At 38.9% G+C, this 144,179-nt stretch overlaps 6 protein-coding genes across 9 annotated transcripts; 1 reads left to right on the forward strand and 5 right to left on the reverse strand.

The window, feature by feature from the left end:
- Positions 1–7,449: 7,449 nt before the first annotated feature.
- mao (monoamine oxidase) lies at positions 7,450–37,863 on the reverse strand. Its single transcript, XM_053497209.1, has 15 exons — positions 37,726–37,863; positions 23,428–23,522; positions 23,109–23,246; positions 18,665–18,769; positions 18,406–18,497; positions 18,148–18,289; positions 16,436–16,585; positions 14,936–15,095; positions 12,730–12,826; positions 12,547–12,600; positions 12,392–12,449; positions 10,861–10,958; positions 9,868–9,979; positions 9,681–9,743; positions 7,450–9,554 (listed from the first exon to the last, which is right to left on the reverse strand). The coding sequence occupies exons 1-15, from the start codon at positions 37,772–37,774 to the stop codon at positions 9,399–9,401; spliced, it is 1,569 nt and encodes a 522-aa protein (XP_053353184.1). The 5' UTR covers positions 37,775–37,863; the 3' UTR covers positions 7,450–9,398.
- Positions 37,864–41,182: 3,319 nt separating this feature from the next.
- On the reverse strand, positions 41,183–50,597 carry ndp (norrin cystine knot growth factor NDP). The gene is made up of 3 exons (XM_053496797.1): positions 50,497–50,597; positions 46,366–46,751; positions 41,183–42,181 (listed from the first exon to the last, which is right to left on the reverse strand). The coding sequence occupies exons 2-3, from the start codon at positions 46,555–46,557 to the stop codon at positions 41,957–41,959; spliced, it is 417 nt and encodes a 138-aa protein (XP_053352772.1). The 5' UTR covers positions 46,558–46,751; positions 50,497–50,597; the 3' UTR covers positions 41,183–41,956.
- Positions 50,598–53,266: 2,669 nt separating this feature from the next.
- efhc2 (EF-hand domain (C-terminal) containing 2) lies at positions 53,267–71,477 on the reverse strand. 3 transcript variants are annotated; one of them, XR_008360445.1, is made up of 16 exons: positions 71,371–71,477; positions 70,229–70,417; positions 69,984–70,134; positions 69,684–69,907; positions 69,349–69,600; positions 68,403–68,510; positions 68,057–68,195; positions 67,514–67,679; positions 66,989–67,131; positions 66,477–66,673; positions 66,181–66,314; positions 65,721–65,915; positions 64,995–65,087; positions 64,785–64,887; positions 60,222–60,430; positions 53,267–53,340 (listed from the first exon to the last, which is right to left on the reverse strand). XR_008360445.1 is itself a non-coding variant. In XM_053495772.1 (15 exons), exons 1-15 carry the CDS (start codon positions 71,401–71,403, stop codon positions 60,320–60,322), a joined length of 2,238 nt encoding a protein of 745 aa, XP_053351747.1. In that variant the 5' UTR covers positions 71,404–71,477; the 3' UTR covers positions 58,869–60,319. The 3 variants fall into 3 exon arrangements, 2 of the variants coding, with proteins under 2 accessions (XP_053351747.1, XP_053351748.1); XM_053495772.1 differs by lacking the exon at positions 53,267–53,340 and having other exon boundaries at positions 58,869–60,430; XM_053495773.1 differs by lacking the exons at positions 53,267–53,340; positions 60,222–60,430 and adding an exon at positions 63,766–63,890.
- A 2,146-nt stretch (positions 71,478–73,623) lies between these two features.
- fundc1 (FUN14 domain containing 1) lies at positions 73,624–77,021 on the reverse strand. Its single transcript, XM_053495918.1, has 5 exons — positions 76,932–77,021; positions 76,182–76,338; positions 75,030–75,105; positions 74,771–74,899; positions 73,624–74,254 (listed from the first exon to the last, which is right to left on the reverse strand). Exons 1-5 carry the CDS (start codon positions 76,948–76,950, stop codon positions 74,177–74,179), a joined length of 459 nt encoding a protein of 152 aa, XP_053351893.1. The 5' UTR covers positions 76,951–77,021; the 3' UTR covers positions 73,624–74,176.
- Positions 77,022–79,367: 2,346 nt separating this feature from the next.
- Positions 79,368–129,644, forward strand: kdm6a (lysine (K)-specific demethylase 6A). 2 transcript variants are annotated; one of them, XM_053497145.1, is made up of 30 exons: positions 79,368–79,859; positions 79,988–80,051; positions 89,524–89,632; positions 89,795–89,844; positions 101,690–101,748; positions 104,533–104,653; positions 107,632–107,686; positions 108,111–108,145; positions 109,529–109,622; positions 110,196–110,322; positions 110,789–110,887; positions 111,140–111,359; positions 111,676–111,810; positions 113,211–113,351; positions 113,444–113,521; positions 113,848–113,952; positions 114,079–114,489; positions 114,671–115,389; positions 117,573–117,702; positions 119,361–119,466; positions 120,209–120,414; positions 124,246–124,307; positions 124,404–124,478; positions 124,850–124,998; positions 125,182–125,296; positions 125,460–125,647; positions 125,854–125,995; positions 126,168–126,294; positions 128,303–128,473; positions 128,606–129,644. In XM_053497145.1, the coding sequence occupies exons 1-30, from the start codon at positions 79,678–79,680 to the stop codon at positions 128,633–128,635; spliced, it is 4,305 nt and encodes a 1,434-aa protein (XP_053353120.1). In that variant the 5' UTR covers positions 79,368–79,677; the 3' UTR covers positions 128,636–129,644. The 2 variants fall into 2 exon arrangements, with proteins under 2 accessions (XP_053353120.1, XP_053353121.1); XM_053497146.1 differs by lacking the exon at positions 111,676–111,810.
- A 77-nt stretch (positions 129,645–129,721) lies between these two features.
- dipk2b (divergent protein kinase domain 2B) lies at positions 129,722–132,146 on the reverse strand. The gene is given in 9 exon segments (XM_053496312.1): positions 129,722–130,004; positions 130,006–130,090; positions 130,639–130,729; positions 130,732–130,880; positions 131,342–131,653; positions 131,656–131,711; positions 131,765–131,929; positions 131,931–132,028; positions 132,111–132,146. Coding segments are annotated over 9 exon segments (1,134 nt in total). The 3' UTR covers positions 129,722–129,862.
- Between the last annotated feature and the right edge of the window lie 12,033 nt (positions 132,147–144,179).

Raw genomic sequence — 144,179 nt, forward strand, 5'->3', positions numbered from 1 at the left:
CTTTGTGGATGCAGGGGCGTGGTGCGGGTCTTTTTCACCCCGAGGCGCTCGCACACCGCCGCAAACACCTCCGCCTCGAAGTTACGCCCCTGATCACTGTGCAACTGCTCCGGGGAGCCGAATCGGCTGAACACCTCATCCACCAGCACTCGAGCCGTGGTGGAAGCGCTCTGATCCGGAACAGCGAACGCCTCCGGCCACTTGGTGAAGTAATCCATGGCCACCAGCACATAACGATTCCCGCGATCAGAGATGGGAAACGGCCCCAGAATGTCCACGCCCATACGTTCCATGGGCGCCCCCACCCGAAAGTCTTGCAAGGGCGCTCGCGAGCGCTGGGTAGGGCCCTTCTTTGCCGTGCAGACATCGCATCTGTGAACAAAAAGTTCGCTGTCAGTATGACAACCCGGCCAGTAGAACCGAGCACGCAACCGCCGCAGTGTCTTAGTTACCCCAAAGTGTCCCGAACCCGCGTGCCCATGAACCATCCCCAGCACACATGCCCGCAAAGTCCGCGGCACCAGCAGCTGAAAAGATTCACCAGCGCCACACGGCCGTTCCCACTGGCGGTAGAGTAAGCCCCCCCGCAACGCTAGTCGGTGAAACTGCGAGTGGAGAGCTTTTTCTTCGGGTCCCAGGTGGGCGATTGCGGCATAATCCGGTCTCTGGCCCGCGTTAACCCAACTTAATACCCGCTGTAATGCCGGGTCCTTCTCCTGCTCGACCATTAGCTGATCGCAGTCCATCTGTGGCACAGGCGAAACGACCACCGGCGATGGTGTAGGTGCCGCAGTGACTCGGCTGCACGCCGGCTCGGACGGCCGATTACCGACGGGGGCTTCGGAAGACTGCGCAGGGAGAATGTTCTGATTCACGGGGGTCGGGGTGTGTTCGATGTCGTGACCACCCACACGCTCTTCAACCCGCTCGCAGTGTCGACAACGCTCCTTGCTGCACGGCCGGCGGGATAACGCATCGGCGTTAGCGTGCAATTTTCCCGCTCGGTGCTGAACGGTAAAATGATAGTCCTGCAACCGTTCGAGCCAACGCGCTAACTGCCCCTCGGGCTCTTTAAAACTGAGCAGCCACACCAGCGAAGCGTGGTCGGTCCGCAGCAAGAAGGATTGCCCGTATAAATACGGCCTAAAATGCTTAAGGGCCGCGACGACCGCAAGCAGCTCGCGCCGCGTGACGCAGTAATTCTTTTCCGGCCCAGACAACGCGCGGCTGAAGTACGCGACAACACGCTCTTTGTCCCCGGCAACCTGAGACAGGACGGCCCCCAGCCCTACATCGCTCGCGTCCGTGTCGAGAATAAACGTACGAGCTATATCCGGATATTCGAGAACGGGCGACGTAACCAGAGCTTCCCGTAACCGTGTGAACGCACGCGCGTGCTCCCTGTCCCAGCGAAACGGCTGGTTCTTTCTCGTGAGCGCGTGCAGCGGGCTGGCGATCGTAGCAAAATCCCTCACGAACCGGCGATAGTACGACGCTAACCCGAGAAAGGTGCGCAGCTGCGACACATTCGACGGCTCAGGCCAATTCTGTACCGCGGCAATTTTGGCTGGATCGGTGGCAATCCCTTGAGCGCTAATGACGTGTCCCAGAAAGACAGTTTCTTGCCGCAACAACTGGCACTTTTTGGGATTGAGCCGCAAATTCGCCCGCCGGATAGCTAGAAACACCTCCCGTAGGTTAGCTAGCGCGACCGCAAAATCCTTGCCGTGTACCAATAAATCGTCTAAGTAGACGACACAACGGTTGCGAGGGATCTCTGCCAATACTCTCTCCATCAACCGTTCGAACGTAGCGGGAGCGTTGCAGAGGCCGAACGGCATGCGCCGAAATTGCCATAGACCTTGTCCGATCGAAAACGCGGTTTTGGGTCGTGCTTCCGGGGCGAGCTCTACTTGCCAATACCCGCTACGCAGATCCAACGAGCTAAACCACGCCGAGCCCGCAACGTGTTCCAGCGCATCATCTATTCGCGGTAACGGATAAGAATCCTTGCGCGTCACCTCGTTTAACCGCCGGTAGTCCACACAAAACCGCCACGATTCGTCCTTTTTACGCACCAGTACAACGGGTGAAGACCACGGTCCGGATGCTGGCTCTATAACGCCCGAGTCGGCCATCTCACGCAGCTGCTGCTCGGCTATAGCTCGTTTAGCTAACGGGAGGCGTCTCGGATGTAACCGAACAGGAGCGGCGTTACCCGTATCGATATGGTGCGTGCACTCGCGCTCATCCACTGCGAAAATATCGGCGAACTCGTGCAAAAGGGACTTCACGGCGTCGGTCTGCGTCTGATTTAGCCCTACACTGCTACGCCGCATCAGCTCGGCCATTATTCTCGCTCGGACAGCTACCGGATGTTTACATGGCGCGTCCACCGGAAGTTCCGCCCCGCTGGTGCGTGCTACTAACTCGTCCGGCCGCGCTTTGGGCACTAGCAACCTAGCTAAACCGAAACTACCACGCAGAGTCCCGTCTGCGAGATTCAGTACCGCACCCCACCTTTCCAAAATGTCTAATCCCAAGATACAATCATCCTCGATATCCGCCACAAAGAATGGGTGAAAAAGAATGATTGCACCTACTTGTATTCGCACTGTGCGACAGGCCCGTATCCTCAAATAACTGCCCGACACGGTGCGAATGTTCACGGCCGGGTCCGGCAGCACACGACCGCGCTCTCCGCGCTTCAACAATCCCCCGCGCAGCAGCGAAACTGTAGAGCCGGTGTCCACGAGCGCCCGCAGCGAAACGTTGTCCAGGCCGCAGTCCACGTAGACCCCCGCGCGATTTCCGACACGTCCCGACCGGAAGTTAACTCCGGCAGTTGGGGGAACAAAGATGGCTGTGGGAGGCGGTTTCCCCTCGGCGCCCCCCGAAGCTAGTTTAACGGCTGCTGGGGTACGCTGTCCTCCGGCCGGAGAACGTTGCAGCGGTATCCTTGGCCTCGGCGTTGTCGCGGAAACTCGCCGGCCGGGTCGAGGCCTAGCCGCGACGGGTAGCCCTGTCCCCGGCTAGGTTCACCTCCCCAGCGGCCGCGAGCCACCGAAGATCGCTCGGCTCTCTCGCCGTGGTGTTCTCCCAAGATGGGCTCGGCGCGCTCAGCCTCGCGCAGCGCCTCGGACAGCGACGCCGGTGCCGCTAACCGGAGGTGCTCGCGAAGGCGGTACGGCCGGATTCCCCGAAGAAACGCGCGACGAGCTAGCTCTTCCTGCTGGCCGTGTCCGAAATCCGGGTAGCCCTGGCGCGCGAGAGATCGCAGGTCCATGGCGAACGCCCCTAGTGGCTCAGAGGCGCTCCGCACGCGGGTTGCCAGCTCCTCGCCCGCGGCCTCGTTACGGTCTCCTGCGCCGAAACGGAAACAGAGCGACTGCTGCAGCTTTAACCAGTCGTCCCGCTCATCAGCCCGGAGATCTTGCAACGCCCGCAGCGCGTCACCCTCCAACGAGAGGGCCACCCGGACGGCTGTTTCTGCCGGGGACCAGCCCGCGAATTTGGCGGCTAGCTCTACCTGGGCGATGAACGCGTGGGGATCGCCGGCGCCGTTGTAGGCCGGCAGGCGCAGCTGTAGGTCGCTTCGCTGGCGGACGGGGCACGGAGCTGTAGCTTGCTCCGGTGTCGGCGCCACGTCACTGGAGGACTCCTCCCCGAGGTCTAATACCGGAACCTGGAACGCGCCGCTCCGCTCCGGTCGCCGCTCTTTGCCTGCACTAGCCCCATCAGGGAGGGTTTTCTTTCTCCGCAGCTGCTCCGCTACTCTGCGGCCCATTTGGATCCTCCGGATTTCCTCCGGGGTGCGCTCCAACTCGTGACTCTCCATAATCCCACTTCTGACACCAAATGTGGCGTTTTTATCGCCTGAAAGGATGGTGGAGAGACGAGCGAGCTTATCTTGCTGCCCAATGCAAATGGCTGGGAGTATTTTATTCAAGCACACAATCTCACAACTCGAACACATGAGAGGGCTTAAAAGAAGAACACCCTATCACACATACCCTGGCTGAAGCCACTAAACCAAACACCTTTCCCCAACACGGTGAACACATAAACAGTCCCTCCCGCAGAGCATGATGGTTATTACCCGAAACCCCGCCCACGCCACAATATATATATATATATATATATATATATATATATATATATATATATATATAATTGTATATCATTGCTAGACAACACATCTTATTTGCATCTAGAGACTCTTTGGATGGGAATTTTATAGGTCAGGAAGAGTGAGGATCAGAATTTACTGGTGCGCTCAAAGTAAATCCATACCTTCAAACAGAATATGTTTCATTTTGACACATTCATGAAGACTCACATTCACGTGTCATGATGATGGACTACTGAATTACACTCAGTCATCTGTATTCTTTGGCACATCTGCCTGGCTGCACTCACTGGCCATTTTATTACAATTCGGCACTATGCAGCATTTATCCACCCTCATGTACCCTGTCAATTACTGAACAAAGGCCACGGCAAAGGTCAAAATTTTAGGTTTAAAAGTTCTCAACACCATAACAGCCCTGATATTGTAGTATGTATTGTGCTGGTATAAGCATATCAGTTTCAGGGTTTCTTAACATGGTGTTCAACATGGTAAAAATAGAACCAGACTATACTGTAGCTCAGTAGCTGTAGCTCTGGTTTGCGTTCACTGCGTTCTAGAGCTTTATCGGGATTTCTTTCTAACAACAGGACTAATTTGGGATCTTTCTCACTCTTTTCATGACTATAAGCGTGTATTTTATTGTTAATAAATTTCAGACCAGCACTTGATTAGCAGTTTTGGAGAATTTGGTGACTAGCAAAAGATAAATTGAAACACTGAAATGAATACGCTTAAATATCCCATGATATTCCTTGCCTCATACAGGCATCATGCATCATTTGTAACAGATGGTAACACCCCAGGCAGAGCATACTGTCACATACATCCACACCACCACCCATACCCAATACAGCAACCCTATAGAACAAATCTACTGAACACACACCACAGACTAAACTGAGAGATGCTGAAAAGAGCAACTGAAGTTGTTGAATTACGTCATATACACCTGTTCATGTGGTGTAAATCCCCCTGTCTCTCTCTCTCTTTCTCTCACACACACACACACAAGCACCTACCTCATAATTCCTAGTAGGAGCCCCTCATCTTCCGACTGCCTTAAAGGGCATTGCTTTCTTTCTTTTATCTGAGATTTGGCCTTTTTCTTTGATGAAAAATGATGAAGCTTCTTTACTTATGTTACTCCCCTTGGTTCAGACTGTCTTATCCTTTGCTAATCTCAATTTGACTTTCTTTTTCTAGATGCCTATGCCCAGTCAGTGTCTTCAAAGTGGCAATTTGATTATGTTTATCTCAGTGTACCACTAAGGCTTTCTTTGAACTTGGCCTCGGGTGGTGCGGAACACGGGACAGATACGGACAGATACACACCAGTGTGAGTGTATGTTTGCACCGAGCTCCATGTTTAGAACCAACTAAATCCAATGTGATGGTGGGTCACATGAGTTGCATGTATGATTAAACTATATGAAACTACTGCTGCCTAATTGGCCAACATCATGGACCATGGCTTTCTGGTCTCTGTAATGCCAAGAGTGATTTTTTTGTCCAGCAGCAGAGCGACCAGCAAACTCTCTGCACCCTCCTCAATGGGCACACACCGCACTCACTAGTCATTACTGAGCACACTTCCTCCAGTTTGATGTACTTTGTCCTCTTCCTCTCATTATCCTTTTCAATGTGACCTTCCCTAAGCACTTTGAGTTCCAAGATAATGAGCTGCTTGGAGTCCTCTGAGCACAATGCAATGTTATTGTTTCCGCACCCGATCTTGCTTTGTCACTAGCAGGCCAGCTAGCTATAGTCAGCTTCTCACAAGCTTCTCACCAGCCCTAACGAAGATGATGGTCCTTTTCCCTGTGTGGAGGAACTTGCAGTGGCAGTGTCTGCCATGGCCTTGGACACTTGGTCATGGTGCCATCAATAGCACCCCTTACCCAGGGCTTTTGAACAGCAGATGAGGATGTGCTCCAGGGTTCCTCTTTCATGCACAACAGGCAAGCTGGTGACTCCATGTTCCCCAGGCTAAGCAAGTAGGATGGGCTAGGCAAAGCATTAAATAATGTGATATATGATGGTGCTCTGTCTAGATCATTGTACGAAACTTTGCTCTCCAACGCTTGCTCTTTCCCTGATGCCCCATCTTCACCATCCTGCTGACTCACCCCTCCTCGACTAGCTCTTACCTCATCCTAAATTAGTGCTCTCCTTTCCATCTAGGGCCTGTTCTCCCTTAAATATAAATTGCTTTGTACTAAAGCCTAAATTTATGGGTAGAAGCAAACGCCTGTAATGCTGATCATGTGGAAGTGTGTAACACTGGCATCCCCTTGTGGTCATTATTAACACTGTATCGTGTGTCATTTAGAATGTATGAGGTTTCTTTCTGCACTATCTTCTGTTTTGTTCCATGATTAGGCTTTTTTCTGTGTTCTCTGTAGAATTTTAAGCCTCTGAAGCTTGTTTCATAATGTTATCTTTGTTTTAATAGGTTTCCCTAGTATACTTTAATAAGTAGATAATGGATGATAAAAGAACTATGTGCCTTTTTTTTCTGTCTGCGTTCTGATCCCTGCCATAGTTTATATACATTGCTATGAAAAAGTATTTGCCCTCTTTCTTCTATTTTTAAATTTTTTGAAAAAAACAAAACAAAACTCCTTCTCCCTCGCCTGCTACATCATAAATAAACAATGATTAAATGATTAACCACGTTTTTTTCGAAAGCCGGCTTACTACCAAACCTGTTGAATCAAGAAAATCACAAAAATGTGGTTAATTACAGTTCATTCATGATTTATCAAGGTGGCGGTTACATTTTTTTTTACAGGTGGGTTTGGACAGCTTTTTGTCCCTTAAGATATATCTATTTATGATACATATGATAAATACAGTATGTATTTATGACAACTTTGGTTACCTTTGTGTAATATTAAAATCTGTTTGATAATCTGAATCATTTTAGTGTAAAATATGAAGAAAAAAAAGTCAGGAAGGGGACAAACACTTTTTCATGGCAATGTACTAACCTATTAACACCTGTTTTTATCACTTAACTCATTCATTTCATTTCAGCAAGAACTTCAAAGGCTGTTCCAGGAACACTGGGGACAAGGTGTGAAAATTCAACCTGGACAGATCACACACACACACACAATCACACACTTATTCATACCTACTGTATTTATTAATTCAGATTTTCAGTTAAAAAAAAACCCTTCCGAAGGTGGTAAAACACCCCTGATGATAAATGAAGCAAACTGATTTTTGCGTGTTCTGTCTCACTCTGAAAGATGATACAGTCCACGTGTATAACATGACTACTATTTAAAGAAAAAAGAATTAAGAGTCAAATGGGAGGTAAATTTCACATTTTTATTACCAGCTGTGTTGTTGGATTTGTACAAAGAGGTCTAGTAATGCAATTACAAGACTAGAACATTGGACACTGTGCACTTACATAACCTGACAAGGGAAAGGGGTCTCACACAGACTGCACCATGGTTTAGCAAAGTGCTGTTGGAGCACAGAAACATGACGTACTGGAAAAAGAGGTTACATCGACACAATGTGGCAGCAGGACATCACTGACAGTCAGTGCACCATTACAGTTTAGAGTCGACCAAATTTAAAGAGATACTGTACTGCTGAACTGTTAACTTCCACTAGTTAACTTTCTCATAGAAGTGCAGACTCAGCACTTTTATCACCACATTTACCATCTGGGTCGCATCAGATTCTCTGGTTGATCAGTGGCTAAGGTGAGTGACATGGTACTGGTTCAAAAACATAAAAGATCAACAAAGTCACTAACCATCAGCATGATCATGATTACACCAACATGTCAGGATGATCTGGAATTACTCATTTGTTGCTTGAAATCTAAACAGTCTAAAAGAAGGTGATACAACATCATTGTTGTGCTGCATAAAGAGACGTGTAAAAGACCAAAGTAATTAATGTATGCAGTCTAATCACTACAGTAGCCAGTGACCGATCCAAAAGCTGTTTGCCATACACAAACACACACACACACACACACACACGATCACAGAGGCACTTAAGAAATGACAAACACTACTAAACTGTTAAGGCACCACAGACACCACAACATACCTTTGGAACAATGACACATTCCACAAACACTGGGTTATGCACATCTATTCATTTTTTAAAACCTTTTTCCTAATTCTTGTGTCTTTCTTATGTTTGTGTTCTGATCATTTTTCATTCAATCACATTAAGAAATACTTTCGGTTTAACAATCTACTGCTTCAGCGTTTAAATATTAAAAATGTCTAGAGTATTAGGATCAAACTGTTTAATCTCTATAAAAAAAAAAATCGAGATTTATACTGTAATCTAACATGCTAATATGTGCAGCGGTGAATACAGTGTGAAGCCCAGAAATGATATTGCGCTCCATTAGAATAATTGTACCTAATGCCAGGCCCTTACTGTAGATAGACATGATGTATAAATGATACAGCAGTGGATGGAGAACTTTAATGCAAGAAGACAATAGTGTATGGAAATCACAATATAATCTTAAGTGTAAAAACAGTGTAAATATCAAGTATATATATATATATATATATCTGTCTAAATTATGTTCAAAATCAAATATAATATGTAATCGGAAAAAAAATACATTCAAAAACCTTCATTTAACATTAATCATAATTGACACCAACACCACAGTCCTGCATTTTAGCATGAACAAGCCCCAACTGTCCAGGTAGCTTCAGCAACTATGTACCATTCAGAAACTGTGTGCACTTTGTGTGTCATGTGTGAGTGAGGACATGTTCTTAAAATGTCATGTCTCTTGTGATAGACCTTCACAAAACAAAACAGAAATCTTCAGCTAATGCTTCAGCTTAATCACATGTATTTTGAAAGGCTAGCTCAAGGTAAAGATTTCCTTAGAAAAGCACCTAAAATCATTCGAGGTAATCAAACTGACTGATTCATTACACAAACACTGTACTGTACTGTGAGGATATGTGTAGTGACTACATGCAGAACTGTAATTACTATTGTTTGTGGACTTGAAAAAATTTTTAAAATTAGTGTCCAGGCTGATTTTCACATCTGACTATGGTGTGTCCTGTGGAAAAGCTCAGCTTAATTCATTACACTGTGTATTTAGACATAAAATGTGATTGGGGTGTTAAAAAGTGAGCTTAAAATCAAACCAATAACTGACATGAGCTCACGCCTTGTCAGTAGCATAGACTTGGATTGATGACTGTATGGGGAAAGCAGTTTCAACCAAGGTCAGTGACGAACAAAAGTGGGAGCTCTAGCATCGGGGAATGAGTTCCTTTTTATAGGCCACTACACCTACAGCGGCGGAGATCGCCAGGGCTGAGGACACGCCCATGAACTTGAGGAATCCTCCAACGGATGGCAAGTTTCTCTCCCAGAAAGTGGTGACAAACGGTAAAGCAGGGACATCCTGTAACAATATCATAAATATGAACAACTATAGTACTGCAATTCACTGACAGAGACTGTATAATAGTAGATATATATAGTATTTTATTATAATTTAGAATTAGCAGAATGGATATAGATTTTGTACCGGAGAAGCAGGCTCAGTTTGCCAGATCTGAGTTGAATGCAGTTTCCCCATTGCAACTAAAACCTGAAAGAGAGAGTGATTCATGTACAACAATTCATATTATACTTATATATTGCATAAGTTATATACTGTAAATATATACACACCAAACCACACCAAGAGTACATAGAGTGCAATGATGTCTCACCTCCCTGGATGCTCTCTCTCCAGCCTGCACAGCTCCTTCCATATAGCCACTCCACTCTGTAGATGTCTCAGTGCCTGCAAAGTAAAGTCTGCCCACAGGCTCCCTCAGGACTCTACACACAGAGAGAAATGCATAACTAATCTACCTCTTAAGACTCCATATATGTGTCGACACTTTCACAACCAGTTTTTTAAAAACTTTATTAACTGATATGGAAGGTGAAGAAAAAAGTACATCATTAAATCATTTAATGTACATTATTTATCCATTCACTTATAAATAAATATACAATATCTGGAATCTCCCAACATGATTGTGGCTGTTATCAGCATGATTTTCATTCAGAATAACTATAATGTAATCTTTTTTTTATTTGATTCTGTTCGGTTCTGTTAATACAGTAACATTAACTGAATTCCGGCATTTCATGCAACATTTGGACAACTTAATATTGTTAAACAGAAAGCCTCAGAGCATGGACAAGCTTGGTTTCAGTAAATTAACTAGCATAACTTTAAATGTAATCTCTTTAGCTAAAAACAAACTCTTCACATCCTAAAAATATACAACTTTTTATTTGCGGTATAAATGCAACATTAAACAGACAAACTTTTTATTAGAGAGTTCAGGTTTTCTACAAACACTGAAAATTCTAAAAGTAATTTCAGGATTAAATTTGTTCAATTAAAAAGACTTGAATAAACATGCAAAAGGGTACATTTGAAAAAAGTTGTATAAATGTTTTAAAATACTGTCCATATTGTTAATGTTATAATGTCCAGTAAAAAAATGCATACCAAAAAAGATCAGGATATACCTATGCATAAGAAAAAAAAAAAATGCAATAATTTTCCCCCCGTAACTAATTTAACCTTTTAAGACTGGTGATTAATCTAGAGCAATGCAATTTGGAAAAATTTACCCCAGAAGGAAAATTTAATGAAAGGGAGGAAGCAGAGGGTAATGTCAGATAAAGTATTGAAGTCTACTTACTTGCCATACTGAGTGAGGACTCCGGGGGGCATGCTGGTCGTGTAGCAGCCACCAGAGTATTCATCCTCACACCAGTTCTTTTCCTCATAGTGTACAGGCTGGGAAAAAAAGACATTTATTTATCAAGTTTGCAATCATGGCTCAAATTTAATACTGCTGAAAATATACATCTTGTATGTTGTGTTCTTTAGAACATATAATAATTTATGACTGCAAACAGCATGTGTATTAAAAACCCTTTACATCCTGAAAATATATAACTTTTTATTTGCACTACGAATGCAACATTAATCAGACAAACGTTTATGAGAGAGTACAGGTTTTTTACAAACACTGCAAATTCTAAAGGTGATTTCAGCGTTACATTTGTACCATGAAAAAGACTTGAATGAACACGAAAAAGTGTACATTTGATAATAGTGGTATAAATCATTTAAAATAAACTGGCATGGGTGTGACATGTTTGAATCAGTCCTTTATAAACTTTATATCAGAATTATAAACTGAAATCATTGAATTTTGTCAGTAATAATTTAAAATAGGAACAGGTATAAAATGATTAAACATTAATTATTATTGACGGTTTTTACTGGTCTTTGTCTCTCACTTTCTTTTCCTCTTTTTTCCTTCAAGTTATGAATCTTTTGGTTCCTCTTTGTGGTTTAATTTACAAGTCAAGGCTTATTTAATACATGCAGATGTAGTATTTTAGCGCATTAATTTAAGGTTGACTTTTTGCGTGGAATTGCCCAGTTTCACTATTTTTATTACTAGATTAAGGTAAACTAAGATGGGATTAAATAAAAATATGGACCATACAAGGGTCACCAAGGGCTAGGTTGGAAATCACTACTATACATCACATTTTAGAATTCTACAAAGTGGTATCTATATAAACAACAAGTACTAGTACTGTGCTCACTTCTTCCTACAGCTGCATTCTTGTAATATAAGTAGATGGTATCCTGCTTGCATTTATAGAATACTCCAAATTGCTCTCAGATGTATTTTTGAACTTACATTTTGTTATAAAACATGATTCATGAATTTGTCAGTTCTGCAATAATATTCAGATTAGGCATCATTTCAGTTTGAATACGTAAAAAGAATGAGCTTGCTTCCTGCCTCATGACATTTCTTATTTGATTTTTTAGAAAGAAAAAATAAATAAATAAAACGCTTCATTGTGTGGCTGTAATGTTTGGAATAAATCCTTTTGCATTTTTGCACGGAGTTCATGTTCTTTTCACATGCAATTCTTATTAAGAAGCTAGAAAAGACAAATAGTTATTTAGATAACTACTTTCCAGTGTTTAGATTCAACAAATTTTTTGGCTTAATCTAAACACAATTCATCACTACTTGATTCTCCTCCACTATACTGTACAGTACTATGAAAAAAAGCAGGTTAGTAATTATTTCACCACGGCATGCAACAGGACCTTAAAAGAGTAAATAGTTATTTGGCTGTGGTCAGCAGGACAGAGAGCACTCTGATGCACAAATAAATTAATAAAGAACAGAAACTTACATGCAAAGCTTCCTCAGTGCCTAAGACACGTGCATAGATCTCACAGATCCTCTTCTTTCTATGAGGGTAAAATTCCACATCTCAGGTCAGCTGTGATTACAGACAAGAAAAGCTTTAAAAAGAAAAAAAATAGTCCATTTCCAACAAATATTTACCTTTCTTCCCTGGTGAGTCCAGCCAACCGCCTGCTTTTGCGTGCAAGAATAAAACTGCAAGAATGAAAAAGGTGTGGTCAGCTAAACATTTTTTTAGCCAGCTGTGTCTACAAACAACATGTGTTTCTATTCACTGTGGGGGAAAGTGCACCATCTCCTATTAGTAATCGCAGCTAGTTTTACCCCATAATGGCTGGCACTGTTCCGTCAGGCTTAGTGTCATCCAGAGTCAGGCCAATAGGAGAGTCCTCATCTTCGATCACCATGGTTCCACAGTAGCCTGGAATAAAACAGCACTTTTAAACACATACACCGTAAACACAACAGGCATAAGTTAATGGGATATACATGCCCAGACGTAGTTCATTTTGAACCTTAATCAGCAGAGCCAAAATAAAGAACAATAAGAGTTAAAACTAAATAATTGTTTTATTTATTTTTTATTCAGCCTGAAAATATTATTTTGTGGCTTTCACAAGTGCCACTATAAACAGCCGATATTTGTATCAGTGGCTCAGGTTTCTTTGTTGTTGGCATTTGGCCAATCCCGAAATCTCAGCACCCAGACTCATGCCACTCATTACACTCTCCTCTCTTTTCTCTAAACAACCTAGTAATATAAACATACTAGTGAAGAGGCTGAGCAATAGTGAAAGTAGAGAGAGAACTCACATTATCACATTATCTCATTAACTCACAACTCGCAGTGGTTGGGAAGCTTTGAATCGTGGTGCTAAATGTTGAGTGTTATGTATTCATCAATTACAGCCATTTGTCTATTTCTGTAATTTAGCTTAAACATGGCTGAAAAAAAGTTTCTGTTATATTAAAACTCATCTAAGGTATGCTACTTCTGTCTCCTAAGTCCTAACTCACCTAGTAACACACCATAAAAAATAATTTCTTAAAAAGGTCAAGTAGACCTTGTCTGTGGAATATATAGGTTGTTTACATATAGTTGTTTTACATATTGCATGACTACTAGGCTATAAAATAAAAACAGGAGTGTAGTATATCAGCAAATAAACTGTCAGTTCTTTAAGTTTATGTGTTTGAACCAAAAAAAATGTCTTGAAAGAGCAAAATTGTGATTAGGAAGAGGTGACACAAGACTGAGCATCAGAGGGATATGTTAGACCTGCGTCATATTATAAGAAACCTATTTCTACCACCAAAACAGCTCTGATCGATTGAGGCTCCACAAGACCTATGGAATGTGTGTTGTTGTATCTGCCACCAAGATTTTACCAGTAAATGCTCTAAGTCTTGTAAGTTGTGAGATAGGGCCTCCAAGGATCAATTGTTTGTCCATTACACCTACACACAACAGTACAGTAGTCTCCTTCCCTGGACCACCTTTGGTGGGTACTGACCACTGCACACTGGGAACACCTCACAGGACCTGCTATTTTGGAGTTGCTCTGACACAGTCGTCTAACCATAATATTTTGAGCCTTGTTAAAGTCACACAGATCCTTACACTTGTCAATTTTTCCTGCTTTCAATTCACTTATTTCACTTGGGTTCACTTGCTGTCTAATATATGGCAGTCTTTGATGCCAAAGAGATAAACAACAGTATTCACTTCACCTCTAAGTGTTTTAAATGTTATAGCCAATCAGTGTTTACCATACAGTGGAACCTCGGATTGCGAGTAGCGGTTTGCGAGTGCTCCACAAGACGAGCAAATTTTTTTAATGAATTTTGACTTGAAAAACTAACAAGTCTTGGTTTACGAGTACCAAGTATCATGTATCACGCAGGCGCTTCTTGTTTTGACGCAAAGCATCACGTGATCACAACTGAGCCAACGGATCTCTTACTGGTATAATCAACATCCGTGCACGCGTGTACTGTTTACTATAACACTGTGACCACGTTATGCGCGTTAAACATCTTTTATTTTGTATTTATATGTGTGTGTGTGTACAGCGCGCGTGTAGTGTTTATTATAACACACATGTGTTACTTTTACTGTGTTAGACAAGAAAAGGGAGAGGGAAGGATCTGATTCCTTTTCTCCTCTTACTTTAGCTTCACACACATACACAAACACACACACACACACACACACAGAGTCTGTGCGCATAAACGGAAACACTTATCTGTCGGGATTTTTTAAAAACTTGTTTTTTAAAGGTAAAGTGCAGGTTAATTTGTTTTATTTTTACTTTATATTTTGTATTAATTATTTATATGTATTTATTTTTGGGCTGTGGAACGAATAATTTGAGTTTCCATTATTTATTATGGGGAAATTCACTTTGATTTACGAGTCTTTTGAAATACAAGCTCATTTTGAAAGGAATTATCTAAGGTTCCACTGTATTTGTATTATGTTTCTTAGGTGATAGGAGACTCAAAACTGCTTATTGAAGTAATCGATTACCCTTCTTCCTCCAGAAGTTCTCCCGATAGTAGACCATGCACTTGATAACCGAGCCCATTGGTACTCTGTGGATAAGTTGATTCCTCAGTGGTGGAAGTTCAGGGGAATAGTGGATCTTCAGATTCATCCCTGGTGGTATGGCAACAATAACATATTTCGCCTACAGCAAAAAAAAAAACAACAAAAAAAAAAAACTAATTATCTAAGATTAAAAATAAGCACAACCTGCATGAAGCTGCATGTATGTGGAGTACTTATTTAGCTGGATTGGATGATTTGGGATGATTGTGGATTTGTCTGGAACTGTTGTCAGACTTGTTACAGAGACAACGAGTCTGTAAGCTCAAACTAGCTAAGGTGCAGACTTATTAAGTTTAAACAGGTTTTGGTTAGGAATTTAAAAGTATTACACTATGTGGCCTAAAAATGCACACACACACTTCAACATGAAAAATATATGCAGAAAATTGTTAATACTAATTTAATATAAACATCAAATTGTTCAACTACTGACATATTTAGATAAAACATAATACTATTATATTTCACACATTGCTGAAATAATTCAATTTAAGGTTTAAAAAAAGGAATAGACAACTGTTTGTGTACATTTTTGGCCCTTCTGTTTATCCACACAACCATGCGCTTTAAAGATGTTTCATTAGCTTAACACTGTGATATATTATTCCTCACCCATGTTTATTGCCACCCATATTTAATCCATAGGATAGCACATGTGGTTTACAGTTTAGAAGAAATAAACCAATAGGTGGATTTACAAAAACTCTAGAATCCTTATGTTCTACTCCTTACTTGAAATGTGACTACTTAAAAATGACTAATAAACCAGCGAATCAGTACATGGACACAAATTGTCAAACTCCAATTACACAATACATTCTAGGACATCTAAAAAGTGTTCTCCAGCTTTATGGTAAATCATTCTACAAAACTATAATAAAGTATGATGGCATTCTAGGATTCCTAGTAGATGAGAAGACCTTCCAGCTCGGGTCAACAGGATAATGTCCTCTGTAGCAGCTCTTAATTAGCATTAGCAGGAGAAAGAGGATGTGGACAGGGCAGAGATGAAGAGCAGCTTAGTGGTCACAATCCCACAAGCTTACACAGTTACATGTACACAAGACATGCTGCAAATTTTATCCACATTTTATTCTCTAAAACTCAAAAATATATTTTACTATGGTGCACTTATTATTTAATAAAACAACTGTGGTTACACCAACAGGTGTAAAGTCCAGCAAGCACAAATGTACTTAAATACAATCAAAATGTATAGGCAAATTATGTACATATGTAATACACATTATGGCAAAAGCAGAATGGGGAAGCTACTAAATGATTATATTCAAAATACAGAAAAGGCAAATATTGATGTAATCTAAAAAGTGTAGAATATTGGATTGCAAGAGACATGTCCCCTATAAAATGTGTGACATGTAGAAACCTCTTTATATGCACTGAATTAAAATTTCTTGCCTTATAGGTCTCCTCATTGACAGTCTTGACTTCCACCATGTCTCCACTTTGGTCGATGCTATGGACAGCACTTTGAAGCTTGACTTTTTCCCCCAGCTCTCTGGCCATGCACTCACTGATCTGATTTGCCCCTCCGACAAACTTACGTTCCTGGGGGGAAAAAACACAATTCTATTTCATCAAAAAGAAACAAAGGAACAAATTGAGGCCTTGCAAATGATACCCATAATCTACTGTCAACATTATTTTTATTTCTTTTGCTTTCATTTTGTCCCTGGAACTTTTTCTGTCTAGTTCTCCTTCTAATCAGCAAAGAGGTGTGGATGATCTTATATCAGTTACCAAGTGTGCGCTTCCTTTAATTACCAACAGGTGGCTCCATGTTTCAAAGACCTGAGTGAAACCATGTTTACACTGCTGTTGAGGCCAAAAAAAAAAACAAAACATCTCAAAATCCCAGCTATTCAATGTTCTGTTCATTAATGATACTACAAATTATCATGTTACCTTACATATAATTATTAAGGCTACATAGCAACCCAAATAATTACATTTTAACTTTATTTTTATAGCACATAAACCTCTGTAATATAACTAGGGGCCGTGAAGGCCAATGATGACCATTTTATTTGTTCCCACTTTGTACCAATTTGCCTAATCTGCTTGTCTTTGAAATGCAGATGGAAATCGGAGAACCTGAAAAAAAACCCACCAAGCACAGGGAAAACTTACACACAGACCCGACGTGGGACCCAAACCCAGGACCTGGAGGTGCAAGGTGAGTGCTAACCACTAAGCCACTGTGCTGACAATTTTAACAGTATAAACTGCCAGAATGCAGATCTGAAACTGGTTAAATACAGTAAATCTTTAGAACAGTTGTAATTATTTACAGATTAATATAGTAGGTGTTAATAAACCTAACCCAAGAAAACAACGATCCTTGCTGACTATGTGGATGAACTGTTCCTCTGCATGTATATCTTTTTTTAGGCCATAAAACATTGACCTCCCCTCTCGGACTGCATATCGACCACTGACTAAGCAAACACACACACACACACACACACACACACACACACACACACATACACACACATACACACACCAAAAATACAAATCACTGCAATATTCAACACAGAGTAGCCTATCTTTAAAGAGTGCCAGACAGTAGAAAATCACTCAGAACCTCATAATAAAGTTCCCTAATTACCCCAGTGTGCTCCCTTCCTCTGTAGCTATGGCAGCTGAGCATTCATTATTTTATCAATGCCAACAAATGGCTGTCCTCCATCTCTCAAACCCCCCCACCCCCCACTGTGAGCACCATGATTAACTAAATTAAGGGTAAAGAATGGAGAGAGGTGCTGATTACAGGATTTTAGGTTATGATGCAGAATCCTCGACTCAATGCCCATTAGCTCTAGCATGCACCTGCATTTCTACAGCACCATCTCTTTAAAACACATACTGTAATGTGATGCGCACAATGTTACCTGACAACACTGTAATCAGTATCAAAGACAAACAGACAGATGCGCGTAAGCACACAGAACAGACATGACAGAAATGACACCCATTTCTAGGCAAAGGAAAAAATCCTAGTCTCAAGCAAAGCCCTTTGTTATTCTATTCCTTATTATTAAGCACTATTTTAGAGACTGATGTTAATGTGTTAATATTTAATGATCTAGTGAGCTGGTATGATTTACCTGGCCTCCGTTACTGGTGGAGAAGATTCTCATGGTGCCTCCGCACTGTTTTACATACCAGAGGAACCAGAGAGCGGAAACCTCATGAGGTTCTGAGGTCACGTTCACATTCACGAACAGCGTGGCAAAGCGGCGGGCAGTGCTATGTGAAAACATCAAAAAGGACAATGTTTGTAGTTACAAGAAGAATATCTGTCTTGTAAAAACACCACTGACGATTTTTCTTTTAGCACTGTTTTCTTGTGGTTTCATCACTACCTTGTCCAGCAAACCTTGTCCAAGAACTCTTTCATGGTCATGTTGTCCCACTCTAGAGCATGTGGGGCCCTCCATGGAGCTTCTCTTGGGATCTGCAGCATAAAGTTACTATGAGTAATGTCTTTTGAATATAAAAAAATGGTAATTTGAACGGCTTAGAAAGCCAAGTTACTGTCAGACCAATTCATCTTTCGAGTTTCCTTATGATGTTTAGGCCTAATAGAAGATTCATGTTCCAGCGTACTGGAGTTGACTTTACCTCCATTCCCATGTTGTCCATTGTCCTCCAGAGGTTGTTATAATCCATCAGAGCGAAGGGGTTCCACATTGGGGGAAAGGGTCCCTTGAATGGATATGACTTCCCCTAGAAGGCATAGAGCAAACATCATGAGAATTGTACGCTACCATAAAACTAAAATGATAATAACACGTCATTGTTTGACGTAATGTCTTTGTAATCGCAATGCATCATAACTGCAATTACAGTCATGTTTTGGATTGGAAAACCTTTTGTCTGCCTAAAATATTCATCACTGTATTTTTCATGGTTTGTATTGAAAGAAGCAAATAAAAAGTGGGTGTTTTTTTTTTCTCAGCCTATATTGTATTTCACGATTTGAGATTAGACGTAATTAGATCCTATTAAGTGTAAGGTTTTGAAAACACCACAGGAAGTCACGTAATTTTGGCATATAATTTGCCAATTACTTTGCCACTTTAAGGGCTTTCAAATGATTATAGGTCCTTAAGAAATTAGAGCTACGTCTATAAGACTTCATTACCATAAACAAAAAATATTTCACTTTGGCACACAGTAGCAATATGACACAGGATCACTGTTCACACAGTGCTTTATTCCCACAGTAGTGGAAATGCTTAGTCAGAATGACAACATGGTCCATAGCTGGCTGATGGGGTAACAGTAAGCAGACATTACTTCATACCTGAATTGCTTTGCTGCACAGGGACTCTTAAATAAATGCATTTATGGCTGATTGATTAATATTTGACCATAGATTCAAGATCTGAGTACACCAGAGGAGATAAATTTCCCCTAATCCATGATCCACTCTAATATGGCTTCAAGAATTGCTCAAGTTATAGAGCCTTATAACAGGGTCACTGATAAAGAGGTTAGAGAGATCAGGATCGAGTATTACAACACTCTTCCACTTCTGATCAGTTATTTATTGAGTGTGCAAATTTTTTTTTACGCGCAATCTGAGGAACATGCTTTAGAAAACTGTAAAGCATGGTCCTAAAGGAATGGTAAGATGGTCATAGAAGCTTAGCACTAAGAAATACATCTGCAAATAATAGAAGAATGCACAAAAAAAGCCAATTGGAGCAATAAAAGGAAAGCATCGTCCAATCGGCCAAGTATGTGCAAAGCTTATGATCAGTGCTGATTATCCGTCACATTGGATTATTGATCGGAATATAAAGCAGACTTCATACTAAATGCAACAACGTGCCGCACAGGCAATGTCTGTGCCTGGAAAGCAGCAAGAAAAAAAAACCATCATGTTTATCTGTTTAATTATAGGGGTGTGTGTGTGTGTGTGTGTGCATGAAGGTCAGCGCGTTGCATTAGAACACAGTAGCTCACTCGCCATCCCGCAACAGGTCTGTTCCCATGGTGACAGAAGTAAGGCTAATGCACAGACAGATGGGAAACGACGTGTGCCTTTTCTTTTCTCTTTTCTTCCAGCCACAGTACGAGCTGAGCCTCTCTGCTTCTTGTGTCCATACACCGTCTCTGCAACCTTCACTTCACAACCTTTAATCTTTATCCATATTAATCCCTGATGTGCTGAACTTGAGCAGACAGTTTGGTAGGAGGTTGATAGGACAAACCTGGCCAGGATTTAGGATTAGAGCTATAGAAAAGCTGATTAGTCTTTCCTCAGATGTACACCCTTACAAAAAAATGCTTTCATTGCTGTTCATTGTGTGGACGTGAGCCAGGGCTTGAACTTTGAGTAACTGCTGTAGTAAAAAGGCAGTCATAAAGCTTTCAACATACTGTGGCATGGTAGCAGTCTGTGTAATAAAGCAATGAAGCCAAACTTCAAACACCATACAGATAGTGAAGCTTTCATGATGACATTTTAAAAATAGAAGTAAGTATAAGAACTAAAGAGCCTAATGTGACTGAGTAGGTTAATTTATGGTAGAGAGTAATACAATACTACATTTTCTGCATTTGATTTCTGCAGATGCCTTTGATCAGAGTGACTTTGAGGTTTCTAATGATAAATACTTCCTAATAATGGTTCACGAGGTAAAGGACAAAAAGTACAGTATCAGTCGAAAAGATTTTGCTGGAAAGGGTCCCTTTTTTTATTTTTGCTTGAGAATGTATTATTATATTGTACATTTTTCAATGTACCTGTCTCTGGCATTAATATTAAATGCCATGGTTAAAAACAGAAGTGGAACAATAAAGTAAATAATTTCACTGAAGGATGAACATCTAAAAATGTTTTTTATATATATATATATATATATATATATATATATATATATATATATTTAGCAGATTACTCAGATTGTCATGGATGCCGTGACAATTTGGAAACGGATGAGTTCAGCAAAGGAGCCTAATGAGATGACAAGAGGAAAGATACATTATGACAAAGACTGACAAAATAAACAGATGTACCAGCTGATGATCAAAATATCTTCCAAGTAAATATTAAGTGAATCGTCTTTAAGCCATAGTTTTAAACGGTTTATTAAACATTTCTTAAAATACATTTCTTGAGAATAAACCGGGTGTACTGTGTATCATCTCAGTGCAATGTCCTGCACTATTGCTTGTTTGTAAAATTCCTCACACACACAGACGTCATGGATCTTTATGTGGCTTATTATGCAATTAAGTGTTTTTCATAAATAGTCTTGGTGACCTTTAACAGTTATCCACATCATGTACAAAAAATCTCTATAGAGAGGATGAAGCCTACAAACTAAAAAAATGCTCTAAATGTTTGCATTGGATGAATTCTGTCTCCAGAGTCTGGTTGTGAAATGAAGGGCAACACCCCCTTTACTAAACACAGGGACAAGCAGAGAGATAGAGAGTGTAGGGGGGAGAGCGAGCCAGCCTTTTTCAGAACTGATAGCAATCACATTTTGATAGGAACCGCAGCCAAGACGAGGCCACAGGAAGAGTGCCTCAGAGAGGATTCAAAGAAAACACACATGCGCTCGTGCACACACATACTAAATTATTTGATCATATGCAGGGAAGCATGGGTCATATACAAGGTTCAGATGGCCGCTGTAAACACAAGAAACATGAGCTTACTTAAAAAAGAAAAAAAAACCACCTAATTGTATACATGCAGTAGTGGCTATTCAGGCTGCTTCGCTGCTCCTAACCAATAGGTCACGTCAAAAGGAATACTACTCTAAGCTCTCAATCAAACTTTTTTAGGGTCTGTGGGTGGAATAATGCATGACTTTTTACATTTTGAATTTAAATTTAACCTGTCTCATTAAGCATTTTTTAAACATGTGTCTTTTATATGCATGTAGGCCTAAATTATAATTTTCTGACAGCATGATTTGTCACTGCCTGTAGATTTTTTGTGTAGAAGTAATTCTGCCTGCAGGAATCAACTGACAAATCACATCAGAGAGGAGCGGACATGATAGCAAGGAATGCTTCTGTCAAACTAAATCAATCAGAAAAAACAACTCGTAAAAAAAAGAGCAGGAGCAATAACACAAAGCTGATTTTGCAGTTGGTCGACAGCAGTTTACAAGCATTGCACTTAGGAAGGAATCGTTAATTGTGTGGTTTATTCATTTCCTGATGAGTAGAAGAACTCCGGCAATGCGCAGATGCATGCTGGTATTTAAGTGCAGCACAAGGATGGAATGGGATAAGCACCGACCCATGGTAAAAACTTGCCTTACTGCATATGATTTGCAGCAGCATGTTGATTTAGGCTTATGAATGACTTCACATTTGGGGTGCAGTGACTATGCCTCCTGGATTTTCCACCAGCCTCCTCTGACATCCTCTGCCGGATTTTCTCTCTGACCTTTCACTCGGTGTACACTCTCTCTTTATGTATGTTCATGTGTGTACATAACTGGTTGTTTTTCCTCTCAACTCACATGCATTATACAAATATATTTGTACCACATGTGTACATTATATGTACAAATTAAATTAATCAGTAAGGGCACCATTTCTCAGATGTCTGTGATTTATAGCTCCATATTATAGCCAGAGTCATGGAGGAGCTGAATCCACAGGGAAATCTAATAAGGGTATGCAGAATGTGTGCGCTGAAGGCAGAGACGCGTCCGCTCAAATTGGATATAAGAGGCAAAGAGGGGTGGGGTGGCTGCTGTTTTCCCTTCCTTCCTCTGTGTCCACTCTGAGCAGAAGAAACCATATTACACACTTCCTTCAGGCACTGATTAGCATCTCCAGGCTCTGGCACACTATAATGCTAAACAAGCCTCTGAGGCTTTATGTGACAAAAAGGAGAGCTCAAGCCTAGCTATGAGATTGTGTGCACTACAATATATTCATGTTGGATAAACAGCATATTTTTTCTTCTGAAAATGGTAAATTTTTTAAAAGGACATTTTTAAGCAGCTTAACATTTCCTTGTTTTCTCTCTCTCTTACCCATCAACACTTGGCTTTCATTGGAGGCGAAGGTATGCTTTTCTACTTACATTGACATAGTGAACTAGGGACTCTTCTTCGTTGACTTTGTAAGTCTGAACCCCATACTCCTTGGCCAGACGCAGTATCCGGTTTTGAGTGGGCCCAATGTACGCTCCGCCCAAATCCACCCATTTGGCATGTTTATTCTGAGGCACAAAGCAAATTAATAAGTCAGTATGAACTTCCTGATTTTGTAGGATATAGACCTTAATTATAAATCCAAACCGTTTCCATCCCTTTAGTGAAGTTTTCCAAACAAATCACATGATCTAGTCATACAGATGTAATATACCACATTTACACTTTCCCTTCATTATACCATCTTACCTGAACAGTGTAAGTTCTTCCACCAACACGGTCCCTGGCTTCTAACACCACTGGGTTTAAACCATTCTTCATCAACAGCTTAGCTGCACTTAAGCCTGTAGAGACAAGAGCCGGGATTCTGAGTTACACTTTTGCTAAAACAATTCCAAAAGCTTCATTTACTCATTGTTAGTTACTTAAAAAAAAAACTCTAATATTTCAGTGCTAAGTATTCATAAGCTGTTTTTACAGCAATCCAGTATGTTCAAGAAGATCAGTTTCCTTATGCTGAAAAGAAACAGTCATACTGGATTAGTTTTACATGAGAAGGTGGCGTGACCCTAGGTATGTAATTATTACTCGAAATTATCTGGTATTTTTGTCCTGTCAGAACTTGTCATGTCACTTTTTTTTTACTGTGTTTACACATCTGGAAATATTTTGTTGTATTTTATAATCCATCTAATAACCACCAGAAATTATCCCATTATTAGTCTATTATGTCTAGACTGTATTATGCTAAAAATTTCTTTTTACATTTTCTTCAGTATAAAGACACACCAGGAAGCGCCATTTACAATCATATTCTACAATCCAAAAGCAATTATTAGATAAGTTCACGACAAAGAACAATAAAATACAGATACTTCTCATCAGGGTTCTCATTGTATTAAGTACTTTAGAGGATTTTACTGATGAAGTTCTAGCACAGGTGCAGTCTACCTACACTTTTTGTAATGGTTATGTGATCAAGCACAACATGCACAACCAACAGCACTTTGAGTAAACAAAGCTCAAATTTAGTTTAGAATAAAATGCGTACATTGTGGTGACACCTGCATCTGTGCGATATACTATATGTATATACACTAATCCTGTGCTAATACATGTTATATACACGTTATATGCTAACCCTGTGTTAATCTCTCTGTGGGTGTCTCCTGCATCAGCAATTCAAGAGTTAGGTCAGTTAGGTGTCGTCTCCACAGACACAGCCTTCCTCTATCTATAGTGGAAGTGAAATCTCTACTTCTATGTGAAACTGTTTGGTTTTAGGGAAGCTATTCTTAAAGAGAATAATATAAAGGCAGAGACGTGTATGTAAAGAGCTTCAGTGAGGAAAATCCATACTCGCTGTCATGAAAACTCTCTATCTCTTTTTTATATTAAATTTTAATTTAGTTTTGTTAGGCTGTGCTCATCAAGTAAGTCTGGGCCATGGTCAAAATGGTCAGCTTTCCCGACATCCCAAACTCGCTCCGGCACAGTTCTAGTAAAATTTCAGATGTTAACCATTTAAAACCTTTTAGTTAATAGTAAAACTAAGTACTGTATAGAAAACCAACAAGTTCAGACAAGCTCAGTTTGTCCCAGAGCACTCTGGCTGTATAAATGGCTGACATACTGTATTATTTGCTTCTTAAAGGATTCTTTTCAGTTTACTTTCAATACCCACCCCACACACACTTCCAGTTCATAAAGACATTGTGATTAATCAATTTATTTATTTATATATACATCATATTAACAGAACACACAAATGTCTGTACCCATATTATGCACCTCATCTTTTTAACAACTAGTATAAAGTCATATATTTAACAACACACTTTCACTTTATAAACGCAAAACAGAAATGAGCAACCATAATTTTTCTCTATGTATAGCTATATGGTATTGAATTAATAACTCAGAAAATAACTCTTATGGTTAATGTTCTTTGCTGACAAGACCCTATATATGTATGTGTGTGTGTGTGTGTGTGTGTGTGTGTGTGTGTGTGTGTGTGTGTAGCGGGGGTGGGGGGGGGATTAATCAGTGAGACATGCAGCAGAGCACGTAAGCAGTCAAACTACAATCTGGGAAAAAAGTAACAGCAGTTGGTTGAGGCTGAAGTACACAACTTGTTGGCGACTTAACAAACCAGGGCCCTTTTTTGACCCTCCTGACAGCGATATTTTTAACAGCAGGGACACAAGAGTCAGTAAATTATCTCAGCATGGTTTCATATAACCATCTCCGTAGACCGCGGAATATAAAAAAAAGACTGCTTTATCATATATCCACAGAACACCACACCCTTTAGTAAAGATTTATGATAAGTCTATAAAGCACTGAGGGTCTCATAAAATGTGCTGCTGCTGTAAGTACAGGCACCAGTTAGCAAAGGGATCATACAGCCTCAAATACACCATTTAGTTGGTATTAACAACTCTTTTGAGACTTGCATGCAATATATGCAAGTTTTTACAACCGACAGCTTAGTCAGGTGCTTTCAATGGCTAATATAAATAGGATTTTTCCGCTTTGAGCTTGTGTGGACTTGATTCAATAAACCACGTTTTTTTAATAGCACATACTGTGCAGTATAATGTGGCACCTTTAGGACACACCCTTAGCTCTTAATATTTGTTAATTTGTAACAGTCTAACATAAATGGCCAAAAACATGTCTCATACTTTTTTTTTTTTGGAAGCAAAGCAGGAAAGCTGTTCTTTGTTTGGCCCAGTTCGCCCATCATTTAGCAGAAGCCCACACCTGTGCAAATGCACCAGCCCCTTTCATCATACCGCTGGACCTCCAAGTATTCCCTTCATGATATAGTGACAGTTTGACAGCAAAATGAGTTATTTAAAAAAAATATATATATTATATATAATTTATAAGAAGAATTGCAAGTTGTTAGAAATATTTTGTGAGCAGGTTTTTTAAGTCACAAGAGTGTTTAAAAGAAAAACTGTTTGTTATGTCAGGATTAATTGGTTTTGGTTAATGGTTTTGCAAAACACTATAACTACACCTGCCACAATTTTGTCCTGATGGATAAATCAGCCTGTAGTCATTTTGTGGCCATGTACTTATGGAATTTAATATCAATAATAGGGTTGGCTTGAGTCTTAATAAAAATTAAAAATTAAGCAAATTCATGCTTTGGTAGTGTTTTTTTGGATTGAGTCATTGGCAGCAGTTTGGAACAAGGAAAGATGTGTTTCATTTCGTTGCAGTTCGTTGAGTTTTGAGAGTTGAAGATTATAAAATATATATTTACAGTATATACTGTATATACAATAAAACAATGCATCATCAGTAAATTTTTCTTACTAGGTTTAAATTTACTTTGTTTTTTTGACAAAAGCACGTTATCACAGTACAGGGATACAACGTCTAAGGTCTGATCGGTCATCGACCAACTGTCTCTGGTCGCATAAGGTATCACACACTGCAGCTTTCCACACACATGTATCCGTGTCTCTTGTACACAGAGTGATTGCCTGTCTCCTGTGTGTTGCGATATTATCTCTCTGTTTTCTTTCGTAAATATTATGTTTTTCAGTACTAAAGTGCACCATTGCTCTCAAACACAGCAAAACATTTTCAACATTTTTTTGTTATAGACAGCCATGTGAGCCTGTAGACAATAATTTACCAAAATTAGTGAAAATGGCTTTTATTTCATTTTGCTGTCAATCTGTTCACATCATGCTTTTAGCATCGCACAGAAATGTCTACTAATACCATGTAGCCCTGTTTCCTTCATCTAGTGTGGCTGTAAGTGAGCTTTTACCTCACTCTGAAACCATTTTTTTTTTTTGGTGTCTAAAGCATTTAAAACAACTCCAATGTAATGAACCTTGCTTTTTAAAATTTGGTTTGTTACAATGCATACTGTATAAAAATGCATTCCTGAGTTGTAGATATCAATGGTGACCCTGTTAATAATAATTTATGGAAAGCAGGACATGATCAAATTGCACTACACTGCACAATTGCACAACAGTTACTTGTGTAACCTCTGGAAGGTTCAGATCATTTCCATGCACGATTCCATGGGCAGCATTAATTGGGTGGATCCAACTGGTCTGCACTTATATCCATACATTTAAGTTTATTAAGTTTATTAAGTCCATGAAACAAGTCATCTTATAATAAAATGACTAAGAAGATTAGTATAATGCTTATCCATAAAAATCCATAATTTTTTTTTACTGAAGATTCTATAAAGCTCACAGAGTACAGCCTTACACAAATCATTTGATTCAAGTTTCGTAATTTCTGCTAGAGTTAATTCATCCAATGGGACTGTCATAATACACAGAAAAAAGGGAAAGGCGATTCTGAATGGGGATTTTTTAGTGATCAAAGAGCTTCTCTCAGGCATGGGTGTCTCTCTCATTCTGTTTCTCTTTCTCTCAGTCAGCCTGTCTCTGTCTAAGATCCATCCCTCTGTTCTCAGCTCGAGATTTAATGTTTTTCTTCAACAGCCAGCTACACCTGAGGCACACGCTGACCTAACTGCAATGACCTTTAATCAATAATTGGATGAAGCGACAAGCTTAAGGCTTTTAAATCAAGCAAATATCCCATCCTTGATCTATGTCTCTCTCTCTCTGTCTCTCTCTCTCTCTTGGACACACAAAGCAAGAAGCAGGAAAAGGTGACAAACATACAGTAAGCTAAAACACTGAAGGCACAATAGCTCATACCACAATAAAAAAATTATTACGAATTCTGCTATTGAACATCATAAAGTAAGTTACTATGTTTTTAATGGAACCAGACATTTGAGATTGATTAAAAATGGTCAAATCACAAAACTACACACTAAATAACCTGTACAAATGAATAAGGCTAGTAATGTATGTGGTGGCTTTACTCTCATCAATTCCACTTGAAATAAATATGAAATCAACATTGCTCTTTTTCCCCCCTTAAACTCCAATTGAACCAGATACGTTTACATAAATAAATGAAAATCTCTGGGCCAAATGTATTATTAATGCTGCCTAACTGGTTCAAAAAATTAGCTAATGTAACAGGACAAATCTTTCAGGCTTAAATCTGCAAAATCCAAAACTTGGTCTTGTACTAAGCCAGTTAAACAAGCATCTGGATTTATTCTTGTTAGTGTCAATACAGCAGGCCATTTGCTGTAAAACAAGCGTGCAGTGGAACCAGCCAAGGTTTCCATGGTAACTGCAAATGTAAGGATGTGGTCGCTTGGCGAGGGTAAATGTAAGAATGGCCTGACTGCCTATTACTATTCATCAAGAACAAAAGGTGACACGGCAGGCGGCTTCAAGATATCAAAACAAACGTAAACTCTGTGAACGTCATACTCGTCTGTTTTCCATCAAGCTTGTTTTAGAAGTCATCGCTGATGAAAAAATAATTTCCACCAGCAGTTCACTTTCTTCACATCATTAAAAAAAGATACTCACTGTTTTGTGCTCAGATACAGACAATAATCACCACTGACATTAACCACCACAGCTGTCTCATAGTGACACAAAGGTCAATTGCAAATGAATGTTTCTTGGTATTTAAAGTTCAATTCAAACTTAATTACTTCAAGTGCTCACTCAGATGGAACCTAATATTAAAGTCCAAACAGAATTTCTTTTATTTGCCAGCTTCAGACTTAATTACGAAAGCCTGTTATCAGAAGAAGCTGCAGAAAAAACAGGGGTGAAGTGTATAATCTTTGCTTTTCTTTTCCTTCTCTGCATGCTCTACTATTTGAATGCTATAGCAAGTTAACCCTTCCTCAATACCACACAAATTGCTCAAACTAACGTTTAGATATTTTTTTTTGTGTTCAATGATCCACAGACTCTTCTGTTAAGCTTACAGCACACCATTCACAACCAGCAAAACCGGACACAAGGAAAGGTTTGCAGCTACTGAATACGAAGAATCATTTAACCATAAGAGAATACACCTCTATCTGTCTTAGCTAAGTCTGACAAAATAAGGGTTTAATAGGCTGAATAATCTGCTTTTTATCCTGCAACTGCTTACTGGACTGAAGTGAATAATAGTGACATCTTCATGACTAAAAATCTTCAAAGTGTAGAAACATTTCACTCTGAACAGCCACTATTTTTGGACAAACAACTTTCTGGTACAACGCGCGGTCACAAGTCGCTCTGTTAATGCAGTGAGAATCACGTAAGAGGAAAAAACTGAGGATAATGTGGCTAATCATTTTTTTTTACATAGCAGCTACAACTGCACCACCACAGAATCTGGCATCTTTAAACTTTAAATAACCGATTTATTTTATTTCTGCTGCTTTGCTTATCCTTGATTTTCAAATAAAATTAAAATTTAAAATTTTATTTGTCACATACACAGTCATACACAGCACAACATGCAGTTAAATACTTATATGACTGCATGTGACCTTAAAAAAGATAATCAACAAGAAATAAATTATAGAATAAAATAAGAAATAAAATACAGAACAACTTTAGCTACAGAAGATATAGATATAGATATAGATTATTAACAGAATATCATCTGTTTCTTTATTTAATCAATTATTTCACGACGCCAACAAAACTCCCATTCATGACAAAACTAACTAATTGCGAGTGCCAGAACAGGCGGCTGACCGGTTACCGAGCAGCAGTTAGTGTCATTAATAAGGGTGAAAGTAGTTTAAAATTCTTACTAGTAATACTTTACAGTATGTAGCGTAAAGGTGAGGAGAAAAACACATGAAGGTGATGGACAGTAATGTAAATCTCATAAGTTTCTCTTTATATTAACACTTATTCTTCCACTTTAGAATATCAGCAATGTTAAATTCCAGGTTTCGGGGTTCAATCCCAAATAGCGTTAAATGGGAAGTTGGTGTGCTAGGGTGTACAATTCAGTGGCACACACACACGCACACCAAGTAGTGCTCCTGATCAGAGTTTGGGAACCAATTTGGGAATCACCCTTGTGTTAGGAGCTAGCTAGCTTTGTGGCTGTAAATTAAAAAACACTGATGGTCCAGATGCGATTTGGAACGACTTAGAAGCAATTATTAAGAAATCAAAAAGTTTTTGACATAACGTCATAATGACAATGTTATCAGATGTGTTTTCTTGCTGAAAGTGCTTCTGTGACTGGTTTTGAATGTTGTGTTTGGCTGGACAGACCAATTTTCGTCCATGCTGCAAATGTCAGTTTAAGTAATGGAGATTAGTAGTTAATTAGTGTAATGGTAAAACACCTGTGACATGGAGTGATACATATCATTAAACGTCCCAGTGGTGTTACCAACAGATCGCTCGGTTGGAACAAACTATTCTTTTAATCAACTGTGTTGTGTTTAAATGTGCTTTATAAATAAATGTAACATCTGACATTTAAAGGACTTTGAAGTATTTTATTTTATTTGTAAGAGAACAACAACTTTAATTAATCAATCTGTGCAAACAAGAAGCACCTGCTTGTCAAAGGTGCCAATATTTTTGATCACATTAATAATGGGTGGGTTCTGACAAAATGTGCCATGTTTTACATTATTTAATATTTCAAAATATTAATGTCAGGTAATGAAAGCAAAAATTCTGATAAATTATCCCATAATCTTTTGATACCAACCCCAAATGTCTTTCGTGTGTAGTGATATGAAGGGGGGAAAAAACATGCTGTGCATTTACAATTGTCCCTCATTTCCCATGCTCCTGTTATTGTAGGCCTTGGCTTTTGTCACATACATTAAAGAGAACACAGCCAGTAGAATTTTCCACTGCCACTTAGAAAATGCTTACATATTTAATAATGAATCCCTGTAAATAGTATGTTTACAGACAAAACTAAACAATATAAATCAACATTTGCTGTTCTGCTCACACCGAGAAATCCACAGCTGTATCCTTTTCACTGCAAATATATTTTAGTGCTGGACCATTCTGATTCCATTCACATGGAAAAGTAAATATTGAATACGAACCTCATGGTAGACTTGACAGCCCTGTCTGATCCCACGTTTGTGTTCAATGTTTGTTCAGCTTTTTTAAAAATCATCAGTTAGGCATTGTTAATCTTAATGACCACTGTCAAAGAACACATAAAATCCAAGAAACCAAGGCTTTAAATTTCTGTTGTGGTTAAACCAGTTTAGGCCAAATGCACAATATCTAAAGTTTGTTATAAAGTCATTGCATCATTTTATGTGAAACATTTTCCACAGCCTGTTCAAGACACAAACATCATAAAATGAAAATATAGCCAGGATCAGAAAATAAGAACTGAAGGTATGAACTCCTGCAGACACACAATGTTTTAAACATGGCCGAAACATGCTGAAATGAAGTATCATGTCAAGAGTCTTTGTTTATGTGAACTTTTAGACAACTTCGTATGAGCAAATACACCTCTTGATACGTCACAGGTGGGCACAAATTGTGAGCCAATAGCACAAACCCAGTGAGCTTAGATAAATGTGTTTCTTCTGCCTTCCGTTAATAGCAAATGAATATCTTATCCGTGGATTAGACAATACCTGCCTTACGTGAAATATCTCTGAGAAACAGACTTTGAATAAGAAGTATCTGTCATACTCATCTATTGTGTTTCAAACGTGAAACAGTCCTTTGGCTCTATGGACCTTTCAAAAACCAGCTCAGCCCTCTTAAATCTCAAACTGGACAAAACATACTGTTCATTTTACCCTGAGCCCTAGAACCCTAGTCCATACAGCGATCCATATCAGATAAACTGGGAAGCAATTGCAGGCCATATTGTACTGTACTCATTTACTTCTTCACTCACTGCAGTCACAGAAATCACACAATTGTGTGAAGCTTACTGTTTCTTTGGCTGCATCACATGCCTGAATATCAGAGCAGGGGATGTCCAATTTAGACACAGTGTCCTTGGTATGGTTCACTCCTAGGCTCTGAAACACAAGAGATACATAGCTCGAGGCCCATAGTGGCCTAAAATCTGCTTTAAAAAACAAAAACAAAAAAAACACTCACTGAGTTAGAAAGCACAAGAGAAATCTATCTTTGTCTATAAACAACTGGACTTTACTCTGAAGCTCCTAGAGAAGTGCAGATTTCATAGTCAGATATTCACATGAGTACAAAAAAAACGCAATAAATGCAATAGTAATATTTATTGCAAATAGGGCATGGACAAGATAAATCTATCTTCCTCATTATGAGTGTACAGTATGCACACTCACACAAGGGGTAAGAAATAGTACCTTCCTTCTCTGGTACATTTCAACTAACTAGACTTCAAATATTGCATAATCACATAACTTATGCTGAGTGTGCTGGGTCAATAAAAATATACAACTGCCGGATTTGTGGCACTTGTTTGAAATGGCCATCTTTATTATAACAGTTTTGTGCAAAAACTGATTATGCTGGACAGTAATGTCTGTCTTATAAAACACACATGAAATAATCTTGAATTCTGACTAGAAAACTATAATCTTGATATAAATTCCAATTATGTAACTTTGAAGTGTAAGGCTTTATACTCAGCTTGTGTGCTCAAAGCAAATAAAATACCTTACTGGTTATTAATTTCTTAAACTTCTTTGTACCCTCATCAATGTTGCATGCAATATTTTAATACAGAGTTACACCCACATATTCATAATCATAGTGATGTTGCACAATGCCAAAGGGATTTTGCCTGTAATTAAATGAGTGGATGGGACAAAGTGCTGTGCAGGCTTGTTACACTTAAGCTTACGTAACCAAGAATGAACAAGAAGCCCTCAAACATGCACATTCCATTTATCTTGTGTGTCTCTTTGTGATGTTTTTTTTTTCTTTTCTGTCTGGCAGTTCTCCAGAACTGGAATACTGGTATCATAGCAAAAGAAGGATACAAAACAGGGCACACAAGAGTCAACTGACTGCATGTGAAATTCCCAGCCATTGTGTTTTATTAACTAGGAGAGTTTTATCTGAAATGTATTAGTACACTTAGGATAGATGATTCTTGTAATTTTTTATAAAAAACAGACATAAAGACAACTTTCTGTGTTATGCAAAAATATTTACACACTGAGTCAGCTCAGTTTATGTGAGTTTGTTACTATTGGATTGGTACTGAGGTTTGATATACATATTTAATTAAAAATGGAAACATGGAACAGATCATATCCCTTAGCAAGTATGATTACCCTTTTTATGACGGACTCCTTTAACATGTCAAAAGACGAACCTGAAACAGCCACACAGCAATAAGCATTTAGATTTAGCAACATGTATTATTCACATTAATGAGTTAAATTTAATCCTATTTATGTTTCGTCTTGTGCTTGAAAAAGATTTATAATTTGCCTGAAAGCTTGTGCATCTCTGTGGTTTTGTCTTTTTTAGCAAAGGTATACTGTATTTTTTGTATTGGTATAAAGTGTTGATTGTCCTGCTTTCATGTCTGGCAGACATCTCAAGCTGGATGGCAGCTCATCAACTGAAACTTAATTTCAGTAAAACCGAACTTCTCTTTATCCCAGGTGATTTATCCTCCTGTCAGGATCCAATTATTTGTCACATGTACCTTACAGCACAGTGAAATGATTTTTCCGCATATCCCAGTAAGGAAGCTGGTGTCAGAGCGCAGGGTCAGCCATGAATCAGTGCCCCTGGAGCAGGCAGGGTTAAGGGCCTTGATATACAGCGGCAACTTTGTGCTACTGAGTCTTGAACCCCCAACCTTCAGTAACCGAGAGCCTTAATCTTTTGAGCCACCACTGCCCTGCAAAGATTCCCCAAGGTAACATTAGCATCACTCCTTCATTCACTGCCTGCAACCCTGGAGTAAGTCTGGACAATTAACTTTTATTTTTCCTTTACACTGCTAACCTTACTCGGTTTTGTCGATTTTATGTCTTAATAACATCAGAAGAATTTGTCTATTTCTCTTCACACAGGCCATTCAGGTGCTTGTTCAGTGCTCGTTGTTATTTCAAGACTGGACTACTGCAATTCCCCCTGGCAGGTCTGACTCTGTGCACCATTCGTCCTCTGCAGCTGATCTGTTATGCAGCTGCACGGCTTGCTTTCAACCTTCCTAAGTTCCTTCCACACCACCCCACTCCTCTGCTCCCTCCACTGTTTTCCTGTGGCTGCCCACATCAAATTTAACACTGATGCTTGACTATAAAGCTAAAAATGGCCCAGCACCCACTTACCTCAAAGCACAATTACACCTCGCATCGCACCACATTCCATCTGATGCTCAAACACTGCTCGACTGGTCGCACCATCTCTCAGGGACCGGGGAAAAACAAGCATCTAGATGTCTGTACAGCCAAGTCACTGACAATCTTTAACCAATGACTAAAGGCTTACAGTATCTGTTTCTTCTGTATCTGGGTTAAACAGTCCCTCCCCATCTAAAATAAAATAAAATATATTTTTTTCTTAATCCGTCCCAACAGTGTTTAACTGATGATAACGCATCACACACAAAAGTATTTATGTAAGTCGCTCTGGATAAGAACGTCTACAAAATGCCTAAATGTAAATGTCATCCTGCAACTCTTTTTAAGTGCCTGCTGGCTTTTCTCTTAACTTAGCACCCTTAGAGCACTGTGAAATCATGCATAGCACACCTGTCTAAGGACGATTAGTTGTGTTTCCATGAACATCGCATGTGCATATTATCAAACCGATTCTGCAATGCTGTACACACATACACACACAGTCACTTTAACAAGAACACATGTATACGTGCATATTTATGGAATCATCAAAGCAGACAGTCACAGGGCAACAGGACGATAAAAAAACAGATACACGTTAAGAGATACACAGATAGCAGATACACGTTTAGAGACTTAGTTAATGTTCAAATGAAACATTAGAATAAAGAAAACATGATCTCAGAATTGCACAGTATTTCAAAAACTTCACACCCAACAATCTTAAGTTTTTATCCAAAAAGGTATGGAAAACAAAACAAGTCCAGCAAGTAGAGGGTCTGTAAGCATTCATCAGGTTTACTCAACAATCGCCTTGGTTTACACAGCACAAACTCTGAGGTGGATGGAAAAACAACGGCAAAAGACCACCCATATCAGGTGTTGCTTCAGGCAGCCAAGAACCAAGAAAAATATGAGGCTATCGTGGACGCAGACTCACAAAAAACAGACAGCTGAAAAAATATTATTATTGTTCCAGTCTTTAATTGTTCAGTTTCTGTCCCATGATGGTCTCAAATACCTGTTCTTGGCTGAAAGGAGTGGAATCTGATGCTGTTATAGGATACTCACCTCAAGGTTTGATGTGTTGTGCAGGCTGAGATGCTTTTCTGCTCACTTCGATTGTAAAGAGTGATTCTATCAGTTACTATATATTTCCCACAAGCTGCAACTGATATGGTCATTCTCCTTGAAGCGATTATCAACAAGGCATTTCTCACTAAAGAACTGTCACTCACTCAATGTTTTTTTTTACAGTTCTGTGTAAACTCTAGAGACCATCATGTGTGAAAATCCCAGGAGAACAGAAGTTCATAAAATACTTAAACCAGCACAATTATCACAAATAACCATGCAACAATAAAAGTCTCAGTGATCACACATCTTGTTTTCCTCATCTTTAGTGTAAATACTAGATAATAGATGTATCTGCATTATTGTATATCTGGTACATATGGTAGGTTTAATGTAGAAATTCTATGCATACATAAAATTTCTGCATATGCATATCATGCTTGTACACATAGTCACAAGCATGATATAATCGCAATATTACAAGAGATTGTTGTATATTATCTTAAATAAGATAATATGGTCTTGCTCTAATGTTCTAAGTTTTGTATGGACAATTTAAATTCGCTTTATAGAACAGAGCAATGTACTGCATGATAAACTGCAGTAAACTGCATGTACTGTATATGTGAACATATACAGTTTGTGCATAACTTGACCCCAGCATAACAGGTCTTGGGCATGCACTTATCTGATACATCACTTGGAACTGTGTAAAACAGTATAATATCATATTTCCCTTTAAAATAAACACAATACTCTTAAATTCTTAGCATTAGTGCAACAATACATCTGGTGTAGTTATGCAACTATTCAGCAGATAAGAGAAATTACATCTGCACAAGGGGGAAAAACCTTCGCCCAAGTTTATCAGCAGGAGATTGGGTATGGTTTATCCACACTAACAACCTTTCAGAAGATACATTTCACTACGAACATGCTCTGTTGTGCTGAACTGTTGGGCCTCTGTACTGAAATTCCTTTGGATGCTTGGTTTACAGTGTGGGAACTGGCCATCAATTTTAAACAACAGCAATGGAATTTCCACTTTATCGCAAAAAGGACATGACCCCCATAACTTATGGTTGTAACATAAACACTGTTTACTATAATCCATTATTCCTATAAATGTAAAGGAATACTTTTTCAGAGCAGAAGGCACAAGGCACATCAAATATTTAAAGAAAGAATACAAAATCTTGCTAGATGCTCTGAAAAAGAACTGCAGACTGAAAACTATCCCTGATTTGTAATTTTTTTAATTTTTTTGCAATGCTCTGATTTCATACATGTTTGTCATCGTCAGGTTTAGTCTGAAAGCAAAGCAGTAACACAGCCTTTTCTACTAACTTGATTTATCTGATGTGGGATGCATTAAAGTCTTGGAAAGAACAAACAATACAAAATGTGAGATTGATTTTACACGTAGCCTTTTACTGTGGTTAGTAAACCTTACACCTTTCTGTGTCTTGTCGAACAGGCTGCAGTGTCAGAACCTGGGGCTATAAAATTGTGGACTGTAATAAAAGTTGCTCAAGTTTAACAGATGAATATGCACTTTTTTTTAATCAGTGCAAGTGCGATAACTGATAGTCCTGTGCCTCTGATCTGCAAAATGATTACTAACATAGTGAACTAATGATGTGCTTGACACCTGTACCTCAGATTCATCAACATCAGCAGACATACAGTAAGGAGACGTTTTACTGTTTTAATATAAAACCTGCTGTTTTTTGTACATTGTACAGACCAACCAGATGTCCCCACTCAGATAAGTTACAGATAATCATAACCTTATTAGGACAATTAAACACCAACAAGATATAAAGCTACCCTTTTCTCTCGCGCGCGCCGGGTTGGAAAAAAGGCGATTCAGTGTGTGCGCGCGCGCTTGTGGATGCAGCAGCACCTGTCCACTGCAGCATAACAGGTAGAGTCACGGAACAGGAAGCGAACTCTGCTCACACACAGGAGCCATAAAACAGTTCGGTTTTCTAGTTTTATATCGCGTAGTAGATAAATCACCCCCTTAATCTTCTGCTGTCTTTATTACAGCGCGTCTCACGTGCACACCTGGCTGCAGTAGAGCGTGCTCGGTTTATTCTCAAGCGATACTGATGCAGGAAGCCCGTTAGCCTGTAAGGTGCTAAAGTCCCTCCCTGTGGAAAACGTCTCGTTATCGTGAGTACCAGCACCACAGCTGTCAGAACACCACCTCAGTCAGGCGCAATGCGAACTTTTACCAAAGGTTTCATTAAGTTTTCCATATTTTTTGCCTGCGTGTTAGTGACACTCACCTGAAATGCCGCCCCCAATTACTATCACGTCGTACGTGTTGGCTGCCATGGTGTTGTACTGTGCTGTCCGCTCTCTTCCCCTCTGTGTGTGTGTGTGTGTGTGTGTGTCAGAGAAGAGCAGTGCAGCTCGCAGCCACAAACAAGCGCCACAGCCACCGCGAGAGACGCTCACAGCCCCGCCCATATGCCACACGCCCCGCCCACAACACGCCCCCTGCGAAGACCCTGCGACTCATGTTTTAATCATTTACAGTAAAGCCAGAATCGTGGAGTTTCTTCACCCTGGATATTATCACTACACCAGTTTAAAGTTCAATGTATTTTGTTTTTTCACATTTTTATTTAATAAGCTTTTATTTGCCTACCTCCTCTGACTTATATATACTGTATGTACTGTATATGCTAATATTTTACCTGGTTTGTAAAAACAAAAAACTGTAAATCACACACACGTACACAAAAAAATTCTCAAAATATATTATTGTCTACCTTATGAAGAGTTTATTTATTTATTTATTTATTTATTTATTTTTGCTCTGCCCTGACGTCTTACATTTTTGTCATCCTCAGGTTAAGTACAATGCATTATACAGATTTTCCCACTAACTCAATTTATCTAATATAGAATGCATTCTAATTCTTGGATGGAACAAGTGATACAAAAAGTTAAATCAGTTTTACACATAGCCTTTAACTGTGGTTTGTAAATCTTACACCTTTTGACTTGTCTAACAGGCTGCAGTCTCATATAAACTTCTAAGTAGTGAAAAGTATTCTTGATTCACACTGATTTACTTACACTTAAATCACAGAAAATCTTATGCAATTTTACCCTAAATTCTTAATATAGGGTTTATCAAAGGTTCTGTTATCAAAGATGGTTAATGTTTCAAAGCAGAGGACAGTACACGCTATATACAGTATAAGGTATATAATATAGGCTTAGTTCTTTTGCAGTTTTAAAGGCTGGGATTAAACATTAATAAAAATCAAGTGTCCAGTTGAACCGGTCTATAAATATAAAATCTTGATTAAAAAAAAATACAACTTTGGTAATTGTAGATAGTGATTTCTACCACTGCAACAAAAGCAAGCAAACAAACAAACAATCAAAAAACACCACCAAACAAACAAATGGCTATGCTTCATGGCCCTGGAGATCCTCAAACCCCAATGTAGGAACTTCGGTTCTAAATGGAATTTACTTGGATTCTTTTCTCGAAGCGAAAACCCATACCAGAGCAAAAAATCAAAGCAATGTGCAGGGTAATAAATAAGGCTTTTGTATGGGCAGTGGTTGAGGCATTGGACTACTGACCGGAAAGTCCCAGGTTCAACCCTGCACCACCAAGTTGCTCTTAAGCAAGGTCCTCAGTCCTCGACTGCTCAGATGTAAAATGAGATTTAAAAAATGGATAACGGTGTCTGCCAAATGCCACAACCGTAAAGAGATTTAAGCTATTTAATTTCTTGCTAAATAAACTCTTAGCTTTTTAGGATTCATCTCACCACCTTGACTTCAGTAGCTCAAAATCACAGTAGGTATATGTTTATTTTAAAGAACGGCTAAAATTACTTTCAGAACAAATGCTAAAGACTCTGTCTAAATCTCATCTGACTATTAGAGATCAGTAATCAGTGATAATTACCTACTACCCAAGGTATTCACTGAGTTATGTGCTATATCATCAAAGTATAAAATATTCCTTAAGGAAGAATACAATATATAGCAACATAGTTTTGTCTAATTTTTTTCCTTTTTACATAAGCCTTATGTCCTAAATAAATAGCTCTTTATATGAAACTGGAAGCATTTGCCCTCTTGTGGTTGGAATAGCTTTATGTGCTCTGCAGGGTGTATTCTTAAGGGGTTTTCTCTTAAAATCAGCTCTGATTGCTAAGGATAATATACTGTATACCATATGATATATAGATAGTATATTCTGAAGTATATAATTTATAATAGTACATACTATACAGTATACAAGTAAATATTCTCACCTTTGTTTGTATTGCAGTATCCAATAGAAGATCAGCAGAGAGGTGTGTAGAAGGATGGATTTAAGCTAAGGATGGATTTAAGCTATTCAGTTGCTACTGTGTGGACAAATAAATAAATAAAGAAAGAAAGAAAGAAAGAAAGAAAGAAAGAAAGAAAAAGCATGCATGTAAGGTGCATACTATGTAAAAAGTCTATAGTTTCAATGACTAATAAACACTGTGAAGATAATCCAAATCCAGAGCTGATCTCATTTAGGTGAGTAAGCCAGTAAAACTCCATGCTAGCACATCTTTAGATCCTGGACGTTCCATAGAGAGAAGGCCCCTTACCCAGATACAGAGTTAAGAATAGCAGTATGCAGTTTGTCTTCCTGTGGTCCGTCCTCGGCTGGGCCATAGCCACATAGCGTTACTGAGGTGTCTATTTTAACCTCACCAGACTTACTCAGACTGGAACATAAAGAATAATTCCATAAAGCATAGAATATGCTGCAAAGAGCCCAAATAAAAGTGAATACTTCCTATTTAAGAGGTTCAGGTGATGGCAAGCCATTTATGTTGTGCATTTTTCAGTGCATCCAGTAGAGAGGGCTCTTGCAGCGATTATTTGTATCAGCATTGGACACCAGGAGTACATTTTAATTACTATACCTGTACGTCCATTAACATAGTTTTTATAATAAACAAACATTTTTTTTTCCATGAACACAGTAATCCTTATTTAAAGACAGTTCATTACTTTGTTTCATTAATAAAAATTGCTGCTCATGTCAGTGTTTAATAAAATCAAAATCCGTTAGAAGCCTTGCCCATTATTGAGGATATAAAGGATATTGCACTCTTTTGTGGGCTGAATGACTGACAGCATTATTCAGGCCTGTTTTGCAAAGAGTATAATCACTGACATACTGTGTGTGTGTGTGTGTGTGCAATATCCTTGTAATAATGTATTTTACACTTAGCAAAGCTTTGGTCAATGACAGCCTTTGGACAGCAGAATGAGAGTAGCTATGTAGGACATACTGTAGACACGGACTGGTTAACTCAAAAGACGGATTGTTGTGACCATATTCTATTTGTCACATTAATAATGTATCTTTCACTTTCACTTTTTGACAAAAGCTAGGAACACAGAGGACTGTCTCAGGAGAATGAATTGAATTATGCACATTATATTCTATTGGGCTATGATAATTGCTTAAGTGAATGCCTCATTCACTACATATTTAACAGAAGAAGCCTTTCAGTACACTCATGAAATTAAGAAATCTCACAAGCATCATCTCCACACTGTGTCAAATTAGCTATTAGGCATTGTGTCCTGACTGAAAATAACAGAATATCACAATCTAAGTATAAGCTTGTAGCTATTACTCTTGGTCTTCACCCAGATAATAATATGAGGGCACAATAGGTCTAACAAGACAGCTTGAAGCATAGTGTGTGAAGCAGTGTGTACAAACAAAAGGAAGTCATTTATTAGATTCACATGTGGAGTCAACAAGGCTGTCAGTTTTTTTTGTTGTTGTTCATAATTACAAACTCTGTGCAACTTCACAAAGTGTATAATTATAGCAAAGCATGACAAAGACGTTTACAGACGGCTGCTCTGTCTTATTGTAAACTAATGAAATTCTGATGCTAACTTATGGAAAAGCAGCATTCTTTTGTGATTTTATCATGCCCATGGGTATTTCTTTCATTATGAACTTTAATATTCTTTGACAACTCAGTCCTGTTCAACATAATGATCTTAACCGTGCATGCTTTATTTGACCAGACTTACAACAAATGGCCATTTCTAGTCCGAGCACTGACATTACATTGCCTAACAGCTGCAACAGAGATATCACCTTGGCATCTCTGTAACCTGTGAACAATTCCCGAGAGTTCTCTCACTTGCGTTGGAATGTCTCCAGGCCGGAACGGATATGATACCATTTTAAAGTCCATTTTAAAACACAAACGCAAAGTTGTTGCCAGCATCCATAACTTTTCGCATGCTGTGATCAAAGTAGTGGAATGCATTAGAAATTAATCAACTGGCAGGGACCAGGCGTAGGTGCAATTCACCCATGAAAGTTCCTTTTCTTTGATTTTTATGCTGCTGGGTTAATCTCCATCCATACCAGTACTGCTAATGAATCGTGTAATAGTTTGTTTAATATGGACAGCAATAAAACGCGTATAAAAGTTGGCGTAGCCATTTCCTTCTTCTTGGCAAGACCTTTTAGTTGCATTCCTCACAGCTGCAGGCAAGGATGTACCGGTAGGTGGCAGTTATTCGAGTCCCACCAGAACACCGCAGACGCACCGCTTTCAGTTTAGAGGTATGCGGGCGGCAACAGAAGCATGTACTTTTAAATGGTTGCTTAAGAACCGAGCTGAAGGAGATCAGAGGGTCTGAACGAGATGTGTGGCTGCAGTGACCTTCACACCGAGCCAGAAGCACCATCTGTGGAATAACAGAGAGTACAAATAAATGAATTATATATTTAATCCAAAGGGCATTGGAGGCTCAGTGGTAGGCTTCTTGTCTGCCATGCAGAAGCTCCTGGAGTGTCCCATGGCCACCACCTTGCACAGTGTGGGTCCCAAGCCCAGAGTAAAATATGAGGGTTTTGACAGTTGCGGCATTCAGCATTAAAACTAGCACCAAAGATTTATATGTTTTGAATGTTTTAATTTTTGATCTTTTGTGATAACTTCAAATGGGAGCAGCTGATATAACAACATCATCATCAATGCTAATATGAAAAGCATATAATATAGGAAGTGAAACTCCAGGGCCCAAGCTTAGGGTTCCCACCCAGTGTTCCAAGTATGGGTTCCAAGATAAATAAACAATAATACATAATATATTAGACCAAATTTTTATGAGTTTATATAATGAATCAGTTGGGAACTTCATGTTGTGTTCTTGTAGGATGGCCTGGTTGCTTAGTGGTCAGCACTGTCAACTTGTCTAGGTTCGATGTACCCCGCCTTCTGCCCCAAGTCTCCTGGGATAGGCTTCAGGTTGAGGTTGTAAAAATTCAAGTTTGGAAAATTCAGGGTCAAATGTGTAGGTCAAATATTAGTTTGTTTTTAAGAACAACCTATTTTTGTGAATTTTTAATCATTAAATAATCTGCAATATAAATTTTTCAGCTTCCAAAATTTTAATCCAGAATCCAGAAATTTAATCTATGATATGATATGAAACACTATAATTAGACACTACAATTGAATATGGTTTAAAATGTAAAAAAGTGGAAACTTAAAAGATAGGGCACATAGAAAATACATGCATGCACACACACACGGCTAAATTATTTAGTTTAAACCCTGACTTAATGTGCATATTTATTTAACTTTTACATTTTGCTATGATACATACATATCTCAATACATACGAGGAACCCAGGTTCAGACTATTAAAACAACAGCATCAGGTGTTGTTATTGAGTCTACTTGAGGTCCACATGGCAGTCTGGAATGGGACTGTGTGAACTGCTATCGTTTGTGTGAACCTTCCCTTAGGACAGGCTTGAGATAAGCTTCTTCAGAGAGAACATAGTTGTGAACAAAGAATGGTTCTGTACTCCACGTGTGACCTTGCACCTGTGCTGAGATGAGAGTGTGGCTGATCTCTCCCAGACCTGGGTGCCCAGATACCAGCCCCTGGCTCTCACACACAAACACTCACTAACTGACTCACTGACTCACTCACTTACACACACACAAACATTCACTCACTCACTCACTCACTCACTCACAAACAAGGACTCACCTCAGGTGCCATTTGAGCAGCATTGTTTTATGACATTAATTGGTATTATCTAATGTAAAAATAGAGTTTATACACATCACAGCTCATTTTATGAGGGCCAGACGATGCACCTGGGCCAGGTTATTAGGCCTTAAGCTATGGGTGATAACAATCAAACCACCCACAGGAGCCAATGAAAGCAGCTATCCTTCATAAGAATTCTCTCATAATTAAAGTTTAATGAGTGATGTGCTAGTGCATTGGGTCTAGCTGGTCAGCTTCGCTGGATGACGCACACTGCTAGATGGACAAACATGACTTAATTGATCAGCCTTCTAATTTTGAATAAAATGTGACTAGCACCAGACCATAAGCCAGACATTCCTGTTGCATTCAGTAAACAGACTCCTGTGTCATGGTGCCTATCAGCTGTCTAGTGTCAGCCAAGTGTCACCCATACTGTCAGGGACAATAGCTTATTGGGAGCCAAAAGCTTACAGCAGAGGGTTGTGGGAAGTTAGACATGAGCCCACATTATCTAAGTGTCTCAGGGTAAGAGTGCTTATATGGGATCTGGGATCATCTGTCCATTGAACTATATTTATTATGATGCAAAAGACAAAATTGGGTCTCTAATCAGCACTCTAGAGCTTTGATAATATGAGCCTCCTGCAGAGAGCAGCTATTATGAGTATGAAAAGTATGATGATGTTATTATGTATCACTCTTCAAGAGTTAACAGCTACATGTAATGATGGAAAGTACTTAAGCCTCTTGGACAACACTTTGTGGATCAATTCCCTTATGTACACTCTGCTCTATTCAGTTTCATGACTAAAAACTAAAAAAAAAAAAAAAGGCTAGGCACATGGGTTCCCCAAAAGTTATTTGGGTGCTTACTGGGTTGGCTGTACTTGGGATATTGTGTGAAAGGAAAATCCCTTTGTTGTAGTGTTATACAAAGAAGAGTTAACTTGCCTCAAACATGCAAACTGAAAAACCCTCAAGGTGATTTTTTTTTTTGCATGCTTAGTACATCCGTTTCATTGATCGTATCAACTTTGCATTTCTAAAAAAAATCATTAAATATTGGCTTTATATCCTGTGACAAAGATTTGCTTATCTCTGAAATATTTGGTAGCTATATCCAAAGTAAGCATACCATGTAGGCAGTTTAAAAGGGATGTCGGTTGATATTAATGTCAGTTAGCTTTGTGCCGAGAACAAAATCTGGCTCTAGTTGTAAGGCAGAAACACTTTATTTCTGTGCCATCCTTTAGAAATATGTGTAACAAAAAAAAAGTGATATTTCTACTTTAGTGTATAGTGGAAAACTAAATAAATAAGGACTCATCCTTTACATTTTTTAAAAATAATTAGATGCACCAACACTATTTCAGTAAATAGAGTTAATAGATTTCAAATGTTGAGTGGAGCTTAAGACTGGAAAATGGAGATTGAAGTGAAAAGGGCTAGGTGACAACAGCTGGGCAGCAGATGTAGGTTCTCCAGCACCAAATCTCCTTTCTTTGTATTTATAGCACGAGTGGTTGCGCAGGTAGATGCTATGTGCTATGCAGTGCTGCTTAAATTTACATGAAGCCACAGCCATCCTCATAGCTCATGATGCGTGTAATAGGCTTGCTTTAAAGCTGTTACTAAGACAAGCTTGATTCGTAATTTGTAATGCGTCACCACAGTGTCCGTGACCCTAGATGTCAAATTATAAACCTTTTGTAGGATTGTAAATGTCTGGTATTTCATCTGAACTATTCTAGCTATAAACCCTGTCTTCACCCTTGTTTCAAGTCCTTTGAGACCAACAATCAGTCATATTACGGATAAGTTAAAGCTGCTATACCAGAATTTATCACGATTAGTTACAGCACAGGTCTAAAATTGTCCCTTAGGATTTGGTGGCCAGGCTGGAAGTGTGAGTACATCAAAAAGTCAGTCCTAATCTAGCATGGATGTCTATCTGTGCTCAATGCATTGCATGTCATTTTTCCTTATTGTGGTGTGTCTTGTAATTGGACCTGATATGAAAGCTCATCATTAATGTCACCCAAGGATTGGGATGAAATTCTTCTGTTATATCATAGGTTCCTGGCAAGTCCTCATCAGCATGTAGGATTTAAGAATGATCCTGCCTTCATGAACCTCATCTTTTTTGATGACAGGTCCCAGCTGGGCTTGCTATTGGATTGCACATTTGACATAAAGTTGAAATTTGTTAGGAGTCAGGTGAATTGGAATCAAGTCTCCTCATTTGGCTCTCACTAAGTCTGGGGGTGTAAGGCTGCAGCTGGCTATAGGCTGGAAAGCAAAAGTGGTGATTCAGCCACAGGTCTAAGCAGAGCTCTGGAACTGAGCCACTACACAGACATTTTATGCACCCTGTGTGGACTTATTCCTGGCTAGACCATGGGACAGGCTGTCTGTTCACTGTTCCTTGCCAAGGTGTCAATGTAACCAAGGTAGAGATCATGAGAAAAGAGCAAAGGCCATGTGGACCATGCTATCTGATTTAGGTTGAGATCTTAAGGGTTGATAGAAAACCCTTTTACTCGCTGCATTTCCTTCAACATCTTGTTAACAGGAACACATGGATGGAGAGTGTATTACCTTACAGCAAGGTCTGACCTGGGCCATTACTGGAACTCAATAAGCAACATGGGACTGTATGTTAACCTGCTGTTGATCTCAGTTGAATACTGATCACAAAATAAAAAAAACATCACCCTACAATTGCACAATACCACAGGACTAAACACAGTAGTGAAACAGCCTTTTTTCGTCACCCAAATAAGGCCTGTAAATGTTTTAAATGGAATTCATAAAACACATATTAGATGGTAGAAAACATATTGCTGCAGCGGATAACACACCTTGGAGTTACACTTGTAGATGGGATGTGTGATGGTCTCCACAAAATGATGCCTCATACATCTGTCAGGGTCGGAGTCCCCAAGGTGTCCACTCTCAGCCTTACAGGTAACTCCACGCAGAACACTTAGCAGTGGACATGTCACCAGAAGAAGCACAATTCCTGGCTGGCTAAATGCACTTGTGTTCATCATACTGGCACCTCGGCACCAACGCAAAGGTGAGGATATTTCCCAGCAACAAAATGAAGAGAGAGAGATTCAGCTTCTGCACTTACAGAGGAAAATTCACAGCTCTTTGTCTAGGTTTAATGGGCACAGAGGTTAACTGATGTAGATTGTTTTCTTCCTTATGCACTGCCATCTCCTTTAGCTCTGTCTGTGTGTTTCTGGAAGGAAGGAAGAAAGAAAGGAAATAAGTAGAGTTAGGCCAGGGTGAAAGGTAGAGAATATAATCTTAGGTTATATCTGTTTTATCTACGTGGTTTTAGGGCACTGAGGTGCTACAGGGATATTGCTAGTGGACCGTGATAAATTAAGCATTTAGAAGATTATAAATAAATAAAAATTAAAATTTTACAAAATAATCTGATTTTATTACTCCAAGGAAAAACTTTATCCATTAATAAACCACCCGTGGGAAATAATTTACCCAAGAACAAATGTGTCTTTTGAAAAATTAGACGTAAAATATGTTCTTTCAAGACAAGTAAACTGTATATTTGAACATCTACTGTGATCTTACTCCTATTCCTTAATTTGTGTGTGGGGGGTTTTGATCGACCTCTTGACAGTGATATTTCAATAAAGAAAATGCCTTATGTAGTGGTTAAATGCATCTAATCTTAACTGCTAACAAGCCAGTTGGTTCTTTCTCTACTGCCTAAAGGGCCCAGACTGTTTACGTGGTGCAAGACTTTTAAAGGAAAGTAAATTATCATTCATTAAAAAAATTGTCTGCATTATGTCAAAAATTGTCCTGTTTGATTTTCCTTTATTTAAGTTTGAATATTTTGTTGAGACCGTCATCTGTTCTGAAATCACAAACACTTCAAGTTAATTTAAAAAAACGTACCCTTGTGTTTTTCTTTCTGTACAGAATCATTTAACTTTAACATTCCATGTGTGAGAAATTTAAGAATCAATTAGCCTGTTAAAATAAATACTCTCTGAAATGTTTAACTGCACCAGAGAGCTTGTGTTGCCGGGTTTACACAAGCAGACATCATAAGTCTGTTCTTAACCGTGAAGCAGGTACAAATACAGACACTGGTAGTTCTCTTTATCACTAGTTTAATACAATCAGATATAAGGGCTAAAATCATCCCACTGCCTGTGGTTGCCCATAAATGTAATAATCTGAAAAAGGAGGAATCTCATGGTCATTAGTCATGAGCAGCAGGTTGTAGTTGGGAAGTAAAGATTGGGGGATTCTCTCATCCACCTAGCCATACACAGAACCTCCTCAGTGCAGCAGGCATAGACGTATCCATACCTACTCCCATCCACTGATTGATAAATCCCAGTCTGCCTACAATCAGCAGCGGGAACGTCTGATATTCATCATCTGCAATATGCATGAAGCTCACAGTTGCCCTTGTCTCTGCAATCTCAATTATTTCCCAATCTGGTGTTGGTAGTATTATTGTGGGAGCCTAAATATGCATAGCAAAGAATGAGTTTCATGTTTTATTTGATTTCAATTTGGCAAAAATGCAGTTTTACGCATACTGCACTGAAATGTTTCCTGTAATTAGTATTCACATTAGTAATGTAGCCTGAGCCAAGTACTCTGTGAATAAATAAACTCATTTCATCATGGAGATTTCTTGTGCTGTTGGAATCAATGAAAAAACACAACCTAAATATTATTTCCCCAATTGATCAGGCTAATAGCCTTGTTGACAGTACATTTCACTGTAACAACAAAAAAATTCGAAATGAACAAGTTATACTGAAAAACTGAAAGCCCCAAAGAAGCCATAATTTCCAAAGGTTTAGATCTCTGTACTGCGTAACCTTTACTGAAAAACATCTGCTAATTATTGCTTGAACCAAATCAGTATAGGATGAAACGAAATAAACATTTAAAACGAAGGCAAGCAAGTCACTGCAGAAGTGTTGTGTAGCGCATTCTCGCTAAAATAAGTTATAGAGTCTCCTCTCCACCTCACCAGGAAACCTGTGCAGGGGTGATGCCACGCAACAGGCCTCCGGTCTGAAGTGTCCCCTGTGTCATCTGAAAACAGGATATGGTGCTTTTTGATCAAGGTATCACAGGCTTAGTGTGGGGCCTTGGCGTCTACACCATTAGAGCTGTGAAATTCCTGACAGTCAAAAGCAGCCACAGGCCATGCCTCAGTCACCATCTCACCAATTAAAACCACAGTTCATTTCTTTTAGGGGAATAAAATAAATGCTTAGTGGGTTCATCACATGTGAGTCAGTGTTTTTCAACCCAGACACACACACACACACACACACACACTTTGTTTGAAGGAACTTTGGGGATTTCAGGTAGTCTCTTGATATTGGTATAAGCTGTCCTGTCTCTGGCGCTCATTGCTGCTCTCTGCCTTACATAAACTAAAGCACAGACTTTGTCATTTTGAAGAGGATTTTCAGACTGAAATGTGCCTTTGGATATGAGAAAGGGCGGACGAGGAAAAATTCACATTATTTGCTATGGTTGGCACTGCATTGCCTCAGAGAAGCAATTTATTGTGTCCAGAGCAGATTTAGCAGGTAAACTCTTTAGTTGCCTCCAGCCTCTAAGTGAATCCCATGATCCTGGAAAAAGTCCATTTGTTCTGGATCCTTTTTGCAATCCTAGTTTGCAATTAGTTTGTTGATCTAACTAGAGCAGCTATGCGTGCAATACGGTTCAAAACTGGAATTATTATATGCCTTCCATGTTATCAGAATGACAGTTAGATAATCTAGCTATTACAGTACTGTCTATAAAGTACTGTAAAGTCTCCTACATACTGACAAACTCGCCTCCTCTTACACTCATGGCTTACATCATTGTTTGGTGCCTGTTTGCCCTATTGTCTGGCCCGCTTTTAATAAACCAAAGGGCAGATTCCTACAAGACCGCATAACCCCTGCACCCCTCCTCCTCCCTGTACCCATCTGCACCCACGCAGCATGCCAGGCCTGAGCAGGGGCACTACACTCTAATACCACCAATCCATGCCTCATGTATGCTACAGCTAAGCCTCACACTAAATATATCCCCTATGATGAAGATAAAACAAACAGTGTAGATTCGAGCTCACCCATTCACCAATGGCAGTAGATCTTGTAAGCCCATGCTAAGCTGACGTTAGTGTTGCAATTTAAACTTCTTAGAATAGAGCATGTCAGAGTGAGACAATGAAGTAGGTAAGGACCTGGCCATAGGTGTCCCAAGAGACATGAGCAATGAGGAACTGTATTAAGACAGCCTGTTAAGCATCCGTCTTTAATTTGGGAGTCCTATTTAAACATCACACACAGAATATTAGGACCCTGGAAAACACAATAAAAATTATAATGAGCAACCTGACACTACACGCACTCACACACACACACACACACACACAGTTGTGGTGTATTGGTGGGGTTTGTCTCAAACTGTGTGAGAAAAATCATGTGATGCTTTTCATCCACCTCCATAAAAATGAAGACAATACACATTTTTTTCCCCTGAAAGCCTAAGCTATGAATTCTCAGTCTCTGTCTGCGCAGTGGCAGTAGCTCATCTTAGCAGTCAACGTACCATAGATCACATTGTGATTCTCATCACATGCACAAAGCAACAACCTGTCCCAAGCTCAGGGCTTAAAACTAACTCATTTCACTCATGACTCACACTGCATAAATTACCTTGTCTCTGCTGTTCATCAGGAGTGCTGATGAAGGTGTGAGGAAACCCACAAAGGAAATCGGGGCTTTAGAGGTGGCATTTTGGTAACAATCCCTCCTCAGGTAATAAAAAATATGCTATGCAGCAAGCTTAGAACCACTCCGAACATTTATCAAAATCAGCTGATCAGCTAGATGGCAACATAATGACTAATGACTAAAGGCAGATCATGCAAAGTGGCACCCCTGATTCCTGGGTCACCTTAAGATTCAGGGTGATCTTACCTTCTCTTGTTCCTCGTAGCTCTCGATATCCAACCTCAACTGCACCTCCCTGGACTGAAGTGGAAATGTTTCAATAACAATTGCTTTTAAAACCTCCTTCTTCCCTCTCCTCTCCCCACTCACTCACTCTCTCTCTTTCCCTCTCACGCACACCGATTGTGTGTGAGCTCTTGACTCCCTCTTTTCCTCCCTCCCTCTCTCTCTCTGCTCCCCCTCCTCTCAACCTCCTCCTCTGGCATTAACACCCCTCATTTTTATAGAAGAATCAGGAGGAAAACGGAAAGGACAGATGATGCACATCTCAGGAATAGTCATGGAACGTGACACAGCAGTCATATATCACTTCTGTGACACATCCGCACAGCTGACACACTGGCACGCTCTCACAAAGCAAATGGTGATTCCAGCCATGGAATGGTTGCAGAATCAAAGGTGAGCAACAGCCAGCCTTCTTTTACGAGCTGGGGTTATAAAACTGTTAGCAGAATTAGTTTGTTTTAAAAACAACTGGTCTAAAAGCATAATTACAGTGACTGTAGTCTCCCATAAACAACAGGGTCACCACCGGGTTCGGAAGGTGAATGAGAAATTCACACAATCTATATGATGTTCAAGCTAGGATAAAACTTTTGCCTTGGTTTTAAACAAAAAAAACAAGGGTATGATCAAGTGGCACTAGAGTTTAAAGCACACACAAGGGTCATGGCATGAAATCTGTAAAACAACAACAACAACAACATGTAACAAGAATAGACACAACCAATATTTGTCAGAGCCTGAAGGTAAATTAATAATTGTGTATTATCAATAAACATTACACTAAATGTTCTTTTATACTCTACTATATTATACTATGCTATACTCTACAATGTTGACATATGTGCGTTGATTCTGCAACCTTTATATGGACAACAAATGACGTAATTATTATTCTACTGTAACTAAGATCTTTAGTAAAAGTTTATTTAGTAATAAGACCCAAGCAAACCTCAGAGGCCATTAACATTTAATACAGTCACTTAAACAGTTTTAGTAGGAAAGACCCTCAATAATAGCCTTTGAAATGTCTTTATTTAAATCACATCAAGGGTAAGAAAAGACAAAAGGAATTACATTCACAAAGAATAAACAATTGTCATTTTACCTTTCAGACACAGAAAGCATTCAATAGCGGTTTTTAAAACATGTTTTCAATTGTTTAAAATGCGAATAATTTTAGCAATTTCAAATGGCAGAAGTTGAGGGAAGAATGGGGCGTATTAAATTACCGCAAATATTGGCACCAGAGGGGAGTTAGTAATCTTCAAATTGAGGAGTGGACTCAGTCCAAGAGAGTTAAGACCATGGACTAAAAAAAAAAAAAATCTAATAATCAAATTCTTCTCATTTCAGGCAATGTTTTAGCAGTTTTCATTCAGCTATATAAGGATGGAAGACTGCTATATATATATATATATATATATATATATATATTACAAGCTGGAACACATCTGTTCATAAAACTAGTTTAAAAGTTGAAAGTCTCAGGGGAAATCAAGGGAGCACTGGCATAACTAAGTAGGCTTTTAAGGGTCAAAAGTTTATGAAACTTGCAAAGCTGAAGTCATATTTATCTCTCACCTTCCATCTCCTCGCCCTCTGACAGGACTATTTACAATCCAGCAGCACAAAGACACTACCAACACTCTCCATTTAGACCATACAATTACAGAACTGCTTCTATTTCTCAAAACATTATGTCTGTACACGGTACTTCGTCTGATCTAATTGGACCATTAAATGTGTAGGATATTCATTAAACTAACTGTCAAGGGGGCTTAAAATAACTAAAAACTTTGTCTACTTTTATGAATAGTAGTTAAATGTAGGGGGTTGACATATCATTTCAACAGCTCACTCAGTCAGGATAAGTGTGAAATGGCTTTGGCAGATTTTCTTACCAAGTTGAATTTCTCAAGTGGAATGTCTCTCGTGTTTGCCTCCTCTATGTATTTAAAACGCTTTGACATTGTTGCACAAAATGTAGCTCCAGAACATGCAACCACCACATTATTTTCCCATGACCCCAACACACACTGAGCAATTTAGGAGCGAAAGAGACAAAATAAAAGGTCACTCAGGTGGGTGACAATGTTGAGATCTAAGAGTGTTTAGCCATATGTCTTGTCCCAGACCGATGGCTTTTCCCTTTGATAAAAGAAAGTGCATCTTCACTTCTATCAGCTGAAAATGGCTTTCATGTTTCCGTAAAGCCACAACAGAAGACCTTTGCAGTCTTTTGTAGCCTGTTAGCAAAGTGAAGAATGACAGGGAGAAATGAACACCGATGGATTTAAGACATATTTCAGTCTTCTTTTTGAGAGGTCGATTTCAAGTCTTGTTTCAAGCTACATGTAAGAAAAAACGAGATCTCATAATTCTGGTTGATTTATATCCACAAGGTGAATGCAGCAAAACAGTCCCACCACTTTCCAAAAATGACCTCCACTGGGAACGCTGACCCACATGAAAATAGTTTCGCCGCTATAATTTACAGCCTGTATAGAATAACATTTTTCATTTTACCATCTTAAATAATGCTCGGACTACACACAGCCAAAGACAACTCACTGATTACTGTACCAGGTATGAATAGAGAAAAAGGCAAGAACAGTCATACATTTATATTTAAAGTGAAGAATTCTCACAATACATTAATCTTTGCTTTAAATCAGTATGGACAAAGTGAAATCAATTATAACAGCACATTAAAAAGAATTAGGCTTGTACTGGAAAGTTTAATTCTAAGCCAAGAAGTGAAAACAGCTTGTTCCCTACATCTTTAGCAGCATATCTCTGTCCCAACTAAAAAAAACAAAACAATAATTTTGTTAGTACTGCATAGTTTTGTGGTCAGTACTAACAAATGTTTCATTACAGATCCTTATAATCAAATTAGATTTCCCATTTTGATTTTAATTGCTAACCACTTCAGAGAAAGGATAAAATACTATTATGGACTAATACCCTCTGTCACACACACCCGTTCCGCGACCGGCACTAGGACCCGGAAGTAGTACGGTCGCGAAACAGGAAGCATAAAAGGAGCCAAGATGGCGCCTCACACTCGCTCAGTCATTGAGTTTCGCCCATGTTGGTCCAGATTGTCCGTCAGCCAAATCGTGAGTACTCATTTTCTTGGGTTTGCTTTCTGATCCGAGTGTGTGTTTATAGGACGCGGGTTAAATTTGTGTTTTTCCCTTGCTCCCCTTGTGTGAGAGTCCTTAGATAAAATCGCGTGGTTATCCTGCCTATTCGCTTACTTCCGCGTTTGGGTTTACCATCCACGCTACAAAGGGCTAACTGCTAGTGCTAAAGTCTTCCGATCATCCAGGTTAGTTCGTGACAGAATGACTGAGCCACAAGCGGTAAACCCAGCGGATTATGCGCGCATCTGCGACGTGGTAGATCAGCACGCCGCGCTGATCAATCAGCTGAACGGAGAGCTGGCTACTCTGCGCCGGAGCGTCCAAGACGTCGCGGCCTTGCGCCGCGAGGTGGCGGAGCTTCGGCGGGAGAACGCAGCTCTTCGCGAGGCGGTTGCTAGCGCGGCTACCCGGCCTCCCGTCGCGGCGGCCGCAGCTCCGCCCCCCCCCCCTTCTCCACCCTCTGATGTTTTCCTTGCTTTACCGGACAAGTGGGATGGCACAGACGGGAGATGCAGTGTGTTTCTAACTGCCCTCGATCTCGTGTTTGAGTTTAATGCCACCAAATACTCCACGGATCGAATGCGCATTGCTCTCCTCGTCTCACTGCTATCAGGGCAGGCAGCTGAGTGGGCCACGGCAGTTCTTCGTTCCGATTCAGATACCGCCCATTCATACAATGAGTTCACTCGCCAGTTAAAGCTTACTTTTGAACACCCTGCGGGCGAGGTGGAGACCGACACGAAACTGTACCATCTGCGGCAGGGTGGATTGTCCGTGAGCCGTTACACCGCGGATTTCCGTACTCTGGCAATGCAAACCTCCTGGGGAGACGCCGCGCTCCGGACATCTTACTACGAGGGACTGGCTCATAGGATTAAAGACGAGCTAGCCGGACGAGAGCTCCCCGCCACACTGGAGGGATTGATTCAGCTCGCCCTCCGGATCGACCAGCGCCTACTCTCTCGCCCGAAGCCAGCCCCCAGAACCCTGCTGCCAACACCCACCTTCGCCCACGCCACTGCACGACCACCGACCACCTTCACTTACACCACCCACGGGGATGTCGGATCTCCACCTCCTGCCGTGGTTGACACCGGAGCCGGGGAACCCATGCAAGTAGGACGCGCCTCCCTAACCGTGGCCGAGCGTGAACGCCGTTTTCGGGAGGGACTGTGCGCCTATTGTGGGTCGGCGGCGCACCACCGAGCAATCTGTCCTCTTCGCCCGGGAAACGCGCAGGCCCGGTGAGGAGGGAGAAAGACTCACCGGGCCTCCTCCAACTCTCCTCCACGACCACTGACACCATCCCTCGTCTCACGGTTAAGGTAATCCTCCAATTTGGTCACAAACGGGTCAGAAGTACCGCGTTCATCGATTCTGGTGCCGCTGGTAACTTCATTGACTCTACTTATGCCAAAGAAATGGGGGTAAAGACCGAGGCGTTATCCCAGCCCGTTCGGATCACCTCCGTAGACGGTCGCCCCCTTTCCTCCAGTCCCATCACCACTCAGACTCAGCCTATCACCCTAATCATCGACCGACACCAGGAGCAAGTCCAGTTTCATCTCACCTCCATCTCGTCACCTCCTCTCATCCTCGGACACCCTTGGCTACTTCAACACGACCCCCTCATCTCCTGGACACAGAACCGGATCTTACAATGGGGGCCGACCTGCACCGAACTGTGCTTACAGGCATCGGCTGGGACATGTTCTAGGGAGTCCGAGGCCCCCGACGTCGACATCAACGCCATCCCCACCACCTACCGGGACCTGGCTGAAGTGTTCTGCAAGAAGCGCGCCACACACCTACCTCCTCACCGCTCCTACGACCTCGCCATAGACCTTCAGCCGGGCGCCGTTCCCCCCCGCGGCCATCTTTACTCTTTATCTTCCACCGAGACGCAGGCGATGGAGGAGTATGTAGCCAATGCACTGCGTCAGGGTACCATCCGACCCTCCTCCTCGCCTGCTGCCGCGGGTTTTTTCTTCGTGAAGAAAAAAGGCGGGGAACTTCGCCCCTGTGTCGACTATCGGGGGCTCAACAACATCACCATAAAGAATCGTTATCCCTTGCCTCTTACCAACTCAGCCCTGGACGCCCTCTCTGGTGCCACCATTTTCACTAAGTTGGACCTTCGGAGCGCCTACAACTTGGTGCGCATCAGAGAGGGTGATGAGTGGAAGACGGCCTTTATCACCCCCAACGGACACTACGAGAGCTTGGTGATCCCTTTCGGCCTCTGCAACGCCCCCGCCGCCTTCCAACACTTCATCAACGATGTCCTCCGGGACATGTTGGGGCGGTGGGTGTTTGTCTACTTGGATGACATCCTAATCTATTCACGCACCGTCGACGAGCACGTCCAACACGTCAGGGCAGTTCTTAAGAGATTGCTCGCTCACCAGCTGTACTGTAAGTTGGAGAAGTGCGCTTTTCACGAGCGCTCCACCACGTTCCTGGGTTTCGTCATCTCGCCCCAGGGTGTGGCCATGGACCCGCAGAAACTGGAGGCCGTGCGTCATTGGCCCCTACCCAAGACCCTCAAGCAGCTTCAACGGTTTCTCGGGTTTGCGAACTTCTACCGTCGCTTCATCCGGGACTACAGTACAGTTGCAGCACCCCTAACTGCCCTGACCCGTCCATCTTCCCATCACTTCACCCTCAACGCCACCGCCATCTCTGCTTTCCAGAAACTCTGCCACCGATTCACCACCGCACCAATTCTTCTCCATCCAGATGCCAGCCAACCCTTCGTTGTTGAGGTGGACGCCTCGGATGTGGGCGCCGGTGCTGTTCTCTCGCAGCGAGGTCCAGACCAGAAACTACACCCATGTAGTTTCTTCTCCAAAAAGTTTGACCCCACTCAGCAGCGATACGGGGTAGGGGACCGCGAGCTGTTGGCCATAAAGTGGGCTTTGGAGGAATGGCGTCACTGGCTCCAGGGCGCCAGGGAGCCGTTCATTGTCTGGACCGATCACCAGAACCTTATCACCATCCGAAACATGAAACAACTCAACCCCAGACAGGCGCGGTGGGCCTTATTTTTTGAACAATTTGATTTCCACCTTTCCTACCGCCCGGGGTCCAAGAACACCAAGGCCGACGCTCTCTCCCGACAACACGAGGAAGACGTTCCCCGGGCGGATCCCGCGCCTGTCCTCCCAGCATCCAAAATCATCGCTCCGCTCCACTGGGATTTGGAAACGAGAGTCCGCCAGGCACAGGCCGAAGAGACCACACCGGCAGGTGTGCCGCCTGGACGACTATACGTACCACACTCCAGGAGAGTGGAGGTTCTTCAGTGGGGACATTCATCTCCACTCTCGGGTCACCCGGGCGCCCACCGCACCCTTCAGTTCATTCAGCGCGCGTTCTGGTGGCCATCTATAAGAAAGGACGTCGCCGAATTCGTCCAGGCGTGCCCTGTGTGTGCCAGGGCAAAGGATAACAACCAGCCGACGCCGGGGGAACTCCAACCACTACCTGTCCCACGTCGCCCCTGGACACACATAGCCGTCGATTTCATCACGGGCCTGCCGGTCTCCGAAGGGAAGAACACCATCATGACAATCGTGGATCGATTCTCCAAGGCCGTGCACCTGGTGGCTCTCGCCGGACTCCCATCAGCCAAAACAACAGCTGAGCTGATACTAGAACATGTAGTCCGCCTGCATGGGTTCCCGAAGGACATCGTCTCGGACAGGGGGCCCCAGTTCACTGCCCGGTTCTGGAAGGCCTTCTGCCGTCTGATCGATTCGACCTGCAGTCTATCTTCTGGATACCATCCTCAGACTAACGGTCAGACGGAGCGGACCAACCAACAACTGGAGCGCTACCTGAGATGTTTCATTGCCGATCGCCAGCGCTCCTGGGCCCGCTACCTCATCTGGGCAGAGCTGTCTCACAATCTCCATGTCTCGTCAGCTACCAACCTGAGTCCATTTGAGGTATGCCACGGTTTCCAACCTTCCATGTTCGAACACCAGGAACCGGAGGTTGACGTACCATCGGCCCAACAGTTGGTCCGCCGGTGTCGACGGCTGTGGCGCCAAGCCAACCACGCCATCCAACAGGCCAACGCTCGCTACACCACCCAACATCGCCGTCGACACCCTCCGGGACGATTGTACAATGTAGGTGACAAGGTATGGCTGTCAACGAAAAATCTTCATCTCCACACAGAGGCACGGAAACTTTCACCCCGATTCATCGGCCCATATCGCATTACCCTCCGGATCAATCCTGTCACCTACCGGCTCCAGCTGCCTGCGGCGCTCCGAATCCATCCGGTCTTCCACACCTCACAACTGAAACCCTTCACCACTTCACCTATGATTCCACCCTCCCCCCCTGCTCCTCCTCCCCGAATCATTGACGGTGGCCCTGCCTACACCGTGCGCCGGATCCTCGATTCGCGACCAAGGGGCCGGGGCACCCAGTACCTGGTTGACTGGGAAGGCTACGGTCCCGAGGAGCGATCATGGGTTCCGGCCCGGTTCATCCTCGACCCAGAGCTCATTAGGGATTACCGTCGTCGGGTATCCTCCACCCCAGGACCGTCGGGAGTCGGTCCTGGACAGGGGGGTACTGTCACACACACCCGTTCCGCGACCGGCACTAGGACCCGGAAGTAGTACGGTCGCGAAACAGGAAGCATAAAAGGAGCCAAGATGGCGCCTCACACTCGCTCAGTCATTGAGTTTCGCCCATGTTGGTCCAGATTGTCCGTCAGCCAAATCGTGAGTACTCATTTTCTTGGGTTTGCTTTCTGATCCGAGTGTGTGTTTATAGGACGCGGGTTAAATTTGTGTTTTTCCCTTGCTCCCCTTGTGTGAGAGTCCTTAGATAAAATCGCGTGGTTATCCTGCCTATTCGCTTACTTCCGCGTTTGGGTTTACCATCCACGCTACAAAGGGCTAACTGCTAGTGCTAAAGTCTTCCGATCATCCAGGTTAGTTCGTAATACCCTTAGATCAAAATGTAAAAGCAGAAATGTTATGATAAATATTATGACATCTGCAAATATTTCCATTTAAATTGATGAAAGCAGATAGATAAATTAACAACAATATTGCATAAAAGGAGAAGGCACATCTTGAAACAATGTTAGAATCATTTTATTATTAAATTACATATGAGCTTTTTAGCTTCTAAATTTTCTAAAAGCTCATTTGATGTCCATTTATTTTTTTACAGCTGTTATTTCAGCTTCACTGGCCACACATACAATTTTATAAGTATTTAAAGATGTTTATCCATTATCAAAAAACATAAACACTGTCAATTCCACACATTTTTATGGTGTTTTCATGAACCAGGCAACATTAAAATCCAGAATACAGTAATTATTATACCCAATAAGAATTTGCATTTGTTCCAATTGAATCAGCTGATACTTAGGAACTCTAAATTTATCTTTCCTTGGATCAAATGATAGAAAATGGAAAGATTTAGCAATGACGTTTTCATACAGTAAACACATGTTCATCAGTGACTGACTTTTGTAGACACAGAAGAGAATTGCAAATGAATAAGAAGTATATTATATTCATTTTTAGGTTTATCTGATGTCCACGTACTGTCCGGAGAAAGCACAGTGTCTCACATCCTGCTCATACTCCTATTTTAGAAAGGATATTGGGTAAAATATGCAGTGGGCACTAATAGACCTTTTGTATTATAGACCACAAAGTTGATGACTTGGTAAGTGTAGTGGCTCGGGACAAAGATTCAGTCATGCTTGTGTGAAGTAATTTACTCATCATGATTCATTCAATGATCAAACCTTGATTACTAAGGCTTTAACTTTTTTATGTTATGCATAATCCACTTACAAATCATGTGCCTAATTACAGCCTGTTGTGACCTATGCAAGAATTACCCGTGACTGCAAGTCCATATATAAAACATGCTTTGGTATACAGCATGTACATCTCTGACTTCATTCTTATTTATATTCATAAAAATAATTTTCTCCAATAGCATAATTCAGATAAGATGTTGGCAACGTAACAAAGGCATTTCTAGTTTCTCAGGAATATATTGTATATTGCTTATAGTAGTCATAGCAACATAATATAAGTAATAACAACATAATAACATTATTTAAGTCTGTCACAAAAATAAATGTAACTATAAATAGGGAGATTATTCTTTAATAAATCAAACTTGTTGTGGTATAAGAGGAATAAAACACTTTGGGAATCACCTCACATTCACCAGATTGCAACACTTATAAACACCTACTGGAGATATTGGAGGAAAGTTTTAGAAGGCACTCCCATCCACTAGCTCCTTAAAAAAGCAACTGAAGAAATATCTTTGGGAAAAATGGTTCTTATTTCTCCAGTAAAGTTCCAGATATGTGTAGAATCTGTACCTAGGCACAGTGAAGCTGTTCTGGTAGCACATGATGAGATACAGCTTTGCTAATAATTTTTACCTTTATCATTTATCTACTCTATGTATAAGATACACATACACATAATAAACATACACAAATATACTGCACAAAGGTGATATAATAGGTTATACCTTAATTTGAACCTTTCTTTCATTAACATAGGTCCAATCATGTTCTCATTGTTTACGGTATGTTGCTGTCTGTGGGAGACAGAACGTCTCCATGCCTCTCAGCTGACTGTATTGGTGTGGGCATTGCAAAAGACATCCTCCAGTAACAGAGAGTAGTTGATGGTCTTTACTTCAGGGCCTACTGCTCCTCCTTTCCAGTCTATATCAAACTGCAAATAACAGCAGGACAAATGTAAATAGTGTAAATGTGTTGACTTGACATTTTTAATCATCTTAATTGGTCATTACTGATCACAATGACAGTGTGTTATGAGAGGCTTTCATAATACACTGCCTTGTCAGAAAGGCCTGAGTCAAGAAAAGAAAACAACTAACAACTAAATTTGATATAGCTGGATTTGGGTTAAGGATGGTGCTGAGCCTTCATCTTATTGGTAAAAATATGGTGGGGAAAAATATAAATTAGATAATTTAAAGGCCTGGTGAAGTTGTATTGTATATTTTATATATTTGATAAGAACCCACAGAATTGAGACTAAACAGCTGTGTGACCATAACAGTTCTAGCCCTCCGCAGGGCGCCTTGGTGTGCGCAGTGGTGTCTGGCACCAGGACGTTGGCAGCAGATCCTTTGGGTGTTGAGGGTTGTGTGGTGGGGCCTCCATGGATTGGACTTATTCGTCCAGCACATGATAGGTACTTTATAGGATCAGGGTCCTGGGAGTTCAGAGGCCAGCTTGAGCTTCTTGCCTGCTGGGCTCCATGCATGGAGATCTGTGGTGCAATGGGAGTTCTCGTACCTTTTTTTCGTGGGCAGCTTTGAAGTTTCCTGCGATTTGTGCTGCACTGACATTACTGTGGGATAGATGGACGGGCAGCCTTTTGGCCCCTACTGGCATGCATGAGCACTTGGATGCCCATGATCCCTTCATCAGTCTAGTTCATCAGCGATCTATGCTGTTCATTTACCTTAGTGGTCATCTTATGGCTTATCGTGCATAGATATGTTTTTGGAGCAATGGAAAATCATCTTGTCTGATGAGTCATAATCTACCCTATTTCAGAGCAATGGGATAGTCAATTTAAGAAAGAAAAGTGCAAGATGTCATGCACCTATCATGCATGGTGCCCATTGTACAAGCCTCTCGAGGCAGTGTTATGATCTTGGGTTGCTTTAGTTGACTTTCTCCGGGTACTTCGGTTTCCTCCCACCGTCCAAAGATATGCAGGTTAGGCTAATTGCCCGTAGTGTGTGAATGAGTGTGTGAGTGTGTGTACATGTGTGTCCAGGGTGTACCCTGCCTTGCGCCCTAAATCTCCTGGGATAGGCTCCAGGTCCCCACGACCCTGAATACAGGATAAAGTGGTATTAAAGATGAGTGAGTGAGTGATGTTAAGAAGAGATTGCAGATTGTAAAGTGTGACAAGATAAGCCTGGCCACCACAGAGAATGGCAGTTAAATAAAACAAATTCTATTGAAATGAACAGGGTGTGTATCATGGAGAATCCCTGGAGGACACTCTGTGCCCATGAAATGTTTCTTGTGTTTGTGCTGGGAATTTATGATAATGTTAGTTTCACTTCCCAGCAAGCTTTTCACCAGTTGTGTCATGATGTTTGCAGCCATTTTAATCTAGTTTAGTCTGATTTGTTTGCATATAAATACCCCTGGTCTTGGTTATGTCTTTGTTTCGCCCCTTTTTGCTGTTATTGTTCTGTTTATTATTACTGGTTAAGCGAGCATCTCAGCTGAGCTGGGCAAGCTTTTGCTCACTTTAAGATGTATACAGCAAAACTGTATTTAGAGTGAAGTGGCCACCAATATATCGACCATGAGGAAGGGACCAAGAGGTCAGAGCACGATGATGTCCAGTGGCAAGAGGGCAGATGACGAAGACCACCAGCAACTAATAAAAACTAACATATGTCAAGCGCTCCCAGCAATTTATGAAGGTGCTTCTGAAGAAAGCAGCAGTGCTCACGACCCAGCTGGCTCAACTCAAGATGGAGGTTTTCAGACAGTGCTGCCTGATCCACACCTGAGTCATGGATAGTCTTGTTTCAGACAGATGCTGCACCCTCTCCACCTAGCTCAGGGGCATCCTTTGGGGCCAAGGGTGTGCTGATGTTTTCACCACTTGGATTTGAGAGCATCGCACTTAATCTGATGTCCAGATCTGAGGACTTCGCTTGCACCACTGTCTGGGTTTAAGAATGTTGTGCTTGCTTCACTGCACAGGTTCAAGGACATTGTGTTTGCTTCTCCGCCCAGGTTGAGGACATTGTTTGCTTTGCCACCCTGGTTTGAGGAGCTCTGTCATCATGCCAAATTTTTGTCATGGACTCCTTTTCATGACCATTTAGACCACAGTTGCCGTGCCAAGCCCCCATCTAGGGACAATGTCTTGTATTTCAGCCTCAGTATCGGAAAGCCTGATAAAAGATTTTTGGGGTTGTACTACTCCGAAGTAGTGCCTTTTGAAGGGGCGTTATGTCAGGTGTAACCCCTGGAAGGCACTCTGTGCCCTTGAACCTGTTTCTTGTGTTTGTTTTGTGGCTTTTATTTTGACGTTTGTTTCCGTTCTTCACTTTTCAGTGAGCTTTTTACCAGTTGTGTTGCGTCATCTCGTTTACAATCACTTGAATTAAGTCTTATTAGTTTGTGAATAAATATGTCTTTGTCTCGCAACTGTTGCAGTTCTGTTGTTGTTTCATTTTCAATAAAGGCTGGTTGGAATACTGTTGTTTTTGTTTGTGTTTGCTTATATTTTTAAGAAATGTCTCTGCATACCTGCAGTATTACTTTTCTGACAGAATGCGAGACTGACATCAGACCTTGCGGGCAGTTGCCTTGCTATTCGCCGTAAAAGTGAAAGCAGCGTGGAGCATGCAGGAGAGACGAACATGAGATCCCACATAGTGCCATGAGGGAAAGAGACTGGAAGAGGTGAGCAAGAAGAGTAGTCAAGCACAATATGCAGCACAATAAAATTCAGGGTAAAGGGGCTTCCCATATAGACCACAATGAAGGGACCAAGGGGTCAGAGCACGATGTTGTCCAGGGTGGGAAGAATCCTCATACCAAGTGGCACCAGAGGCACAGTGAAGGCCATCAGCAGTGGCTGTGTGCAACCTGCAGTAAGAAGGGAGCTGACAATACAAATGTACATATGCTAAACTTGCATGCAATTAAATTTATGCAGGAGCTTCTGGAGGAAGGACCAGTGCTTACCACTCAGCTGGCTCAACTTGAGATGGAGGTTGACCTCCAGCACTCAGTTCCAAAAAAAGCTAAGTTATAATAGTAATGATAGTTCTGTTCTTTTTGATAGATCTAATAGCTTTTCGCACCTGTTGCTGTTTTGTTGTTGAATTCTAATATTGTTTTTCTGTTTTTTTTTTATCGCTAGCTGGACTACTCCTGTTTTTGTTTGTGTTTGTTTATATTTTTTTATAAATATCTTTACTTCCATGCCTACACCACCATCACCCTGCGTCACATCATCTCTGACGGTAAGCTTCCATTTAATAATGCACTGCAGCAGTGACATGAAGATGCCAAAGGTGATGTCACTCCTCTTTGTATCTGGAAAGCTCCTTGATAACAGCAGAGTATTCCACTGGTGTGTGGCCTTCTAGACGAGGCATAGGCAGTGTAAGAGAAAATGGCTGGAAAATGACAGTGACAGTCAGATAGATGTCAGCAAGTAATGCAAAGCAAAAACATGCAAAGCAAATTAAAGCAATGAAAAGCAAAGCAAAGCAACAAAAAAATCCTTGCAACTGTCCTGTGTGTACCATAACACTGCTACAGTCAGATTTTAATAGCAGGGGTTCTCAAAGTTTTTTCAGCCAGTGGGCACTGTAAATTGAGCCATGGATCAATTTAATATATGAACAATTGTCCAAACAGTTCAAATTATTACAGTTAAATCATTATTTAAATTTGTACACTAACAGAACACCAGGATCAGGTCCAAATTAACATCATTTACTAACCGCCTAATTTTTGAGTACACTAAATTTAAAAGTAACAAATTGTAATTTTCTTATCGAAATTAGGGACTGGCTGGCTATGTTTCACAGATATCAACTTTGAGACCCATTGCTACCAGTACCAGGCCTGTCTTCTTTGGGATTAAAGATAAAAATATAAAATAATCAAAAGCCCCATCTACTGGTGAAAACACCTTTTCTCCACCTATTTTGTGAAGCAGATGGTTCTGTTTAGACTGTTATGCGGCATAGTGCGCCAAATTAAAGTCCTGCAATAAAAAGAGTTGACTGGGTTTTTCTCAAGGCTGATTTGAGTAAAGTAAATCTTAGAGTTACCTCTGTGGTAGGTTGAGAGCCAGAAACTGGAACTTTGCCACCTGGCCCTCATTTCCAAACACACTCTTGTTTTTTTTAGCCCTTACTGTGTGTAGCAATGTCTGCTAATGATGGCACACAAAGTTTCAAAGGAACACAGGATGTTGACTCACAACGCTTTCCACGTCTAACAAGTCATTAAAATTTCACCTTCTCTAGTTCCTTCAGGTGTATTAACTGGTGTTAACTCACTTTCATGGCAGCATCTGGTGGAAGTGGTACAAAGGCATTCTCTCTCCAGTTGATCCCTGACAGGAAAGCATGATAGTCCATCCACCCTGACTCATTTTCATATCTAAATGCAAACATGAAAAAAAACAAATGTGATGTCTTTTAGAATAAAGACATGTAAATAAAACTATGACTTAAACATTTAAAAATACGGAAAACAGAACTACTTACTTGTGCAGAAGGGCTGTCAAAAGTTCATCATCCAGTGGTAAGTGAAAGGATTTGCAGATGATCCTAGCCCCCTTAGTGGAAAGATGCCCACTTCTTCAATATACCAATAAATAAAAAAAATAAAAATAATAATTAATTAATTAAAGATATATAATTCAGGTGTAAGTCTACAGTTGCTTTTCCTTTTAAAGAGTGGATCAGACATATGTAGACACAGACAGCTGTAACTTTTTTTGCTCAGTGACATTACTTCTTTTAAATGCATTTTTCATGCACATTGATCCATTAATGCTTTGAGTCATCTATTTGCTACATGCCACAAGTTTGGGGAGATCATCTGGTTCCAATGCTTCACTTGTACCGCTGGAACTAATCACAGCTCCTGAATGTGGAGCCGCAGGGTCTGCAGACTGACGGTGCTCTAGCTCAGGCTTAGTGTTTATGTACAACCTTAATGTCTGTGTGACCATGTGTTTCAAGAAATGCACAGACCTGCTTGTTTTTGTATGAACATATGCATTCACACAACACCCTACAACATTTACACTTCTTTACATTTACTACTTCCAATTAACTCAAGATGTGGGGTGAAAAAATAATTGTTTGTGGTCAGATTTGAGTGAAGCATGCACAAGACTGTGTCAAGTACAAAACAACCTGTGGCTTGACCAAGGACAATGCTTCATCTCCTGGTTTTTAATATAAAATGCAAAGCTGCAGTTATACCTGTCTCTGTCCTCATGGGTGAAAGCTCGCAGCATGTCTGCGAAACTCTCAAATTGTTTCTTCTTCAGGTGATCCTGAGCAATGGCCAGTATGCGACTCAAATCCAGCTCAGGCTGTTCTCTCGCCGCGTAGGTACGGCCTAATGTCATGATCTCGTGCTCTGACAGCTGATGGTCCATATCTGCCAACAGAGACCTGTAAGGACACAGAGGCACTCAGCTGCTCAATCACATGGAGCCGTGTCTGACAAGAAATCCATGGAGAATATACTATATTATTACTTGAGAGGATTAATAAAAACATGGATGGATGCAGTGTGTAAAGCAAGTAGGATTGGACAAGAAAGTGTGAGAGCTCTTTCTGCTGTTTTGGAAATGTCATTCCCTATTTAATCAGGTAAATTGAAAAATTTAAACGTTCATATGCTTATAAAATACACATTTTGATTTTGGCTCTGTACCTAAAAGACTCGTAGGGAATGAAGCCAGTGTTACTTGAGTCACTTAGTGCCAGGAACTGTTTGATTTTCTTTCTCTTCTCTTCAGGAATTGACTTTAACTTGCTCTGAATAGTGCAAATGTTGGCCCTGGGGAACTGTGCAAAAATAGCCACAGCAAATCTGTGAGTAACAGTAATTAAAGTATATTTCTCATCTGCAAAATACTAAAAGGGATGAGACTAAACATAAGGCAAAACATCACAACATGACTTAAAATAAGACGGAATAAGATTGACAGTTATTTGCAAATGCATTACCTCTTCTGCATGTTGTTCCATATAGTTGAAAGCATACTCATCAGCATCCACTAACTGAAAAGGATGGTTTTTTATACTGAGTCTGGCTCCCACATACAAATCTTGAGCTTTGTAGTACTCCGACATCTCACTTTTAAAGAGCTCCTGTCCTGGCTTCTTCACACGGCACCTCTCCAGGTATTTACCTCCAATAACTCCTTCAGTATGATATATATATTAGTTTATTCTGTAACTGCATTAGCAATTTGATAACCTTAATCATTAATTAATCATTAACATTAATTAATCCTTTTCAAATGGCCACCATTTCCTTTAAATTCATTTCACTGCATGTATGTGTTTGGAGGACATAACATTTTGGAATAATTTGAGGAAAGAAGACTAAAAAGATTTGAAATTGCTGGAATTGTGTTGTGTGTTCAGTTCTTACACTACGTCAGACTGGATCGACATTTGACAAAGCTAATTTGTTGTTAGTCAATGACTGTAAGATGGGAAAGATGGAGACATACCCGTGTTCTTTTGGGTGGGTTCAAACACTGCTATAGTGTCATCACTGAGGTAGAAGGAGATGATAAATGTGCGCTCTTTGTCAGCAGGGTCGTCTGTCAGCATCTTGCCTACAAATCTCAGTACATGGCTCACCATTCCCTGCCTGTCATACAGACATAGTAGAATAGAATATTGAACTAATATTAATATTACCAACCAAAACATATGCTAAAGTGGAAATAGAATTATATTATAATCTTGGTTTTTGTATTATATTGCTAATAATTGTCACACACTGGAACAATAAACAAACATGGACAATAGATTTCAACCTAAATGCTGATTAAACATACAAACAAGAGACCAGCCTTGTCTGCCATCCATTAATGAACACATTTCGAATGGGAACAGAAGGGAACAGACAGGGAACTTAACCCCAAGTCAGATCAATCAAATTCTCACAGAGATGTCAGTCAATATTCATTCTGGTAAAAGGTGGAATGAAGTGTTCAGCATGCTCTAAGGGAACTTAGTACATTTAGTACCTGTCCTTTTCCATTAGCTTCTTGAAGTCTTTCTGGGGGGGTTTGGGCAGCAGCCCCTGGCAGGAACAAAGGGAGTCCTCCTCCGATCCAAAGCCAGTGTAAGGAGGGAATGGGACTGCTGCTTTAGCTGGTGGCGACTCCTTAAACTTCACAGGAGTGAAGTCCACTACACAGACACACACAAACACACACACCTCTAATGGTTGCCTCTCTGCATTGCTCATCTGGTTTTAACAACAGCAGGTTGGAAATCTGTTTTTGTTTTCACCAGTACATCATTAGGTTAATGGAAAGCATCATCAGTAAAATCAATCTGAAAGTAACATAACTAAGAAGAGATGTAACAGAGACAAGTGAAATAGTTTTTCATCATGAACAACTCTAACATCTGAACTCAATACTGACATCATGTGGTGACACTCACATAAAACACACTTGACCAGATGTAGTTAGTTTCCAAACACAGTCTGAGCCTGGAGCTAAATTTTTACATGAACTCATCCTGATTAAGTTTTGGACATTTTCTACGGCACTGTGACTTACCGACGCTATACTTGGAACGATAGTACTCTTTGGTGAAGTTGTCGCAGTCACAAATAATCACTCTCCGGCCCCAGACGTTAATGACCCCTCCTAGGGTCAGGTCACGATCCGTGTAAAACTCATCATGTACAGCACCAGTCTGAAACCATACACATACCCAAGTTTAATTATCTGGCTTTTCCAAAGTTACTATTAACTCAGCAAATTAATGAAAATGCTAAGATGCTTGAGAAATGAGAGCATTTAGAACTAAGACTGTTTTCATTTAATGATAGATGTAATCTAAGTTAATTTAGGATAGTTTATGCAGTAGCAAGATATCTTTTATTTTTTATTTATAACTCACATTGAGGCTGTCCAAAATGTAGCGACCCCCATGTCCAGCTGGCCCGAACGCATTGAGGACAGTACGGTCTGTTATTTCTCCAGGCAAGCGTATGGGAGTAGGAGCATGCTGTTCAGGAAAGGCAAGAGAAAATAACTGCTGTTTGTCTCGAAAAATTGGCTAAAGAATTCTCTTAATTAATATATTTTTAAAAAAATAATATTCTCTCACCAGGGGCTTTGTACAAACCTTACCATTGACATTTAGAGAAATAGTAAAGAAATAGAATTTCAGACTTCCAGGCGGCATGACAAAATAAGTTATCACAAAAACTAACTGATACTAATGTAAAAAATATTCGCAGCCAACGTTTTTCAAAATGGATTTCCAGAGCAGGGAGAAAAAAATTGCTCTGGGGAGTCTGATGCTGTGTCAGTCTTGTCAGTCAAGATGAGTGCAAGGCATAGGTGATGGAGAAGCTCATCCAAGCAGAAGACGACAGAAAAAAAATTGGAGCAGTGGTTGGATTTATCAGTCGTCACTTTTGTTCCAGCAAAGATGGAAGTCGCAGTACAGTGGCTTATATGTCTGTAGTCTAATAACGGAAATCCCAGGCGTTTGTATGTCAATAATGCATTGTTCTCTTCCAGGAATGATGGAATTTAGATGAGTGTGTCAGAACACAAGTCATTGTACTCCAACAGTTCCATCACTATTAGAATAGATGGTAAACTAATGGCAACAAGCAGCCCTGTGTCTTTGCTGGATTTAAAGTTTTATTTGAATAGAACGAAAGAGATGGTACAGCAGTGTCTCTGTTACTAAACAGTTTGTGAAAATGTTCACCTCAATAGAAATGGCAGCAATTCATATTGTTAAAAAAGAGACCAGAAATTGAGGCATATATTTAAAATACATGGGTATTTTTTGACAACTGAATCATAATAAAGGAGATCATGCTACACACCTTTGGAAGCTTGCTCCTGTTTAAGAATTTAGGAGCAGTATCCCGGCCAGAGTTTGCATATCTGACCTCTAGTATTTCTATAGTGTCATCAGCCAAGAAGTAGTGCAAGATCAATTCTCTGGCATCTCCAAACATGCTTTGGGTATCATCCCAGTAGCAATAAAAACGCAGAACTTTGGGATCTTGGTCAAGGAACTGCTTTAAGGTATCCTGTCTTTCATATGGACGCAGTGGTTTCATGCTTTCCTCAAACTATAAAAGTAAAGGATACAGTCTTAGGACACTAATATTCCAATTCACAAAACGAGAACTTTAAAAGCACACCCACCGCTTACCTCCTGACGAAGTTTGGTATATGGGTCTGTTGGTGCTGCACTAGGGATGTTGAGACGTACACCCATTTTAATTAGGAAGTTGCGTGTGAAAGGGTCACAATCTGTTATCCTAAATGTCCTAGAGTAAAAAACGATCTCTTGGTTGATGTTAAAGTGATGCACATTGTAAAACTCCTCATTATCAGGAGCTGTAAGAGGAATGCGCTGGCGGTGGATGACTGTTCCTGCACGAAGAGAGAACAGCTTAACCACAACTGGATTACTCAGAATAGTCAATGATTTGTCATTTGAAAGAGTTACCTTGTTGCATGCCGCTATTTTTGAGCACTGGCTCCACAACTTGTATGGTGTCATCCTCCAAGTAGAAATAAATCTTACATTTTCGAATCCTGTAAGTTTCCTCTCTGCTTTGTGTAACAGCTTCTTGGAAATATGCATCAAAGCAAAGAACCTAAAGCAACAGAAGGATATCCTAATAATATCTGCACAACTTGCTACATTTTTTGGTAAACTGGTAAACTGTGATTTAGTTATTTTTTTCAAACCTGCTTGTCAAATGCTACCCAGGAGGGGGCCTTGCTGCCTTCTGCTTTGGGAAACAGTGAGTATTTAGGTCGTGCACTTTGGCCCAAGAGCAGTTCTCCTCCAATGCCAGGCTTCTCTGCTCCCACCATCATTGGTACATCATTGGAGTAATCAAAATGCTGAGACTTGTGAAACTTTTCTTTTCCCAGCTAAAGAAGTTTGTCAAAATAAGACTTATAATCAGTGTTTTGCCATGGTACACATTTACCATAGTTTAGCGTGGGCTAAACATGCCTTGAAATAGAACATCACTACTCTGTAATTTTAACAGTAAAAATGGTTCTGTGTGCAGAGCCATGGTCTAACTGAAATAGATTTGAGCCCTTTAGTTGAAAAAAGAACCACATGGTGATGATTTTCACACTGGTGTCTGTATACTTTTGGCCCAAAGTCTGTAGTATAATGATATATGATACTTTGCAAAAAAATCCTAAAATAAAATCCCACATTAGTCTTAGATGTTTATTTTATGGGTTCATGCAATATTAGAGCATTTTTTATTTATTTCTATTTATTTTTAAATACATGTTTACCTATTTAAATTAAATGTTTTAGTGTTAAATGTTTGTGTCAGATAAAAAAAGTAATGTTCAATGTAATAGATCCAAGATGTTTTACGCAATAGACCTTTAATGAATAGATCACTAGATGTTTTACTTAGTAGATCCCTTAAAGTTTTAAGTAACAGATCATTAGATGTTTTTTATGTAAGAGCTCATGGATCACTAGAAGTTTATGTAATAAATCACTAACAAATGACTAAATGTTTTACCTAATAGATCACAATAGATTAAAAACTGTATAAAATGTAGCAGAGACTACTGATGCATCATTAAAAAAAAACAATGGCTTTTCTCACACCAAATATTGACTACTTAAATATTGAAATATTGAATGCCTATCAATATAGAAATTATTATTCTTATATTAAACCATTTTAAAGCCATTTAACAATGATATTATAAAATCCTACTAATTACAACCAATCTAGCAATAATTAGCTGGCGAAAATTATAGAAATAATCCTGTCTTGATTTGGAAAGCAGGTTTATTGTAATTAGTTTCCAATGAAACTGTACACACATGTTATGTCTGAACTTACATTTCTGTTGGGAGAATGTCCAGGTAAAGCCATTTTATTTGGGGTTTAAAAAAATTAGAATAAAGTCCACAGGAAGCTACTAAAAAACTACAGACACAGCAAGCGACGCTATTGTGACGTTAGTTTGGAAACATCAGTTGCTACGTGACGCAGCTTACGTGTCCGTGTCTCCGTCTGAACTGTCGACGTTCCAGTTGCTAGGTGACGCAACTCACGTGCTCACGTCTCCGTCTGAGCTAGTGAGGCAAACAAACAAAGCTGACGGGTCCCTACAAACATGGCGTTCAGGGGACACTTGTATTCAGCACATTTGCATAATTATTATTACATTTAGATTTAGGCATTTTGCAGACGCTCCTATCCAGAGCAACTTAAAAAAGGGCTTAAGTTTCCGTCAGTACACTCGGGTGCTAGGTTGCTAACTGAGTACAATCAGTCAAACACGGAAGGGTTTTTTGCAGGGGGCGCTGGGGAGGTTAAAAGAAATTAACCAAAGTACCGAAGAACAGATATGTCTTAAGTCTCACTATTATTATTATTATTATTAGTATTATTATTTTATTCAGCAGTCCTTGACCTTCAAATCCAAACCCTACCTCTCATTGCAGTGAGATGTATTTAAAATCTTGATCAAAATATAATGATTGTATGAGAATTCCTCAAAGCACATACAGAGGAAATGAAAAGTGTGATTACATCCCCTGTTAAAGGTTTTATGTAAAATAATAATAATAATAATAATAAAAATAGTTAACATGAACAATTTCAAATGTATTTTTTTAATCCCAATGTTATATTGGCAGCACAGCAGTGTAGTGGCTCGCACTGTGGTCTCACACTTTCAGTGTCCGGGATTGATTCCCGCCACAGGGTCTGTGTGCATGTTCTCCCGGTTTTTGTGGTTTTCCGGTTTCCTCCCAAAGGTAAAACATGCAGATTAGGCTAAATGGCATTCCCAGTTTGCCCGTAGTGTGTGAATGTTGACCAGAGGTCCTCCCATGGTGGTTACAAATAGGACTAAATACAACAGTCACCATTGGATTCCTAGATGGATGGATAGAATGTGATATAGCAACCAGCGAAATTCAAGTAAAAAGCAAAATTATGTTTTAACAGAAAAAAGTATAAATTTTTACCCTTTTCCACTGAGTCATGCAACTGTGCTCAAAATTTACCAATCACTTTAAAACTTATGTTTAAAAGAATTATCATAGCCTTGTCATCTATTAACTAATTCTGATTGCCCAAAGTAAAGTCCAGCTGTTTCTGTAGGATTCTCTCGACCTTTTCTTAGACTCATTCAACTACTGAAGCCATTTATAGTCAACATCACAGTAAAGAGCTTACAAAGCATGATCCCATTTTCAAATGGTTTTGATCAGAAGAGGGGTACAAAAGAATTTTTTTTTTAATATTACATGTACCAGGGAACAAACACTGTGATGGCAATTAAGTAGAGAACACGAGGCACAGTGACATTACCAAGAACAGGAGGTGCAGAAATGTCTGGGAGACCCATCTGGTTATGTCATGAGTATAAGAAAAATCTCTCATATTCTTCACATTTCAGGTATGGAAAATTGTCCATAGAACATCCTAAATTGACCCAAATGTGGCAAAATTGGTAGAACTTTTTAGCCATAAAACAAGGCGGTTTATCACTCAAGGAATACACTCATAGTGAAGCATGGTGGTGGCAGCATTATGCTGCAGGACTGCTTTTCTTCAGCTGCATATAAGGAAACATGGGTGGCTCCAAAATATCACTCTATTCTGGTACAAAATCTGCAGGCCTCTGTTAACTGAAGATAAATGACAGACAATAATTACCTATATCAACAAAGGTATCACTTTAGAAGATGATTATTGTTTTAGTGTGCTAAAGTAGACACTAAAGGTGCTTTAACAAAGTATCCCATGTAACAGAGAAATATAAATATAAAATATAAATTATTTTTATATTATAAAATTATTTATCTTGGTTACCTTTTAACATGAAGGTAGGCTAAAATTATGGGTAAAGTACTGTGGGGCGATTAAAATGTCATGTGACTTCATGTAATCATTGAGTTTTGCTGTCGTTGTTAGTCTTTCGGCTGCTCCCGTTGAGGGGTTGCCAAAGCAGATCAACTGATCTGCACAAGAACTTGGCACTGGTTTTATATTTCTTTAAATACCTATACAATATGGAAACCACTTACAATCATAATACAATAAAATTATGCTATTCACAAGACAAGGCACAAATAACTCTTCAGCATTAGTAGATTAACTTTTATGTTAATACACATAGTCTTCAAACATTAAACACTGTGAATCAGCACATGGTATGTATAAATAAAGGACATTAGAAACAAAGAGAATTACCCACTGTGAACCAAGGATCAATAGGTAACAATTATGGACAGTTCTAAAAGTAAAACATGTGCAAGCAATTCTTTGCTTCAATACGGTTCAGTTATGGTCTACTATACAACATAAGAGACATAAACAGAGATGCATCCTTCCCCTATAGTGTTAACTTATATAACTTTTCAACAACACTACCAATCAAAATTGGCATAAAAATGGCTCATACTACAGAAGTTCTGTTAATTACAAGAAATTACTTATGTGCAACTTTTTCTTTCTTAGACATGCAGATAGCTGAGAAGCCCAATTTCATTTCCAAACTCCGCCTCAAAGCAACAAATACTGCAACATTTATGTGTACATCTCTGGAATACAGCAATAAAACAAACAAAAATACAGTAGAGAATATCTCTGGATAAGGAGTGTCCATATGAATATCAGATCCAGCTGTGACTCAAGATGCCAGTCCCAGCAGAAATCCTCCGAGAAATCCACTTGAAACCACTATATTTCTCTTCACGAATTCTGTGGACTGCAAACCAATAAGAACAACATTTTAGAATGAACATATAAGCTTTTCTGCAGCTTTTGTTTAAAAAAATAATAATAATCAAATCATTAGACCATTTGAAGACTCCATGTTATGTTATACTTGTTAAATGTGAGATTAAAAATTATATTTTTACTATTAATTCTTGAGTCTCTCCTTTCTATTTATAATAATCATACACATTTTCATACCTTATCATTTTCAGCAGACATTTAAAGTAGCATGGATGTAACAGGATGTGTGTGCTTGGACTTTTGTGTTGCATAAGCATTATAGAGAAAATTTCATTTTTTTATATAGTTGTACCATTCAATGGATACACAAAATAAAACACACTTATTTAGAAACTCCATGATTAGAATGAACATTCTAAACATTCAAAATTATTTATAATATTTTCCTTTAGTATTTTCATCAATATTTGTTTCTGTGGTAATACCACAGGCAATTAAATAAAGGACATTTATGTTAATGTTAAGTTCTAAATTGTGACTCTACCTCTTCAATAAATGAATTGAGCTCTGGCGCTGCTTTGTTGGCCTTCTTTTTCAAATGCTTTTTTGCCTTATTAACATCCTTATTTACTTTTTTCCAGTCCACCTGCACATACCCACTGTGATTGGCAATCTGAAAACAAAAAACAAGGCTATTTATTAGATTATATTTCATATATTGCAGCTTATCCATCCACCCACCTATCTATCTATGTAAAATTAAATAAGTAAGCATTATTTCAAATGTGTTAAGTCTGGCTTACTTGTAAAAGGAGAAATCCACCACCAACTGCAGTTGCAGCAATTTTCCCAACCTTCTGGAAAAGATAACCAGCACACCTAGGATACAGACAAATTTTTGCAATAATTGTGCTACCATCCAGGATACAGTGCAGTACTGTAACAAGCAGTCTATTTTTCTCTATTTTTTCTACAGCCATCATATGTGTTATTAGACTTTTTAATTCAAAAAACGCATGACATGCAAGCAACAATGAGTGGGCTCAAGCACCTTGCACCATCGCCTCCCAGGTGCACCACACAACTTGCACACTTCACACACTATATAGGGCTAATGTCAGCTTGGGCCCTAAATACTTGTTGAATGTGTGAAGTATGTGTGTTTGTGTGTGTGTGTGTGTGTGTGTGTGTGTGTGCGTGCATCTGTAAGAGAGAGATGCGAGTAAGTGAGTGTTAACATTTGTGATGTGTGAGCGTATGTGTGTGTGTGTTAACATTTGTGAATGTGTAGAATAGGGGGAATTTCATGTTAAGACCTCCAAAAAGCTGCAGATGCTAGAAAAAAAGCACCACACTATGAGGTTACTCAATATAATGCCACATTATACCTTTGAGGCATCGTCACGGCTGACCCGTTTGAGATATTAAAAATCCCTCAACAATTTTGCACCCTCAATGTCTTGAGATCACATAGGCTCGGTTTGGTGTTGATCGCATAAATTTCCTAGAAAGAGTGTATCAAATGACCTCGGGTACATTTTACAAACTACCCAAAATAACTGACTTCATGTTGAGTTGAGCCCATGACATGCAATGCGAAAGTTGAGCTCAATGAGCTCTAGATGTACATCGGGTTTCGAGTGCATATGGGAAAGTGTGTATGGGCTATACAGCAAAACCTCATGTGAGGTGCCAAGCCCGGGGCCCAAACTCTTAGGCATCCTAATGGCAGAAAATTCCAACCTGTCTGACAATTTTCATGAGTTTTTAAGTATGTTAAGATCCCTAAAAAGCCCCAAATGTTTGGGATTTTTTTTTTTAAGAAAAACAAAAATTTTTTAGAAAACAATAGGGCCCTTCACACACTGTGATCACATAGGGAAAGTGCTTGGGCCCTAATAATGAGGGAATTGATATGATGATGCTTGTAAAGGTGCATGACTTTCTATCTTTACCATCCTGTTACTCCACCCATCATGATCTGTGTGGCTACTGAGTACTTTTCAGCAATAGGTCCTGTGTTGCTCCCGAAAACTCGACTCCACCACTGATGTCGCCGAGCGTACTCAGTGATGTCCACCACTTCATACAGCTCGTCCTCGCTCTCTGCCTCTGGAAAGAGATTCAACAGGAGACCATCATCAGGACACAACATTTCCCCTGATGGTTTGGTGGAGAGGCCATCTTACAGCCCTAACGTGGCTACTCGCCTTCACATAAGGCAGAAGGAAAAACAAAACTAGCTGTAACACCTTTCTCTCGTCAACATACATAGTTATTTGCAAGTAAAACTCTTCACCACTATTACACAGCAAAAATAAATCATTATTTCCTCTGGTACTTTCGAGTAGCAGACAATAGAGTATATCGTCATGCAAATAAGTTATACTAAAAACAAAAACTATCTGGTTTGTACCTGCTCTTTAATATAGCTATCTTTGTTGATCATCACAAATGACAAAAAAAATATTAGAAGGTAAAATCTAATGTTATTAATTTTACATTGTGGGCGTTTAATTCTGCACTGTAAGACAAAATCCGGGTTAAAAAGCATCATTAAAAGGGAATTAAGCTGATCCCTAAAATGGCACGCCGACTACAATGTATGTTTTATCTATAAACACTCAGACCGGTTAAAACCAGTTAAACGGATAGAATAAAGCACGCGTCGATGTCCAGGTTTAGTGGTACCATTTGAAATTTACCTTCTCCACGATCCGCCATTTTACACAGCTACAGCACTGTTGACAACTGTAGCGTCTTCCAAAGCGCATGCGCAGTGCGTCTACCGTATCGCGGAAGTAGATTACTTCCCATAATGCCTAGCGCTAAACCGTAGCAAAGAAAGTGACGACGTCGTTTGAATCTGGTGGCGAATCTTCAAATTACAAACGCACGTTTAAAGCCTGTTAGTACACACGATATACAGCAAACTGTTTAATCTTCTGGTTATTTATCCTGTTCCGTTTGCTACAGAACATGTCATTGCACACAAAATCTCGACAAAAAAGGTTCTTTATTGATATATTAAAGAAATGATTCAATAATTTATTTAGATATGCATTTTATTCTATTAGATGATACCATGCAAAGTACTGAGCGACCAACGGGTGGTACAACAATGCCATTTAAAATACGTGCGTGGGTGGAACAGGTTTGCCATTACAAAGCTATAGGTTCATATAAATGCCAACACTTTACGTTTTAAACCTCTTATATTGTGTGGTTGTAATTCTATTAAATGCACCTCAGGCAGCCTTAAAACTGTTTTGAACACCTATTACATTGTGCTTGATATTTCAGTTCAGTTAAAGCTTAAATTAAACAAAGTATGGCATTATGAAACACTTTCCCTTAACAGGGCACTTGCCAGAATATCATGGCAGCTCTTCTGTTTCATTTTATTCGAACCCTGGAGCTGTGAACTTGTGAGGTTGTGAAGTGAACACCACCTACCACACCACTGTGCCATCATGACATGTTTTTCACAGTTCAATTTTCACATTATTTTAAGTTAGGTTCAGCCTTTATTTTTTACTTATATATTACTTCATGATGAAATTCTTTATTCTTTGCATATCCCAGCTTTTTGTTAGCAGGCTGTGTTAGCGCACAGGGTCAGCCATTATACGACACCCATGGAGCAGACATGGTTAAGGGTTTAACAGTGGCAGCTTGGCTGTGCTAAAGCTTAAACCTCAGGCCTTCCAGAAGAGCGTTTAACTGTTGCCCCCCATTTTTATTATTTTTTTCATTCTACGTCAGCTGTCGACAGGTTTAAACCTAAGTTGGGTGGTTATTAATAAGAGTTCAGCTAAATCTGTTAGTGTTGCACCTTTAAATATCATCTTTTCATTTCAAAGTGCTGTAAAGCAATGCATTTATTATTCAAGCACTTAACATCATTTTCATCTGTTTTATCATTCATATGTGATGATCATCGAAATTTTTACAACTGTAGATAACTGTTTACCATCAAGTGTTTTTTTTTTTCATCAAATGACATGCAGCTAAAAAAAAGTAACTAACATCTTCAGTTATCACTTAAGGTGTCTCATCAGGTTATCATTCTTCCTCAAAGATCAAATTAATTACATGTGGTAAACATTAGCATGATTTAATACTTTATACTATAATACTATAATTAATACCATATTACTTATTATTTTAAACTAATTTTGAAAAATGTATTTATTTTAGTTAGATGATAAAGTTAGAGAAATAAAAAAAGGAATTAAGCTAGACAAATAGGCATAAAAGATATTAATTAAGATATACACCGATCAGCCATATCATAAAAAACAGCTGCTTAACTAAATCAAATTAAAAACTCCATAGGGTCTCTATGGTATATTAGCAGCAGACCTTGAGGTCCTGTAAGTTGTGGATCCCACAGATGCCCGATCAGATCGAGATACCAAATACAGTTGTCATAATGTATGTACTTCATGAGTTGATGCCCAGATTATCACACTGTCTTTCAAAAGTGAACTCCTGTGCCACCTCTTTCCCAAGTAAGCAATGCAAGCTTGCCTGTTTTTCGTAATTTCAACATATCGATTTTGAGAACTGACAGTTCCGTTGCTGCCTAATATATCCCAGCTGCCTAATATATCCCTTGACATGTGCAACTGTAATGAGATAAATCAGTTATGTCAGTAATTTTCATGTTATTAATGAAATTATATTGGTGTATATATATTTATTTATTTATTTGTGTGTGCATGTGTTTTAAAGTCATAGATATATTAGTTATGGTATTAGTTGAACAGAAAACAGAAAAACGCTCGAGTTTGGAATTAAAAACTACTAATCGCTTATAAAAAGAGGAACTGGCAACAGTAGCCATTACGCCTATCTCTCCTTTGCATATCGTTGTGAGTTTTAACAGACAGCTGTTTCAACCAATGAGATATTTCAAGAACGTTTGACGCAATCACAATAGAGCGGTGTCGGCCAATCGAAGTGGACGAACAGATAGCGTAAAGTTGAGTCGTTTGTTATTTATCCTCCCCCTTTGAAAGTTTATGAAAAAGAGGGATCCCAAGACAAGGCCAGTCACGTGTTTGGAGACACGGGTGGTGATTGGCTTTAACGACAAGAGAAGGCGTGGCCAAGGCGGCGGCGTGGGTTCGCTTGAGTGACACAATTATAACAAGTTGGAACTGGCGGCTGAAGGGGAAGTTTGTGATAGCGTTACATTGACACTTAACGGAAAAAAAACAAAAATCAACATTCTTGTTCAGCGTGCATCATTCGGTGTCGGGAAAAGCGAAAGGGATTTGCGTGGAAGACAATGTGAAAAGACGGCTGTTTTGAGGAGAGTCTTTTCCTGGACGGATTTTGGCATCTTGCTCATTTTGCGTTTGGATTCCGCACAGAGGTGCTGGGGACGGCGAGCTGGTACATTAATCCGGTGGCGTGGCTCTGCTGCTTCATTTTGACTCTTCCATGAAATCGTGGGGAGTGTCAGTGGCCTCTGCAGCCTGCACCGCCGCTGCTGCTGCTGCTCGGAGTCTCGGCGATGATGATGATGAGGAAAAGAAAATGGCGGCGCGGAAAGCGAGTGAGAGCGAAGAGGACTTTCCAAAGCTCACAGCTGAAGAAAGGGAATGCCTGGCTGGGGTGGACAGGTTAGATAAATCTTTTGGTCGAATTAGTTTTTATCGTAGTTTTTAAAAAGTGACGCGTTGTTGTGCAAAAACTCGGTAAAAATCAATTGAAGTAAGAGAACCGCCTCTGTGTTGTCCTCTGCTTGCAGTTCACTGTTTGGATTTCAGAGGCTTCATGAAGATGGCGCCAGAACGAAGGCCTTGCTGTTAAAGGTAATGTTAGCTATGCTGCTCACTGAAGCTGCCTCTCGGCTTTTACAGTCATATTTGCACCACCTCACAGACTTTTCCCTTTAGCTTCAACTCCAAAATAGCGTTTTAACCTAATGATAGTGTTGTTTGCGGTGCATTTAGGGCTACTTCCCCCCCTTGCACTTAACTAAACCGTTTTCTGGGGTCGTGCGTGTGATTATTGTAGTTTTACTAGCTGCTCTGCTAAGCGTTCTGCATTCGCCATGTTACATAACCCTGTACTCAGCAAGTTATGCATTTGAAGGTTGTTAGTCACTGACTTCTATTAATTTAAGGGGAATGTTTGCGACGCGATGTCACTTTGCGTTCTCTCGGCTACTTGTGTGGCTTTGTTGAGTACACACTGCTGATAGCATGTGCTGGGCGCGAGATGTTAGCCGTGTATTAATCAGGTAACTATGTGACAACCGGCTTTCTGCTAGCTAACTTCACATTGTTGCTTTTGTCCCGAAATGTCTGATTAACTAGCATTAGATTAGTAGCAACGGGTTAGTTGAACTACTTCTTGATAAATCCGGTTAACGTGCAGGTTAGTACGGACTCGCTAACCTACGAAACCTGGTCAGGTTTGCTAGCTAATAACCGCTTTTAACCCAGATAGCTTTCACGCAGTGATAATGTAGAAATATATACTTAAAGTTACCTAAAAGCTTTCACTGCGTCGTGTGAATTTTCAGTGTTAGCTATTAGCACGTAGACCGCTCCCTTTTTTAGGATTACTGCGATAACTCCCCTGCTAGCTTGGATGCTAGCTCAGTGTTTGAATGCGCCATATTACGTGTTTTTGTGTTGGGTGGCGTGAAGTTAAATCATTTCAGAAGAAATAAACACAGGCATTTTCATGAAGTAGCTCAGCCAAGTGGTCAGAGATTAGATTCCTAAATGTATGCTAATTATTCAGGTATCATCATAAAAACTGCACTATCTGCGAATCCAAGCTCTTGTTTGTTTAGTGAGCTGGCACTTAGGATTTTTTTTTTCACTTCATCGACGACATCTAACTTGATGCATAAACACAATTAAACGGTAGAAATAAAATGATTTTCGATATACTAGCGTCATGTTTGCTTTTCTATCAGCACTTCCCATGACCCACTACGGAGGTGTTATGCACACAGTTGTTGTTAGCATATTCTTGAAAATCCTCTTATTTTTCCCCCTTCTTGTTTCAGTCAAGTATGTGCCTCGACTGATTTCCAAAGGCCTGTCAGCTTGCACAGCCTTGTTTTCCCCAAAACCCTTTTACAATAATAGTTATGCATGTCAGTACAAAAGCACCACAACCTGAGACTCTCTCACATAACGCTTTTAGTGCATTACATAAACAGTGCAAAATAAACTCTAGTAATGTTCATACATGTTATTGTTGCAGTTTTAATTGTGCGTGTGTAACAATATCATGCTATTAACTGACCACCCTAAAACCTCACACAAGCCAGTGGTGAAAATTATAGGAAGTGTTGATCCTTAAGTCTTGTACAAACATTTCTTTGCACATTCTTGTGTATATAATGATAACTGAAGGAAACAAGAAAGATCGATTCTCCTCATCAATGTTCTCCTTGCAGGATACGATTTTTGCCAAAGGCTGCGTACTAATTATGATTGAGTGGAACTGGCTATCAGTGTATTTCACAGAGATGAGTTTTTACGATCAACCCATGTTTTTAGCACACAGCATCCATGTAAACTTCATATGCCCTAAGTGAATAAAGTTTTCTTTATTTGTATTATATATATATATATATATATATATATATATATATATATATTATATATTATTTATATATATTATAACTTGTTGTGTAGAAACTCAATTAAATTAACCCCCTGGAAACATTACTTTTGACATCTTTTTATATGTCTCATGTTTATGTGTAAATGTTAAACTTGAGTAGTATTTTAATTTGTGGGGGATGATTGTAAAAAATGCTAACTTGTCTGGCTTTTCTTGTAGAAAATGCACAAATACATTTTCCCTAGAGGATGTAGTAAAATCCTGTATGTGAATGTAAATTATATATAAATTCTATACACAGTACTGGGCAAAAGTCTTGTTCTACTCCTTATTTCTTTATATTTTGCTTTTAAAGAGCCAGAGTTTCTTGTATTTTAATAGTTCTCCAGGCTTCCTGAAGGACATTATGGCCTCATTTTTGGCAAGTCTTTGGCTCACATTTTCAGTCCAGTTTTTTCGGGTGTGTTTGTTTGTTAAGCCACACTGACCTATAAATCAAGAATAAAAAAAAACATCTAACTTAAGGCATGGCAGATAATCAGAGCGGTCATTAGTATACTGGTGATGCTCAGTGCTAAGTGGTTAGAACTGATGAGAGGGGAAATGGGGCTGCTGCTGAGGTTGTTACGTAAACAAGCATTGTATCTTTAGGCACTTTGCAGCCTGTCACAGTAAAATCCTTGTTCATGTTTTTTATCTACATGATTTAAGATGAGTTTTAGATTAAAACTTTTGTGCAGTTGCGTGTGTGAGAGAGAGAGAGCTCGAAAGAGAGAGATTGGTTCCATGAGTATTATGGTGTTATAAATATTTTGAATTGATGATAAATTTTAATTTAATTATAAATATAACACTCTTAACAGCAAACATGTATAAATTCGATAATAAATTGATTTTAGAAAAAGTTTAGCGATGCATGAAACTGAAATGCATTCATCTTCTGCAGTAATTAATATAGTTCAGCTGGCAACAAGTTATCTAACTTTAGTTGATGCAACGAGCTAATTCTCATTTTTTTGCCGTGCATCAAGCAAAGAAAACCAGACATTGTTAAAACTACTAAAAATGTGTTAAGAACTGTCTAATGCATTATTAAAACCTGAAAGCAAAGTTGTTAACCATCACCTTTAAAGAAAAAATGTTTGGGGGCGGCAGTGAACAATTATGCAAAGTCAAATCGTAAAAGAAAAAACAGTAGAACTCTGGCCTGTGTTAACAATTGAAGTAAGGGTATTTCCACACACACAATAAGAAAATAATTCACAGAATTGGGACTAAATAGCTGTGTAGCCTTAAGAAACAAAAACACTCATCATTGAGGCTAATCAGATGGGAAAGCTTCAGTTTGCTTGAGAGCGTAAGGAATGGACTGTGGAGCATTGGAAAATGGTTGTGGTCTGATTAATTCAAATTTGCCCTGTTCCAGAGTGACGGTGCATCTGGGTAAGAACATACATGGATGAAGTTAGGCAGCATGAGGCATTGATTGGCCACCACACAGTCCAGAACTTGCCCCCATTGAGAATCTTTGGGATGTGCTGGAGTAGGTTTTATGCAGTGGTCCTGACATTAATACAAGATCTTGGAGAGAAGTTAACATGGCTCTGGACGGAATGTGACTGTGCAAAAGTTGATTGATATGCCACAATGAATTTGTGGAAGCAAATCATAGCTAAAAACAGACCAATGAAAACTTTTTGCCTTTTTGTTTTTGGTGGGGGTGTGTACACACATACAAACGAAAAATATTCATAAAGATTTTTGTGCATGATTTTTCTATTAAAAGGTCATTATTAATAATGTGGTCGTTTTAAGTATGAAAGGCATTTAATTGATTTGTGAAAAAGTCCATGGTAAGGAAACGGTCTGACCCTTCACCCTCACTAACACTGATACAGTACCAGCCTGTCGGCTTGTGCCAAGAGTTTGTAGATATCACATTTGCCAAAAATAAGAACATTAAGCTGCCCTTAAATAATTGCTTAGACATACATACATGATATACGTGGCTAATTAGGATAAATTTGATTAGGATCAAACATCTATCTATCTATCTATCTGTACATGTCCTATTAGTTTATTGGCTAAGTAAGAAGCTTGCCCCAGCGGAACAATCCTGTCTGTAATTTTAAAATACTTGGTACAGTTTGGTTCCTTTACTGCACGTGGGTTGATTTTTGGGTCGAATTGCTTTTTCGTTGTCTCGATGCTGAGCCTACTTAATGCAAATGTTCTCTGACTAGATATTTGATCTTGTCAGCCTAAATAAATTAAACTAATTTTTTTTCTTTTCTCCCCATTTTTCATAATCTCCATGCTATTAATTCTTTTGCAGCATTTTGCTCTTAAGACCACTGTGAGACACTTTTGAGACCTGCCACTCTATGTAGCCGACGTGAGCTTGGTTTACTGAAAATCTCACGTAGAGATCATAGCACCGGTATGAGCAGAAAAGCTTCAGCATTTATTTATTCATCACTTCATCACGTAGTAAACAGGTTGGGTTGTGCTCAGTTCACAGGAGATGTGGAAAAGAGTTTGCTCTACCTGCGTTATAGGATGTGGGGGATGGACAGCAATTTTCATCTGAGTAAAAGAGAGGCTTAGAGTAGGGTTTTCTCTGTACACTGTTGTTCACTCAATATCACTTGCTTTAAGAGCACTAGGTCATCTTAATACCACTAGGGTCCCTTCTTTGCAAAGGCGCAGTGCACGCAGCTGCTGCGTGAGTGGCATTGTTCACGTATTTGGTTCCGTTTATTTTGTAAAATTTGAAGGATTAAAAGTAATATCCACTAGATGGCATGTTGGAGACAAAAAGGCAAAAAGTTTTGTACAACTGCTTTAGTCGAGCTGTAATTCTTTAGCGTTTTTACACACAGCAGTGTTGCACAAAATGTCAATGGATTTAAGACTCCTAACGATTTCCGTAGTGCAAAATTTTTTAAATTTCAGCCATGAAGACACTAAGTCAGTTCCGGACACATCATCAAATGGTACTATGCAACCTCTATTACTTACATTGATATCATACGCATGGCGTATCGGAGTGACCACAGGATCCATGCAGTGGCCATCTTGCATGTGCATAAGTTTTAGTAAGAATCAGCCTGAAGGCAGCATGACTGCCTTATACAGTTAAATTCTTAAGTGTGCAGTGATGTGTGAAATAGCTCATATGCCTCTAATGCAGGTGAGTTATTAACTGCTGAAATTTTTATCCTTAAAATCCAGATATGGTTCCCTCCAAGCATTTAAATAAAAAAAAAAAAAAAATTGGGGGGACAAGAGTGTGAGCTATGTTACTGCAGCCATAGTGATCAGGACCCTGGAGCGTATAGGTGCACACACACCAATAGCAAGGTCTCTGAAGCTGTGCTGTGGTATCGGTCACCACTATGTTGGCCCCAGGCCCTTAATGTCCTGTAAGTCACAAGGCGGAGCCTCCATGGACTGCACTTTTTCGCCCAGCACACCTCACAGATAGAAATGAGATCTGGGGATTTTAAAAGGAGCCAAGTCAAGTTCAATGTGCCTTAAACTGTACCTAAACGATTTTTTCAGCATTTCAGGACACATTATTTTGCTAAATGAGGTCGCTGCCATTGGGGAAAACCATTGCCATGAAAGTGGTCTGAAACTTGCTCTGCTGGCTTGCCTCCTGTTGTCCGCCTGTTGTCAAGAAGGCAGTATATAAAGCAACACTTGCTTTCTAATATATCCCACTCCTTAACAGGTGGCATTTTAATGTAATAATAAATTTAATTCCCTATCAATGGTGTTAGTTATGGCTGATGATTGTACTTTTAAAGTGATTCAAGTTGAGTCAATACAGTATTAAATATGTTTACAAATGTTAAATAATTTTCATCTGCCCCAAGCACAATTCATGAAAATGCATTGTTTATTTACAATAAACACTCATTTTAATTAAATGAGTGTTTATTTACAATATCTGCGATTTTCTCAACATGTAGCATCAGAGTTTATTTTGGACTGTGTACAGTCTATCTACTAAAAGGATAACTAATTAAAATGTTCACATGTATCCATTGTTTGGACGAGATCTTGTTAAGCACCACTGAGCTAGACAGTTGCCCACATGCCCAGGGTAAATAAGTTCTGTGCAAGCGAAATGTCTCAATCAGTTGTCCAATCAGGCAAAGAAACATAAATGCAGTGTTTCTATCTATTTTTCCATGTTTAACACTTGTTACCTGTCCACTAGCAGGTTTCTGATTGTGTCAGTTTTTATCTCACACATTTATGCTTGTTTTTTGCTTAAACTTTTCCTTTAAGTACCAGGCAAAACGAGCAATAAACCAAAATGCAAACAAAAAAAAAACCCTGCACTAGAGGGCTATGAAGACAGAGTTGGTATGAAAAGCTTTCTTGGGCCCACTATAATCGGGAGAACACAATGTTTTGTTACATCTAAGCTCCTAAATAAAAGATGTGTGAGGGGAAAATGGAATTACCCTTAACTTAGCTTATCAGTTGCGGTTGATATTAGGGTAGTGTTCGTGAATCGATTCAGTGATGCATCGTGATTCTTTTGTGTGGAATTCATGCATCGACTCTCAAATTCATGCATCGCCACACTGACTTCAATTATTAATTTTATTATTATTATTTTTTATTTCTTTAAAAAATGCACTTGTGTATTGTGATATCGTATCTAGCAATCTCTGGTGATTCCTATCCTTAATTAGCATGATGATGGTCTTCCGGCTGCTCCCACCAAGGAGTCCCTACAGTAGACCATACAGTCCGCACAACAACTTGGCACAGTTTTTTTTTTTTTTGGCTCGATTCCCTTCCAACTCTCCCAGTTTATCCAGTCTTGGGCCCGGCACTGCATCCAGAGACTGGAGCCCATTCATAGTTGGTGTTAGGCTCCTAGAATAATTACAGCTGCTTACAGGAAAACAATTCAGAGTGAAAACAGGCTAGGTGTGATTGCTTCCTACCATGTCAAAGTACATTTGTCCTCTTCTTGTCAGCTTTCACTTTCGTTGTTTCCCCTAGAAAATTTTCCAGGCACGGTAGCAAGATAATTATGAATTTTGTGTCCGGATGACAAAATCTGCAGTTATTTATTATTCATACAAGATTTTCTTTGGTTAGAAATGTCCTTTATATTTACATCTCCAATGCATGTGCTAATACCGGAGGCCTCATTGCCACCACCGTCCCCTTCTGCCCCTCTTACTTCTTTTACCACTTTCCTGCTTAAAGAGATCCTATTATGCTTTTTCCAATATTTTCTTTCATGCAGTGTGTCATGTAGCTGTTTGTAAACATAGTCACACAATAAATTGAGTTTTTGTCACGGATCCATGTCACTCTGTAACATATTTGCATAATGTCCGCCCACGTTCTACGTCACGAACAACTTGCCCGCCATCTTACAATTAACGTTACCACACTCTTGTTAATGTGACCGAGCATTCATGCCAGGTTCGCTTAAACACTTTGTAATATTAAAAAAAAAACAATAAAAACGAGAGCACACAAAATCCTTTTTACCTATTTATTCTCCACCATTCACCAAAACTGAACTCTAACACTCGCGAAGTGCCCATGCCTATCTATGGCAAGCCCCGAGGGAAACAATGCCGAAGAGTAAGGGCACGGAGCATGTGCACTTCGCATACACGCAAAAAGTAAACGCCATCTTTTCTATGTATTGACGGGTCTCTAGAGCCGTCGTTCAGTTATGGTCATGGGTATTTCTTTTTCCGACACACGCTGTACCGCGCCATCTGACCAATCACAGCAGTGAGGGTTCATGGAAAGGAGGGGTTTAGACAGACTGAATCTTCGAACTGCCTCACACGAGTTGTATACTAGGGTAAAATTAAATCTATTTTTAGAGAGAAAAACTAAAGTGTTTTTTGACCTTGCATACAAGTAAACCTGTTTTAAGAGACTCATTAAGCAGTATTCGCAACCTTAAAATGGCATAATTGGACCTTTTTAAGCGCTCTTTCTCAACTTCATTTGTCCCTGGCGTTTAATATTTTTGACTAGGCATCACCTGGTTTCCTCTTCCTAGATGTTGCTATGCATGCTTTAGCATTATAACAGCCAGGTAACGGACATTTTACTAGCAATATGAAAACTCGCCACGTTTCCTTCATGTTTTCCCCACAATTACTAGAGGTGTCAGAAGCGAGTCAGATTGAAGCATGTCAGCGACCTTAAGAGAAACATCCGTTTGAGACTTCCAAGCGAAGATGATTATATCGGATGGTATTCAATTAAAGAAAAAAATTTGACCTGACGTCCGGACACATCAGGTGTCGCTGGCACGCTGGCCCGTCCTTCCTATATTATTAAATGGGAAACGCTGACATTAGTAATGGAATTCTGAACCCGAGTATGCTTGTGCATCTTCACTCTCCAGCTGGTTATTTACCAATAATAATAACAGAACATTTTCTTTTTTTTTTCCTTTTGGTTAATGTTGTCTTATTTAAATTATGCCTGCGTCCATTTTACCATGCTTGGCCTTACATTTTTATTTGAAAATGCTTGATTTGCGGCCTTTCCCGGAATCCAGAAGTATTGCTGAAGGTTATTACATGGTCATCTTTTTGAAACATCCGGAAATGTAGGTGAAAACATGGCAAACCCTTTTTCCCCCCCCTTTCTTGTTTTTTTTTTTTTTTTTTAGAGCATACATTTTGGCGGAACTTGTCATGTTTTTAAACAAAATAAATATGATCATCTTTGTATGTTGAGCCATTACAATCATAATACATGTATTGTGATTCTTTAAGGTCAGAATAGGGTTTGTATGTTAATGAATTTTTAATAATTGCCTAAAATGATTTTATTTAATTTGTAAAAACGGGTTTATGTTTCCATTTTTAAGAGTTATGATCAGTTATGATTAAGGCTATAGGGCAGATTAAACAAGCCTTTGGGCAAATGCCTCTTAAAGCTTAATGTCCATCTCTGTCTGTTGTATCTGAATTAACAAATTCATGTCTGGCTGAAGTGTGTGTGCGCGCGTGTTGTAAATTTAATATTAACATATCAATAATTTAATGTCTGCATTCGCAAAATTTGTTAAATAGTTAGAATTATTATTGCTAATAATGATTGCGTGTGTTGTATGGTAATTAGATTAGGGTAAGCAGTAACGGGAGTTATCTCAGTTCAGGTCATCTTGAGAATTAAGGATAAAAATGAGCAGAGGTAACTCTTCTATCAGAGTAAAAATGTGTAATAAGCTCTGGCCTGCTTTCAGTAGCACTTGAAATTTATCTACAGAATGCCTTCGTGCTATTACCTTATTGCCATCTGCATAATTTATGGCATGTGTCCTATATAAAAAAATTAACACTTCTTAAATGTTACTTTTTATATAGTTAACCTGCAGCACGTGTGTCTTGGGGTGGTTTAAGACTATTGGTCTTTCATTATTAAATTTTATGATGTATACATGAATAATGTCAAAAGGGACACTCGATGACTAAAATGAAAGTTATTTTCTCACTTTTGCAAAATGCTTTATGGTGAAATACTGATATTGTTATTATTATTTATTTATTTATTTTTTAACATGACTGTTCATATAAAAATTAGGAGTCGTATAATATGTTATCTGTGACACTGCACACCTGTGGAAACATCCCTGGAATTTTTCTGATTTTTTTTTTTTTTTTTTGTCAATCTTTTTTCCAGGCTATTCGCTGCTATGATGCCTACATCTTGAAATCTGAAGGAAAAGTTGAACCTGAGGTGTTTTGCCAGTTAGGCCATTTCAACCTCTTGCTAGACAATTACCCTAAAGGTAAGTCAAGATTAAGGTGTTTAATCACAGTTTAATTATATTTATAATATAATATTTTAGTTGGTTATAATGTCTGTGTTTTGTAATTAAGGTCGTATGCCAGATGTGTTTTGAGATGAGTCAGCATCACTTAATTACCTTCAACTTTTTGTCTCTCCCCAGCATTATCTGCATACCAGAGGTACTACAGTTTACAGTCAGACTACTGGAAGGTGAGGGATCTTAAATATCAGGGCTTTGTATCTGCGGTTTACTTTAGTTTCTAAACTAGACGCCTGTCAGTGCTGGTTAGAGAGTTTTGTCTGGGATGGCGAGTACTCAGACATGCCATAGTGTGCTAGTGATGACATTTCTAGGTTTCCAGTGATGAAACTAAATGTGTCACATACTCAGACACTGTATATCACTTGTAAGTTTTTCACTTGTATTAGAGTAATCTCACATCTGAACAGCAGAGAGTGTTGCTTCCTTGCGCTGTCTACCAATAGTGTTTTAATTTTGTAACTTAGCTTTGTACAATTTTTCTTCTTTGGTTTGTAATTCTGCTCAAATAGTCATTTACAAAATCGTGGTGTTGCCATTTAATTATTTAATCGCAAAAGGTTGCAATGTGTGATGGGTAATAGTTGAGAATTTATATTAATAAGTTTAAGTGTTTGTTTATTCTGTAAGATATTTTTGAGGGCCCAATATTGGTAAACATCCTTTTGATGAGGTCTGTGCTTTAATGTGCCTAGATAAATATGTTTGAAGACGAAATGGCGCAGTTAAAAGTAAACAGTTTAAATCGCTTTATGTGTCAAAGTAATTGCAATGTGATTTTCTTTTTTTCTTTCTTTTTCCCCAATATTGTGCAGCCCTACTGGTTTGTAAGCCTTTCCCTTCTGTGCGATTAATGTGGTTGGTATTGCTATGCTTGAACCTGGTGCTCTTAGTGCTGTGTGTTCGCTAAGCCTGAAGTGCCATTCAGTCTACTTCTTTTGCCATGAGTACTCTGTGATCCTTACTGCAGTGCTAGAAACAAAATACACATCTCAGATTACCTGAGGTGATGAATTGGTAGTGGCATGAATTGATGAAATGAGATGTGCTTTTCCTGCTGTGACTACACTGCGTACAGAGAGAATTCAGGGTTATGTAATGCACATTGAATAGTAGTGCTGCATAGTAAATCCCAACTGAGAAAAATACTGCTGTAGTAGAGTTTTGAAAATGGTGCCATACCGGTATTTTGAATAAAAAAAAACCTCCAACTGAGCTAATGATATTACATCTGCCTAATTGGAAATTGGTCTCTTTAAACACGACGCTGTGCTCATGGTGTCCATGAGGTCGTGAGAACGACCCTAACTGAGCTGCAACAAGTGAGAAATGAGTCAAGAGAAACACTAGAAAGGGGACAGAACTTTTATTTATTTTTTTTCTGCGGTAGACTTTAGCTTCAGCCACACGCACAAACTAATTAACACAGAACGTGCAAGTGAAATATGGAAAGATTGCTGCTAAAATTGGATGAAAAAGGCGAGCAGCATCGCCGTGCATTCACCTTTTAAAGTGTGTCTCGTGACGGCTGAATATCTGTTGAACAAACAGTTTGAGTTTTTTAAAGAATTCGAAGACTGAACGTAGTAGTCTATGTAGTCTTCATTAGATGCACCTTTTGGAGGTGGTTGGAGCCATTTGTGCCTTTAGAACTGCCTTAAGTCTTCATGGCATGGATTCAACAAATTGCTCGAAATATTACTTAAAGATTTTGATCCATACTCACCTGATACCATCACGCGTTTGCTGCAGATATATTATCTGCACATCTATGATGGGACTCTTCCACACCATCACATCCCCGGAGGGTACAGCAAATTGTCATTAAAATGACAGAGCTTGTTTTCTTGTAGTCATAAACGGATGGATATGGTCAACTATACTCGGGTAGGCTGTGGCATTTATACGATGCTCAACTGGTACTAAGAGGCCCAACTGTGCCAAGAAATGTTCTCCACATCATTAGACACACAACATCAGGCCGAACTGTTGATACAAGTCAGGATAGATCCATGCTTTCATGTTGTTCATGCAAAATTCTGATTCTACCATTCAGATGTCACAGCAGAAATCAAGACTTATCAGACCAGGCAATGTTTTTCCAATTTTTTTATTGTCCAGTTTTGGTGAGCCCATGCGAGTTTCTTGTTTTTAGCCGACAGGAGTTCCACACGTTGTGTTCAGAGATGCTCTTCAGCGTATCTCAGTTGTAACGCAATGTTATTTCAGTTGTGGCCTCTATAACAGCTGAGAGATTTGTGTGAAAATGCCAGTAGATCAGCAATTTTGGAAATACTCATTAATATTCAAATCATCTGGCATTGACAACCATGCCAGGTTCAAAGTCACTTAAATCACCTCTCTTCTCCATTTGGATGCTTACTCGCTGCCACCTGGCTGGCTAATTTAGATATTTGCATTAACAAGCATTTGAGCAGCTCTACCTAATGAAGTGGCCGGTGAGTGTATTTGTGTAGTGCTGCTTATATTTTCATCCTTCTCACTTTCTCTATAAGAGAATATCAAAGATCATCACCTGAATACAAAGATTTTTTGATCATGCATGAAGCCCAAGATAGCAAGTCATCTCAACAACCAGAACAGAAATGAACGCATTTTTATAATACAAGTTTTAGATGTGATTTTATTCAGGGAGATTTGCTCATCGCCTATTAAGTAGGGCTGTGTAAAAATATTGATACATCTAACTATCACGATAATTTTTTTTACGATAGTGTATCGATAGTCAAACCTCAAGTATCGATACTACACTTAAGTTTCTAATAGTTTGGAGTCAAGAGAGTTTTTGGTCTAACAGTTTGGTGACAATGAATACCTCATATTAGAGCATTATGTTCCAGTTTTATGTTTACTTGATGAACTTAAATTTTTTTGCTTAAATTTATTTTAGTTTTATAAATTGTTTATTTAATTTATATGTAACTTTAGTGGCATATACATTTTAGTTGAATGTTTAAGTGTTAATATGGACTTCAATCACACTGTGCCGTTCTAATGAATTGGAATGGATGGAAAATAAATTGGAATTGGAATTTTAATTCGTCTGCCTACTTTTATCAAGTTGTCAATATAATGTGACACACGTACTAATACAAACTATTGCAATATATCACTATGTATTGTATCGCAATATATCGTGATTTATCGTATCGTGACCCATGTATCGTGCGTGATACGTATCGTATCGTGAGGCCCTTGCCAATACACAGCCCTACTATGAAGTATTTCATACAGAACATGTAAAGAGAGTTTCTTTCGAGAAAACTTGAGCATACCATATGATGACCACATATAATTTATCCAATCGGTCTCAGCAAAATGTCTTGTAGGTAGAATGTTTTACAAATTAGTTAGGCCCTCTGCTGTGATGGACTGATCAACATTATTTTCCTAGCTTTTTTTTTTTTTTTTAACTTAAGAGGACTAGTGCCTAGGCTCAGAGTAACTTCCCACTCAGGAATGTTGAAGAGTATTTATCACTTTGCATTGGGTTTGAAAACAAAAATGTTGGCATCATGATAACGTAAGTAGCGTGTCTGAAGAGCAATGATGCCAGTGGTATAATAAGGAACTCGTTAGTATGATTGTGAAATAGGGCTGAAACGATTCCTCAAGTAATTTTGATTGCGAAAAATGATCAAGGCAAAAGCCGCTTTTAATTAATTTTAAAACCTTGCGTTATGTTTTTGCGCAATTATTTGTTTGGCGTGACACAGCGCGTCTCTGTATACAAGCCGCCACTAAACACCGGCGAAGTAGAAGCGCTTGTGTCACCCAAAAAAACGGGAGGAGATGCAAACAGTTAGCTGTGTATTTATTTGATGGACTGTTGCGGGATAAAAAATGAAGGTGAGCGATAAAAATATCAGCGAGCCAGGAGAAGAAAGCAGCAAGAGAAAACGGCAGAAATTGTCAGTTAAGGCTTATGTTATGTCTGAGCTGTAAATTTAAAAACTTTGTTGTGAAAGTTAAGTTGCATTAACTTAAGTTTTAATGTTGTTTTATAATGCCCCCCCCTGCCATGGATTGCCTTGCCCCTCCTTCATAATCCCTATCAAATATATTAGGACACCACAATCAAAAATATAATTATGAAGAAATATAATATATTATTATTATTACTGTTATAATTAATTCTAGGCATGTGACAAATTAAGACGCGTAACACAAATTCTCATGTTTTTTTTTTTTTTGTGGCACATTTATTTTGCATGGGTTTGTCATGTGATACAAAGACATTTACACTTAATAAATATTGTTCATGAAGAAATAACACAACGATTTTTAGTATAAAATAAGATTATAAATATGATTATAAAATAAGCAATATAAAAATATGCATGTATATGAGAAAAAAATATATAATTTATATATATATTTCCCTATACAACATGTTTTTTTTTATATTGCTTATTTTATAATCATATTTGTTTGGTGCAATTTGTAAATCATAAACCTACGAATTTATGTTCTAATATAATATTTAATGGAAATTATGCTGTTTATGCAATTATGCAATTTTATGCAAATTATGCAAAATTATATTTTATCCGGTTACTCGATTAATCGATTAAAGTTTTGGGAGTATACTCGATTACTAAAATATTTAATAGCTACAGCCCTATTGGGAAAGCAACATTTTAATAACACTTAGCACTATGGTGGTGAAATTTGCACAAAACGATGGCCTGTAAAAAAAAAAAAAAAAAAAAAAAAAAAAGTCAGGCAGTGTTGAAAATTGAAGGAGATATTTTATGTGATTTTGTAACCAATCGTGGTATCCTAGTCCACATCTTCAATAATTACCTGGTATCCTTCACCCTTTGCATACTGCCTAAATCCAGCTATCAATATTTCTACAAGCAGAAACCTTTACTCACCCCTTTCTCTGTCGTTTTGTACTTCATCATGCCGTCCAGATTAGTGCTAGACACTGACACTTTTTTCATCCGTGAACCTCCTCTGCCCTCTTATCTTTTTTTTTAAATCCCAGAAGATTTCCTGCTCTGCTCCCTGACTGTCAGATTTGCTATGTAGCAGTCTAAGAGAATTAAGCACTGCAGAGTGAAAGTGGAAAAATTGCAACTTGACACACATCTCATCTCTTACCATGCTTTTTTTGTCCAAATTCTCATCTGAAATAACTTCTGGTAAGTCTGCATTCTACAGAGAAAAGCTGGAATTTTCTGCACATGAACTATGTGAAGGTTCTTCTTTTCTACTTAACTCACTGGCTTCTCCTGCTCAATCCTTCCTGACTGCTAAAGACTTTGGTATGTTTTATGATGTGGAGATTAAAGTCTGCCAGACCTTCACTAATACCCCAGCACTATAATTTCAGACTTTCCCTTGTCTTTCACTTCCATGTTTTTTTTAAACGTAGTAACAGAAGAGATTCTGCAAATCAGTACTCCAATCCTACCCCTGCCCAGCTAGTCCAGTCCCTTTGTCAGTCCTCTGTGCCATCTTAAGACCTCCTCCACTTCGTTACCATCAATGGTTCTATAATATCTCATAATGTACCTGCTGCATTCAAAAGAGCAAGGCAAAAAAAAAAAAAAAAAAAAAACACTTTCGTCCATGTCTGCTGTACACAGAATCTCTTCACTTGTGTCCCACAAGGCTCAGTACTTGTTCCTCTTCTATACTTGAACCCTTGGTGAGGTCAGATCTTCACGTGGGCTCTCATACCACAGCTATATTGATGACTCTTGACTCATCCTCTCCATCTCTCCATCAGACACTCATGTTTCTACTCGGATCTCACCATGTCTGACAAATGGCTCCTCTTGGATGGCAGCACATCAGCTGAAACTTGATCTTAGCAAAGCTAAACTGTTCATGCCAGGAGATTAATCTACATGTCAGAATCATATGATCTCTCTAGACAACTGAGAGCTCACCTTCAGTCACTTCAAGCAACCTTGGGGTGTAACTATGGACAATCAGCTGTTGTTTTTCCCTGACCTTGCCAAACTGGCACACTTATGTTAATTTTTTTTTATTTTAATCCAACTTGTTGATTTCTTAACTTAGTTGATCCAACATCAGAAGGATGTCAATTTTTATTCATATAGGCCAATCAGGTGGATTTTCAGTCTTTAGTCACTTGTTCTTGACAGGTTTGCCTCTGCAAGCCATCTAGAATGCAGCTGCACAGCTTGTTTTTAGTCTTTCTAAATACTCTCCAAGTCTTATCCATATCCATTGGCTTTCTTTAGTTACCTGCATCAAATTAAAACACTAATGCTTGCCTGAACTGCCAAAAAGGGACCATCACCCAACTACTTCAAAGCATTTATCACACCTTTCACTGCACATTGTCGTCTTTTGGACTCCTTCTCTTAGTGCTGTTGACATTGATACTGCTCCAAATCTTAAATTCTGCTGTTCAGATGTTTACAGCGGCCCTGTCATTTATTTCTTGTTCACCAATTGTCATTCTTGCACTGCAACCTTTACACCGCCCTCTCCTGCAAAGGAGCCATTACACGTTGCATTTTTTTCATCTCCCTAATGTAAGTCACTTTGGATAAGAGCCTCTGTTAAAGGGGTCATACAGGCCTACATGCACTTTTTTAAGCTGTTTGGACTGAACTGTGTGTTAGGAGAGTGCGTACACAACCACTCCACGATGATAAAGAGCCGCCCAGTGGTTTTCTTTTCATTTATTACAATAACATGCCCCTTCTGAAATCAGGCCAATCGCAAATGCCTGTCGCTGTGACGCCACACCACAAGAGGCCGCTCCTACACTAGTTGATTGACACTGGTGTTTTAGCAAAGACCCGCCCCGAGTGAGAAGAAGCGGTCGGCCATTGTTTTTCGCCGCTGTAGCAAAATGGCGCCCAAACGAGTGTTGTGTACAGTTGTTGGGTGTAATAGCGAACACAGCAGTCATCATTCACTACCTAGGGTTAGTGACCTAGGGTACCTACCTAGGGTTAGGTATCTGAGCCACTGAGGACGCAGTGGCTGAATTTAGCTAACGTCCCCGCCGATTTACCTAAATGCGTTCATGTTTGCGATAATCATTTTTCACCAGACTGCTTTATAAACGTGGGTCAATATAAAGCAGGTTTTACTAGGAAGCTGCTCCTAAAAAATGGATCTGTACTAACGCTTCGTGCTCCTGCTTCATCTTCACCAGGCTCGGTGAGTGTAATTCCTTTTACTGTGACTCTTTGCAGATCGCCTTTTCTAAAAATCACGATGAATGCGGAGTGTAAGTTAACTTATACTCTCATAGAACATGGTTATGGGTTCTTCTCTGTGTACATCCGTCTCTATATAATCCCTAATCGCCCGTTTATAATAAACAATGCATTAAGGTGATTGTCTAGTTGCAAGCTGTGTGGGTAGTCGGAAAACTATATTATGCTTACCTTTGTAACGTTAGATGGTTTATAACAATGTCTGTCGAAGATTAAGAAGTCATGTAAACACATCGCGTTCCTATCTCTCTCGGTAAGTTTCTCCGCTTTATGTTGTTGGTAATTTCACTTGCACTCAATCTCCTGTTTCACTACGAACCCCTAAACATGGAGGGTTTTTTCCGCGTTTGGCAATTCAAACCCACGGGTTAAGTCACTTCAGTTTGTGCTTTTAATGAACATGCTAGCTTTGTGTAATTAGAGGAGGTGTGATGTTAAACACAACAGCAGCAGCATTTGGTGTGACGTACAACACAGTTGCTTTCAAAACATCAAGGGTGGGTGATCAAATTAAAATTTTATTTGTCTCATACACAGTACGATATGCAGTAAAATGCTTAGACAACTGCTCGTGATTTAAGAATATGAATAGGAAATAAATATGAAAATTAAAATAAAGGGTAAGTTTAACTAGGGAAGAATAAAATAAAAATATACAAATAAAACTTAAATAAAATATCTTTACACAAAAATACTCTATAGAATAAATGAAAAACAAAAAACAAAAATATATATATATAATTTTTTTTTTTTTAACTCTAACAACCATAGCGAATGTTAATACTGAAAGTAAGAGAACTTGCACGATTGGAACTAAACAGCTATGTTTTTTTAAAGTGATTCACTTTGCTAGAGAGCATGAAGCCTGTAGTTTGAAGTAATAGAAAAAGGTCATGTGGTCTGGTGTGTCCAGACTGACCCTATCTCGGTGCGGTGTGTGTGTGTGTCTCTCGGAGTAAGAAGGGAGCACATTAGGTGATGCATAGTCATGCATAGTGGGCACTATACAAGCCTCTCGAGTCTGTTATGATCTGGGGTTGCTTCACTTGGTCAGGTCTAGGCTCAGCACTGTTATGTGTCAATAAAACGAAGGCAACTGATGACCTGAATGTACTGAAAACCAGGTCATTACATCCATGCATTTTTCTTACCTAATGACACAGGCATATTCCAAGACTCAAATTGTGAAAGAGTTGTTCTGGGAGCATCATTCATGAACTGGACAATGCATTTTGTGCTGTAATCAAAGCTGAGGGACTGAATAATGGATTTTTTTTTATCGGCCAAGCAATGCATTTTTCATTTGTACTACTTACTTCCGTAATCATCCTAAAGTAAGAGTGCTGCTTCGTTTGTGGTTTTATATATATATATATATATATATATATAAATAAAATACTTTTTTTTTTTTTTTTTTTTTAAGTTTCTTAACAGCGTGCTCCACCAAACAGGCTTGGGCAAAACTAATTTTGTGCCAAGTGCATGAGCTTCAGGGTGGCTCAACAGAAACGCTGGTTTTTATTTATTTATTTAGTGGTGTTATATTATCAAATGTTGCGGGCGTTAAACACCCTTCGATTGCGCCCCTCCCCCTAGTACTCTGTAAGCAAATCAGGTTCTTACAAAATCGCAATAATTGAAACGCACCTAGGTATTTGGTGGTGACTGGTGATTCCCATTCCTAGCAAGCATCGTCATATGATCATTTTCCCCATTGTTTGATGTCAGGCGAACATTTAATACTTATCTTCAAAATAAGGCAGGTATTGATAAAATCAGGCAAAGATTCTATAGTCTGTCAAAATCTAAGGAGTCATAAATTGTTTGATCTTATATTGTTATATTTATAATAAACATGCATTGCCACTAATGGTTTGTTAGTCCAGTGAAATTGTTACTACACTTGGTAATGCAACTTTGGAGCTTAGAATTAAAATACAGGCTGATACAGTTCCAATCAAAAGTTAAAGACCACTTGAAAAATGGCAAAAAAGCATATTTTGCATGGTTGGATCTTAACAAGGTTCCAAGTAGAACTTCAACATGCAACAAGAAGAAATGGGAGTGAAAGAAAACATTTTTTGAGCATGCAATTTAATGAAAGCAATGATTAAACTAAAACAAGCTGTTTTAAAACTGATTAAAAGTTTAGAACCACATCTCTAAAAATGACCAAACCAAACGCATCTGGAAGCGTTTCCATGAGGTGAGTGGGAACATTTCTCCAAGTGGTGAAGACGGCCGCACGAAGGGCATCTACTGTCTGGAACTGTTGTCCATTTTTGAAACTTCCCCTGCCATCCATCCCCAAAGGTTTTCAATTGGATTTAGATCAGGGGAACATGCAGGATGGGCCATAAGAGTGATGTTATTCTCCTGAAAGAAGTCCCTTGTTCTGCGGTCATTGTGTACTGTAGCGTTGTCCTGTTGAAAAACCCAGTCGTTACCACACAGACGAGGGCCCTCAGTCATGAGGAATGCTCTCTGCAACATCTGGACATAGCCAGCGGCCGTTTGACGCTCCTGCACTTCCTAAAGCTCTATAGTTCCACTAAAGGAAAAAGCACCCCAGACCATTATAGCACCCCCTCCACTGTGGTGTGTAGAAAACATGTCAGGTGGGATCTGCTTGTCATGCCAGTAACGTTGGAAACCATCAGGACCATCAAGGTTAAATTTTTTTTTTTTCCTCAGAAAATAAAACTTTCTTCCACCTTTGAATGTCTCATGTTTGGTGCTCTCTTGCAAAGTCCAAACGAGCAGTTCTGTGGCCTTTAAGGAGACGAAGTCTTTGAAGACGTTTTTTGTTTTTGAAGCTCTTCAGTCTCAGATGCCGTCTGATGGTTATGGGGCTGCAGTCAGCACCAGTAACGGCCTTAATTTGGGTTGAGGATCGTCCAGTGTCTTGACAGACAGCCAATTGGAGCCTCCGGCTCAGTGCTGGTGAAATTTTTTTGGGTCTTCCACTTGACTTTTTTGTTCCATAACCCAAAGGATCATTTAAGAAATTCCAAAATATTGTCTTAATGCGTCCCACCTCAGCGATTGCACGCTATGAAAGACCCTGCTTATGCAGTTCAACAACCCGATGAAGATTTTACTGCTTACAGTTTTTCTTTTTTCTATCAAACAACCAAATATTTCAGTAGTTAACTCTTACAAATAAGGGCACTGTAATTTTTGTGTAAGGATAGTTTTAAAGGGCGCATAAATTAAAGGAGCCCTACGTAAATATAACCACTTTTAGATTATTTATTGGACAGTGAAAGTAAAATTACAGTTTGCAGAATGTTATAATTTCCAATTAAAACGTGTTTTTTTTTTTTTTTTTTTTGTTCTGTATTTTCCTCGTGTCAAAAATAAACAAGTAGTCGGGCCTCATCTAGTAGCTGTTGGAGGAATCTTTGTAAATTCAGTGCATGCACAAGGCGTCAAATGAAAATTAATACCAAGTAAAGAGCGGGGGAGAGTGGGTCAAAAGGTCTGTTTATATACATTTTGTCCATACATACTATACCTGCATGTGGTGAAAAATAATTGTCTAATATTAATGTTAGTGAAGGTTGCTGGTTCAACAGATATGTATATAATCATTTAAGTTGTGGATGTATATAATTATTCATAAAATGATTTAATAGTTTCTTGAGTTATTCGAAATTTACTTTTGAGTGTAATTTGTACATGCTGTTAAAATCAATTCTGCCCTGCCATTTCTTTAGATTATATTTGACAGTTTTGCGTCAAATATTAAAATCTGCTGCTTGATGTTGCATGAAGTAAAATCAAAGAGTAAAGAGTAAACAAATTTGCATTTTATTACCTGGGCCGCAGTATGCTGTACGTTTTGCTTTCATTGGTGTCAAACCTTGTGCAATAAAGGGCCAGCAGTTTGCAGGAGTTGTTTTTACTGGGTAACTCTGCTTCATCCCAAGAGAATAACTAGACAGTGTAATAACCTGATGCGGTCTGTGGATGCAATAAAAACCTGCAGGACTTTATTTTACTTTAATTACATCAGAATTAATTCTCTAGGTAACTGTATACTACTGACACTTAGTGGTGACAATTTATAAAACAAGAAGCATGTTTTCATGGTATTAAACATTTTTATCATTGATGCCTGTTACATAGAGTATTAAGTATACACAAGAGCTGCCAGCCTACAATATAGTAGGATAAATTAAGTAAGTTGATTTAATTAATGGTTTAAAAGCTGTAAATGTGTCATGGGTTTCTGCTTGGTGTGTTTTGGCTGTGGCAATTAAACAGGGTTGTTTATAGGCCCAGTATATTGGGTGTTAAGGGAGTCCAGAATCTCATGTGTTGCTTCTTATTATTGGGTACTTATAGGCAGAAGACACCTTTATAGTCATCACCAGATGATCCGTCCTGTGCCATGGCTTGAATAGGTTTCCACAGAGTTTTTTTTTTTTTTTTTTTTTTTTTTTTTTAAACATTCCTAGTTGTCTCTGGTGAAGTCAATCCTCAATCTGAACAACCACCTGACCTCATAAACATCACACATTTTGTTTGGAATTTTCACTTTTACTTGTTTAAAAATGGGATAATTTCAATGTGAATATTAACAACCACAGTATTCCTAATACTTACTGTACATTATTGGGCGCAAACCTTTTCTTATAAAACTGTAGATATTCTTGGGCACAGTGATTCTTTGTGTGTGGTGGAAATGACGTTATCCATGCTTTAGGATGCATAGCACATTAGTTGCTTATGTTAGACGAGTCCTAAACCTTTTGTCCTTTTTTTCCTCCCCCAGAATGCTGCCTTTTTATACGGTCTTGGCATGGTTTACTTCCATTACAATGCGTTTCAATGGTGAGTACTTTTTTCATTTATTTTTTCGTAAATGACGGTTCTCAGCAGCTTCTGCAAAGTTGTTTCTCAAGAGAGCAACTGGTAGCCAATAACATTTTAGTTAACTAGGGGCATGCTAAATAGACATCTGGTCACTTAAATATGAAGTGAGGACTGACCTTTCGTGAATGTAATTATTGAACTATGACTGCAGAAAATGGTGTTTGTTAATCCATATATTGTCTGTTGCAGTCTGTGATTAAATTTTTACAGTGAACGGCTGTATATAATAATCTACTAGTGTATAACCAGTAGAATAGTTTCAGTTAGCCCTTACAGGAACTATTAAGGTAGATTATAGATTAAATTGCTAAAATAATAAAAAGAGAGAATGTTGGGGTGGTATGGGGCGGGAGACCAAAATGTCTTGTAGCGCAAATTAGCATTGTGAAGAACTAAAGAATTAAAAATTTGTAGTGCTGCAGAAATGGGGCAAAAAATGTTTTTGCACATTAAGAATATTTTATGTAATTATGGGAAAAAAAACCATAATGGTTTATTTTCTGTTTACTTGGGCTATAAAATTAAAGTTTAAAATAATAAAATGGCCATGCAAAGGAACAATTGTATGTAAAAGAAGCTACTTAACACATGCTCTTCTCCTGCAACCTTCCATGTTCTCAATATTTCCACCACAGTGAAATAGTGAGCTGTGCTATTATTAATTCCCTGGGATGAAATACTCTTCTTACTCTTTGGTTTGAGCCAGAACAAATGGGAGTCGATAGAAATATTGCAGTCGATAAAAATATTGTTTAACAGTTGTGATTGAATCATCCTGATTAATGCCCTTAGCTGGAATTTCTTCTTAAATTGCAAAAAGGCAGCATTACATACATCTTGTCTGTTTCTGGTCCCACTTTATATTTTTTCCATTAAGATACACAATGGCTTCCAGAGAAACTGGGAAAGTGGCACAAATGTTGGATGGGGGCATAAATAGCCACCTATCTGTATTTGCTGCCGGGCAAAGGGTCACCTGTGTTGTTTGGCGAAGCAACTGCAAATAAATTGTCACTAGAATACATGTGTAATGAAAACAAGAATGCAAAAGCAGTTACACATCGCATTAAACATAATCATAAATGATACTGAAACGTTGGTTTGCCAGGAAGCGGCCTATTGTGAAATTAAATGAAAAGGAAGAGAATAAATTAAGAAGTGGTGAGAGGAAATGTAATTTTTATGTTTTGCTGTTCTACATTGATTGGTACACTAGAGATGACTTTGTTTGTATACGTACATTAAGCAGTCTGAGAAACACAAGTTAAATCGTTTAGACTATCAAAAACCATTTATAAGAATAGATTTTGTGCTGTTGCAGTTGATATGTTAAACATATTCTCCTTTTCCTTTGGATATTTCTCTGCTGTTGTGTAGTTAAAGCTCTATAAAACCCTTATGCATCCTGTTTCACAGTCTGGGATCAGTCATCTCAGCAGTGAGCGCAGCAGCAGGCTGGGAGGAGAAACTGGGATTTAAGTTCAATGAGTTCACTGAGCTGTGCTTCACACAAATGACCCGTGGTTGCATTCACTGAGGACACAGAAACAAGCAGAGCCCTATTGCTATGAGTTGGCCACATGTGCAGTTTAATAGGGATTGTTTGCAGAAAAATGTGTCCATGTAGGAATTCTGGTTCTTAATCACTAATACCTGCTGACCTGCATTTACATATTTTTTTCCCCACACATTGCCATGGTAACCTAATATCTTTTTGGAGCTACTGTTGTCCTTTTTGAGTGTCTACACAGGCTAATTGAATACCTTTTGTACATGTTTTATAACATTTTGTTTTTGTTTTAAGCGTTAAAAATCCAGGCCTTATTTGAATGTACATATGGTAGGGATGCACCGAAATGAAATTCTTGGCCGAAGCCGAACAATAATGAAATGCTTGGCCGAATACCGAACGCGTTTTTTTTCCATTTATTTTGCCAATTTATATTAATTATTTATTAAATAGTAAAAATTTGCTTTTTACTATTGTGTTGCTTTTCAGAAAAATAAATCAAATAACAAAAATAGAATTTCAAAATATTTATTTAACACTAAACATTTTTTTTTTTTTTAACATTCCAGCGGATATTATACAAACAAAGCACAATATAACTTAAAATAAATAAATTAGTAAAATAAAAAAATATTTTTATTTGGCCATCTTTGAAGCCCCCCTTCTTGAATAGCCTATGTTAGGCCTATAACTGACTGCTGAAAGAATGTAACTCTGTATGTCTACAACAAGAAATGTGCATTAAATAGTGCAAAAAAATGTGGATTCGCTGTTGCCGTAGCCGCCGCTGTGTCTTTCTCGTACTCTGCATGATGTTCGGGGTGTCATGATTTTAAGTGATAAATTAAACTTAAAGTGCTGTACGTTTTTGCAGATGCACCCCCTCTGGTCAATTCAGCAGAACAGTGTCTGCAAACGGCCGTTTTTGCCTCTTTCTCTGACACTTTAAAGTGCTTCCACACTGCTGACATGTTTGCTGCATAAAGCACGCGCCTCTCACTCTACGCGGGTTACTATTTGATCGCGTCATTTAAAACGTCATTGTTCGGCAAAATTTATTCGGCCTTTTTACTTATTCACACCGAAAGTGCTTTTTTTGCCTATTTTCGGCCGAATAGTTTCGGTTGCCGAACATTCGGTGCATCCCTAACCTATGGCAAGTTCAGAATTTGTAACGTATTATGAGTAATTTTCTACTCTCATACCTCTTTGTGCTTTTCTGACTTCTACAGGGCGATAAAAGCATTTCAGGAGGTGCTTTACATTGATCCCAGCTTTTCAAGAGCTAAGGAGATACATCTGCGGTTGGGGCTGATGTTTAAAGTCAACACAGACTATGACTTGAGCCTAAAGGTCTGTCCACTTTCCTACGACTGTTCTTTACAATTTAATTTAGAGTCAGATATGCCTACACTGCAGCAGGGTTATAGCTGTTTTTTTTATTTCCAGTTCCCTGTGCGAGAATAGGTATAATATAACGATGGGTATAAAGGTATATCGATGTGTATGTTGGTATTATTTGCATAATAAAAATGTTTTTTTTTTTAATGCTTGTTTTATAGAACTATTTATTTTCTAATTGGGGCATAATGTCAGTTGATAAGTACATACATACATACACATTATTTATTTATATATTGGACGAACATGTTGCTTTTTCTTTCTTTCTTTCTTTCTGCACCCCACCACCCGCGCACCCACCACCCGCACCCCCCGGCCTCTGCTGTGTTCTGTCGAGGGTCAGAGATTGGAGTCCTTTTAAGCATCTTTCTATCCTTTTTAGTGCACTGGTTTGCATGCTGAGTTGCCATCTGGGTCATGTTGCCTAATAAGGGAGGAGAGCAGGATTTGATGCGCAATATCGACTTTTGTGCTTTTTGTTCCTTCCTGTTTCCCCACGGCCCAGCATCTGTTTATTCTTATTGAGCACATAAACGCTGCAATTAATATATGGTGTTCCCACCCTGGTTAGCATGAGGATACAGATTTTATTACTGTGTGTTTGGGCGTAGTGTATATGGGTATAGGAGCATTTATATCTGCAATCCTCAGTCATCACCAGTGAGTGTGTGTCACAGGCAGTCCTTTTGCTCCTTACTCTCCAGGGTGCTATGGACATGTTAAGTAAAATGCAAGTAAGTGAGCGTTAATACGTTGCTGGTGCTGCACATGCTGAATGTCCTCTGCTCTGTGTGAGGGTTCTTAAGGCAGCTCTCGGGTGGCAGCCAGTCTTCCGATTACACACCAAATCTGTGTCCCACTTATGGGAACACACAAAAAAAAGGCATGGAACCAACACTGCATCTCTTGGGCTCCTCACAAATACAGCTGAAGACAGGGGGTGTGTCTTACCAACTGATCGCTCTTGTATGTGGCTAGATCAGGACGTTTTTCCTAATGTTCTTTACAGCGTTTTATTTTCATTGCTGTAAAATATTTTCCTGAACGCATTTAAAAAAAAAAAAGTAATATATATATATATATAATATATATATATATATATAAATATATATATATATATATGAATTTATTTCAATAAATTTAAGTATCATTTTAGTGTTTCACCGAGTTTGAGCGATGGAATAAAGAAGCCTTTACAGCGTGAGAGCAAAGATTGTTCCAACGCCCAACATGAATTAAGAGAGAAAGTGAGAGATGTTCCACAATTAGAAACAGTATCCTGCTTCTCCCCCACCCCAAAGGATTGACTGGTGCAGCAGTTCTGCTGCGTCTCCTTTCTTCCCTCATCTCAGTTTCCCTTGCTTTGTGAAGAGTACAGGGAGAGCTTACTGCAAGCATATGAAGTGTGTGATTAAAAAGCCTGGAGGTGTGTGTGTGTGTGTGTGTGAGTGAGAAAGGGAGCAGCATGTCATCTCTCAGCTGCTGCTCTCTTGAGTAGTAATCAGTGTTGGAGGGAGACAGAAGCTGGCAGTCCTGCTGCATTATCTTCTTGCCCGCTGAGTGCTATAGAGCTCACATAGGATGCTCAGCTGGTGAAGGGATATCAAAAGCAAACTGCAAAGTACTAATGGCTCCATATCATTTGAGTATGGGATAGGTAGGTGCTCTGTGGAATGTAGCTTTTGTGTAGAGATGTACATTTTTTCTTGTTTAATTGTTGGTTTTATGTGGAACGTGTTTCTTTAACATGTCTCTTCGACAGGTCAGTGGTAAGTGGGTAAATTGATTATTTTTTATTATTCTGAAAATGGCAGTACTGCTATTATAGTACACATTTACATATAGATTTAATGTGTTTATAGTTTTCACATTTTATCTATATTTAATAGCAAAGTATTTTTATTATTTGATCTTGTCAGTGTGGATTATGAAAGCTATTGGTAGTAAGGCTCAGTAGACCGATCTCACTTCTATTTCTGTGTACTGCAGCATTATAATTCATGACAGTCTCTCTTCGGTTGTTGCTATGCTTGCCCACGGTTAACCACATTCTCCTCTTAAAACCTTTTAAAATTAGGCTTAATTGCCTAATGAAACATTTTGTGAGGCTTAATTTTCTTGTCGGATAGATGTTCTTGGATGGTGTATAGGATAAATAATTTTATAATTTGGACTTCACTATATACCATTTCCTATGATAAGAGATGCCTAAATGCTTCTTTGTACAGAAGTTTCTTGAAATCTTTCTTTATTCCATTTTCTTAGAAACAGGTTCATTCTTATTCGTATGTGTGTGTGTGTGTGTGTGTGTGTGTATGTGTGTGTGTGTGTGTGTGTGTGTGTATATATATATACACAGATATAAATATCTCTCTCTCTCTCTCATATACATATATATGTATATGAGAGAGAGGGATATTGATATCTGTATATATATATATATATATATATATATATATATATATATATATCTAGAGAGAGAGAGAGAGAGAGAGATGTTATACACATCCACTATAATATATATATATATATATATATATGCACAGATATCATATATTTTTTAGCTTTAGTGACATTTTCACATTTAAGCAACTGTTAAGTTGATTCATGACAACTGTTAAAAACAAACATTTGCATTCAGTTTATGCTTAGCTCATGCAGCAGAAAAACAGTTTGCGTGAATAGATGTTATGAGGTCTGTTATGTTAGTTTCATCTCCGATTGTCTCAAACTGTAGTACATTGGTTAGCCTCAGTAAATATTTTACAATGGCAGTAAGTTTGAAATTAAAACGATGACACTGGAGGACTCCATTGTTTGGATGTTCTTTTAAGACTTTCTACCTTAATTGTGTAAAAAATCTGTACAACAATCACTAGTATTTGAATTACCATGATCTTTAATCACACCTCTTCTCTCACTACTTACAGCATTTTCAGCTGGCCTTGATTGACTCCACACCCTGCACTTTGTCTAAAGCTGAAAGTAAGTACCATTATGCAACAATCCTCCTTTATGAATATAATCCAGTTCCAGTGAGTATCTGGACGTGTCAGCGATGCTTTTGAGAAGAACTGAAATAGAAGACCAGGCAGCTTGTGTAGATTGGATACAAATTGATATTTCTGTAATATTTTTTTTTCTCCTCATTGCCACTTCCACACTCCCTAAGACTCCAGTTGCCAAGGTAACTGCCTTACAGGATTCAGCCTTGTGTAGCTCTCCACACCGGCAGTAATGATGGGCTAGAAGTGCACACACAAGCGCACATTAACCTTCTCATTTTATATGCATCCAGCGTACCAGTTACTGTCTTCTGGTGTGGATAAATAGATTTTTTTTGCTGTTTTTGGTGTGTATTTCTTTAGTGACCTGTATTTTTTTCTTTTTTTCTTTTCTGTTTATGCAGTTCACTTCCACATTGCTCATTTATATGAAATTCAGGTGAGTACTATGTCATGAATACATAAATCATTGAGCATGTTAAAGCTTTGTTTTATTATTTTTAAATTAAAATAAATCTGTAAAGTTAAGAGTGGGTTTGTTACAAATAACATAAGGAGCTTTTTAGGTCAGCAGACCTGGTGCTGCGATAGATCCTCCACTGGTGTTTGAAATGTAGCTGTGTCTGAATGTGGTAGCAGCTTTTTGGACTTTGTACATGATCTAAAGCTACATTTGGCATGAAAAGAGGTCAAACTGCTTTGAGTGACGTATCAACCAACACTTTCTTTTTTTTAACCAGTCTCTTAGTAGAACCTCTTATTTAATCAAAAGGTTTTTTAGTCTTGAAACGTTTTTGGTTAATAGAAATCACTGTCCCTAGCAATTCTGTGATGGTGTTTAAAGGTTTTTATACACTTTTATTCGAATTTGTTTTAATATTGAATACCTACAGCCATGTGTGAATGTAAAAATTTTCAAGTCTGCTGCTTCAATGTTTTATCTTTTTGTCAGATGTTACTCTGGTATACAGAAGTATATTAAGAACATTTTTATAAGTGTCAAAGGCTGTTATTGACCATTACATTAAGTTCATGCAAAATCAACATTTGCTTTTTTGACCCTTCTCCATCATGCTGGAAAAGGCATTGTTCATCCCCAAACCTATTAATTGATGATTGGTAGAAGTTGCTCTCGTAGGATGTTTTTAGTACCATTCTCTGTGTTCTTAGGCAAAATTCTAGGTCGGCCCATTTTCTTTGCTGAGAAGTAAATGGTCTCAGGATGCATGTTGATTTGTTGATGTAAAGATCAAATAAAGCCTTTGAGACTTACAAAATGCTTGTAATTATATTTCAGTATATAATCTGACAAAAAGATCTAAAAACACTAAGGGGGAAAAACATTGCAACAATTAATATTTGTCATTCTTAAAACTTTTGTCCATGACTGTATGTAGATCTACATGGAGAGCCTTACACAGGAAGGGGTTAGTTCATATAAAAAGCTACTTCATCTTCAAAGCTTGTGTGTGGGCTGGGTCTTGTTAAACACTCAGCCTGGGATGGTAAAGTCAATGGCTCAGTCTCAAGGTCACCGAAGAAAAACAAATATTTTGAGGGGGCTTCTCATATTTCTTGTGTGTGTGTGTGTACGTACACATGTTAATGTGCTCTTAGTCCAGTGGCTTGTCGAGTCTAGTCTGACCCTCCCCCAGTGTCTTGTGCATGCTATCACTGTCTTGTCTGACTAGTTAAGTCCTTTCCTCCTAGCCAGCACTCTCATTGTAGTCAGTCTGTGGATCTCTTTTGTGTCCACCCTTATGGGCCATAACACTGTTAACCTTTTTGTCTGCTGAATGTCCTGTCCTTGCTCTCTTTGCAGAAGAAGTACCGTGCAGCAAAAGACGCATATGAAAATCTGTTACGAACAGAGAATCTTCCGGTACAGGTGAAGGCAACAACTCTCCAACAGCTGGGTAGGTGTTGCAAGTTTCAGTATTCTGACTTTTCTGTAGTCTGTCAGACAGCTTATAAGTAAAGTTGTAGAATATTTTTATTTGCTTAATGTTTAATTTTTTCACCTTTGTCTGGATAAAAATTGTGGTTGGATTTTTGGCATAAATCTATCAGACCAGAATTTAAAAATGTAATCATATAGCCCTTAATTACATTACAGCAGCTCCAACAGTTTATCTTAGTTTAGTTGTACAATTGACTGCACAAAACATCCAACCCACCTGATGAGTTTTTCCCCAGCCCCTCAAGGTTGTTTTAAACCTCCTGGCAGTCTAGAATTCACGCTAGAAGGATTCGGGGGGAAACACTGAGGACTGACAGACGCTCTCATAAAACCATTTCCACACTGACCTGTAATTGTCGGCACTCATGCGGTTGCCGTGGTGACAGGCATAGGCTCTTGGCACAGATGTTAAAAGCTCAGCTGGGATCAGAGACTGGAAGAATCTTGACTAAAACACAGTTTAGCTGTCCTTAACAACGTTTGGCTGTCTGATAACTCGTTTGATTGATGCTGTCTAATCCTTCGACAGGCTGGATGCATCACACAGTGGAACAGCTGGGTGATAAAGCTAACAAAGACAGCTATGCTATTCAGTGTCTGCAGAAGTCTCTGGAAACAGATCCTGATTCTGGACAATCTTGGTACTTCCTGGGCAGGTAACTAAAAAAAAGAAAAAGAAAAAAAAAAACATTTTAATACAGGACCTCCATGAAATTTTTTTTTTTTTTTTAGTTTGGAGGTCCTGTATTAAATGTTTTTATCTAACAAGCACTACTGTATTTGTCATCCACTGATATTGATATGCTTATTGTACAGACTCTCAAGGAATTTTTCTAACACCTTTTAATAGTTTCAATTAAAAGTAAAAGTGGTTAAATAACATGAGCTTTTGCTAGTCTAGGTTTTTCCAGGAGGTTATTGTCACACATCCAAAGTGTGCTGTGAATTTTGTAGCTAACGTTATTTTTTGAGAATTGGTAGTTATTATAAGTCTAGTTGTTGTATGATTGAGGAACTGAGATTGTAAATAGAACTGTTGTATTTATGTTTACTACTCCACAGCAACTGTGAGATGAAATGTTAGCTAAATGATCATATTGAATTTCCTTTCTCTTCTCACAGGTGCTACTCCAGTATTGGAAAGGTCCAGGATGCGTTTATTTCCTACAGGCAATCCATCGATAAGTCAGAGGCTAGTGCTGATACGTGGTGCTCAATAGGGTAAGCGTGTTAATGGCATGATGTATAGAATTTCAGTAATGCTTAAATTTCACCAATTGTTTAATTTAAAAAGCTTCAGTTTTGATTCTATCTGAAGATGGGTTCAATTTGAACTCTTGTTGACTGCAGTAGCTAATGCCCTTTATTGAGAATTGGGTAATCTTAGTCATACTTTCCCACCTCGTTTTTCATGTCTGATCTCTTGTTCTCACTTATCACTGTCTTCGCTTTTTCTCCTGGCCTCGTCCCCAGTGTGTTGTATCAGCAGCAGAACCAGCCGATGGATGCACTTCAGGCCTATATATGCGCAGTACAGCTAGATCACAGCCATGCAGCTGCCTGGATGGACCTGGGAACTCTATACGAGTCCTGCAACCAGCCTCAGGATGCCATCAAATGCTACATTAACGCCACCTGCAGCAAGTCCTGCTCTAACGTTACTGCCCTCACTGCTCGTATTAAATGCCTGCAGGTACTGATCAATGTGTTAAGGATATACTTGATACTTAACTTTTCACAGTTCCTAATTGACATGCAGATCATATTTAGCGTTTTCTGTTCCAAACTGTGCATTGTGTACATGTGGGTCTCTATATCTGCATACATTTTATTCTATACTTAAGCAGTTTCCAAGCCTTTGCCATTGCCATCTTTACTTTCCAACATACTTCCATTACATGACCTGGAATGTTTGATTTTCAGATATGTAGCTTGTTGTATGGAGCTTTTTTTTTTTAAGAAATCAATCACTTATAAATCCAACTGTGATTTTTACACATCTTTTCTAGGCTCAGTTGTGTAATCTACAACAAGGTAGTCTACAGAATAAAAGTAAAATGCTCCCTAGTATTGAGGAGGCATGGAGCCTACCAATTCCAGCAGAGCTTACCTCCAGACAGGGAGCACTGAACACAGCACAGCAGGTGAGACCAGCTCAGCTAGATGAACCCGTAGACACCCCACCTCCCACACCCTTAAAGGATTCTAGTAGGGTTATCTATTTAATACAGTATAAACGCTAAACAAATGAGCATTAGATGTTACCTTTGATAATGTTTAATGTATACTAATACCTATTTAACCCTTTGAACACCTTGCACATAATTTCCATTTCTAAAGGTTTTAATACCGCAGTTATGCTTTATTTTTAAAACCTTTTGGTTGAAACGCATCTCTAACAGAAGCACTAGCTCCAACTGAGACTCACATGTTTTTATTATTGTAATTCTTTATCGTTTTTGCAGTTACTGCTTTTTTTTATCAGGACTTGTATTTAGAACATTCCACGTAATCAAGACTAATAATATAAATAGATTTAAAATATTTATTTATCAAAGAAAAAAGCAATAGTTGATATTTGTGAAGTTCCATTAAAGGACCTGTGGAATAAACGCGTAGAAAAAGGCTTCAGTTTCAGCACGTTTTCTTCTATGGGAGAGCCTTTAGGACGCTTTGTGGTTTCTCGATTATACGCCGGCAATGAATGTCTATAGCTGTTAACATAAAAAATAACAGGAACTAACTTGTTTCGGGTTCAATGACATTAAATGCGACTACAAACTGTTCAAATGCACTTTATGGCATTTTTAAATAAATTAATTAAAAATTGCAAGCACTTCGGGACATGCTGCTTCATGCCATGTTTTATTCTTTACACTAATTTGTAATCCATGACTCAGCCTTTGATGATTTAACAATTTACTTTTATTTGACTGTTAATTTCATCAGCACAACAGCTCACTCACTCATCATTCATCATTACTGTTCATGGGAACCACATGAACAGAAAATGACCACTGCACTAGATTTGTGGTAAATGCAGTATATTTGAATGTTGGGCGAGAATTATTATTAAGACTGTTGGTGTAAAATGTTCTGAACTCCCTGTTTTTATCTTTTCCTTGTGTAGCTGTTCGATGTTGATTTTAACATCAAAATTTTGGATCAAATTGTGTTAATATGCTTGGTTTTCATTGATCATGTCAGTGCTTTGTTATTCTTTGAAAGAAAGAAGCTTGATAGTGCAAGAATTGAGTTTATTGAAAGGAGAGATTTGGGATAAAAATCTTGTTTTTAGTTTTTACCATGGACTTATAATATACACTTCGAAATCAACATCTTCCAAAATAAAATTAGTCCCTTTTGTAAGTGGTTTAGAATTAATGTGTAGAAAAACTGCAGAAAACTCCTGTGCTGTATGAACTCCTTCAAGCTGCTGTCTTGTTTTTTTTTTTTTTTCATTTAAACAATATACAACTGTTTACAATATACATACAATTTCTGTTTGGAATTAATAAAGTACTTCATCTATCCAAACTAATAGCAAGCAGGAAAATCTCATCAGCGTGGTGAAGGTCAGTCCCAGCTCCCAGCACAGTCACTGCCTCCACACATGCTCTCTTCTAGTCAGTCAGTCGATCAGTCCAGTCCTAGCAAGAGGAAAAGGACAACCAGTCCATCCAAGGTACATATGAACAGGATTATAATACTTTACCACTCTTAAGTACTTTTATATATGGTCTTGCATCATGTTTTTACCAACTACCTTATGCACAGAACTCAGCTGATATCTGCACCATCAATCCAGTCCAACAACAAGTTCCAAACTGGTACTTAACTCCCCAGAAGCTTCAGGTTAGTAGAATTATTAAATTTTTTTTTATTTGAACACATTTTTATTTGTACTGCGAACTGTATGACTTTTGTATGTATGTGTATATATATATATGTGTATATATATATATATATATATATATATATGTGTGTGTGTGTATATATATATATATATATATATATATATATATATATATATATGTGTGTGTGTGTATATATATATATATATATATATATCTATATATATATATATAAAATTATTTTTTTTTTTTTTTAAATACTTTTAAAATAATTTTTAGGTCTACATTTTACGTCTCTTGACTATTGCTTTTTGTTTTCGTTCTCAGCTCCTGGAACAGTTGCGGGCCAACAGAGCAAACCTGAAGCCAGTGCAGCTTCAAATGTTAGACCAGTTGGAAAAGCAACTTATCCTTATGCAGCAGCATCAGCAGGTGCGTATGCTTTTGCATACAAATATGCATTGCAGAATACTGTATGTCCTGTTTTGTGCAACGCTTATCCATTCTGGATTGTCGAATGATAAATTTGTAATACTTTGATTTATTGTCTTTAAATAGGCGAGATCGAATGCTGTTGAAGTGCGGCCCAATGTATCCAATGGCCCTTGTGCAAAAAGTGACCCATCACTGCCTGATTCAAAATCCCTCCCATCACCGCGCCATACAGCAGTTACTCTCTCCAACACATCTAACACCACAACTCAGCCCCCATTTCGTACACCCTGCACCCTTCAGCCAATGGCCAATGGACCTGTTCCTGCAAGCCCCTCCCCCTGCAGTACTGCTGGATCCCTGGCTAACACGGAGAGAAACTCTGTGGGCAATAATCACTTACCAGGGCAGGGGAGCAATGGAAATGTGCCTTACCTGCAGCAAAACGCACTACCTCGTAACTGTGCAACCCCTACCAGCAGCAGCAGCACAATGAATGATCAGCTGTGGAAAACCCAACATGTCAACTCCGCTCAGGTAAGAGCACCTCGTTACATTCTTCTGTAAGTGGTTTGAGAAGGTTTTTTTTTTTGGTTGTTTTATAAATGGCAGAAGCATTGTCTTGATAGTTATCACACACAGTAATGCACTGATGTTTTACTTTTAACATTTTTCTTCTTTTCTCCCACCCCCCTTCCCCCCACCACCCCCTCACCAGGGGCTTAACAAAAGTCCAGGTTCGCATTTAGCAGGTCCCAACGGTGAACGGCCACTATCTTCCACAGGGACGTCTCCACCTACCTGCGCTAGCGTTCCAAATGAGAGTGGATATTCTGCACAGGAGGCTCTCAATCCCCTTCCCTCGCCCCCTGTCCCTCACTCCTCTACCTCAGGTGGACAGCAAGGCCCTGCTCCTACCAAAGAGAGCATGCCTTCCTCAAATGGGCATTCGGCGGGGATGCCCAACAGCACTGCCACTGCAGGACGGCCTAATCACGTCCATCAGGGCCTGGCAGGTGCTGCTGTGCCCGAACTCTGCTCACCAGCTCAACTCAGTCCAGACAATCTTCCGCTTTCGGCCTTGCTTGTGGGAAAAGCCAGTAGTAACGATGTTAGTAAAGACAGTGGGGTGGCTGCTCTTGGCACAACGGTTAACAGCATTAACCTACAAATGGGCTCTAAGACACAGGAGAACTCTGTGGCTTCATCACCCTGCTCGGCCATGTCCACAGCCACACCTTCACCCAAATCCACGGAGCACAACAGCGCTGGCAGCCTTAACAGCCCCAGGCTCAATGGCAAAGGCCTGGAGGACTCGCAAAGCCCAATGAAGGTGGACTCTCCTTTAGTTTGCTCTAAAGCTCCAACCCCTTCGCTTGCTCCATGGGCGTCCGTTTCCATCTACCCAAGCTCCCGGGAGGTGCTTAAAGCCTGCAGGTGGGCACTAACAACAGTCCAGAAATTATTGTGAAAATTTTCAAGCTTGTTTGCACTTTGAACCAAAAGCTTGTCATGTTGTGTTAATATCGGTTTTACAGTAGCAGGGAAAGGAATTTTTTTTTTTTTTTTTTTGTCCATAGAGGATATATGATGTGAAAAAGGCATTAAAATCCAAGTGACTTAAGAGCACATAATTAAGGGCTTTAACTAAGGATTATTTTCATGACCTATTTAATTATGTTTAGTACTTTGGAAAGTTACTAATGCTAAAAAATATTTATTTAAATCTTTCTGCCCAGCATTTTAGTCAACTAATAATACAGAAATCTTAATTAGGCTCAACTAAGTGGATAATGACTAACTTTTAAAACCTTAAATCGGATGTATTAAAGAATGTAGATGCAATACACAGTAACCTATGAAGCGTTGACGCATTAACGAAAATTTATCATAAGGAATAAACTAGTGAGAAACAGATGCAGGTAATGACATGTGATTATGCCTTATGTCAGAGTAGTGATGTTGAATGCAGAGTATTTGGAGCATATCGGAGGGGAAATGCGTTTACTGCTGAAGTTATATTAACAATCAATTTTAAAAATGGATATCTATAGCCTGCTGCAGTTTGTAAAACATTTTCCCTTTTTTTTTTTTTTACTTTGTTCTATGTAATCGAATTTAATGTGCACAGTACTGAATAGACAGTTAAGAACATTAGATTCCGTGCTGCTCCCGGGTTAAGAAAAGTTCACCCAGGTGCTGACTAATATTTTATTCTCCTGAGTGTTACTGAAGTTCTATTTGAGTTTCCTTCTGCTTATGCTTATTATTAGACGTACTAATGCAATCGTGAGAATTTCTTAAACTTACTCAAATACACAAAAGATATTTACTATCTGTAGTATAACCTGAGAAAAAAATCAGGAATGTTTGATGGTCTTAGAATACAGTGGAACCTCGGATTGCAAGTAACGCAGTTTGCGAGTGTTCCACATGACGAAGAACGATTTTTAAATAAATTTCAACAGAAAAAATGAGCAAGCCTTGGTTTACGAGTACTGAGTATCATGTATCACGCATGCGCTTCTTGTTTTGACGCCGAGCGTCACGTGATTACAACTGAGCCAACAATCTTTCTTGCGCCGCGAAATTGTGGGTAATCGCCTCCCCTGCTCGGCCTTAGTGCACGTCTCTCACTGGTATAATCAACATCCATGTGCACGAAAAAACATATTTTATTTTGTGTCTGTGTACAGCACTTGTGTTTGCGCGTGTAAAGCAAAAGAAAAGTCTTATTAGAGAGGTTAAAGATACATTTTCTCTTTCTGTATCAGCCTGCACACGCACACCCTTCTCCTTTCGCCATCTCGCAGACACACTCTGCTCTACACAGAAACACTACTCTGTCACGACTCTTTTCGTAGGTAAAGTGCAGGTAATTGTACGGTCTTTTTTTTGTTTGTTTGTTTGTTTTTTACTTTACAGCAGTAATTCTGTTATTATGCGTTCACATGAGTTATTAGCGATGTTCCTGCTAATTTTTACAGATAAAACAGTCTTTCCGTTAATGTGTGTGTGATATTCAAATAAGAGAGGAGGAGGTAAGTGTAAGATGAAAAGAGTGGGAGGGGAGGGTCTGATTCCTCCCCTCTTTTTACTTTAGCTTCAACAGCGCCTGCTTGCATAAACGGGAACACGTGTTGGGATTTATTTAAACTTTTTTTTTTAAAGGTAAAGTGCAGGTTCATTTGTTTTATTTTAACTTTATATTTTGTATTAATTGTTTTAATGTTTTTTTTTTCGGGCTGTGAAACGAATAATGAGTTTCCATGATTTCTTATGGGGAAATTTGCTTGGATGTGCGAGTGTTTAGAAATATGAGCTCGCTTTTGGAATGAATTATGCTCGTAATTCGAGGATCCACTGTAAATTGTTTTGTAAAGCTTTAAAATACATGGTGTTTAGATCAAGCTGTTTTTATCTATTATATAAATATTTAATATTTAAAATGATAATTCTTTTCCCTATGCTTGAAATATTTATCCACATGAGTGAAAATATAAAGTAATTCTTTTGCAAGACTAGCAATGACAAATTATTGCCCTTTTTGTGTAATTCAATGGAACAGAGGTGTTAAATTGGAAAGGTGTTTTTTTTTTTATTTTTTTTACCTTCTGCAGACATCTTGGGAAAAACGGTGTGTCCACGAGTAGCATCTTGCTGGACAGATGTCCCCCTCCAAGGGTTCCTTCTGCACCCTTTCCTCCACTACCAAAGGACAAACTCAACCCCCCTACCCCTAGTATTTACGTGAGTGTATCAAGTTCTTTATTTGCTTCTTTATTCACACACAAATTTATTCTGTTCTTGTACTGGTCCATGTCAGGCAATGTTGGGGAGATGGGAATATTCTGCGAGAGTCTTTAAACCCCTTAACCATTGATCAAAATGCCTTTGAATGTACATGTGGGTAAAATTACGTGATGTAAAAAGTTTCTCAGGAGGGGAATCTAACCAATCATTGTCAGAAAAACTGATGAGCATATGATAACCTTACATTCGGAGAGAAGTAATAGTTGGAAAAAGAATGTCTTCATTTTCCTTCTTCTGTTATATTTCCGTATCAGACCATTTCTCGCATTCCAGAAAAAAAAAAAGTTGTTTTCTGATTTAGGCCTTGTTTACACAGGCGCAAAATTTTTGAATAAACGAACGCACTCTAAACGTCCTAGACGTTTATGTTGCGTTTTGTAGTGGCGCTAGATTAACTTCTACACTGATGTTCGTTTGGCTCTGTCTAACGCCAGCCTGCAGCCCAAATTGTAGTTTGTGTTAACCTGTGGAGGCAGTGTCGGGAACTGGATATGAAAGCCCATGCTTTATTTTGCTATATTAGACATTAATCTTCTTGTTTTAAAAATCCTAGTAATACGGCGACGTAGGAAGAGAAAAAAATCTACGACGTTACTGGGTTCACCCTCCTTATTTTGCTTTTTTTTTTTTTTTTTTGCAGTTCCCTATGTATAGCATGTAGGATCATGGGATATATTCGGTCTTCCGAAGCGTAAAAATTAACGCCAAGAAAATGCACTAGAAGCTATTGTGGATTTGGGGATTTAAACGGCAAGACAAAGCTACATGCAACGTTTTTTTGCCGCTGTATTAACGCGCAGCCGGACAAACGCATGTCACCAAAGCCTGTGTAAACACTCTGCGCTCACCGGAAGCTACAAACGCCAGAAAAACGCTCGATTTTAACGCGCACGTGAACAAGGCCTTAATGCTTTGTGCATGTCAACGCATATGTATGCGTATAACGCACATGATCGGATCACTGTCACTGTAGATAGTTAAGTTAGTATCTCTAATTAGAATTTCAGTTGGATTGAAGAAATATTGAAATATAGAAACATAATTTGGTAATCATTAATATTTAAAAACATTTTTATGTGGGTCAATCATTTATACCATCCCTTGGGTCTACATTATTTATTTGCCTGCTTCTGTCCACTGTAAACAGGTTAATTGTTTGTAGAGGTTTGCTACAGTATAAGCAATTTATTAAGATTCCGTGGGGGCAGCAAACTTTATGTTGCATAATTTTTTTTTATTCTGTTTAACATCTGGGTTAAAATTTTAGTGAAGACAAAATTCAAGATTCACCCACACACTTTTTGGTAGTAAGTTAAGAAACAAAAACACTGAACTACAGAGTTATGGAACTGCTTGACTGAATTTTAACAAGGTTAACCTGACAAATATAATATGAAACCAGTGAACCATATGTTAAGAAGATCTGGGGTAGAGTTTTGGGTTATGCATGTTTTTATGTCATATGTTCTTTTAAAAAAAGGTCTTTCACTGCATGTGACCTATTAGAAATGTCCTAAATTAAAGGGGAACATCTCAAAACCTGGTAGCCTTTTTTTTTTGTTTTGTTTTTTGGTTCTAATTCTAACATTTTACAGTTGGAGAGCAAGAGGGATGCGTTCTTCCCCCCACTTCACCAGTTCTGCACTAATGCGACCAACCCTGTTACAGTTATCCGAGGCCTTGCTGGAGCACTTAAGCTGGGTATGTGTGTCTGACTGACGTTTTTCTCTGTAGTTTTAAGCACATACCACTCTTTGATGTTCTAAAGAGTAGATATTCTGGAAAGCAGCTGAGTGTGTCTTGACTGCCGTGGTTTAATTACAAGTCAGAGAACTTGGGAAATATTTCGTTGTCTGAAGCCCCCAGGGAAAGGGGACATCTTGCTGTGTGTTTTGTCCATTATCAGATGATACAAGGCAACAGCACCACCTGTAAGCTAAAACTGTCATTACAGGTAGCATCAAAAGCACAGGTAAAAGGACAGACCGCAGCACTGCTATAAGGTGTCTGTACTGTTAAGCATGCGCTGTAATGTTTGCCACTGGAAGAATTTGTTTTACTTGGGTATATTATAATGGTATATTTATAAGATGTGCAAATATGCAATTATATACATAAACCCAGATGTTGCATAATTAGAGTCCTTAGTGTTTTGATGAGGACCTGCCATCTCCTATGCCTGCTGATATATTATTATACTCATCACAATAATTGGCTGCCTGGCTTTTCTCCAGATGTGCAGTAACTTGCTCATATTCACTTGCATTCAGTCTTATACAATGCTGCCAACTAGTCATGCTGTCAGTGCTTAATTATTCTGTGCAACTCTGATTTTTTCAGTTCTCACATAGCCTGGATAGGTCTTATTTTTACTAGGTGTCAGCTAATTATAAGGCTCTCTTTTCATTCTCTTCATACTTCTCCCCTGTATCTTGTGCCTTAGATCTTGGTCTGTTCTCCACCAAGACCTTAGTGGAGGCAAACCCAGACCACCTGGTGGAAGTAAGGACACAGTTTTCTCAGCCCACCGACGAGAACTGGGACATAACTGGCACCAGGAAGACATGGCGCTGTGAGAGTAGCCGATCCCAAACCACTATCTCAAAGTATGCACAGTACCAGGCCTCCTCTTTTCAGGAGTCACTGCGTGTAAGTAGAACCTGCTTTTCTTACCCATGATTTAAGGTGATTTTTTTTTGTGAGCGTTAATGTTGACTTTATTACTTTATAAGTTCATCAGTCTCAGTTTTACTCACATTGATCACATCTGTACTTGTCCCAGTTCTTAATTGTTACATATTTAGCCAACCAGGCTCTAAAACCGTTAGGCAGTTACATCTTTCAAATTGCAGCTTGCTGTTGTCATAGTTTTTGGGTCAAATTTATGTACACTAGCATGCACTCAGCTTTATAAAAATGATCATCCAACAACTATTATATATATTTTTAAAAAATAGCCGAAATTATGTGATGGATGCTGATTCAAATAGTTACTGTATGCTTAACACATGATACTGTTAAAGGGTAGCATGTTAAAGAATAAGTTGCCATATGGCAACAGCATGATACCACCTCACTAGCATTTGTAAGGTCCTTTGTCTTATTATTAAGCTTATCAAAGTAGAAAAAATAACTTTCAAACACAGGGAATCTAGCGGTTTTGTAAAAAGGCAAAGATTACAACGTCAGAATAAGAGCTACCCAGCAAACATTGGTCCGATGGTGATGTCGTGTCCTTGGCCAAAAACAGTTGCGTTAGGGCGGCATTAATTAGTAAAAATATGTGAAACAGAACATATCATACGTTTGTGCACGTCTACAGTTGTTTGAGGTTGCATGTGTAGCCCTCAAAGCAAAAATTTGGACGATTGGTAACTTTTTGACAGCTGTTGTGAATCAGATGCTGTCGAACACGTCCGTTCAGCTTTTATTTTGGAACTTTGGAATTTTTCAACTATGACGAGACATGCCGGAGGGACGTCATTTCAATGGTCATCAGGCATCCAAATGTTTGCTGGGTAGTAAAAGGCCACGATGACGAGCTTTTCTGTGAAAGTTTTCTTAATGTCTGGGCTGTGTTTGAGTCAAAGACAAAGGAACAGGCAAAAATATTGGATTTATTCACACTGGGGAATATAAATTGGTTTTAAATTATTCTGTTTTACAGTTGTGTTCACAGTGAATAATTGATTATTGTTGTTGGCTTTCTGCTTGGCCTTAGTCTTCTTTGCCATTAATGGCAATTTGTTTGGTAATCAGTGTTGCATGTGTTTTACCATTTCAAAACCTAGACTGGCCAACCCCCAGTAAATTTACACAAACCTAGTTATAACTACTAGGGTGGCGAATTACCAGGGACCACCCGATACAATATCATAATACCTAGTTGCCGATTCTGTCATTATCACCATTTTATAGATATTCCGACTTAATATTAGTAATTTTTTTTATTTTGTTACAATTCTAAAAAAACTTGGCACATAATTTGCTCATACCTCACTGTGCTTGTGCTGCCTGCCAGTGTGTGTTAACAGTTAAGAGCACACCACCTGTGGGATTATAGGGGAACTGCAACATTTCACCACCTAAAATGTGATTATAGATTAAAAAAAAATAGTCAATGTCATGAGACATGAGTTGCCACTCAAAAGATTCATGATGCATTGCTGAATTTTTTAAATAATTTTTTGATACTCATTGATGATGACCCTAATGTTTGCCAACACACTTTTTTGTAGGTTAGCTAAATCTCTTTTGCAAACCTTACATTGTGTGCAAGGACATTATTATGCTGGAACAGGTTTAGGTCCAGTAAGGTAAAATATGCTACAGTTATTTGAAGACATTTTAGGCAAATTGTGTGCCTCCAGTTTTGCAGCAAAAGTTTCGGGAAGGTCCACATGTTCAGGTTGTGGTCAGGCAAATTTTTGGCCATCTTCATCTAGCCAAGTTCTGATATTTGATCTTGCTCATTGTAATGTCTTGTTGGACCATCTTTTGTTTTGATTACAGCATGCATTTGCGATGCCATAATATCAATAAGCTTATGCAATGTCACAACAGTTATTTCCATTCAAAGTAGCAGTAATTTGTCTTGTTTTGATGTTGAGAAAATCGGACTTCTTCAGCACATTCCAAAGTGGGTTTGAGGTTTGGACTCTAGTGGCCAATCCATGTGTGAAAATGATGTCTCATGCTCCTTGAAACACACTTTCACAATTTAAACCAGACGAATCCTGGCATTGTTATGTTGGATTTTATAGGCAAAATAAATCGGCAAGAAAAAAATTAATTGATGAAAAAACCTGGTCATTAAATTTATTCAGGTAGTCAGCTGATCTGATTTTTTTTGGCCACATAATGTTCCTGAACCTAGACCTGACAACTGGCTTGTACAGTAGGCACTACGTGGGGTATATCATTTCATCTGCCACTCTTTTTGCCCTGATCACTAAGAAACAGGGCAAATCTGGACTCATCAGACCACAATACTTTTTCCCAGCACTCCACAGTCCATTCCTTATAACCCCCCAGCAAACCCGAGTTTCATTTTCCAATTAGCCTCACTGCTAAGCAGTTATCGTAAGGGTACACAAGTGCTTTGTGTTGTGTGTGGAAATGTTCTTACTTTGCTTAACATAGCCGTGGGTTCTATGTTTTTTTTTTTTTTTTTTTAACAGCTTGATTTCACCAAACATCAAAGTGATTTACAATCATGATCATTCAACATTTCACAAGTTCCTCATTGTACTTCCAGGTTTTATTAATGCGATGGATAGTTCTTTCTCCTATTTTCTCAGTTTAGATACACACACGCGTGCACACACACACCCCTGCACACACAGGAATAGATGAGACTTGGATCCCCATCATCCTGTGATACGATCTGCGGACAAGTGATATGTATTTGCTAATTAGTAGGTACGGCAACATCCCATACTATACAATGTTATCACAATACCGAACATAGGTTTTTGGATTTTTCAAATATCCCAATTTGAAATTAAATGTTCCCCCAATTTTGTTAAACCTTGAAAAAAGTTGAATAATTAATTAAATGTAACAAATTTCTTCTACCATTTAGTTTTATTTTAAACAATACAAAGTAACTTCAAATACAAGAGTTTAACATGTGTATCTTTGTCCTCTGCCATCATTTTTTCTAAACAAACTTGGTTTCTGTCTTCAAATGCCTCGAAAGTTTCTACTCAACTTGACGGTGACGGCGCGTGTTAAATGGCTGCAAGCACACTGGCGTGCATGGCTTCTAAGGCATGCAATGATCGCGTAATTAGCGGTTGTGGTGTTTTAAGACTGACATAAGCCTGTTTAATGAGTGGGTTTAAGACTAATACGTTCAGAGTTTAGAGAAAAAGGCACATGAGTTTAGATAATGGTGTAATTGTGTGTATGTGTGTGTATGTGTGTGTGGCAAACTTTTAATGCACAGCCATGTTTTGACATCATTTTATGTACGTGGAGCAACTGGAATTATCGAAAAGCATCCTTTGTAGAAATACTACTTGTCTTTGTTTTTCCTCATCTGTGGTGAGTAGTTATGGTCTTTTAGTCAAATGCAGCAGTACTTTTAGTGCAACCAGTTAGAAGCTGTGGAAGGAAAAAAAAACAGCAAGCAAACACCTTGTTAGATTAGTTTTTTATTTCATAATATTAAGAGAGATAGTGACCCCTGCTGTCAAGTCTCTTTTCTTTTGCAGTGTGCCTTTTTTTTTTTTTTTTTCCTACAATGCACACAGGAAATCTTGGATCATGTTTGTGTTTCTTCAGCAGTCATTCAGCTTAGTGGCATTCTCAACAAGTTCTAACAAATCTGCAGAACCTGTGTTTTTTTTTTTGTTTGTTTGTTTTTTGTTGTTGTTGTAAACTATTTATTTATTTTGCTGATCTTGTCAATTTAATTTTCCTTAACAGTTAAACAATTTTTCTTCATAGTAATGATTCCTTCTGACTAATTTACAGGAGGAGAATGAAAAGAAAGGACAAAAGGAGCACTCAGATACCGAATCAGTTCCTGCAGAAAAGTAAGGCTTTACAGGCCAAAGACCATACAGGCTACTACAGTACTGCATGTGTCATACATCCTTGATTTTAATAAAAATCTTTAATGTGTTTTTCAGCTTGGTACGACGGCGGAGAGGTCCCTTTAAACATGTAAAGTTTGGGACAAACATTGACTTGTCAGACGAGCGAAAGTAAGTGTGTTTTACTGTTTGATGAAAGAAAGTCTTAACATTAGCATTTTTAATTATATCATTTGTTACATTGTTTACATGCAGTAATTAAGCAAAAGAAATCTTCATTTCCTAACTTTGTAGTTTTATAGTCTTTTTGTAATCGCCTTTTAGTTGTAGTTGTAATAATAATGTGCTGGGGTCAGAGTACAGGGTCAGCCATAACACGTATACATTTGTCACATATACAGTTTTCCACAATAAAATTATTTTCTTTGCAAATCCCAGTTTGTTGGGTATTTGTGGTCAGAGCATGTTGAAGGAGAATGATGTGAACATTGTGTACACTTGTAAGCTGTGATGTTTTATCACCTTTCCTCTTTGTGATGCAGATGGAAACTGCAGCTGGCTGAGTTAAGTAAGCTGCCCGCATTTGGACGCGTTGTTTCTGCAGGCAACTTGCTCACTCATGTGGGTCATACCATCCTGGGCATGAATACTGTCCAGCTGTACATGAAGGTCCCAGGCAGCAGGACACCAGGTCTGTGAAATTGATAGATGCACAGAAAGATGGACAGACTCACAAACATACACAGAAGGGCACGTGCACACACCTACCTGACCTGTTTAAGTGACTCACTTGATGTACCATTGTGTATATATATAAATTATGTTGAATGTTCTTATTTCACGTGCTGAAATGCTGCTAATTTTTTTTGTTCAGGTCATCAAGAAAACAACAATTTCTGTTCAGTCAACATTAACATTGGCCCTGGGGACTGTGAGTGGTTTGCTGTTCCCGAGACGTACTGGGGTGTTCTGAATGACTTTTGTGAAAAGTATGTTATTTAAAATGTGCACAGTCACAAAACTAAAAAAATAAATAATAATAATAATAAAAAATTAATTGACTGTTCTTCCTCTGTTTTACATATAAATTTTTTCACCATGGTATAATGCGAGTACATTGATTTCTATGCCTGCTGTTTCCTAATTATGTAGGAATAGCATAAATTTCCTGATGGGTTCATGGTGGCCGAACCTGGAAGACTTGTATGAAGCTAATGTGCCAGTGTACCGCTTCATCCAGAGACCAGGAGACCTGGTGTGGCTCAACACGGGCACAGTGCATTGGGTGCAGGCCATTGGCTGGTGCAATAATGTAGCCTGGAATGTAGGCCCTCTCACAGGTAACTATAAAATATGTATTGTTTTTGATATTTAAGCTTTAACAAATTGTGAATTCTGTTTTTTTTTTTTTAAATATTCAAGTTTCAATAGGAGATAAAACTGAATTGGAGATAGAACCAAGGTCAATTGTAAATGCAAATTGTTCTATTTGTTGTAGTTGTTGTTTTAATGTAAGTTTAAACTACATGTCCTTCTTTTACTTCAGCGCATCAATACAAGTTGGCAGTTGAGCGCTATGAGTGGAACAAACTCCAGTGTGTCAAATCCATCGTTCCTATGATTCACCTCTCTTGGAACCTGGCCAGAAACATTAAAGTATCAGACCACAAGCTCTTTGAGATGATCAAGTGAGTAATTCTGACATTCAAATACTGTGTATTAAGAACATATCTTTCTCATACCACCTATAATTAGCATCTAAGAGTAACAATTTGGTTTTAGACAGTGTTGCAGTTGAGTTTAAACTTTGAAACAAGTATTTGTTTTTGTCATTATGATCGTGATATTCTGTGGGTGCAGGTACTGTTTGCTGAAGACACTGAAGCAGTGTCAGATGCTCAGGGAGGCTCTGATAGCTGCGGGCAGAGAGCTGGTGTGGCATGGGAGGACCAAGGACGAGCCAGCACACTACTGTAGCATTTGTGAGGTATTCTACAGCACTCAGTCTAGAAAACTATGCTACAGTACTGATCAAATATCTAAACAGTATAAATATAGTATATACATATAAATGTTAATATATACTGTATCTATAAACGTGTACATTCTATATTCTAAAACAATGCTGGATTTATTCAAAACTATGAAATAACACATGGCATTCAGAAATTAAGTAACAAAGCAACAGTCAGTTAGTTAAAGACATGAACATCAACTGTTCTGGAATACCTTTTCCAAGAACAGTATTGTCAAGTGCATTTGAAAAACCCATCAAGCACCATGATGAAACTGGTTCTCATTAAGACCCTCCCGGTAAAGTGAGACCAAAACTTACCTCTGCGGCAGAGGAAACTTTTATTTAGAATTACCAACCTTAAAAATCACTAATTAACAGCACCTTAATGACCAATCATGGTGTCATTATGAAGGCTTTCCAGAGCATAAGTAGCAGACATGTCAATTACAACTGTTTTATTTTAAGATTATTGAATATCTTGGACGCCTTCACTATGGATTTACAAAGTAGAAAATATGTACAGTGGAACCTTGGATTCGAGTAACTTAGGTAATTGAGTGTTTCGCAAGACGAGATCTTGATATATACAAGTACTCTAGTACATACAAGCTTTGTCTGCTGATTGTCACATGGTCACATCTGAACCAAAGGTTCTTTTCTCTCTTGTGCCGTGGGTTGTGGATAGTCAACACCCATGCATAAAGTTTTTTTTTTTGTTTTTTTTTTTTTTTTTTTGGGTCCAGGTGTAGTGACTGTTCATTAGTAACTGTATTGCAACAATGGCCTCTTATGGAGACAAAAAAAAGTTAAAAAGGCTGTAGCAGTGCGGGAGATGAATCTGTTTAACAACAACGCAATGCCACATTTTTGTGTCCTCAAAAGGAGGCTGAAACAAGTGTCATTGGTTCCATGTTAAAGTCGCGCAGAAAGAAGATTCCAGTAACCAGAGAGTTTAATAGAGAGGAGTGAATCCGTGTGTATGAAAGTCGTCCTACAAAGTAGCCCCCTGCTCTGCTTCTTCTACTGTCTGTCTACCTTTGAAAATAATGATTTTAAAGTGCAATTTAATTTTACGTTATATTTTGTATCAATTATTTTTGTGAATATTTTTTGGTTGTGGAATGAATTATTGAAGTTTCCATAATTTGGTATGGGAAAATTTGCTTTGATATAAAAATCATTTAGTATACAAGCAGGCTTTTGGAATTAATTATGCTCGCAATCCAAGGTTTATATAAAATTTCAGATGAACCAGTTTAACAACTATTTGATGTGCATCAAACCATGATATTGAAGAGAATATCTATGTTGATTTAAACCAGTTAAACTACTTGCACTACATACACATAAAACACACAAAATAGTTTGATCAGTTTAAATCAACATAGACATTAAACTTGCCATTAAACAACCATATCAGTAATTTTATTCCCAGATAAATATACATTACTTTCTTCCAAATCAAGACATTGACTCACTCATTGGTTTCAATCCCGAATCCTAAACTATGTTTTAATGTGCATTTATTAATAACAAATGTAAACAGCGGCCATGGCTCTCTCTCTGTCCCATCTTGCACCACCAGGAGGCTCTGAATTACCAAAACTCCCACACAGGGGCCTTCATCTATCATAGATGGATATTGCCAAACTCATCATTACACAGACATATGTTGATTTCAACACCTTTCCTATTTATCAGCTGTATCTTTGGTTTATATTTGCACATGAAATTCACATGTGGCTGAAGTGCATCCAATTTTGAGCAGATGTGCTTCTAAATTCAATTAATTTTTAACATCAGATTTTAACAATGGTCAAATTATGGAAATGTGTATAAGATGTGAGAGAATATGTATGAATAAAATGAACAGAATCAGATACATCAGTCTGAAGATGTTGGAAAAGGGGAACACATCTATGCATGAATGGTTGCATATTTTTTTATTGAGTGTGATATTTGATGGTTCTCTTTTTAGGTTGAGGTCTTTGACTTACTGTTTGTCACCAGTGAGAGCAACTCACGAAAGACACATGAGGTGCATTGTCAGGACTGTGCTCGCCGATGCAGTTCGAACCTTGATAATTTTGTAGTCTTGGAGCAGTACAAGATGGAGGATCTCATGCAAGTCTATGACCAGTTCACATTAGTGAGTCATTGACATTTTAATTAATTTAGATATTGTTTAATTGTCCTGCCTTTCATAATATAATGCTCTTCTAGAAAGCCGTTTGTTGTGTATGGACTTGATTTTAGCAAACTTTTTTCCTTTTCCCAACAGGCTTCACCTCTGCCTTCCTCCGCGTCTTGACATTAACATTAACAAGTTCTGAGGATTAACCCCTGGAACGCAACATATCTCTTTCTGATATTCAGGAGTAGTGACCCAGTTCCACACCACTGGTTTCTGTAGCAAATAGCACAAGGCTGCTGGCTCTAAACTGTTCGTCTATGCAACCCAAATACAGAGTGTCACCCCCGCTGGTCTGGAGTGGGCAGTGGGCACCTCTCCAATCTGTTCTTGGACTGTTTTGACTGGCTCAGCACCACTCCTTAGAGGGAAAAGGCAAACTATATACACTGACAAATCAGTAAAAAAAAAAAAAAAAAAAAAAAAAATCATACATATATTACAACTGGCAAAATCGCTCAAACTACTGATGTGTCTGTTTCCTTTTCTTTCTTTCTTTTTTTTTATCTGATAAATTTCTTTCCTTTCTTATGTGATTTATGTATGGGGTGATACATGACCATAGTTCCTTGAATTTCTTTCTCTACTAAATGAGTACTAGGGTAGCTCGTCTTTCTTAAATTTCTTTAGGCAATGAAACTGAAAAAAGAGAATTATAATGTGAAGGTAATTAATTTTTTTTATCAGTTTGTTAGTCTATATATATATATATATATATATATATATATATATATATATATATATATATATAAAATAACATGCGCATATATATATATATATATATATATATATATATATATATGAATGAGTAAGGGAAAAACAGCCAAGTCACAAAGAAACATGGGTTGCACATGGCTAATGAGTAAACTTTAATTTGTACTTTTTGTTATGTTTCTAATCTTGTAAATTTACACTATTTATAAATGTGTATTTATTGCTTGAAAATATTTGTTGATGGAATGCTGTTATTTTTTGAGAGTACACGCCATTAAATTTTATGGAGCAGCGTTGTTTTACCATTTCTCTTTTGTTTTCTATACATGGATTAAACTGTTTCGTAAGAAATGTACGGAAAACACTGTCAAATTGTTTGACAGGTGTTTGAGTTATTAAACAGTTTGAATGGAAATGTTCCTGTTGTCTGATGTGTGAACAGTGTAACCTAGTCGGTGAGTATAGTTCTCACAATATCAGGATTATGATACTGATGTGCTATTTAAATGTCAGATATTTACAGTTATTGTTCAAACTGATGTTCTACAACTTGTCACTGTACGTTCATTTAGGGTACCTGTATCCATAATCGACACTGCATGGCCTAAAGGACTGTAGTATGTCCTTAAAGATTTAAACAGCTTTGTGTCTCGTTTGATCAGACTGTGCTTGGTCTGCACATACATTCAGCTTTTTGATGGCTTTACTCGGCAGTCCAGACGATTGCACGTCTTTAGATGTGAGCAGTCTGGGCAGGACAGGTCTACAAAGCAAAGCTTTGGGAGAAACGAATGCTCTCACAGGGAGGAGTTTTTTTTGCAGGGAACTGCTCAGTCATGAGAATAAATCTATATGGTTCTCCTGTGGGTCTGCCTCAGTGTGGAATCCTATAGAAGGTATGTGGTTGTTAGTAGTGTTATTTCTTAACTGCAATTCGATTGTTTAAAACAGTCTCATGAACATAGAAGAATGATTAAGATCTTTATGGATATTTGTTCAGCTGTTGGTCCTAAAGTGATCAAAAAAAAGAAAGCAGAGTTTGCAAAGTAGTCGTCTTACCAAGTAAAAAAATAAAAATCATACTCCATTACCATGTAGATGAAATATGTAGATTCATTTTAGGTTTTTTCTGGTCTGTGTCACACAAACTGTAGGATTGATTCATTTCTAATTTGAAGCCAAAGGCCTCATGCACTTGTTCCCTTCAGCAGATTTTCCCCATCCAAGTAGCAGTTTCCAACTTTAAAATACAGTATCAACTTATTCAGCTGGCAAATATACAGGCAAATACTTTTTCATGGCACTGTACTGTCTTAAATCCTATGACCAAGTCTACATACTGTAACTGAGTATTGCTAATTGTAGATTCTAATTCCTAATACAGTAGCAGAACTGTTTAAGTTCCTCACCCTCCTGCAGGTCGATGATCCCGATTGTGCTGGCATCCATGATGAAGAGCCTTCCATCATCCGCTATGCCAAATGTGTCTTCTGTGAAACGCTTGTGTAGTAAAGATGGAAATGGATGCTATTTGAGGCCAAGTTTATTGTGAAGTACAGAATCTGATGGGCAGGATCAGATCTGTGTGCCAGTGGTCAAGGGTAGAGGCTCCTCGGTGGTCTGTAGTCAATTTTTGTTTGACCACATTTAGCTTTGATTATGGTGCTCGATTCATGTAAGAAATGTTTCACATGCTCACAGAAACACTTTAAAAATTTGGATCCAGGAACATGACCATGCCATCAGGAAAGAAAAATGCACTGGTGGTACCATAACCTGGTCATTCAGTACTCTCTGGTATTATCACTTAATCAAGTTCATCCTAGACCATAACACTGCCTCCGGAGGCTTCTTCAATAACTTCTATGCATGATGGGTGCATCACTTTATGCGCACTTAGGAATAGGGTTAATCTCATCCCATTGTAAATGTAGAAATTCTCTTACCATTAAACACAGCAGTCATTTTTTATGATGTAACTTTTACCAATAATTTAAATGAAAGCATTTTTTGACTTTTTTTTATTGATAATTTAAGCTGTGCAGTTCACTTCACTTTATAAGCTACCACTCCAAGAAGATTTCTAGAGCTTTCTAGAGCAAAGTTAAAAGCTCATTAGAGAAATACAGCAGTAAAGCCTTTTAATGAGTTCAAAGTAGGTAACTTTTAACTGTATGGTAATGCCAAATATGTAAAGCTCCGAACTGTACAGACAGACCTGAACCATACTAGGTAACAGGATATTGATGTTGGCCATGTTCTGGAAGTGTGGTGTTGATCTCAGAACTGCCTCAATGCTGCAGGATTTCCTTTTGCCTGCTGAGATACAAATGGTTTCGTCAGCCAGCTGGTGCAGGTTGGGTGAAACCAGCCATGACAGCACCACAGGCTGGCAGGTTTCTGAATCATTTGTGTAATTCCCTCGTAAGATGTTCTGTTATCTGAGGGTAAATGCAGTTGAGCAAACATCTACCTTTTAAACCTGGTGTGAATTCTCCATTAGATTCCACATCCTTGTGAGCTTTTTAAACTTACCTTATTTGTTCCTTATAAAGCTTCTTGCATATTGAAGTGCCCACACAGGCAATGCACTTATCCAGACCCAGGAAGCCTCTTGTAAAACTGTTGGTTCCCTGTGATGGTGCAAGTGAAGGACTTGAGACCACTAGAGGCAGCCCCAAGCACAAAAAACAAGCATACTTCTAAGATCTCTTCTGCAGTGGCCATAGATGAGAGACTTTTCAGTTCCAGCCTGACATGGTGTACATACCTCCAGCAGCTCAGGACAGAAACAGCACACTACGGAGTTTAAGGTCTTAGATCTATGCCCACTTCACTTGGAGAACAATATCAGCTTGACTGCGGCCACACAATGCCACACCTCCACAGGAAACACATGGAGGATACTGATAACCATTGTCGTCATGGAGACTCTTCCCCCCTGCTGATGAATGGACCCTGGGCTATATATGACCCAGTCCTCATGTGGTTTTGTGTAATTTCTTTCCATGTAACAGAAAAATGAGACTGGACAAAAAATTAAGATTTGTGGTCTTCTAGTAATATTTTTTATGTGTAGTTTAAACTGTTTTCGTTCATACTGACCATCAGTTCAGAGATGCATGCTGTCACCCAGATCATATGTCCTTAGCGATAGTGTTGATGTGCTCCCTGTCCACAGAAAATTCACATGAACTTCACATGTGCAACCGTGTAGTGTTTTGTAGCTTTTATTCACATGTAATTGGGTTTTCACATTTATGTTTTTATTTTCATAATCTAAAATGTTTCTTTCTTTTGCACATTCATTTTTTAAATTATTTCATAATTCATATTCTTACATTTTAATCTTTCCCTTTCTTAATCTTGACAGCAGCTTACATTTTTTGTGTAAAGACTCACCATGTGTGTACATAGGTTTCCTCCCGCTTCCCAAAAACACTGTGGTACATCCATTGGCTACAACAATCCCGTTCAGGGTGTATTATAACACAAAGTGTTGGTTTCCAACTCTGTTCTGGTGAAGTAGTTACTAAAGATGACTTTCTATATATACACACTTACTATATGTTTACATTCTTTTATGATTTTTTTTTCCCCCTCAAGATTTAGTTCCATCATAGATGTTTTTTGTTTTTTACAGAATTCGTTAATTTTCACATGGGATTTTTGCATACAGTTAATTCATTTGCAAATGTCATCACATACACTACATGGCTGAAAGATTGACCATCAAACTGGCATTTGGTTTTTGAACAATTCCTTTTCTGGATTTGCTCTCCCTTTGCAAACCTCTACTCATCTGTGAGGGCATCCAGTAGCCTTTGGAGGATTTGTGTTTCTTTCTATGAGGTCAGTTACTGATGTAGGGTAAGAACTCTACAACTGTCTGGGGTTGCATGTATAGCTGTTACTCTGACGTTTAGCTAAGTGTTGTTCAATATATACCTTCCAAGCCAAAATTTGGACGCTAAGTTATTTTGATGACCGCTTATGACCGATGTGAATCAGATAATGTCAAACACGTCCATTTAGCTTTTATTTTGGAACTATTTTTCAACCATGATGGGATGTGTCAGAGGGACGTAATTTCAACGATCATCAGACGTCCAAATGTTTGCTGGGGAGGCCTGGGCAGCAGTTGCTATTCCAGTTCATTCTGGGCTGTGTGGGCCACTCAAGTTTTTCTACACCAGGAATTCTCTATTTTGTTTATTGTTATCCTGTTTAAAGTATTGCTATGCTGGAACTTGTTGAGGATCAAACCCCTAAGTTCAAGTGAAGGTAAATTGCAATGCTACAGCATACAAAGTCATCCTATACAATGGTGGTGCATGTTTTGTGAAAAGGTTTGTACATGGGTGAGACATCCCGCTTTCTACAAACCTGAATGTCACACCTGGATATTTAATGAATTTTTTACCATTTTAAGTTTCATTGTGGTCGGATGTAAAAATTTCAGGACAGAGCATGGTGAAATGATTACGTAGGCAGACCTGGTACAGGTGCACCTAACCAAACAGACTGGTACTGTATCTAAGTGTAGCTGTGAACGTTTAAGGGCTTGGGTACATGAAATTACGCACCAGGCAAAATGAAAATGTCAAGTATGTTAATATATGACTCGAGTGCTGACAGATACTAAAAGCTTTGTTTTTGAGGGAGGAAAACAGAGTGCACTTTGAGCTGGTGTGATTCATCAAGACAACTCGTAAGCACATGTTTCTCTCGTGATTAAGCTATGAGTGTACTGAAGGCGGCTTGGTGTAATTACCCAGTGTGCCCACTAGAGGGCAATCTGGATGGGTGCGTTCAAACAGCAAATTACATATTCCAAGCCTGTTAGTCACACGAGTGAATCACAGAGCAATGAAAATTCTGTTGTTGTTTTTTCAAGCTGCGCTGATTCACATATATGCTGGTGTTGTATAAACACATTGAGTTATTTAAAGGTAGGAAATAAATATACAGGAGGTAATTATGTGCGGAAGTTTGCCGGCACAAGTCATCAAACCACCATAGAGGAAATGCATTCATTTTCGGAAGTCTGCTTCAAACGTCTTACACATTAATTCCAAGCTAAGACTCATAGAGTAGTAAGAGCACTGTGGATTCACCAGCGTCGGGTTTGTGAAGCGCACAAAAGACAGGCTGGAGGATCCAGGGGAAGTAGTGTAAATAAAGGTAATCGAGGTAATCCTCAACTTTAAATTAAAGTCTTTTTTAATAATTAAAAGTCGTTTAAGTATGCACAGATTTACATTCACAAGACAGATCTAAAATATTTACTTACCACATAAGATAAAAAAAATCTAAGTAGCATATTTTAATAATTAGATTTATTTATACTAAAACATACGAACAATATGTACTTGATCTATATCATCTAAATTTGCTTATCTAATATCTATATTAAATATAGCGTGGATGTTGAAAAAGTGAGACACAAATTTTTATGTGATACTGTCAAATGTTTTATTATTTAAAAAACATTATTAATATTAAATCAAGCTGGTAACTGACCTAAAATAAACAATTTAACTTATTAAAAATGAAAATAAAAACATTAAATACATATATGTATAAAAATTTGAGAATTGTCTTATTTTCCACCAATTATTTTTTTATTCGATAAATGACATAAAAAATACAATTGACTTTTTGAAAAAAAGTTGTATTTTAGTAATTGTTTCCAAGTCGACACAAACCTTCCTTTGTACTCGGTTTCTTTTCAGATACCTCAAAAGAAAAAGAGAGAAAAGTTAAGCAGAAAATCAGAATTAGTTGGATTAAAAGCCTAGATTTCTATATGTATAGAAACCATTGCCTCTGAGCTAGGGAACTAATTTCTCTAGACAAACATAATAAAAGAGTTCTAAGTATTTTGATTTAAAAAGACAAGAAACTTCTTGGACCCTAATGACTTTCCTAAATACATGCTTCCCCCATTTCATATGTCCCAAAAAGCATGTAGACCTATCTTCAGTGGGAAAAAAAAATTCACCAACTTATTAAATTTTTTATTTATGTATTGATAATAAATGAACAATTTATCTCAAGCACAATCCACTAATAATATTTTTTAATGCTTTTAAAAATCTATCTTTAACCAATTTTTTTTTACTGTATAAGTTTTTCTTTAGTGCCCCCTGTTTATTTATTAACCCACTTATGAATTCATGTGAATTTAATTGCTTAACAAGTTCAGAATTTATCAGTAATCTTGATGGCAATGTTAGGTTAAAAGAACAATTTAAAACACCAGTAATTTGGTGCTCAATTATACATAGCCGAGTCTGACCAAATGCAAAACATGGTCAAATTGTGTGTTTTTTTTTTGTCAAATCAGGATTTTTGATTGTGCAGAATAACAGTTATGAAAATAAAAAGTACCTTTACTTCTTTATATAATCCCCTGCTACACTAATACATTTATTCCAGAGGTTCAGAATAGTGCTAATCAAGGTGGAAAGATTTCTCAGTATGCCAGAGCCATGATCAGACTGCCTGCTTCACATCTAAAACTCTGGCCCCCAGGAACTCATTTAACATGTGGAACATTGGAGCAAGGACATTACTGTATTTGGATGTGGCAATAGCTCCAAGCCAAGTTCTTGAAATGTGCAAGTGGTGTTAATGAATGATAGTACAGTTGTGTACAGTTCCCACAGACAGATGGATAATTTATCCATCCATTTCCATGTTCACTGGAATGATTGCTCTGGGCTCCAAGACACTTTGGATTGGCTCATCATTCTTAGAAGTCTGGATTTCTTTAAAAATGTTTTCAGCCATTAAATGTTTTACATCAGTTATACAATTCTGATCCACTGAAGCATGGACTCCACTAAACCTCTGAAGGTGTGCTGCGGTACCTGGCACATGTAAACAGCAGATGCCTCAAGTCTTACTAGTTGTGAGGCGAGCCTCCGTGGATTAATAATTGTTTGTCCAGATCTCATAGATGGTCAGTTATATTGAGATCTGGAGATTTTGGAGGTGCTTTTGGTGGTCGATGGGGTGAGCATGGGCACTTATGACCAGTCTGTGGTTATTTAGAAACTTTTTAACAGTTTGTGCTACCTCTTCTGTGGTATCGCACCACTTTTGGTAGGTACTAAGCGCTGCATACTGGGAGCACCTTTTGTTTTAGGAGGGTGCTCTGACCCAGTCGTCCAACCACAATTTGGCCCTTGACAAAGTCATTTTGATCTTAATGATTACCCATTATTCGTGTTCCTTCCAACACATCAAATTCAAAAACCGACTGTTCACTTGCTGTGTAATATGTTCCACCCCTTAACAGGTGCCACCATAATTAGATTATCACTGTTTATTCACTTCATATCACATTCTCTCTCTCTTTCTCTCTCTCTATCTCTAATGCTTGTATAGTCATCTCAAAACATTAGACTATCATGCAAGTTATTTTAAATAATTTACTTCAAAAGTTAAACTCATTTTAAATTAATTTCACATTAACTATTTTAAGCCTTTTTTAAAGTTTGTTTCAATGTTGAAAATTATGGCTTAAAGCTCATGAAAAAAAAACTCAAATTGTTACAATATTTAATTTAAATTTTGAGGCTGGAATCAGTGCACCAAGAACCCATAGAAATGGGCTGTAACTGTTGCATCCTAGTATCAAGCCACTCCTAAATCATAGACATAATGAAAAAGCATCTTACTTGAGCTAAGAAGAAAAAGATCTGGACCACTGCTCAGTGGTCCAAATTAATTTTTTCAAAAGAAAAAAAATTTTTGCATTTCAGTTGGAAATCAAAATCCCAGAGTCTGGAGGAACAGTGGAGAGAATCCAAGTTGCTTGAATTCCAATGTGAAGTCTCTACAGTCTGTGATGATTTTAGATTTTAGAGCACTTCATGCTTCCATCTTTCGACAAGCTTTATACATTTTTCGACAGAACTTAGTGTAACATCTGTCCACAGTGCCAAAACTAACACTAAATGGCTCGCTGATCATGATATTAAGGAAGATCACCCCAACCCAACAATACAGACAAGTAGAAGTTTGCTATTAAAGTAACCTGGTCATAATTCATAATAAATAAACCCTGACAAAGAAGTAAGTGCATAAATAAACATAGTTTTCAGAAATTTGAACATTTTATATTGTAAACAATTTTTGATTGATCTTAGGAATTTTTCTAATATTTTGAGACACTGGATTTTCATAAGTAATATTTCTTGTAGTATTTCACTTGTGTAATGAATCAAAAGTATACTTTCACTTTTTGAATTCAATTAAGAAAAAAGGTTTCCATGATGTTATCTATCTATCTATCTATCTATCTATCTATCTATCTATCTATCTATCTATCTATCTAGGGCAGAACAGTGTTTCACATTTGCAGAGGAGAAGTACAGTTTGAGTTACCACCTTTACAAAGTAGCAGACAATGTCAACTGTTTAGAGGAGATTATTACATATTTTGGATACCTTCAGAATTGTTTTACAACGTACAACAATTACAATCCAATCTGGAAAGACAATGAAAAGATGTGTCCAAATTGACAAAATATATTTAATTTGTACAATAAAAAATTGTACAAATTGTAATATTACAAAAGATAAACTAAGTGAGTACAAAATACAGTTTTTACGAACACTTTTTAATATATATATATATAGATAGATAGATAGATAGATAGATAGATAGAAATAATAGTATTAGAAGAGTCAGGGCGTTGGGTTGGAGGTATCGGCTCTGGAGTCTGGAGGAAGCAGGCTTTATTGACTGAGTGACTCAAGGAAATCTCATTGAGGGAAGCGACCGCTGGGCTAATGGGCTAACTGACACCCACAGGTTAAATAACACTCCAGTGTAAACAAAGATGTGTGTGTGGATGCCGCAGGGCGCTTGGCTGTGTGTTTTGGCCGTTTAATATCGGATACGGGGAATAACTGGCATCTGGCAGCTTAGTAAACAGTGTTAAGGCCCTAGCCGTTAGAGAGGACAGAATTCCCCCGAATACCAGTCCGGGTGAGTGTCCGCGCTGCTGAGCTGACTCACAGGAAACACTGGATTATACCGTGCTTTCAGCCAAAGCGAGCGCGCGCACGCACGCACGCACGCGCGCTCTCTCTGAGTGAAACAAGGTGAAAACTAGAATGTTGTTGCTTATTAGAGCGTATAGGTCAGTGAGTAATGCCTTAAGGATCTCGGCACATCTGCCATCAAAGCGTCGTAAACCAGAAATCACTTGTGAGGTTCAGATATCTAACAGTGATATACACCACGCGATGGCACTGTTGGAAAACCACAACGCCGTAATGCACAAACCAACACACCCAGCTTTTTCACTGATCTTTCCGTGCTTTTCGAAGCGATTGATACACATAATGATTTTGCTCCATGATAAGGGAAATTCACATATTTATAGGTCACGTGCGATTTATCCGATTCGTTCATGTGATTGTTTGTTTTTCACAACATTAAAAAAAAAAACACTTATGTTTTTCTGTTTACTGTGCGTCATAGTAAGCTACAATTTGTTAGCCTTATCTGTTTAAACCATACTGGTGAATAAACCACTGATATTTGTGTAATTATCAGTAACACTAATACATTTTTAATAAATATTAATATACAGCCTTATTCATTTGAATTAAATTTAATGTGATTAATAATAGTCTATTAAATAAACTGAATAACTGTTCAGCAGTGACTCTTCCTTATTTGCACGAAATTATTGCTGTAAAAGCTAACTAGGTGAAAGGTCATGCAATTCCCAAAGTCTAAGACCAGTACATAAAATGTGTCAGAACATGCTGTAAATCAATCTCTAAAACTACAGTGTACACATTATGATGGGTAATAACATCTTCTTATGTTTAGCAATCTTGAATGTCCATAACTGAGAAAACCGCTCATTGTGTATAAGCTGTATGGAACATCAATATAAAAGCTAGGGGTTGTCCCCATGTGTTAAAAATGGGATCTATGGAAGGTTTAGGGCAGAGGTGTGATGAATCAGAGCAGCAACGTTGGCATGATGACAGAACGTCTTTAGGATGTCTTTAACTCGCGGCAGGCTCTTACACACTTTAGATCCACCCTGAAACCCATAGTGCCACTCTGCTCCAGCCCTCCTTGTGGAGATGTCTGTTGCTGGAGGGCTTTCTGTGGAAAGGAGAAAGTAAAATCCAGATTGTAGCTTCCCCTACTTCATCTTTGCCCATGATTCATCTCTCATTCACTCCCCCCATGTTGTTTTTAGGGGTCAATTATAGGCTTTTTGTATTTTTTAAATCAGCTCTGTGATATAAAACACTTAATTTTCATGTGAAGTAGTAGTAGTAGCACAACAGTGTGAGAGAGATGTACAATAAGAAAGAGTAGGGTGTGTCTGTGTGTGTGAGAGAGAGAGAGAGAGAGAGTTAACCGTCTGAGAAGTACAGTTTCGATGTGTCTTTTTTAGAATACAATCAACCTGTGCTTGTGACGCGTTTTTTCATTAGATGTTAGTTCACTTACAGTATGTCTGAATTGACATCAGTACGGTGATCCCATGAAGGCTTGTCCCCTGTACCAGTGTCACTCTGTGGACACATGCCATTGCTTTAATGGTTTGTGTTTGCATGTCAACAAAACCAAGATTGAAAAATATGGCAGTTAACAAGTGACACATGTCAAACATTACCTTACATTTAACAAAGGTGTGTGTGTGTGTCCAACGCAAAACTATGTTTGTTTATCTACCACATACCACGAGTAGAACTTTCCACTCTGTGCTGCTTTTCAGTTAAATTATTACTCAAATGATTACTCTATGACTAATGAGGCAGCCATATTTCTTATTGCTGCAGTTCAGAAAAGTAACACTTAGATTACTTTTATTCAGCCGAAAAGCCAGCTTGATGTTGCATGTAATCAAGTGTACCTTTACTAGATATCTGATTCAGGCCTAGTTTGACTCACACTGGAGTGACTTGCTGTCCTCCTGTCTGCCATATAGTTTTGCCAGCAATAGTTTTGCTATGCGTCTTAGTGCTCTTGTTGCTCACTTCTTCCATGCTCCGTCCCTTTAACATTTTAAAGTGGAGGGAGGGAAGGGCAGTTCAGCTTTGTAGAGGAAGCATTGTCATATCCACTAGGAAGTATGACTCAGCCATGTTACATTTTTTAAGGCTTATTCAGCGCTGCCAAGGAAGTGGTGCCTTAAGAGTATTCAGACAGCGCTAAGAAGGTGACCCACTGGTGTTCACATTTAGGTGGCTGGTATATAGAAGCTGTCTGACCAGCATTGATGAATATGTCCTAAGCAGGGTCAGAGAGAGTGAGAGATAGAAGATATCATACTTCAACCCATTGAAATCCTCATCTCTTTTCTTCTCTCTCATCAAGCCTTGGGTTTCAAAAATTTGGCTTAAACTCTTATCAAGCAGGAACTTGTAGTTACATGACAACTGTAAAATGTCACAGTAATACAAATTAAATATCACAGTAGTCCACACTGGCTTTTAAAATCAACTTTATAGTAAATGCTTGAAGCTCTAGCTTTTATGTTGTTTTATTTAAGGTTCTTGGTAACAGTTAAACAATCTGGGTCAGGGTATCCCACTGACTCGATAAGAATCTGGCAAGTTTCAAATGTACAAGAAATAACACCATCCATTACAAAACATTCTAAACATCCTAATTAGTGGCTTAAATTGTGTTGACATGCAAAAGTTATTTATATACAGTTTACTAATGATACTAATTACCCATAATAGTTATAATTTTTATGTTAAGTACTTAAACGTTATGCTCTCATGGGGAACATTCTGTACTGTATGTGGTATAACATAAATCGACCAATCTCATGTGGCAGCTTGTGGTATACAGTTTGAGAAAAAGCAAAAAGAACCTGAAGTTTACATAAGCAGAATGTTAGGATGTTGAATTATTTTTCAGACTCTTGACAATGAGAATCTCTAGGTAATCTTGTGAAAATAAACCCTCAAAGCCTTGTACTTCACAATGGATGAACCTTTTAAATAAACCATCGTATCAATATGTCACACTACCAAGGACCCCCAGAGCAACTTGTGGTTAACTGCATTGTTCATGAGCACAATGGCAGCTGTCCGAGGAAAGGCAAGAATGTTAAACGGTTGAAGTCGATTGGTACTAAGTCAACATCTCTGGTAGCTTTACAGGATTCAGACCAGGTGCCTCCTGTTCATAGTGTGTAAGAGTTAACCACTGAGATTTTGCAAGGTGTGCTTCAGCTGTAAAAAAAAAAAAAATCTAATTCTTCAAAATATGATTTGTCAAAATCTCTGAATGTGAGTATTTTCACACAGTGTGCAGTGTTTTAAAAATAGGATTAAGATCCTCCCCAACCCTGATCAAGACCAAAGGATTACTGAATATGAATAAGTAAATCAATGAATAATGAAATATGTTACTGCTGTTTATTTAGATGTTAGTTGTGTTTTTGAAACCATGATTTAAGTTTTGTGTGTCCATCAATTAAAATTAACAACTAATGTATCTTAATATAGATAAGATTTACAAATGGCAAAATTATGATAAATTGATTATGAGAATAAAAGGTTAGGATACAAGTGAGACTATTTAATGTTCAAATCGTATTGTAAATAACAGCGAAGAAATGGATTTTACATAAAAGCTATAAAATCCCTGTGCATGGTAAACACCTAAAAATTGCTGTTTGTTTGTCATATTCTGTTTAATGGGCTTCGTCTGAGTGATGTGCTTGTGTTGTCCCGTTGATCTCCACCTCAGTATGGGGTGAGTGTGACTGCACTGAGAAAAGATGAGTCCCCAAAACTTCCGGCATGCTGGATAAAGTGCACTCAGTTGATTAACACCCCAGCTCATACTCGTGTTCTCACATACACACAAACCCAAGAGCACACTTCATCCAGAAGGCCAATGTAATGTAGGGCAGTCGCTAGGCAACTGTCTTACTCTAAAGCTACTCGAAACAAAAGGACTCACTCTAAAATCACTCTGTGCTGTGGAGTAGAAGATCCTTGGTGGAGAAGGGCAGCAAGCGTGGGCAGCATTAACTTTCTCTTCCAGCCAGTGTTATTCTGCCTGGAGATGCCACTGGAACAGCCATTAGGCTGCCAAATGAACCAGCTCATTAGACTACATTTTTTTACATCAGGTGCTCGGTAATATAATTCAATAAACAAAGGCACTAGATTGTCTGAAAAGCAGTGGGAGGAAGGGGTGTGGCAGAGAAAAACTGAAAGCGCTGTACAGGGTCCTTGTGTCATGTGCTGTTCATTGCTGTCATGCTCTCTTCCTCTTTTTCTCCCTCCATCATTGATGGCTTCTTTCCCCTCCTCCTCATTATTGCACAAGTGTTTCCTTTCTGTCCAGTGTCAGCTATGAATGGGAGGCTAACCCATGTCACATGGCACATGGCCAGGGTCAGATGCTCGCTGACAGTCGAGCTGTTCCGCTTCGTCAGGACTTTGGCGGTGCTTAGCTATGTCAGCTGCCTGGCCAGGGTTTGGGCACCCGTGGGTATCAGAGAGAGTGCTGGCACGAGACAAGCGTTCAGACCCACTGCCAAGCAGGGTGCAGTGCTCCATTGGCTGCCAGGCCGTTAGCCTCACACTCACCGTCTCCCTCTCAGCCCTCTGGTGTGAAGCTGTGCCATCTGGCTTGTGTGGAATCACTAAACTTTATGTAATATTATGTGGGTGTAGATATCAATGTGAAGATATGTGAATGTCAATGCGAAGTGTATTACTAATACATTAGTCTCCGATTTATGATGCCACACTGAGTTTTAATGGTTGGATTGAAGACACACCATAGTTACAGGATCCTAGTAACATAAGTAAAACAGCATAGCTTATAACCCACTATTATTAGTTTCTGGGACTGTCCATCCATTTACTCACTACTAGATAATTGCCTGACTTATCCCTAAAGCTCTGCTTACATGAGTCTAGCCACACTTATTCATTTTCTGTCCTCCCACAATGTATGTAGTCATGTCTGAGACACAAAACATAATAAAAACTTTTACTAAGAAATTATACACTGTAGTCAGAACCATGGCAACATGATCATGGCATAATATGGCATTACAATGCATCACATTTTAAAGATCTGGTAAACCAAATTCTCACTACAGTCTGTAGAGGATTAGTAATTTATGATCACACAATCCACCAGTGTCCTTATTTCGCAGTGTCACTAAGTAATGCCAGTGAACATTTCCATTCAGGAGGAAGGGATATGAAGTCAGCTATAGGCAGCAACAAGACCATTGTCTAGTTTTAATGTTGTTATTGTTGTGCCATTGTTAAGAATGATAAGATGTCATATTATCCATGTTAGTATGTTTCCCTCCTTTCATGCCAATGGCAGGATGCAATATGGGAAAGCTTACACCTTGATTCACGACATCGAGAGCGTACAAAGGAAGGGAGGGAATGAGGAAGCATGGAGCATCCGCCGTGTGTGCATGTGTCTACACCTACACGGCCGATCTTCCTTGGTCACTCCTATGAAGAGGAAGAGATGAACAACAAGCAATCTTATGTGTAATCTATAAATGATAGAACTCAATACAAGTTTAACTATGAAAAAAGAAAGCTGATAAAACCTGACAGTCATTATGACCAAATATTAATTTAGTAAAATGCAGTATATTGCCCAAAATTTATGGACATTTGACCATCACACTCACACTCATTTATGAATTCTGTTCATCACATTCCAGATTGAGTTCCACTTTTCTCTTAAGGCTCGCAAATATATTTTAGAACATGGCTGTGGGGATTTGCTCATTCAGTCAGAAAGATCAGGTACTGATGTCAGGCGAGGAAGAACCACATATCATTCATTTGTTTATTTGTTTATTATTTCTTTTATGGTTTAAAGTGTTAGGGCAGTTGAAATAGCTGAAAAAACTTATGGTAAACATCAGGACCGGGATCCCATGGGCAGCAA

The sequence above is a fragment of the Clarias gariepinus genome, chromosome 5 (assembly GCF_024256425.1).
Source record: "Clarias gariepinus isolate MV-2021 ecotype Netherlands chromosome 5, CGAR_prim_01v2, whole genome shotgun sequence".
NCBI lineage: Eukaryota > Metazoa > Chordata > Actinopteri > Siluriformes > Clariidae > Clarias > Clarias gariepinus.

What these genes read in the sequence shown, in the direction of transcription:
- efhc2 (XM_053495772.1), bottom strand. Translation starts at nt 71,403, where the DNA reads ATGGCTTTACCTGGACATTCTCCCAACAGAAAT. An exon ending in AAATAGCGGCATGCAACAAG is followed by an intron (nt 69,908 to 69,983) that starts GTAACTCTTTCA and finishes CTCTTCGTGCAG; the next exon opens with GAACAGTCATCCACCGCCAG. An exon ending in ATTCCCTACGAGTCTTTTAG is followed by an intron (nt 65,916 to 66,180) that starts GTACAGAGCCAA and finishes GTGTCCTTACAG; the next exon opens with GTCTCTGTTGGCAGATATGG.
- mao (XM_053497209.1), bottom strand. Translation starts at nt 37,774, where the DNA reads ATGGCAGCCAACACGTACGACGTGATAGTAATTGGGGGCGGCATTTCA. An exon ending in AATTGGGGGCGGCATTTCAG is followed by an intron (nt 23,523 to 37,725) that starts GTGAGTGTCACT and finishes TTGTCTCTACAG; the next exon opens with GCTTAAGTGCAGCTAAGCTG. An exon ending in GGACTCACCAGGGAAGAAAG is followed by an intron (nt 12,450 to 12,546) that starts GTAAATATTTGT and finishes TTACCCTCATAG; the next exon opens with AAAGAAGAGGATCTGTGAGA.
- fundc1 (XM_053495918.1), bottom strand. An exon ending in ATGGGTGGAGTAACAGGATG is followed by an intron (nt 75,106 to 76,181) that starts GTAAAGATAGAA and finishes TCTGTATCCTAG; the next exon opens with GTGTGCTGGTTATCTTTTCC. An exon ending in GTGGATTTCTCCTTTTACAA is followed by an intron (nt 74,900 to 75,029) that starts GTAAGCCAGACT and finishes TTTTGTTTTCAG; the next exon opens with ATTGCCAATCACAGTGGGTA.
- ndp (XM_053496797.1), bottom strand. Translation starts at nt 46,557, where the DNA reads ATGATGAACACAAGTGCATTTAGCCAGCCAGGAATTGTGCTTCTTCTG. An exon ending in TCTACAAGTGTAACTCCAAG is followed by an intron (nt 42,182 to 46,365) that starts GTGTGTTATCCG and finishes GTTATTCCACAG; the next exon opens with ATGGTGCTTCTGGCTCGGTG.
- kdm6a (XM_053497145.1), top strand. Translation starts at nt 79,678, where the DNA reads ATGAAATCGTGGGGAGTGTCAGTGGCCTCTGCAGCCTGCACCGCCGCT. An exon ending in CACTTTGTCTAAAGCTGAAA is followed by an intron (nt 107,687 to 108,110) that starts GTAAGTACCATT and finishes CTGTTTATGCAG; the next exon opens with TTCACTTCCACATTGCTCAT. An exon ending in CTTTTCAGGAGTCACTGCGT is followed by an intron (nt 120,415 to 124,245) that starts GTAAGTAGAACC and finishes ACTAATTTACAG; the next exon opens with GAGGAGAATGAAAAGAAAGG.